The sequence below is a fragment of the Alosa sapidissima genome, chromosome 8, assembly GCF_018492685.1.
Source record: "Alosa sapidissima isolate fAloSap1 chromosome 8, fAloSap1.pri, whole genome shotgun sequence".
In the NCBI taxonomy this organism is placed as follows: domain Eukaryota; kingdom Metazoa; phylum Chordata; class Actinopteri; order Clupeiformes; family Clupeidae; genus Alosa; species Alosa sapidissima.
In genome coordinates, this window is record NC_055964.1 from 9018146 (window position 1) to 9152241 (window position 134096).

The 134096-nt window shown below is 42.2% G+C and overlaps 4 protein-coding genes and 2 long non-coding RNA genes across 38 annotated transcripts in view; 3 read left to right on the forward strand and 3 right to left on the reverse strand.

Annotated features, from left to right (window-relative positions):
- Positions 1–14225, reverse strand: part of LOC121715463 (calcium-binding protein 7) — a 19646-nt gene extending 5421 nt beyond the window's left edge. Inside the window, exons 1-2 of one of the 2 annotated variants that reach the window (XM_042101238.1) lie at positions 13822–14225; positions 13216–13560 (exon numbers count right to left, since the gene is read on the reverse strand). In XM_042101238.1, coding sequence (XP_041957172.1) covers positions 13216–13324 — 109 coding nt within the window. In that variant the 5' untranslated portion in view covers positions 13325–13560; positions 13822–14225. Of the gene's footprint in view, positions 1–13215 lie in introns of both variants that reach the window. The other variant, XM_042101237.1, reaches the window with a different exon arrangement.
- Positions 14226–44932: 30707 nt separating this feature from the next.
- On the reverse strand, positions 44933–94485 carry nf2a (neurofibromin 2a (merlin)). Of its 6 annotated transcripts, none has more exons than XM_042100000.1 (17): positions 93327–94482; positions 87158–87283; positions 86087–86209; positions 79237–79320; positions 76813–76881; positions 76312–76394; positions 75957–76032; positions 75398–75532; positions 75212–75286; positions 74621–74734; positions 72329–72451; positions 70749–70966; positions 68829–68994; positions 67938–68065; positions 66782–66941; positions 58469–58560; positions 44933–44972 (listed from the first exon to the last, which is right to left on the reverse strand). In XM_042100000.1, the coding sequence occupies exons 1-16, from the start codon at positions 93435–93437 to the stop codon at positions 58510–58512; spliced, it is 1842 nt and encodes a 613-aa protein (XP_041955934.1). In that variant the 5' UTR covers positions 93438–94482; the 3' UTR covers positions 44933–44972; positions 58469–58509. The 6 variants fall into 6 exon arrangements, with proteins under 6 accessions (XP_041955934.1, XP_041955935.1, XP_041955936.1 ...); XM_042100001.1 differs by lacking the exon at positions 44933–44972 and adding an exon at positions 45066–45087; XM_042100002.1 differs by lacking the exon at positions 44933–44972 and having other exon boundaries at positions 57713–58560; positions 68889–68994.
- Positions 94486–94535: 50 nt separating this feature from the next.
- Positions 94536–101974, forward strand: fbxo21 (F-box protein 21). Its single transcript, XM_042099997.1, has 12 exons — positions 94536–94792; positions 95335–95470; positions 95801–95910; positions 96144–96265; positions 96389–96535; positions 96672–96808; positions 97980–98116; positions 99187–99381; positions 99484–99616; positions 99960–100150; positions 100823–100980; positions 101349–101974. The coding sequence occupies exons 1-12, from the start codon at positions 94566–94568 to the stop codon at positions 101585–101587; spliced, it is 1932 nt and encodes a 643-aa protein (XP_041955931.1). The 5' UTR covers positions 94536–94565; the 3' UTR covers positions 101588–101974.
- Positions 101975–102396: 422 nt separating this feature from the next.
- Positions 102397–110408, forward strand: tesca (tescalcin a). Of its 26 annotated transcripts, none has more exons than XM_042100066.1 (12): positions 102397–102619; positions 102899–104140; positions 104365–105131; positions 105229–105289; positions 105395–105439; positions 107587–107656; positions 107885–107965; positions 108112–108251; positions 108559–108620; positions 108718–108825; positions 109239–109286; positions 109388–110408. In XM_042100066.1, exons 5-12 carry the CDS (start codon positions 105409–105411, stop codon positions 109469–109471), a joined length of 624 nt encoding a protein of 207 aa, XP_041956000.1. In that variant the 5' UTR covers positions 102397–102619; positions 102899–104140; positions 104365–105131; positions 105229–105289; positions 105395–105408; the 3' UTR covers positions 109472–110408. The 26 variants fall into 26 exon arrangements, with proteins under 26 accessions (XP_041956000.1, XP_041955998.1, XP_041955999.1 ...); XM_042100051.1 differs by having other exon boundaries at positions 102398–102619; positions 102899–103741; positions 103860–103971; positions 104084–104140; positions 104365–106376; XM_042100055.1 differs by having other exon boundaries at positions 102398–102619; positions 102899–102927; positions 103027–103091; positions 103182–104140; positions 104365–106376.
- Positions 110409–126854: 16446 nt separating this feature from the next.
- Positions 126855–134096, forward strand: part of LOC121714883 — a 7537-nt gene continuing 295 nt past the window's right edge. Inside the window, exons 1-4 of the long non-coding RNA XR_006033471.1 lie at positions 126855–126993; positions 133578–133756; positions 133834–133905; positions 133997–134096. The exon at positions 133997–134096 is cut by the window's right edge and continues 134 nt beyond it. This is a non-coding gene — a long non-coding RNA (uncharacterized LOC121714883). The remainder of the gene's footprint in view (positions 126994–133577; positions 133757–133833; positions 133906–133996) is intronic.
- LOC121714886 lies at positions 130145–133472 on the reverse strand. 2 transcript variants are annotated; one of them, XR_006033474.1, is made up of 5 exons: positions 133367–133472; positions 132335–132376; positions 131485–131617; positions 131156–131314; positions 130145–130955 (listed from the first exon to the last, which is right to left on the reverse strand). It is a non-coding gene; the product is annotated as an uncharacterized LOC121714886 (long non-coding RNA). The 2 variants fall into 2 exon arrangements; XR_006033473.1 differs by having other exon boundaries at positions 131156–131617.

The following is a 134096-nucleotide window of genomic DNA, read 5'->3' on the forward strand; positions in this document are numbered from 1 at the left end:
TGAAAGCATGTGAAAACACTCTCCTTTTGGATGACTGGCTGGCCTCATTGATATGCATTGTAGATCATCATTCCGTCATTGGCAATTTTCCACCTGTCAAAGTCTTAATGTCAAATACCTAATTATGAAATATGTGGCATTCGGAAAAGTACCCGGCTATAAATCTCTCAACATGCCTACTGTACTGTACACTTCCCTGGACTGAACCGCGGTCTTGACAAGAATACACTGCAGACTCCACAGAATGCATTCATTGACTTTCGAATCCTATCCATCCATCCATACACAGAATGGCAATGCGGTGCATAGATTAATATGTAGATTGCTTTGTAGGGTATCCAAGAAAAACGGGTGAAAGGGGGAAAAATTGAACAGATGTGCTTCCCGATAAGCAGACACAGTGCTGGCGCGTTCACACTTCACATAATTGAAAATGGAAGATCAACCTCAACGCAGCATCTGCTGACAAGTTTTGCAGGCTCACTTCATTGGCCCTATCGTCTGGCTGCATTGCATATGAATTCGCCGTCTCCATGCAAGACACGCGTCTCAGTAGGCCAAAGTGATTCAGTGGCCCATCATCAGTAACTTCACTTTTGCCACACGCAACAAACGAAAAATAATGACACCATTTCAGCGCTGCGGATGTGGCATTGCACGTCATGAAAAACAACAGCAGGGGACAGCAGCAGAGAAAAAGACTGGTCAGTATATGTAAGCCACAAAGCATTTTTTTTTGTATCTGACATGCCATTTACAAAGTCCTGGCTGCCAGGAAGCTTAGTGTGGCTAAGCGCCTTCTCCGGCAGCCCCAGCATTGATCATCTCACCCGTGGCTGCCAGAGATACTGAGGGCCTCCAGATACCGATTTCTCTTCACCAGCTGGGCTCCCTTTTGTTTATACAATAACAGTGCTCCCCTATCTGCCGCAGCGCAACCTCCATCTGTCTGCTTCACAAAGCAGCTTTCGCATAAAAAAACCCTCCTCCCTCACTCCAGGAAGGAAAGGTGTTTGAAAAAAAGGGGGGGAAAGAGAAACACTGAGATTTTTTTCTCTGTTAAACAAAGTGACGAGGGAAACTTTTAATTTTTTTTTTTTTTCTTTCAGATAATGTGGTATGCAATGACATGTAGGCCTGAGTACTGATGCGTTACCTAGGAGACAATGATAAAAATAAAAAAATAAAAACTCAGCGAATCAGTCTGGCCATTACCTAACAACGATTAGGTTATTCTCACACTACGGCTAATTTACAAAGACACCAAAGTCGTCGTCAAGCCTCTAACTGAACTTTGAACATAACCCCTTTTTAGATAAAGCACATCAATGTGCACAACAGTCTTGAAATCCTCCAGGGGAAAAATACTACAAAGTCGTTCAAAGATAAAGGTGTAGATGCAAACCAAATTAACTTCAGTTCCTCCTCTTCAAAGGAGCCCATTTAATCCTCTTCCAAGTACTCCATAAATCCCTTTGAGACCACATGGTCAGGTAATGTTTTAAAAACCTACCCACTGATATGCCATTTAAGTCATTTATATTTCATTCAACAGATACATTCTTCCCATGGCAGTGTTCTGCACTGCTTAAAACCAGACTCCAACATGTCTATTCACCAACCAGCTTCCGCGATCAAAATAGCAACCAGTGCCATGAAATCAGATACCTCCATGTTTTCAGAATTAGCGCATTTCTGAAACTATTTTCGACACTAAAGCACAAAATAAAAGGGGAACCCTCATTAGCAAAGACATAGAGTACGCCTGGGGCTCGGGACTGGAGAACTGACGTTAACAGACATTAAATGGCTCTCGATTGATTTATGGGTGTTTCTGTGCCATCGTTCACATCCTCTCATCTAAGCTCTGTGGGAACGGTTCCCCATTGTGGGTCCAGACGAGCCCAAAGCTAAAAACAGTCATATTTCAGACAGTGACATTTTCTTTGATATCTAAAGGTGCAGTTGAACTTCAAACACAGCCTCCTTTACTAGTCCCCATGAGAGCCGATGGAGGATGAAACAGAGTTTAGATGTTGGGCTTCAGAACGTTGCACGTCAGGTTAAGGCTCGATCACAGAGCGCTCGAAGCAATCATGCTCTAAGCCTGTGGAATACAGATAGAGGCCCTCTGTGTTAAATCATGAGTGATAGATCTCTAGAGAAGATTAGGTGGATTGAGGTGGAAAAGATTGGAAAAATCTTTCCAAATGTTAAAAAAAAACACCCACCACATACAGAGAAAAATCATAGAAAAACATGCAACCAACAGTAAAAAACCTACTTATACCAATATGCTATATGCCTCAGCTAAACATTCACGTCTAAATATAGATGTAAGGTTGTTTCTGCATGTGGTCTTTTTCTTATTACTCACTCTGGGAGATAGAGATGGTGGGCATGACCCTCCCCAAAGCCTGAGCACTGCTGCGGAGCTCGCTTAGTCTCTCTCTCTCACACACACACACACACACACACACACACACACACACACACACACACACACACAAACTCATAGATCTGTCATAGTGGCCCAGTAATTGCAGCAAAGCTACTCTTTATGTAATAGACTGAAAAAATCAATGCCACCAAAACATCACTGACTGAGTGAGTGAGTGAATGAGTAAGTGAGTGAGTGTGTCAGTTTGTATACGTCTGTGTGTGTGTGTGTGTGTGTGTGTGTGTGTGTGTGTGTGTGTGTGTGTGTGTTTGTGTGTGGCAGGGTGAGTAGATATTTGGTGTGTGTGACTGTATTTAGTGCCTGTGTGTGTGTGTGCATGTGTGTATATGTTTGCTCTGTGTGATCATTTGTAAAGCATTAGACTGTGCATCCAAGCAGCGTGTCGGTGTGTCGGTGTGTATGCCTCCGTAGCACCGCTCTGAGGACTATTTTTAAACATGTGTGGCAGCCCTAATCCATCTTCTGCTGGAGAAGGGGGGCCTCCATGAGAGCCCCATCAGATCTGAATATTACAGTAACCGCGTTTTAACAAGGCTCTAGAGTATTTGGCTGGGCTTTAACTACGGGGAGCCCGCCAAGGCTCCGGAGGGGAACTCATTTTCTTCATTATTCTTATTTTAAACACGGGGCCTTTTTACCCAAATGGCACCTAAATCACACGAAGAGCATGAGCCACAGTAAATTGCCCCTGTCCGCTCCTCTGGTTCTGTGGTGATGGCAAATATGTAGAAGGTGCATTAAGCACAGGAATAATCTTGCTTTGGGTCCGTGGTGATGGCGAATATGTAGAAGGTGCACTAAGCACAGAGGTAATCTTGTTTTGGCGCCAGGCAATTTGTCAAGTTTTCTTTTTTTATTCTCCGGCACATTCATTCCTATTCATTCTTGACCTACAGAGATGACTGCAGACACACAAACACACTGAAAATGTGTATGTGGGACAGTAGAGCCTCCCAAAAAAATTCTGAAAGTTAGAGACTATGTCTCTTATAATAGATAGTAGGCCTATTATTATGACTATCGTGAAACTTTACTTGGATGACCACCTTGAAGGTTGGAATAAAATACCACCTGTCTGGATACCAAAGATCTTCGAACAAAACAAGCAAGGTGAACCAAAAGCATCCTTAGACAGTCTCATGCAGGTAAGTTACATCTGATTTAGACCAGGTGTTTAGCGTCTCCGTTTTGGAATTGGCATGTTGGCATATTACCAAACTAACAGAACTCTCTCAATTTCCTCTTCACTTCATTATGAGTAGAAATGTACGGCTACATTCTATCCCCCCCCCTCCCTCACACAAACACACACACACACACACCCCTTCACCCCCCCCCTCCCTCACACAAACACACACACACACCCCTTCACCACCCTCACACACACACACACACCCCTTCACCACCCTCACTGCCTCACACAAACACACACACACACACACACCCCTTCACCACCCTCACTGCCTCACACAAACACACACACACACACCCCTTCACCACCCTCACTGCCTCACACAAACACACACACACACACACACACCCCTTCACCACCCTCACTGCCTCACACAAACACACACACACACACACACACACCCCTTCACCACCCTCACTGCCTCACACAAACACACACACACACACACACCCCTTCACCACCCTCACTGCCTCACACAAACACACACACACACACACACCCCTTCACCACCCTCACTGCCTCACACAAACACACACACACACACACACCCCTTCACCACCCTCACTCAGGATAACTTCTCGGCTGCGCTGGTTCTGGTCTGTTACCCACCCCCCCACCCCCCCACCAGTGGAGTATGTGTGTGCCCCAGGTGCACCAACCTTTCTCGAGAGGGAAAGCAGAGATATGCTTGATCGGTAACGCACCCTCACCCCATGTCAACTGCCTGCCACAACAATAAACAGAATTGTTACCATCTGACCCTATGGATTTTTAATGCTTTCTGTTCGATGGCTTTTTTTTTTTTTCAATTTAAATGTGGAACATTTACACCTCTTGGCTATATCGCCGCCCTCCTATCCCGCACCCTATTGTTCTCTGTGACAGGCGCTGCTGAGGATGTGAATGTCGAGTGTATGCTTAAGCGCTCCAAAAATTGAAAAAGGCGAGAGACCCCTTTGTCAGTTCACTGCTGGGTAATTATACAGGGACAGAACTTCGTCTGAAGTCGAAGGCTTCTGTCTGCTGTCATTGTTCGGGACACACAAAAGGGCTTTTGGTATTTAGACTGGCATTTGGGAGACACATGGCATTGAATATTACGGGACGGGGAGTTGGAGAAACAGTGCAGACACTGTTCATAACTTTGACTAGTGAGTGGCTTTTTGAAGGGGGGGGGTCATCATTTCTGTCTACAGTTTCAAGTAGGAAACAAGGTTTTTGCAAGCTGAATCTCTGCAACTTGACACCGAGCCAAGAGCAGCATTCTGCCAGCAGCACTAGGTTTTCTCACGGCTACCAATCGCCGTGACGATGCCGAGTTGCGCTCCATTGCCATGGAAGCATATGCTTTCAAAGAGCTCGCGTTTGACCTCGCGAAAAAACACACCGACGCAACGCCCACTCTCTGGGGCCGGACATACCTTCTGCGGATAAATACAGCAGCACTAGGCAGCAGCCGACTGCATCCACACACACACACAGAGAAGCACTCCGCAAAACCGTGCAAGGCAGCCACTTACTGTTCCATTACATATCTGGGAGTTTATAAAAAGAGAAATGCATGCATGTCCACCCCTCTCCTCCACCACCACCACCACCCACCACTCACCCCATATCCCTCAGTGTAATTGCCATAATTTCACACTTTTAGTACATCCTCGGCCTGAGGGGCATATGGGCATTTCAAGAAATGAAATTTCTGAGTGCAGCTGGCTGCACAGGTAGCAAAACAGTGGGACTCTCCATGTAATGATATTGAAGCCTACGTGGCCTTTAGCTCGTTAAGAGCATTAACTCGGGCACTGGATCTCACAGATCTCTGCCTACATTCCAGTTCTATTTTGCTCTTCACCTCACCTGTGCAATCTTTCATAGCATTTGATTGCATTTCACCCTCTATCATAGATTTAGCAGGCAGGCCTACATTGGAACAGTACACAGCACACATCTGTGTGTCAGCAGGCCTACTATGAATGCATGGATTATGGAGAATTTAGCGGATTAATCAGCAGTTACCAAGCAAATATGACTAACTCTACCGTACATTAGTTAGCAATTATGTGTAAATTCGACATGCACCTTAAGAGTATTTGTCTACATCCGACTTCTTAACCAACAGAGATGCTACATCCTCAGTCAGAATGATACAGTGTGATTAGTGAAGATGTCTGGGAGGCAACACAATTGTAATCCCATTATGGCTGACGGATGGTTGGCACTGCATGCTTTAGACCTGGATGACACAGGAAACATGGATATATGCCAATAATTGGATGTACATTTAAATCAGGCCAGTTGTATGTCCTATGTACAACACCACACAAGTCTAGAGCATAATAATTATTCATCTAATCACTGCTTTTACCCTGGTGAACTCACTCTACTCTATATTTGCGCTCAGGTAATAATAGAGAATGACGCAATGATACAATGTGAACAGAGAATAATAGCCACAATAGTGTGCAAACACCGGTTTGATTTTCTTTCATGTTTTCTTCAGGGTGGGCTGGCTGGGGAGTGCTGTCACATTGAGGAATATGGAAAGAATATACGTGGCACTGTGTGTGGTGGTTGCCTGAGCAAACAGAGAAAGGCTCACTTGTGACAGCTGACAAGCCTTGTGTGAGTCACCGCACACATGAGAGGATTGGTGCCTCCATCTTATTACCGTAATGACTTCCTGCGCGCACTGCATCACACTTCTTCTTTTTCTTTTGTGTGTGTGTGAGAGGTGTGTGTGTGTGTGTGAGAGGTGTGTGTGTGTGTGTGTGTGTGTGTGTGTTAGGGGGGAGGGGGTGGAAAGATGACAAGCCTCTTGGTTCTGATGAGGGAGCCAGACATATTCTTTGGCAAGGACAGAGAGAGTCTTTTGTAGCTGACAGGCCAGCTAACCAGGAGCTCTGTGACTCCCTAGAAAGCTCGGCGCTGTTCCATCTGAGGGCTTCTGATGTATTTTACCTGATATCTTTAATATGTCACCTGATGCATATGAGTCATGGCTTATGGCTAAGCAGGTCTCTTATGGATAATGCATAAAATGATTATGTATCCTTATTGTACAAGCAGTGAACAACTGCCTATATACATTTCCATGCCCGCATCTAAATCTGTATTAAGGTATTATAGCATACATTATGTAAGCCTTGACACCCCATAATACTGCTGATGGGAAAGGCATCGCCATGGCTTGGCAGACAGATGTGAGGAGAGAGAGATGGCAGCTCCTCCTGTGACCTCCACTACTATCATCTGCAAACAGATGGCCCACAAGTGTTGATGGATAAGTGGATCGGACACGTACTTCGGGGGTTAATAGGACATGGCCGACGGGCTCCTCAGAAGTACAACAAGTGACGGTTGTCTTTGCTTTTGGTGAGGTTTACAAATGTAGTCTGTGGCTTGTGAGTTGGCTGTCAGTCTGCTCCGTAGGGGCCAGATTTGATGTATATTTGATGTACAGCAGCAAATCTTTCTCTGTCATTATACATGTGTTGGTGAAAAGCCAGTGATTGAACAACAATTACCCAGTCTGAATATCAATATAGACATTCCAGCATGATTTCCCTTCTGCCCATATACATAATATCTATAGTTTTTTTAATCAGTTGTGACATGAGTAGCAAAACAGCTGTGAGTTAAAAAATGACATTGTCATATTCTTCTCTTGTTAAGAGTAGGGTGAATGTCACTGATGATATCCTAGAAATTCATATTCAAAATGAATCTCAAATTCTCAAATTATTAAATAAAAGCAGTATGCTTAAACAAGCAGCTGACTAATCAAACCTATTTTTCAGACATCCATTTTGTTTAGAAGTTTGTAAGACAAAACCTCTTTGTTTGATTTAAGCCTGCTTCAATATTTTTCTTTCCTTGTTTGCTTTGAGTTTACCATCTGATAGCAAGTGTTCCACAGATGGTGAGACAGACAGACAGACAGACAGGCAGACAGACAGACAGGCAGATAAGATGAATGATAAATTGATGATGTATGATGATGAAAATTCCCTCAAGCGGAAGGAACCATTAAGCACAAAGTCATTTAAGACATATGTTAGAAAATAATACATACAGTGTAAGGATTTACAGTTTACCCTGTCTAAGAACATCATGTCCCACATGGTGATCTTATCCATATAACACTCAAAGGTCTATGCTATCGTCTCATCCAAGGCCTGGAAGCAACTTGAAGTATGAATGTAAGCAAACAATTGTAAATTGGGTTTGGGAGGTAACCCATCCAGGTTAAAGTGGAGATTTAATTATCATACAGAACAACACAAGGTGACCAGACCTGTTTGCTTTGGAAGCCTAGTTCATTTACATTTAGAGTGTAGGAGGGACTTTGGAACAAGATATAGAACAAGAATTTGAGAAGCTCTGGGTTCACTCATCATGATTGGTGCCCGGTAATACGTCTCACGTGTTTTCGTGATTGCTTTTTATTGGAATAAAGATTGAAGCTGCATTAACCGAAGAATCATCCTTTTTCCTATGAATACACCTTGTGTTTTTCTTACATACAGCATAAGACCGTCTAAACAGTCAGACGCCGAGGTACCCGATAGACGTTCTAATTACAGAGAAGTGTGGAGAAATGATATGCATGAAATCCTGCTGAGATGGCTGTATGGACAAACTTCACAGAGAGGGAAAGCTACAGCACATACTCTACAGAGGAGAACGGAGATTTGGAAATGCTGCAAATCTATCTCCCCCTCATCAACTTATTCAGCATACGCCCTCACCTTGTACACACACAGGCAGATGTGTGGAGGAGTAATGATTACCAAAGAAGGTGGGAGTGCAAGTGAAAACCTGCTGGGGGTGAACTCAGGAGTCCATAGAGAAGCACATGTTGTTTGTTAAAGCATTTAAGTACCGGTATTTAAACATTGACATCGGTAGACATAGACAGATCACCACAATATCATTATGAATAAAGCGTGAATTTGAGACCAAATTTTAGTGGTGCCGCATACAGTAGACTGGTAGCGTAGAAAGCGAAATCATGAGAGGTGGTTGGTTCAGAGACAGGAGTGTGTGAGTGACAGCTTGACTGGGGGTTTGTGATAGAGTAAACCAGATGTGTGAGACTGGCAGTCTATTGTCTTGCTATGGTCAAGTTTCTGTTGTCACTTTGGGTTTGTGGCTCTCTTTCCCAAAAACATCTGCATTATCTGTCTGATGGTTTAAACAGGTTGACAGGGAAATGGCTGCCTTCCCAGATTTCCTTGACATGCCTGTGCCTTCGACCCATATTTGTTCCAGGAAACTTTTTAACTAAGTAAGTAGCATCCTCACTCAAGCTAGCAACTCCCCCATAGTGCATGGTGCCTATAAATTAAATATTAGTGACACGGGTGTTAAGGTGACTTTCAGCCCAGGGAGGCGTAGGGATTCCGCCCTAACCGAATAAAAGAGAGAGAGAATGCAATCAACTGCAGATATTGCCTCTGACCTGCTTTTTTTTCTTTCAGGAGCCATTGAAGCGCGACCGTCGCACGGCTCCCCACCGTGACTCGTCTGGTAATTGAAAACCCGAGTCTCGTCGGCGGGTTTCATCAGTGGCCCGTCCCTCTCACCAGTCGCTCATCGCCACCGCCACCCAACCTGACCTGACACCACTCAATAGCCGCCCTCCGCATAGCCTGCTAGAGGCAATTTGTCCTTTAACAAAAAGACCACTCCAATCAGCCATAAGTGCTCAGCTGATGTGCATACTGAACAAACTATTCAGTCATAATTAATTTTAATTAAGCAGCTGGTTAATCAGTATTTAAGCATGGCTTGTGGAGAGGTATACAGGTTGTCTTTTGACTGCAAGGTGTGTATACTGTAGATTAGCATTCCAGCACCATTGAAACTGAAGGCTTTTTCACTGAAGCACAAACAAATAAGTTATATTTTGTTTTGTGAGAATTGCCAAGACAACTGTGTGAGGTAATGGGTTTAGGTTTGGTTGGAGGCAGCAGGAATGGAAAGCGGCAGGAAGACATTTCCTCTCTTGTCTTTCTTTCCTTCTTTCTTTTTTTTTTTTGGAGATTATAGAGAGCTGCCAATTCGTGGAAGCCGAATGTAGTCTGTTCCTGGAATAGAAAAATTCCGCAGAGGAAAAAAGTATCTGATGCACCAGAAGTTACCACTGGCATGAAACAAAGACATCTCTCTCTTGCACTATGCAACTATCTGCTGTCTCTTGTACTCTTTCTCTACTTCTCTCGCTACTGTAGGAAGCATTCTGCCGTCTGCTCTAAGACAGAAAACTCTGCTGTGTGGACAGAGGGGAGAGGAGAGGACTTGTGATGGCAGCACAAGTGTGTGCAGTATCAGGCTTCCGAGCATGAATCACACACTAGGCTTCCACATCACACACAAGCTGCAGAATCCCTTATCACAGACAAAGCACTGAAGGAAAGGCAGGAATGGAAGAGACTGATGTCCAGTGCAAACACACCAATGCTAGCACCAGGCTTTGTGTGCGTGTGTGTATATGTTTCTATGTATGTATGTGTGTGTGTGTGTGTGTGTGTGTGTGTGTGTGTGTCTGACTCCCAAGCGCTGACTAGGTAACGTTTGCATGCCTTCACGTCTCAGTAAGTACTAGATTAGATGCAGCCGCAAAAAGCATGTCAGGGACAATGCTGCTGGCTCACTCCAAACGGCACCAGCACGGCCCATAGTCCACAGTGTGCCACCAATGGGAACTGAAAGCAAGCCGCTCCAAATTCAATCAGCTCTGTACACATCTCTTTCTGGCCAGCGTTTTAATTGAATTCACAACAAGCCAATCTGATTGTGGCCCTGTGCCAACTCCAGTGCTGTCTACACACACTGAATTTGAGTTGACTGTTAATAATCCTACAGAAGGAAATGTCATACAGGTGCCAGTGCATTATAACCAGAGCAATAAAGTCAGTAAAGTATGGCCAAGGTCTAGGCATAACTCAACAGTTGAGAGGACAGCCATGTGATAATCTACAGACACGCATCATGCATACAGTATATATCTTACATATACAGTATGTCAGAGAACTCTTACATGCTTTGAAGGCACTACTGACGTCTTGACTGTCATCTAGTAAGGACTGTCAGAAAAGCCTGTGCTTATTAGCATCTTTTCCAGGTGATTGGGGACAGGTATTTTTAAAATGTAGGTTGACATTACAGTAAGCCTGAGTGTGCCAGCTTTGGTGATTCATTTATTGCTGGCTGTATAATACGAGAGACTGACATGGAATGTGCTTGCACTCAAGGTTTAGAAATACCTGAGAGACGCCATGTTTTTACCTCATCGACTACAGAATGAGGATAGGGCTGAGACAGAGATGAGGGGATGAGTGGAGAGACTGAGAAACATCAGGACACAGGGAGGGGCATGCTTTGCTATGTGTGAGCACGGAAAGATAATCATCGTTTTTGTCATACAAAACAATGTTTGACTTAGAAGAAGAGGATCTGAAACCGCTCAACAAATCTGATGCAAATTTATGCTGCATAAAATTTATGCTGCAACAAAATTCGAGCTAAACTGTGTGCCCTGTGTGTGTGTGTGTGTGTGTGTGTGTGTGTGTGTGTGTGTGTGTGTGTGTGGTGTGTGTGTGTGTGTGTGTGTGTGTGTGGTGTGTGTGTGTGTGTGTGTGTGTGCGTGCGTGCGTGTGTGTGTGTACATTTGTGTTAGGCATCGATGCTGAGGGAAAAAAGAAGGTCCTATGGATTCAGTCAAATTTGTCTTTTAAATTTTGTAAAAAAAAAAATGCATGGGGTTGATACCTTAGAAGAGGTGATAGAATTTTAAATTACTTGATTACACCAAAATTGCATTTCTGTCACACTCCGTGAAGGTAAATAGAGACACATGTGTATGCAGACATTATGTCTCTGCTTATATGGTATTCCAGCAAATGTATACTTAAGGACACAATAGTAAACTGGTGCTAAATCAATTTCTCACTCTGAGATTGTGTACACACACACACACACACACACACAAACACATACACACACACACAAACACACACACATACACATACACAAACAAATACAGAAAAACAAAGAGGAAGACAGACGAGTACAAACACAACAGGAAAAAGACTAAGCCTTCCCCAGTGTGGAGGAGAGGACAAAGCGGACATAATGCGTCGGGACAGCTGCTTGTAGTGGTCAGGAAATCTCTTTTGGTCAGTGAATGATCCTGCACATCAGAGACCCATTTCAAAGGAACAACAGGCCACTGGTTACCCTAATAAAAGTATGTACCATGTCATATGTCTTCTCCACTGCTATAATTAGATAAATGAAATATCAGACAAAGAATGTCTTAGATACAGTATATAAAACCTTATTGGGGTCTTGGTATTTGGGATCATTGCTCTATTTGGTATCAGGTGCAGAGTCGAATCAGTGCTGGACCCATTAGAGGACTCCATTATGGTTGTGACAGAAGCCATATGGTGTACCAGGGGAAATTGGTTGTGCAAAAAAATGGTCGGTGGGCCAGAATGTTTTTCTTTTCTGAGAAGCAAATTATAAACTAAGAATTAAGTATCAAGACAAACCACTATATTTTCCCTGACAGAGTACAAGCATACCCCTCACACCTGATTTACCTTTGAATCAGGTGTATCAGGTGTGAATCAGTAAATTCTCATAAGTTTTGACAATGATGTACCAGAGACATGCTTTTGTGTACACTCACAATCAACTCTGAGCCTTTCACACTGCTTTTCACACACTCCAGGGTGGATTTTTTAATATATATATATGTATATATATTTGACAGAAAATTCTCAGTCAAAAACTGTCTTGTGTGCATTAAACTTTTCTGTCAAATACAATCAGGCCACTCATTGAAGAACGAAAATCAGCACTCCCCAGTGTGTGCATATGAAACACTAACAGAGAGAGGGATATACCTACATTTACAAACTAAATCATAAACGCATGTCATATTCACAGTAACACCAAAGGGGCTCATGCATCTATTGTCTTGTTATATCATATGTTGATAATATTGATAATGAAGATTGCACAGTGTAACCTAAACACTGAAATCCAATCTGGCAATCCTCTATGTGCGTCAAACTACATCTCTTATTAAGGTGCTTATAACACACCTGAATTTGAATAAAATGAATATTCTACAACCTGGAGGCTGGGAAGAGTTTTAGAACATGTTTTTTGACTATAATTCGCTGATGTTTATTATGTCAGATGTGGGCAGAAACGTCGACAGTGAAAGACAACCAAACCAGTGCTGACAAATGGTGCTGTCCGTGGTGCTGAAATGAGACCGTTTTAGTGAACCGCGGCTCTGTCTATGAGTCATTTATGCGAGCGTGGAGAGAGGAAGTTATCTGTGGGTTGATGCACATGATGCGTGTGTTTGAAAGCTTAGTGATACACACACTGTCATGAAATATGCCATTATGAGCATTAACAGGTGTTCCGTTGGCCGCTACGGGGGCCTGTCCGTCTTGAATGACTTGTCCGTATGTAAAGACACTGGTATGGTATCTCAAGGCAGAGTAATACACGGTGTCGAAAAGACACCTGTACTCACCCTCGACCTCATCTTCTGGCAGGTTCACTGGTCCGCCGTAGTTCAAAATATCTGGAATTGTGCAAATTCCCCGGTACATCAAAGTGGAGGTGACGGCATGCATAGGCATGACTGCGTTGTAGAGGCTAGGCTGGTACCTAGATCTTCATATATGGCTTAAAGCTCGGATACCAACTTTCTCCTACTTTCCTTGTGGTGGCGGAGGTTTACGTCCATTTAACAACCTGCAGAGGGTCCAGTCCTCGTGCATAGGAAAAGGTTTTATCCAGAAGAACGGGTTGCGTTGAACACCACCAGTTGTCCTCCGTTAAGTATTTCCCGCCTCAATGTATGCACCTGCAACGTCTAGAGTACACCGGCGTAAATAAACTTGAGCTCTGGGTAAGGTTAGCGTCGGCTCTTGATGGATCTCTAATACGTTGCCATTGCTTAATGTCTGTAACTTTTCCGCTAAAAGAAACGATAGCAAATTTATCAAATTCAGATTACTTCTGTGGTGACAGGCGAAAACCCATTAACAAGCCTGGATCGATCCTAGACGACAATAAACAGGAGATAATTAGAAAGTATACATTTTAACACTCCACCAGAGAGCGTACATCATACCTTACAATCGGCCATTCAAGCGGTCCATATCTATTTAATTAGCAAAAGACGGTTTCATCGATAATTTCCTGGTGATTTCGTTGAAAAAGAACATCAATGTTGGAGGTGCGTTGCTCAGTTTTCCTGGTCAGTGATATGTGTCCTTTCTCTTTCCAAAATGTATTGGATTATAAAGTGAAAATTCGTTGTTTATACTATAAAATAAATAAGCACAGAAGCCAGTGGTCGTGAAAAACACTATTAAACTTTTCTTCTGATTATGACAGTCTTCGGCGATTAAGGGAAAAAAACGGCGGAATTGCTTCAATGATCTTCACGGCAATGGTTTGAATGCACTGGGGCACAGACTGATGCGCACAGGCGCGTCTCCAGTCAGGGTATTTCCTCTAGTTTCCTCGTCTCCCTTTCTCAGGGACTGTTGCTGGTGTGTGTGCTGGACTCTCTCTCTCTCTCTCTCTCTCTGTTGCTCTCTCGCCACCTCCATTCATACTCATTCTTATTCCTCTCAGCGCACGTTACAAAGCCTTGTCTTGCGTGCAGCCTGTGGCGACACGTGCTCCCATGGCACCTCGTAGCTACACTATATGAGGCAAAGTGATTAATGATCTCGCAACATACTATGGATGATTTCCCCCTCGGCATCTGATATAAAAAAAAATGTCTCGTCCCAAATGCCACAACACGTGCATATTCATTGTGTGGGGTCTGAAGGTAAAGTCGCGCCATTTAACCCTTTAGTATAATATGATTCATGTGCAGTTGTATGAATAACGATAAGATAGGCTATGAGTAATATAAGCAATAACTGACCAACACTAGGGTCATCAGTACCTTCAGACAAATTTGATCTGACAAGGACATTTGTACCATTCAACACATTGGATGGGAGAGAATCAATACTGCCTGTTGGGAAGACTAACTGTTTGAGTTATTGTGGTATGCTGTATTTGGAGCCACATTAGCAGCCTCCACCTGCAAATCATTTCAATTGGCAGTAGACACGCGCAGCAAACGTTAGTAAGTCAGAGCGCATGTGTGTCACTGCAGCAGTTTCTTGATATGGAATTACAATACAGTGCACAAAGGCAGGCATTTTCCTCCTCTCTTGGCCCAACCTGTATGGTATCCCACAGAGGGGAGAGGGGCACACTGCGGAGGAGGAGTGCTATTTAGGTGGTGTTTTGCTGCAGATCAGGTGCAGCTGTGTTTATAAATATGTGTGTGTGTGTGTGTGTGTGTGTGTGTGTGTGTGTGTTAGACAGGGGGTGGGGTGGTGTTGCTCATGTGGTGTGCAAGGGGTAGGGGGTGGTTTGGGAGGTTTGAGGGAGGCAGGGAGGATATCTCCCCAGTGTCATTTCACCTGTCTGTGAGTCTTAAAGGAGGAGGAGAGGCTTCGTTGTCCACCTGCCATCAGGGGCAGGCTGTCTCCCGCCACTGCACCCGAGGCACGCTTACTGCCCCGCAGTTCCATTCTACTGACAGCCTGCTGAGAGAGAGGAGAAGAAAGAGAGAGAGAGAGAGAGAGAGACTGGGGATGCGGAGAGGAGTGAGAAAGAGAGAGGAGGGGAGGAAAGAAAGGACAAATGATAAGAGAACAAAAAAGGATGGAAGGAGGAGAAAGTAGAAAGGGTAAACAGAAAAAGATAAGACCATGCGCAGACAGAAAGAGTAGAAAAAAGAACAAATAAAACAGATGATGGGGGGAATAGAAAAGATTGCATGAAAGGAGAGAGGAGGGCAGGTGAAGAGGTAAGGGTGGATGAGAAGGGAAGTAAAGGAGGATGGTAAAGACCAGTACAACTGCAGGAGAGAGAAGACGGAGAGGAAAGTACTGGAGGAAGGGGAGGGGGAGAGAGGAGAGGGAGGAGAGTGGAGTGGGGGGTGGAGAGACAGAAAAGTTGAAGAGAACAAGTAAAGATGTAAAGAACAGGACAGATGGCAGGAAACAGAGTGGAGAGAGAGGGGGAAAGAGAGAGAGGGTGGAGAGAGAGGGGGGAGAGAGAGAAAGTAGAAAAAAGGAAGGAGGGAAAATAAGTGACAGAGGCTTTTAGCTCCTCTACGTGATGCTGCAATAAGAGCTTGACAGCGCCAATTGAGCTATTTAGCTGTGGATCTGCTCTCCTGAGCTCATGTGAGTGGCTTATCAAAGGCCTCTCTGCACTGTTGTTGCTGCGTTTTTACACGGTCACTCTTGCAAAGCCTGATACAGTGCTCCCTTATCTTAATCCACCCTGTACTACTATAAGCTGACAAATTGAAAGCTGTTTACCATCTCTACTATACTCAAGCTCCACTACCTACCCCCTCTCCTATTCTTCTACTTACTTCTTTTGACACTCGTCATAGACACAGTCATAACATATTATTCATTCAAGGGATCTTGCGCTGAAGTGACAGCCTTAAAAAACAAGTTTTCATGGTGACTGAACCCACAATCAAGTTCACTATATATTTATGGAAACATTCAGTCCTCTCCAGTGGGTGATTTTTAAAAAGACTTTAAAAGGATTAGTTCTGAATGCAGTTTTCTGGTTTCAAGTTCGCATTGATTTCTGCACACCACAGCTTCTCTTTGAGAGGGCTGAAAATAATTTGTGTCCTGTGGAAAAGGCAATAGATCAAGTTATTCCTCGTCCTCAAACAAAAAAAAACACCGGCAGCCCTCCTCAGCAGGGGAGACACTTAAAAGGTCAGTTTTTTGTTTACCACTTTCCCGTTTCACTGTCAATACCGCTCTGCGGTATACACACAGCTAAAACAGTCCTCAGACATCTTAACCCTTGAGTCCCACAAGACAACCCCTAAGACAAGAGGAAGCACCAAGCAACTGGGCTACACTCACACATACACAAAAAAACTCTCCAATTTCGTGTTGTCACTGAGCCAGTCACTGCTGCATTAATTTAGCAGCAGAGGGCACTCTGTCCAGTCTCTCTCTGCCAAAGTGGGCATCTCTCAACCAGTATTGTCTAGTTTACCCACCGTGTTGGCATGTCATGACTCAGGTCCACGAGGCTCACGAGCGACTCTGTGGCAGCGCAGCTCAGGAGATTCATACATACGCGACTCTTCAGGGAGGCATCCCCCGAGAATGAGCCTGTGTGATCCCATTTCTAATCTCTTCAACGACAGAGGAAAAAAGCAATGGCTGAAATTGAGAGACAATAGATACCAAGACAGAGGAATGTCTGATTGCAACTGGGGTGTGTATATGTATATATTTTAACATTAAATTGTTCTTACTTCTTAACTATTTATTGATGTATGTATTCATGAACTAATTTATTTGTATTTATATTTCTTAGCCTATTTATTTATTCAGCTGCCCTCTACTGCAGCTACACAAAGGCTTGGGCTTCAGGGCCCCCTGACCCCTTGGGCCCCTGGGCCTGGGCCCGGTAGGCCCGTGCGGTAATCCATCCCTGGTCTGATTCCACCAAGGGCAGTGACTGCCATAGAGTAACCAAGAGGACCAGCGCAACAGGAGCACATTTGCATGTCTTCTCCCCGGTAAGGCAACTCCCAGTCTGGAGAGGCAAAGCTGAGCTCCCCCATGTCAGACAGGCGTCTGAATTCAGCTATTCTCTGGTGCCACTGACTTCCCTGTGGTGGAGGAGACATATACACTGCCTCTGTGGTCGCACGCAGCGCAACACAAGTGCATAGGCAGAAAATCCTGGAAAATGTTGTGACTCAATGAGAGAGGGATTATATTCAACAACCAAACAGCCCTGGAAAATGGGGAAAAAAAGAAAAGAGAGCTAAAAGAGAATTGTGTTTTTGTGTACACTATTGTGTATGTGAATTGTTTGCCCCAGAAAGCCTTGTAAGTTGTAAAAAAAAATGTGGGGGGGGGGGGGTCCTTTTTGGATTTCCTTGCCTACCTAAGGCATTTAGAAAACCAGACAAAAGCCCCAACACTGACAGACACCATCCTCTGGCATTCTGTGCACCCTCCATCCAGGGCATGTCTGTGCTAGATACAGCCCCTCCGCCCTGGGAGCGCTCCAAGTCGACGCCTGTCTGTGCTAGAAGCGCGCGGCGAGACTGCCAAGTGGAAAGCTACTGTAAAGCCGCGTTCGAGCCGAATTCCTGCTCCTTTTAGAATGTGCGCTCGAGCCCCGACGGCTGCCCATGATTATCTCAATCCTCTCCCTCCCCTCGGGCGGCCCCCGCTCTCCGGCCTGCTCTGAGGCGGTTAGCGCAGGCCTGGCGCGTGCTCGCGTTTGAAGTGTTGTTCTGCTATTCAGGGACTTCCGCCGCGAGAAGGTGGGAAAGGGAGCTGGGGAAAACAGGCCAAAGCTCTTTTTTGGATTTTGCAGAGAGAAGACAGTGGGAAGAGGAGGTGAGGAATGGAAGGGAAAACAACACCGAACCCCCTTCCTGCGCTTTGACACTAACAAAACAAACACACGCGTCTCCCCAGCAGTGCGCTTGATCTCATGAATCAAAATAACATGAATCTGTGTTCTACTTTAGCTTGGTGCAGATATCCAGGGCATTTTTTTTTCTACTAATTCACTTAGAAGGAATAACTTTTCTGCTGGAGACACTGAGGCAATATTAACTTTCGTCAATTGTTTATTTGGATTGATCAGAGACTGGACATATTAATTTGCTTGTGTCCTGCTTTAGCATATTTAGCAGTATTATTAGCAAACAATACTGTATAAGTGTTCATTTTTAGCAGCTCAACTGCTAAAAATGAACACTTAAACAGTATTGTTTGCTAATGGCAACAGTGATTGGCTATGGATTGTTTGTCTGTAGATGAGTCCAAAGATTCTTTAGAGCATCATCATCATTAGTCCATCAATCATCTCTAATTAGACCTTTGCCTTTGGGGGTTCAAACAGCACATTAGAAAAACAATCAGGCTAGATCTCACTTTCTTTCTAGGTCTGGCTGTAAGATTTTATCCACATCACGTGCAATGTTGACTTATGCTTGGCACCATGGAATCGCCTGGTCCTGGTCCTCCTCCTTCTCTTCCTCCTCCTCCACTCCTTTACCTCCTGATCCTTCTCCTCTTCCTCCACTCCTTTACCCCCTTCTCCTCCTCCTCCTCCACTCCTTTACCTCCTGGTCCTTCCCCTCCTCCTCCTTCTCCTCCTCCACTCCTTTACCTCCTGGTCCTTCCCCTCCTCCTCCTTCTCCTCCTCCACTCCTTTACCTCCTGGTCCTTGTCTTTCTCCCTTTCACTTATTCACCTCCTTATCCTCCTCCACTTCTTGAATTCTTACTCCTTGTACTCTTTCTTTCTCCAATATTGTCCTATATGGTCATCCAGACCAAATGTTTAACTGTTGCTTATGTGTGGTTGTACCAAGCAATTATAATGTGCTTTATATAATGAAAGCCTGTATCCTCATATTCTCTACAAGGTCACAAACCTTCTTTTACCACATATTTCTACTATAGTGTGTCTCTGTGTGTATTTGTCTGTGTGTATACATGTGTGCATGTGTGTACTGCATGTGTGTTTGTGTGTGTATGTGCATGTGTGAGTGTGTGTGTGCATGTGTGTGTGTGTGTGTGTGTGTGTGTGTGTGTGTGTGTGTGTGTGTTATAATAAGCATAATGATGTCGCTGCTGCTGTTACTGCTGCTGCTGCTGATGATGATGATGACTTGTGCCATAATAAGCCAAAACCTCATCACATATTATGGAGATTTCTTGGCGAAACAATATGTGGAGTAGCAATGATAACTTTGACAACTGCCAAAATAGCATATCACAAGACAAAAATAGAATCATTTTTGCTAGTGTGTAGTTACAGGTTAATTGAACAGAGGTATTTGGTCAGCTAAGTATCGTTTTTCTGTCTATCAAAACACTAATCTATCGTAGTATTCAATCTATGTCAACAAAAATAAAATGTTATTTGTCCATCATCCATCAAGTATTTTTCCCCCTTCAGAGTAACATAAAATATCCTCTCTTTCCTCATATGTCTCTTTTTCTGGCTGTACACATTCCCTAAGAAAGCCTGCTGATTGCTTCAAACAAATTGAGGCAAAAGCTGGAAACATACTTTGTGGAAGTGGATAAATGTTCTCTAATTGAAACACCTGTTCACAAAGGGATTATGGGCTTTTGGAGGGATTTTGTCTCTTTGCACACTGAAGCCTCAGCGGTGCTTTAGAACTAATGATCCACCTCAAAGTGAAAGGAATTCAACTTTAACATTAAGAACTTTGGTGGCCCCAGCCGTGGCACAACTGGCTGGGGAACCTGCACCATAGGCCGGCGACCCGGGTTCGAGTCCCGCCCCGTGGTCCCTTCTGGATCCCACCCTGACTCTCTCTCCCATTCACTTCCTATCCTATCCGCAATAAAGGCATAAAAGCCCCAAAAAAATATACTTAAAAAAAAAAAGAATTTTGGTAAGCAGATTAATGGACATTTCACCAGACAATGGCATGGAAGATATCTAGGTTCACAACTTTTACCGCTAAAAAAATCTAAAGCTATGTAACACCAGACAAGTGTTGTCCTTTAGAGTTTTTAATATCATCGGTTTCATCAACATCTAAGATGTCAGCCATATTGCTATTTACCTGCCAGCAATGTCCTAACTACCTTTTCATCAATCAGGCAGTAAATGATTCCTTCACCCATTAGCAGTGTTGGGCGAGTTACTTCAAAAGCGTAATGCATTATTCATTACTTGTTACTGTCATCTCAAAGTAATTTGTTACATTACAATATTACTGTCTTTGAATTGTATGGCATTACACTACGTTTACATTACTTTCACCAAAATAACAGGAAATATGGATTTGGTGTTCTCAATAGATCTCAATGCAGCTCATTACACAGCAGGAGGTGATGTGGTATGGCATAATGACTGAGCTAGGCTTAAGGCTAACAAAAGAACAATATAATGGTTGCAGTTATGGCTCATGGGACAATGTAGGCCCCAAAGGCCAAAGGTCACTCACAACTTAATATAGTAAAATATAGCCATAGTGAAATTGTATGTTGACTTTAAATGGTTCTCATCATTGCTGGTTGCCTTTCCTTCCACTTACAGTGGTGTAGACTTAATGCAAATAGTTTGAGAATAATGGCTACGCTCTTTATCTGTAAAAGCAACATTTTAGTTATTCTCATTGCTTGAAATGAGAAGTATAGCCTAACCATGTTAGATCTGTTGCATGAATGGCAGAGATAACTCAAATTCCCTTTCTACAGTTATCTAAACAAGGCAATCAAATTCCAGGACCAGCATAGATGACTTTTTTTAATTCTTGGATAATCTTCTCTGGTGCCAATTGAGCATTTCTCAATTTTGGATTATAAAGCAAAGTAACTTCAGTTACTGAGAATTGTACCGAGTAAAATATTACTGAAATTGTATTGGTAATGCCTTACATTACTGCATTAAAGCAAAAAGCAATGTATTACTGTAATTACATTACTTTTTTAATGCATTACTCCCAACACTGCCCATTAGTGCTTATGCTTGTGGGTTTTGGAGGTCTCCAGCAGTTTAATGACAGACTGGCAGCCAAAAAAGCATCCTCTTAAAAAGCCATTATGCATCTGTCCCCAAGATCTCCCCCGGGTGGCGTCTGGAAGCATCCGTATGACCATTATGTACTGCTTATGACCACTGGCTGAGGGCAGTTCTGGCGCAGGCGGGCGCCCGTAAATGTGGAGTTTGTATAACTGAGAGGCTCCTGCTGGACTGGAACCCCAGATGCTCTCCGGCAAGAGCAGCTCTGTGCTGCCTCCAGAATGGGTAATGAAGCTGTGAGCTGGTGGAAGAGAAAGAGAGACACACACAGAATGAGAGAGAGAGAGAGGGAGGGAGGGGAAGAAACATCCTCTTTTTACTTGAAAGGGTGTGCGGGAATGAGGACAGAACGGCTGCGTCATGTTCAGATCTCCGCCAGCCCACCAGCCTATCCCTATCCCACCCCACCCAGGCTCATCCCACTCCCTATTTGCGCCACACAGACGTGACTTTGGAGAACTTTCAAAGTGCATCATCACGCTGACACAGTGTTTCATTTCTTTTAGTTCATTTCTCCCTCTCTCTTTCTCTCTCTCTCTCTTTCCCGCTCTCATTTTTTGCCTCCCCCACCGTTTCACTGTTTACGCAGTCTACCAGCCGCTGACACACTTTCGAGTTTGGAAGTCTTAAGTTCTGGGGATTTTTTTTTTCTTTCTTCTTCTCGCGCAGTTAGCGTCAGGGTCAGGTAATTAGGCTGTCTGATCTGTGAAATGTGTTTGTTTGCATTAGGAACTTTGCCAGGAGTTACAGACTCATTAACCCGCTGCCCTTCCAAACTGACAGAGGGAAAACAGAAGCTTTATTATCCAACGTGCCACCATCTCGGAGTTACCTCCGGGGTCAAAACAAGGATCAGCTCATGATGAGATAACAATGTGTGCACAATTCTGTAAATCCTTCCAACAGAACTGTTTCACTGAATGTAAATTAAGGTCATGCTCAGATATGTTTTGTCAGTTTAATTTTTAAAGAGCCTTTTACAATAGCTGCATTAATGCATTTTGTCTGCCTATGTAATTCTTAGTAATAACCACAATACACTAGATGTGTTATCCTGACCACAATGTGCATCAAATACTGTAAGCCCCAGTGAACACACACTTTGAATATTTTTCTTACTTTGAATAATTTGATTTCAGTGTGTTAAGTGACCAACTCCAGGCCATTTGTGTTTTGTGTTTTGTGTTATGGTCAGACTGATTGTTAGATTGTGAGATCAAAGGAGCCATGGTGGGCCTCAGGTTTGGTTGAGTCATACCTGTACATATTCAGCTCCAATCCTCAGTCACCTGTAGCCACATGTAGTGCAAGCCAGCCAAACCCAGTTCATCCCCTTGAGTGTTTCTCCACTGCAGTTTAAAGGCTTATAACTGTGACCTTCAAAGCACTTTGACAGTCTCCACAATCCTAAGAAATATTAATGAGGTTTTTGGTATCCTATTGTTATCCTTGACAATCTATTTGCATTATTGTTTTGTCTTGTCTTGTCTGTATAGTAATAGCTTTACTGATCCAGTGTTAAGTTTTTCATCAGTGCTTCAGTCCAGATCATTTTCGGTGAGGCCATTAAGAGTGTAGTTTCTCTGCTTTCCTGCATTCATTGACACATTCTTGAGAGGCCCGCAGGTAGTCGCACAATGGAGCTCAATTGATTTATTGTCCCACTGGATTACTAGTGCTATACATTTAGCATACAATAGCGCTGGGAAGAGCCATCTCTGCAGGGTGTATCAGAGAATGGTAAAGTGGCTGTTAAAAGACTTTCAGAGAAGCAATGCTGCAGTGAGTTGGTGTAAGATTTAATACAAAAAGAAATACCATGGGTGTTATGTATTGTCATCACTTTATAAGAAGGGTGCAATTCAAGTGTTTAAGTAATTATCAACTAATGGTTGATTTATGCTGTTTTAATGAACAAATGAATGATATATGACACCCTTTTAAGTATATATACTCTTTTGATCCTGTGAGGGAAATTTGGTCTCTGCATTTATCCCAATCCGTGAATTAGTGAAACACACTCAGCACACACTAATCCAGGCGCAGTGAGCTGCCTGCAACAACAGCGGCGCTCGGGGAGCAGTGAGGGGTTAGGTGCCTTGCTCAAGGTCACTTCAGCCGTGCCTATGGTCAGGGTTCGAACTGGCAACCCTCCGGTTACAAGTCCGAAGCGCTAACCAGTAGGCCACTGCTGCTCACTATGAAGCCACTGTGGCTTTATGTGATTACTTCACACTTATATCAGCATCAAAGGACGTTAATTTATCAGGTGCTTTACTTCATATGTTAATTGTTAGCTAGTCGGTAGGGTGCACTGTACGGACCAATGGGTACCCCTTTGCAAGGTTGTGAAGTTGAGTCTGGTGTCGGAATGTGCTTGTCTACACATGATGAATTCATCAATAGTGAACCATTACAGTAATACATCTTTATTTATCTGGGAGTGAGGTTTATTCACTGTACAGTACAGCCTACCTGCTGTCCACTATGGAATCCAGCTAATTAATGTATGAAGTAACTATGAAATAATAATTCCTTTAATTGGCGATGAAGTTAGTCTAAAGTAAACACAAGAAACCGCAATGAGCAACAGGAATTCATTAATTCAGTAAAACATCATGAATCATGCATTAGTTATGCTTGACTTAAAGGAGAAATCCGGCGATTTTTACATGGATCTTGATCGCTAGACGTAGTCGAGGACTGTCGATAGGAAAAATAACAACCAAAATTGGTGCTACCGAACTGAAGTAGCTGCAGCTAATGGCCAGTACTCCCATTGAGAATGCGAGGTCTGGGGGCATCACCTAAACCAGTGTTTCTCAAACTTTTTTTCTGGGGACCCACTTTTTAAAAATGACAGACTACCGCGACCCAACTCGTGACTGTGGTAGTTAACAAACTAAACGTGCCTTTTTTGCCTCCTAACAGACTCAAAATGTCATTAAAAGGTCTGTACAATATGAGTCCTTATGTGACAAAATGATGGATTTTCTACTCATTAGCTGTGAAGAAAGCATCTAAATTCAAAGTTTTGCCAGAAATTTTAACACATGTCATTTACAAGTCATTTTAAACACATGCATGATAGAAGGCATGGTTCGAATTACGGGGGGATTGGGGGGGGGGGGGGGTCCGACTCCCCTAGATGAGACTTGGACCCTCCCAAATGGGATGAAAATAATAGTTTGGGGGTACTGAAAAAATGTAGTAAAATGTAATGTTATCAAATATTGCATGTAATCAAATGTATTACCATCACATACCAACAATTCAGGATATAATCTAATGAAATACGATTTTCAAACCCTCACCCCCATTGGGCTGTACCATTTATCTGGTACGTTCAGACTGTGTTCTTTGCTATGATATGACGACGAATTAAAACAAATGCACAGTGTAGAATGCAAACGCCTAAATGGATTGACAAGCGGTGGCCAACTGACCATTCATTTGTCTAATATTTCACTGCCTTTGTAACACATATTGATAGCCAACCTTAGAAAAACATTGAGTAAAGATCGCTATGGTTTAACCCGAGGTCTCCCTTCACTCAGCGGCCACGACCATCGCTGCTCCTTAAAAATCAGGCCTACAATCACATGCCATAGGAGGAGTTCCATAGATTAGATATACAGACACGGAGAGAGGTTTAATGAGGCGATTTATCATTTTGTGCAATTTCATTCTTAATGAACAAGAGGGAATCTGCACTAATATTCAGGGAATTTCGCATGTAGATGGTTCTCAACCTTTTTTAAGCAAATGCCCATACACCCATAAATGCAACGTTACCTGCAGTTTGTTTGAAACGCTAGGTGAACATATAATAATAAATTGGACCTGAAATGTCTTTCTTTGTTGCCATTATTAGAGATCAGCCTTTCTTAAAAGCGTATCGCTGCACAAACGTTTTGTGATAGAACACCAGGCGCACAATCCACTAGGCTACATTATATGAAATGCCTAGCTAAATAACGTGAAGATATTTGATTTCCAACCGTGAACAAGTCATTTTTTTATTTGCTTGACGTTTGGTAGGCTTAGCTATCCAAGAAAAAATAATTAAATGAACCAAAGGCAGGCCTTAGGCTAGGTGAACTTGGCTATTAAACGGGAGACTTTCTTTGGCCCATCTGTAAACAATTCTGGGTCTTAAATTAAGTAGTATGTTTGCCATTTCTGTGATATTGGTCTATGCATGTCCATGTTTGCATTGTACTGCTATACAAAAAAAATAATGTTTGACTGTGGCGCGCAATTTTACGCACTGGACGCACCTTGAAACAATGTTTACCCAAATTCAACCCTTCCCATAACGTGCAAGGTATATTGTGCTTGCTAGTATGATTAGGCCTACAGTAGTTTCTTTTAACTTGTCGACCAGCCAGCCACGGCCATATGACCTATATTTCGAAGGAAATTTGACTGTGAACCACAAGTGTGAAATCATGTGTAAGCCTATATAAAATGGAGAGTGACGTCACCAGTCGAAATAGCTGTACCCCCCGAAGCTCACGGTATAATTCGAACACTGATAGAAGACACTATATCTGAGAAGAAATCCACGACAAGCCTGTTTGTGGAGCAACAACATATCTAATCACTGAAAGTTTTTTTTTTTTCAGTCCCAGGACCATCATGTGGTCTAAAAGGGAATTCAATTTTCCAAAAGCTAAAATGCGCCCAGGGATCAATCCAGACCAGCTTTATAGCCACTGAGCTAATTTGCCTCTTTCGTCTTATCTTGTTCCTCTGGTTGATTTTATTATGATAATATTAATCTTTTTTTTTCATCCGTGTAACTGGGGCCAGAGTTAGGGATTTCACACCATGGGCAATTTCTCTCCCACTCAATTTCAAGCAACAGGAATTTATGATTAATGATTTATGAAATCAATGTTTCTCAGCAGACGCTTGGCCTTCTCAGTCTGCAGCGGCAGCTTGCTGTGTTCCTTGTCTATCGTTGTCTGAGAGTGTGGACAGCTCCCGGGTCAGTGTAATGGCCTGTCTGTGGGCTTCTTCTACTCACTGACAGAGAGAGATTATGTTTCACTTGCCCCGTAGTGAGTGACTACACTTACTGTATGTTTCTGCTGATCATTTTCTGACATTCTATCAGTGCCTCTTTCACGTTTATTTCAAACACTGATCATGTGTAATTTATACACATGATTTATGTATGTTTCAGAAAGTGCTTTCAGGGAGTGAAATCCCCCAGAGTGTTTGTGATAGCTCATCACCCCTCTCACTCCCAATCCCCCGGGCACTTACCCCAGTCAATGACCTGTGACTGACTGCATATCTCTGGTACCCTCTTATGACCATCTTATGAATGCGGAGTGCAAGCGATCTGATGCTCCAAATAGTGCCGCCCCCTCGTTTTTTTAATGGCATATTAACAAGCAGAGTGAAACCCTCCCTGTAAAACACATGTGGCACAAATGGGTTTGAGATTTGACCTATGTGTCACCGTAGCACATAATGGGGCCTTGGAAAATGGGTAAAATGTACTTTTGCACAGTTTGTGCTTGATTTGGGATTATTGGACCATGAAAAAGAGAGAGAGAGAGAGAGAGAGAGAGAAAGAGTTTGTGTGTGTGTGTGTGAGAGAGAGAGAAAGAGAGAGAGAGAGATATCCTTCTTCATTAACAGCTGATGCCCTACATGTGGCCAGCAGTTCATGGATCTCCATAACTCTGCAGGTAGTCACATATTCATTCTGAAAAAGTGTCACCTCAAAAAGTGTCTGGCTAATTTTATCCAAAAATATAGGGCAATGATATTCAAACAAAAAGAGAAAACAAACTCTCTTTTGAGAGATAGTGTTCCTGTTTACTTTTTAATTAAAAGAAAAGACTGGAATTATTTATTTGAAAATCCCCCTCCTATCTAAGACCAGTGTTTAAGCTGTTTTTAGGGCATTTTTACTACCTTTATTCATAAGGATTTATTGTGGTCATTGTAAGTGCCACACACACATATTATATATTGTTTTTTTCAGCAGAGCCTAGGCTATCCAGATCTGCCAGAATCATTTCATGTATTAGTACTAGCATTGATTTTAGTTTGATTTTTAAAGAATTAAAATATAAAAATCATATTATAAAAATTCTTATATTTTGACCTGTATCTCACCACAGCAAGCTCATAGCTCTACATGCATTTCATGTGTGTGTAGGGCAGACTGTCCTGAAACGGGCAATATAATTGCCATGTTGGAGGGATACTCTGGGGCTGAGCAATTTACAGAAATATGTGGTGTGTGATTTACGGAAATAAATGCAATTTTTTATTTAGCGATGAAAAATGACCATTCCGCGCTCCATATCTGTGACACGAACTGATCTGACCTGACTTGACCCAAGTTTGCCTGTTAGCATGTGTGACTATGGTGTATGCACTCATGATGATTCTCAACTTTTTACTGCATTGCCATGAACAAAGTAAAGGCAAAAAAGGTGTTTCTTTGTTGAACAAATTGGGATGCAATGTGAGCCTTGAATTGGATGCCATGCAGGAATTTGCTAGGATCTCAAAACCGGATTATGAACATGTTTTGCCATAGAGAAACACACGATAGCGTTGGATTATAAACATGCTTTGCCACAAAAACAGACAAAAACGTGGGGTAAGTCCAGCTATATGAAGTTATTATTATGACCGCCGCGCAGCGAAGCGGCGGTCATATAGGTTTAGTCAGATTTTTTTTTTTTTGCATGCCCAAATTTCCGTCAATGAGTCCCGGGACACTGAAAGACCGGGGTACACGAAACTTGGTGGGCATGTAACCCCACATGGATAGCATGGAACCATCGTTTTTCGTTTTGATCTGTAGCCCTCCCGCTGGACTGGACCCCCCGAAAGGAGGGTAGGGCAGACACAGTTTTCTGTGAATATCTCGAAAACCGTAGGGTTTAGGAGGACCATTTTTTTTTTGTATGTTGATCTCAAGGGGCCATGTCAACCCATTCCATAACCACTCATTTCATGTATAGCGCCACCTAGTTAAACACAAAAAAGTCAAAATGAGGTGTTGTAATTGAAGGTATCTGTGACCTAACATAGTCAAAACTGCACGAAATTGGAAGTGTAGGATCATTATGACACCCTCTGTATGCACGCCAAGTTTGGTGGAATTCCGTTCATGGGGGGCCACACAATAAATTAATTTATGTTACTATACACCAACTGGCCTGTAGGTGGCCGGAGACAGTTTTCTGTGAATATCTCGAGAACCGTAGGGCCTAGGAGGTCCACCTTTTTTATGTATGTTGGTCTTAAGGGGGCATGTCAACCCATCCCATTACCACTTATTTCATGTATAGCGCCACCTAGTTAAAAATTAAAAAGCAAAAAATTAGGTGTTTTCATCACAATATCTCTGGCTGACAAGGTCAAAACTGCACGAAATTAAAAGAGTAGGATCATTATGACACCCTCCGAATGCATGCCAAGTTTTGTGTACTTTCGTTCATGGGGGGCCTTACAATACATTTTCAGTATTGGCGAGAAGTAGTCGTTTGTCCACTAGATGGCGCATCGTTGCAGTGAGACGTAATTTTGTTGGAAGTTAAAAGTGGGTTGGAAAAAACAATGGACGCTTCCTACAAGGACTGTAATTTACCGCAGCGAACATCTAATAAGGATAGGACGATGTTCACATGAAGTGTAATTCCCATTTCTTCTTGAAGCCGAAATAAATCTGAGGATGTTTATCGGACATGCTTGGTTTTACTGCAGGTACGTTAATCTTGTAATATCAATAAGGACCTAGGTAATGTTACCGTTAGCGTTGGTTGAGTGATGGAGGCATTTGATTGATTGCATTTGTAGAAAACTATAAATGCGGTTATACCAAGCAAATGTATAGCAGCACTGTTTGTATCTTTCGACTGTCATTTATTGCACGTGCTACAAAATCATTCTGTGCAATGGAAGATTTACCAACGTTACACTACACCGGTCTGATACAGTTTTGCCTATGCATGCGTGAGACTGAGACGCCTGTTTATTTTGTTTTAAGTGTGTGCAGGGTGTGAGAGGGGAATCGATGTGCTTTGATTACAGCTTGGTAGTTGTAGTCTGTGAAATTAAAAAGCACGTGTGTGTGAAGTATCCAAACAATGACACCTCCATTTCATTATGGCTGCTTTAGCAAAACACCTTAAGCTACTGTGTAGTGGGTCCCATTTAGAAGTGGCTACTTCATTCGCGCTTTCCTTGACTCATGGAGCTGCGTGAATGTTATTACAACTTTTCGCCACGATATGACAGTTTAAGTCCGCTTGATACTGTAAGGCGTAAGCCATTGGTTTCCAAAGGAGATTTTATTTGTGTCGCCAGCATAGCCTATTGACAATTTATGTTGTAAATAGGCCTACCTTATAATCCTACCTGTAGCTTAGGGAAGCTAACAGCTTTCTATTAGGATCTAGTTTGTTAGTTACCGTTTTGTCATAACTCCCTGATGCATTTTTGCATTTAGAATAGCCAGAGCGTGTATATCTCAATCGGAAAATTAAACAATATCGGGTGCCTATGGACTAGGCTGGGTGAACCCAGCCTGATCTGCCCGCTATTTATTTTTTGATTTCTTAAAAGATTGAGCTTGGTCTGATGAAAGCCAGACTAGCCATGGACCTCAGTTAAACAATGCAAGGGAACATGAATCAGCCTATATTTGCACGAACAATAACGGACAACAGCTCTTCAACTTTGGCCCGTTAAAATGTGTATGAACAGTCTAGCGACGCATTTCATCAAGGCCCATTTGGACATGTCAGTTATTTGCACCACTGGTTAGATGTAAAACAGCGTTTCGTTTCAGACTAGGCTACTGTTACTTAATTTGTGCATTAACAATAACGTTTCAGACTACTGTTACTTAATTTGTGCATTGACAATAAAGTATTACATGAACTAAGATGACTAAAATCTTATGAAGAAGAAGAAACATTCACAAAAAATCCATCCATCCAAAAATGACCTTTGTTTTTGATAGCTGTTGAAAACGGCATGGAACTGACAGAGATGTTTTTGTTTATAAATACATAAAAAATAAATAAATAAATAACATTATGCTGATACCTTTTGCTTTTCCCAAATACAATGTAGCCTACAGGTGTAAGTGACCTTTCATCAATCCAGTTGCAATGGATGAACTGTGATGAACTGCCCTACTTGTGATTGTTTAGAGATTTTAAAGGTTTTATAACAATGCTACATCTTCTTTGGCTATTCTACAATCTATTCACCTTTTCAGCACCAGTAGGCTACTTTCTGTGCAGCCGCACACACACACTCAGGCATGCCAAACAAGCATACACAAAAGTTTCAAGAGTGGGGGATGGAGTAAAATATGGAGACAAATTGAAGTGTGATTTATTTTCGCGGAACGGATGTACAGGACTGAGCGGCGGTCATATTTTGTACCGCTATGCGGTACATCTAGTTTTGCTGTCACGTCGTCTGTTTTATAACCCAGAAGGATGTATTTGGTATCAAATAATAGCTCTGTGTCTCCTCTTTCATCTAACATACGTGGCATATATATCCGATCACGGGTCCGCGAGTAATTACTCCGAGAGTAATGGGTGTGCAGAGTTGGTTTGTGTACATGACGTTAATATTTTGCAGTCACTTCGTCTGTTTTTATAAGTCAGAAAGATCGATATCCATGGTACCAATGGGTAGCCCTGTTTCTCCTCTTTCATCTGATATGCTTGCCATATCTATGCGATCACGGGTTCGCGAGTAATTCAAACGAGAGTAATGGGTGCACAGGTGAACGCAGAGAAGTATAGACTTTAAATATGATGCAATTTTATTTAATTTCATGATTTTTTTTTATTTTCATACTTGATCGTACAGACAAGTGCGTAGTCTCTTTGGAAAGCCCCACTTCTTCTCTGTCATAAAATAAAGGTTTTATCTCGTTGTGATGAACAGTCGCGGAGCAATGTAACAGAGAAGAAAGGGTGTGTTTTTTGACGCACTTTGCGTCAATCGGGTTCTAAGGGTTAAATATAGCATTCAAAATAGATGTCAGAAAATATTTATTATGCAATAATGTCGGTCTGAAGCTGGTATACAAAGCAAAATATGGTATACAAGGCAAAAACTAGTAGCAGGCAAACTTTTGGTGAACGTCTGTACATGTCGAACACCAAATGTAGCATCGAATTGTAGGTAACACTTTATAACAACTACACACAATTCATAATTTAATAAGCTGTAAGTAAATAGTTTGTTAATCATTTGTAAAGTATTGCTTAGTAGACTTTAGTACACTTTAGAAAACTTTGGCCAAAGTTGAGATGTGGGAAAACTCATGGTTTCACTTTCATCAAGGGAAAACAGCGTGTTGCATTGTGACATGTTGTTCCCTCGTTCGTTTGAAATCTCTGATTGACCACCTGTTCGAGGGATTTGCGACTGCCTTTCCCAGCTGTTTGTAACATGTTTGTAGCATATCAGTGTTCAACAGAATTATTTTTAAAAACGGATGGGAAAATAGGCAGTTTTTTCCTAATAGCCTACCCTACTACATATCTCTTAAATTTCGCTAATGAGTCTTGTATAAGATATTGACGGCACAATAACTTTTACAAAAGACCAGAAAACAATGTTAAGTAGTATATATACTCTTTTGATCCCGTGAGGGAAATTTGGTCTCTGCATTTATCCCAATCTGATTAGTGAAACATACTCAGCACACACTAATCCCGGCGCAGTGAGCTGCCTACAACAACTGCGGCGCTCGGGGAGCAGTGAGGGATTAGGTGCCTTGCTCCAGGGCACTTCAGCCGTGCCTACTGGTCGGGGTTCGAATCGGCAACACTCCGGTAACAAGTCCGAAGCGCTAACCAGTAGGCCACGGCTGCCCCATGTTAAGGCATTTGTGGAGAAGAAGGATGGTTCGTGTGTTCTTCCTACATCTCACGGTAAGTTATTTCGTTGCTCTGATTGGTTAGGTCTATCCAATTGAGTGCAGAGGCATTCCCCCCAACCCCCCCCCCCCAGTATCGGTTGAAACACGCCCCATAATTACTTCCCAATGGAACAGTATCAGACTCATATTCTGACTAGAATTGAGTATGGCTACGTCAGGCTACCACCTTTGTATTTTGCTTCCTTTTTAATGTCTTGAAAAGTTTAATCATGAGAGTCTCATAACAAAAAAAGCGTAAGCGAGACAATAGCTCTGTCTGTTTCAGTGAATTTGATTACCTGAATCCATTAGTTCTGTCTGGGCATGATTGCTCCACAGCATTAGAACATTACTGTCATGGTTAGTGGATGGATAATGTTTTGTCTGATTGGGCACATCAGTTCCCATAATTTCTAGGAAAAGTCAAGTGCTGATAATGATTACTTATTATGGATTTGCATAATCAAATATTCAGTTCAGATCAGGTGTTTTCCCCTCTCCCCAAGGTGACTTACAATGTGAAGACAATAATCTGTCTACAAAGTCATTTCTTTGGTGTCCAATACTTTCATGCTTTCAGATACAAGCTTCTCTCTGTATCTCCTATGAGAATTGTGTAACTGTGACCAGCAGGCCTGTATACACTATGTCCAACATTCACAGTGTAGAGGGATTGTAGTTACTGGTCCGTCCTTACTTTTTTGAATTATATTCCCCTCCATCATTGCGTTTTGAGATTTGAGTCACACCAAAGACTTTTTTTTCAGAAACACAGCTCATTTTCCTACGGACGCCAGGGATGGAAAACTGCCGACTTCCATCCTGTCACAAATCTCCCGTGATGGGCTCTGAAGGCGAGCTGCCAAGGAATGTGGCTTTTTGAAGTGTTCCACTGGTGTCCTCGTCCCAGTGCAGCTTGCATCTAGTGAAGCCGCACCACCCGCTTGTGCTTGTCATCGACATTTATTTCAGAATAACTGCTTGCACAAAATGAGCCTGCAAGATTCTTTCACAAGCAGAACTCAATGAAGCCATAAGTGCCTGCAGTAACTCATAGCTGATAGGCTCAATTGATTCCACCAATTAGTTTTTTTCAAGAATAACAACTTCTGTCAAGTTTTTATCATCACTGGGAACATCAAAGAACAGAGGAGAAATTGGTTTGGAGCAGTTAAGGAGACAGATAAAAATCTAGCTCCTCAATTTTTGTGAGTGGGGAATATATATCCACATACATGCCGCTGTTTGCACACTAAATAGACCTCCAGATGTCCGTACAAGATGATAGTGTACCACTGTGGGCCTAACAGGAAATTAATTAAATGGACTCTCATTGATGACATTTCAATCTAAAAAAAAAAATCCTCTCAGACCAAGAGTTCTTCCCTTGAAGCAATCTGGCTGAGAACAATGGCTTTTACACTTATTATAAATAACTAGGCTTAATTGGGAGAGATCGACTGTGTTGTGACACCTCCAAACATATCAGCAGTGAAAGCCCCCTCCGACACATGCCAGGAAAACAGAGGGTATGCCTAGAACGGTCGTCCGGAATGTGTGATGGGTACCCAGGTGCCGTCTGTCCATGGGCAATCTGGAGACGGTAGCAGCATGTGTGCCAGACAGACAGATGAGGCATCAGCCTACCCTGTGCCACCTTTTCCCTCTTGATCTCTCTCTCGATCGCTCTCCCTTTTCCTCCATCTCCCCCTCTCCATCTCTCTCTCTATCTCTCTCCCTATTTCTCCATCTCTCTCTCTTCCCTTTATCTCTGTATCTTTCTCCCTTTTCCTCCCTCTCTCTTTCTCTTTCTCCATCTCTCTCTCTCTCTGTCTGCCTGTCTCTCTCTCTCCATTTCTCTGCCATTCCCTCACTAATCTCAGTCTCCCAGAGGTGTTCTTAGTTGTGTCATAAGCACAGTGATGAATCTCATCCATATCTCTCCCTCCCCACAATCAGTCTGTCTATGTGTCCTTGTAAACAGCAACTCTAATGATCTAACATCACGCTTGCTGATGGATACACTTGTGGTTACAGTATGTGTGAGCTGTACTCCAGTTGTGCTGTTCGGCCATTACTGCAGACATGGATGGGCTGTTGGTCTGTCATTCTGATCTGAAATATTGTGGTTTCTTCTATTAGTGCATACTGGCACTCAAAACCAGGAGGGGAAACACAATATTATGTGTGAATGGATTTTCGCCACCAAGGCTTAGATATGCATTGATTTATTATGGTATCCTATGTAGACAATGTTTTATGTAGCCAATCCTATGTTTGTGTAAGAAATGTACACTCTTTGATTTCTATATCTACAGTATGTGCCCAAAACTTTTATGCTGTATTTCTCTCTTTCTCCCTTTGTTCCTTTCTATCACACATTCCTTTCCAATGCCCCCTCTTTCTTAGAGCATCACTGACCATATCATGGAGAGCTGCCTTGAATAATAAGATAATAAGACCCATTTCCTGTGTAAGTCCAGGACCTGGAGTAAAACTGCCCCTGTGTCTTATCAGCTTCACTCTGCTTCAACCCATGATGGTGAGGGGAGATAGATACAGAGACAAGACCAAGGGCAAGGTCACTGAGCACTGGATAAGATCATCCCCTCATGACAGTATCAGATAAGGACCTGACTAAATGTTTGGCACGGCTCTCTGCACTAGTTCATTTCTAGCTCACATCGCACAATGTCAGGGACATGTGAATCATAAACATCACAAAGCTGTCGACCGCACAGTTTGAGTATACAGCTAAACTGATCCTCGGTCATATTTTTCATATCTTTCATTCATAGCAAATAAATACACACACAAATAAACTCTGGGAAGTATTTTAGATCGAGAGCAACATGCTTTACATAGAGCAGTGTAGAGTGCTGTTGACAGGATGCCCTGCGCGTTTTCGCTCTGTAATAACACTGTGAGCAAATTGAAAAGCCCTGCTATAAATGTCATCTGGAGAGTTGTTTTGTGCCTATAAAGGCCAGTGAATGGAGTTGGTGACTCAGAGCTCTGAATGTGTTCAATTCAACTCACAGTACACAATTACCTGAGCTGCTGCTGAGCTGGGAGCCGGGGAGGACACAGAAAAAAACACGCTTTTCTCTCTGCTCGCGTGTGAATGTTACATAGACAACCATTCAGCGTTTTGTTAATGACAGGAGCCTCTGTGTGAGTGACCTCACCGAGAAGGGCATTGAGTCTTGAGTGTTTTTGCTCATCACGGATGGTTTATGTGAGGTGGGATATAGCCATAATGGTGCACCAAGATACAATGCTGCTGTCTGAGGTTTTCCAAGTTGGATTTCCAATAGAAGTCAAATCTTTTGGGGATATTTGTCTAAGACATACATGCATTAAATCCATAAATACATACATGACTGCTCACCTCATATGCTGTTGACAAGCTTGACAAATATAGTTTTGATTATAAAACGGATAGTCCCGGTCCTTAATTATAACTGGCTGAATCATGTTTGATGCCATTGTATAGTCCAGCACAACCCCACACGTTGACCGCATTTTGTTCTATATTACTGCGCCACAACTTGCTACAATAGTTAGAGTTGCTGCGTCTCGACATTGACAACATTCTGATAGAGGAAATATATTTCTTGGCGGAAGAATGATTATCTATGAATAAATCGTTACATTTATCGTTGCTGTGCCTTTATTTTCTAAATCTTAGATAAATGTAGTAACTGTTTTAGAAAAGCAATAATCCTTTCAAGTCCATAAGTTACACTGATTATAGACCAGTTAAGGAGGTTTAAGGCACTCCGCCAAGTGCGTTGTGCCTAATTTGCCGGTATAGTCCTGCGTGTGTGTCCCTCACACATGGCACGTGACGAGAATTGTGTCATCAACGCGGCATGCAGGGGGTGTCGTGTGTCTCCCAACAATTGTGACTGCGTGTCGATGACACACATCTTCGATGTGTGCAAATGTGCACGGAGGAGCACACCACCTCCTTAACAACGCCACACCACCTCCTTAACAACGCCACACCACCTCCTTAACAACGCCACACCACCTCCTTAACAACGCCATTTAGATGTTCTACAATCCGTGTAACCTACAGCCTCTCCGGGGCTTATTGCTTAAACATGAAAAGGTGGCCACATTTTCTGCATAGGGCTCTCCTGCAGTGCTGTGTCTCTGTCTGAGCACCTTTGGCCTGTCAAAGTCTGAAATGGACAGTCAGAAGCAGCAGCAGGCAACATCTCCTCCTGCCTGCGGAAAAGCCTCTAGAGAGAGGGCAGGACATGCTCATTACCCTGCAGGCTCCCACCATGTCATTGTGAGAATGCACACCCAGGACTTTCATGTCCTTGTACCAATCACCACTCTCAATATACAGAAGTGACTGGAGTATGAATAGTGGTTGCTCATTGCTATTGTGAGAAGCCAATCAAGCCTCACTGTCCACATCAGGGAGGTTCCCTCTTCAGGCTCCATACTCATACTAATGGCATTACAGCAGCTAACATCAGTAATGTTACTGCTCTCATAATGAAGTGTACTCTACTGACTGGCAAAAGCACACTGTATTATCCACATTCACAATATGTACACTCATCAACACTCTAGGAATCATTTAATACCACTGGTATTGTTATAAACATTGGACAATACCCTCCAGCATCATCAAACATGTTTTGAATGCCTTTTTACAAATCTGATACCGCATGGCGCAGTCCACCTTACCGTGATCACTGAATTTATAGTTTACCCACCTCTTATTTTACCACTACACCCCTGTCCATACTGATGAGAGGGGAACTATTCCCGGGGGTGAGGGGTTGAGTCCCCGGTTCCCTCTGGGGGTTCAAAAAGGCTCCTACTCTGTCACTTGAACTTGAGTGAGAAATTTAAATCACCCGTCAACCCCCCTCCCTCCATGACAAGAACAGCCCGTTAAGCCATGCAGCCGGAGGAGTTTGTTGCCATGACTCCTGGAATAACACTGTGTTTTTCGGGAGGAGTGATTTTCCTTCCCCTCACTGAAATGCAACAAAATAAATATTACTTTGCAAAACAAAGGATACCCTCCCATCTGCACACATCAGGGTTCATCTTAAGGTCTGTGGTTTTGCTCTTGGTTGGTGATAATTAGGCTTTGATTGCAAAGCTTGAATGAGTTGTATTTTCAAAATAAACACAATCAACCACCCAAAGACATCTCTGGCTCTCACAGTGGCTGTATCCCCAACCAGGGGACAAGATTACTGCTTACTGTAGTCAGGGAATATACACATTCTGACCCTGCAATGCAGCACAATAGTACTGTAGATCAAAACAAAGTCTTCCACTAGTCTTCATAATACCTCTCTCTGTGCATTCATTACTGTGGGTTTGGCACCTTTTGGTTTGTTTTGTTCTTTAATCTTCTTTTCCCCTGCCTCTGCTTAATTTATTCATCCTTCGTTTAAAAAACGTTCAGTGTAGTCTGATTATAGTCTGATTAATCTCAATCTTAAAAATGACTCAGAAATATCCTCCCTCTAAAGGATAAAACTCCAACCACAGGTCTGTACCAGTGAAAACCACACGTGTCAGAGCTCTGAGAAGGTTAATGCTGCATTAGCATGTAGCATATGAACAAGTAGCACTTGTTTACAAAATTGTCATGCCATCAGTCATATTCATATAGTTTTCTTGTAAGTGCCTCTAGCCAGCCATCATAACTAGAGACGTCTAAGGGAGGACTAAGGGTCCATCACTCAACAGGCCATGTGTTACTGACAGCCAACAACTCCTCTGAGAGGACATGAGCCTGAAAATGAATCAGTGATCACAGAACACAGTAATCATGGTCCTGATCACCAGACTACACACACACACACGATCGCGCATGTTCGCACACGCAGCAGTTAGCATTCCATTCACGTACAGGGAGCGCAACAAGCAGGCAACCAATAAATTAACACTCATTCAGGAGATAAATGTGTGTCCCTAATAATGCTGAAAGGATGATGGTTAGTTCAATAAGCAATGAAAATAAAATATGCACATTCACTGTGCACACAGAGAGAGGAAAGAATACGCCTGCCAACTTCAGTGGTTCCGGTAATGGCAACCACTCTCTGTGTGACTGATATGCTTCTTCCAAGAGCTTGCTATTAGTGAATCATCTTTGTCTTAATGATATTAACGTGGCATATTCAATACGATGAGCTATGGGAGTTATACTCTGTTTTTGGTCTGCTACAGCACCATTAATGGTCTGCTACAGCACCATTAAATAAGACTCATAGTTTGATTGAACTGGAGTGATGCAGGGGCATCTAGGCATTGGATTGCATCTCTTCGCTACCCTTCACTTTACCTATCCAAAGCTACTGGTCAAGCCTTTACACTGACACCTGTCCCAAGAATGCTGCCAAGTTGTGTGCAAATAATGCTTACAAAGGCCTTGTAACCAGCTACTGAATGGGGTTCCGTAGTGGGATTAACTGTCTATCAGTTTGCATTCCCAGTTGTGCAAAACAGAATGTCAGAACCACACAGGAAAGAGTTCTATTCAGAGCCCCTGTCCTGTTTTTTACCCTCCACATCGACCAGCTCAGGCTAGTCTGAGTGAATGTTTGTGTGTGTGTGTGTGTGTGTGTGTGTGTTTGGTGAGGCTCCCTCTCTATGTGACTGAGTGTGCAGACGTGGTCGGCCACGGGACAGAGGGTCAGACTGCCAGCCGGGGACCAGCCAGCCAGCCAATGTCGGGAAGGGTTACGACGACAGACGGCGTTTTACTGGCCATGTTAATGACGCACTAATGAAGGGCCCGTGAAGAGATGACAGCCTTGGCTGATGGCGGTTACCAATGACTCTGCGGACTTCGTATGGCCAACTGGCAGCGTGTAACACTTGAATGCTAGTGTGTTTGCATGGTTCAGAGTCACACATATGGCGTCATAACAACAGCAGCAGCCTGATGTGACATTCACGCCCTCCTGCACTCCAATGCACTGAAACACTCCCACACTCACCGTCAGCATGTTCGGTTAGTATACTTTCATATGCTAATTATGGCTGGTGAATTCAAAACCCTCAAATGCATGCCCAAGCTTGATCGTGGCTGACAGAGCTGTTGATTAGCCACTCAAACATGTGATTGGTTTGAGTCATAAGCAAAGAGAGGCAGTCATTCCAGGTTGGGTATGAGGGTGTTGCTGATGTCGTGGTGTGAAACATGTCTTTTCCCCCCAAATCATTCACAAGGATACAAGGATACAAGGAAGTTTATTGTCACATGCATATAGTTACTGGAAGTAAGAAATGCAGTGAAATTATGTCTGGTGTCAGCCTATTTGTGCAATGTGGGGGGGGTAAAAAGTGCAGTAGAAGAGGGGTTTAGTAGATTAAGTGGCAAGGGCTGCATAAGAAAGGTGGGGGAGGATTGGAATTGGGAGGGGGGGCACCAACAAGGAGCACCCAAGAGCAACAGGGGCAAGGAAAAACTCCCTTACCAATAAAACCATTCTCTGAACCTGTTCAGGCTTACCCATCAAGTGAGCACTTTCTGAAGTTGAGGTCCATAAGTATTCAGCCTCGTCAGATGTACAATCAGTTCTAATGTATATTTTCTAATTACAGACCCATACAAATCCCCATATTTGTCATCTAAACTTCAGTACCCTGAGTGGTATGATAAGAATAATGGACTCCATGTGTAATCAACAACATACCCCGTAAATATTGCTTAACGTAATACCCTTCCTACAAAATATCCTTCAAATAAAAACCACTGAATGCCAGTGTATTGGCATGGTCAAATAGATACAGAGACACTCAGTATTCAGAGACATACCCTTGCTATCCCTAAAGGGCAATTTGCTATGTTGTGAAAGATTAACGTAACATGAAAAGGACCCTCATTAACCTTGAGAATGTATCAAAATGTATTAATGATGTTTTGATCATCAATCCAACTTAAAGCTCCAAGGGACTTAATTGTTTTCATAACAACTGCTTTCCAATCACATTTTATTCATTTTTCATGTTATATTTTTTAATCAAGACAAAAATGTGGGCCAGACAAAACAGCAAAACAGCCAATAGCAGCCAAATACCAAGGCATTTAACACTATAGAGTTGTTATGTCGACAGTTCAGACAACCTGATGAAAAATGAATGTCTGTTTTATTAGTTGTGCCAAACAATGGAAGAATGACTACAAATTAGGAAACATATCTCCAGCACTGGACTTTCTTGTACAATGAGGCCTGTGAAGGACTGTGGTTAATCAAATCATCTCTCCTACGGATGATGAGTAGCCTAAGCATCAAAGAACTTATCATTCATGTCACTGATCTCTCTTTTTGAGTTTGTTATAAAAAGGTGGACACCGCTTTGACCCCTTTTTGTTTGTTTGGTAGGGGCTAATGTAGTCAGTATGTTAATATGACAACATGCCATGATGATCATGACCTTAAAGCAAAGCAGAAATAATTCCATACAGAAATAATTTGGCATTTTCTTACCACTGTTGTGACATCAGTTTCATCTACAGTCTATTAAAAATGCAAAGCTTCCACCGTATCAAACATGGATCGTGCCATCTGTCTGTTATACAGTATCAGTGTTCTGTTATGCAAGATAAAGCACATGAGGGGGAGAGATGTTATTCACAATTCTCTATCAGCATCTCTCTATTGTATTTACACAGCACTTCTATGCAAAGTATGGCAAGATGCTTTAAAGTAGTGTTAGCATTTCAAACATTCAAAACTTTCCATGACATTTTATTTCATGCTTATTGAGCATGCATAGAATGCTGAGAGATACATGTATACTATGCTGATACATTGTACTGACAAATTTATTGGATACACTGCTTTGTGGTCAGCAAGATTGTATAATTCAAACTAAATCAGACTAACAACAGACTTCTGAATATTTTTACTGACTAATCAGAACTGAGTATTCGGCAGAGACATATTTTCTAAGACTGTATAACACAACATTGTATTTGTAGAAGAAAAAAAAGGTTTTCACTCTACATGATCATCTGTTGTGAAATTATGCGATTGCTATATTCATAAGACGGTATATTCATTGACGGTAAATTTCATATCAAATTATGTAAATTTCATATCAAATTATTACATGACCAACAAATAACAACCATAGTCACGATCACATACTTAGCATAACTGTAGCACAAAAAAAATAGACAGCATTTTCTGTTCCCTTCTCACCTAAATTTATTTTAGTGAATCTCAGCTGAAGCTACTCAATTCCCTCACATGCCAGTTTAATTACACTAACAGGTAAGAGCACTGAGAGGGCAGCTGTCAGAGGCTGCATCATTTGTTTGTTTACTTGTTTGTGGGCTTGTTTGTTTGTGGGCTTGTTTGTTTGTTTGTTTGTTTTCTCCCTGTCTGCTTCATTACAGCTAGCATTTGAACGGGATATTCACAGCACAGGGTTGGCATTGAACTCTCACAGGCCTATTTAAACAGCTGTGTTTTCCGCCAAGCCATTGCACCCAGCCACCAGCATGTGTGATGATTCATTCATTTGTAGGTTTGTTTACATGTTATGTTCAACAAATCAAACAAATTCAATTTAGGGGATGCTCTTAAGATCAATAGTTGTGAGTGTGTGGGTTTCTACCCCCTCACTGTCTTCCAGCCATCATACACTGAATCAGATTCCCCTGCACTGCGTCTCCTGAGGGAGCCATGAAGAATCCCCATGTCCCCCATAATCCCCATGCCCCATTTGAATTCTGCACCTCACATCTGTGCTTCTGCTGGAAGTATGGCAGGGATTTTCTCAACAGTCTCCCTCTCTCTCTCTCTCTCTCTCTTTCTTTCTGTTTCTTTCTTTCTCTCTCTTCTTCTTCTTTCTTCTTTCACTCCTTCCCACAAATCCAATCTCCTTCTTTCTGCCCTGCAGAAATCTTTTTTATGGAGAGCGCCTTTTATTTCTGTCTGGCATTCCCTTGGACAAGAACATTCCCTCAGGGATACACAGACCTTATTGCCTTTTACTGATACCCTAGTACTGATAGAATGACCATCTTTCACATACTTTCCACTGTAATCTTAGCAGATGTCTCTATGTTCTGCAAGTAGCAAAGCCAGCTGGGAAACTGCTCCATCTTTTTTCCATTGTCTGATGGAATGGTCCTCTTCATTTCACTGAGCTTATCAAAAATGTCAATTGAACAAATTGACCCCTTCACACAGATTTAATTAGTGTCACTGCAGATTTTAGCAAGTGTCATTCAGCTTTTCTTTATTTTATATGAAAACTATTAAATATAGGACCTTCTTTCTTTCTGACTGTAAGCCTTTCACCCTCGAAAGAACCTTAGAAATATGCATTTTTTTGCCAAGAGTTTAAGTGCAATATCAACCAATTAGTGAAACTTTATGCCATCTCTCAGCTCTGAATAACATTCCTAAAAAAACTGTGAGGAAGTGAAGAGATTTCCCAATGGAAACAAATGACTCCTAGGGGGTGACTAAAATATGCTTATTAAGAGAAATATTTATGATATTTAAATGAGGGAAGAGCAAGACTGGTACTCAAGGGTCTACACATAATGCTCAGGGGTGTAGTTTTTAAGACTGGACTACAGAAACTGTTTCAGTTTCCACAACCTGGCAGTGAGGAGAAGTAGAAGAGCAAAAAGGTCTAAATGTGTTCATAGAAATATGCCCATTTTGATTCATGATTTTAATTATGCACTATACCGAAGTATTTATTTATTTGATATTATATTATATTATTATTATATATTATATGGTTATTTATTTTATAGTATATTATAGTATGTGTTTATTTTCATTAGGCTATTGATTGCATTGACATTATTGTTTATTATTACTATTCCCATTAATGTAGGCTTATCAACACCTTTTAAAACGGTTCATTGTTAATTTAACTGTTGTTTTGTTTGTAAGTCGCTTTGGACAAAAGCTTCTAACAAATCCCATAATCATAACCATAACCATTTAATTACTTGATTTAGGCACAGCTGATAAAAATAGTGACGGTATTGATTTGACAAACTCATTCTCCTCTCAAGGGTCGATTCAGAGTTGATACGCCTTGAAATGAAGTGAGATAGAGCCATCCACATCATGCTGTCAGCAGTGTGCCAAAAGATTTTTTTTTTTTCATTCATGTTTTAAAAATGAGATTAACTTAATGGATAGTAACAATGTAATGGGAGCTGAGAATACTCAGTAATGAGAACACCGAGTCGATACACTTTTCATAATTTGCTTTTATTGTGCACCATAATCAGAGATATACAAAATGCCATACAAAAAAAAATGAGCCAATAAATGAAGTGAGCAAGAATCATTTCAGCACAGTAAAAGAGAATGAATAATAATCTCTCATAAATCCTGCCATTTTTCTCTCTCTCTCTCTCTCTCTCTAGGGAGGATGATTGCTGGACAGCTCCGCACAGGTGACCTTAATGGTGCTGACACCTTCCTTGCTCTTTGCATAGCTGTTTATTTGTGCTTGTGTGACCCCTATTCGACAGAGCCAGAGCCAAAGATCACATCTCACCCTCTACTGCACCACGCATGTGTCCTGGCAGATGCCCTTTCTGACCCAAATTCACATGTATCATCCTGACTGGTCTAATGACCCAGCCGTGGCCCCTTTGGCGACGTGCACAGAATCTAAAACCTCAGACTTTCAGACATCGCCTTAGCTGTGAATCTGTCCTCTGTATTTTTAATGAGGCAATACAAACTAAGCATGTGATGTTGTGTGAGGTCATTTGGAGTGGGCGGAGAGGAGTGCATAATCCCCGACTGCATTTTGAGTGGTTGAAATGTGTATGTGAACGCCTATAATAGGCTTTAACAGAGCCTTGATAAGTAAAGGGGGAGCTGCGATAGCACCCCGCTAATGGATATGGATGGCCGCATTAGTGAGTTCACCTTAAGCGATGTGGACGCTGAGTTTACCTGGCTGGATGGGAGACAGGAAGTGTAGTGCTCAGGGTTTAATGGGCACAATGACCGTTTTGAATGGGAGGTGTGGGATGTAATAGCACTCAGAGCCAAAGCTCTCATGCACACTCAATCACAGATACGGATGAACGTGGGCCTCCCGTCACAAAGATGGGCTGCTCCGCACAGCAACAGAGAATGTCAGGGGAAATTGTTAGGACTGAATTTTAAGACAGTATTAGCTTCTTGGCAGACCCTAAGGAGAAAAAAACTGGCTTCATAAAGCAATGCACACTGATAAATTCATGACAGCGCTGCTGGACCATCAAGATAATTTAGCTTCATTATGGCAGTGTTTAATTGAAAGCTTTCAGTCCTCTTACAAGGACTGACTGCTCATGTGTGTAACAGACACATAACTCAGTTCCCTGTGGAGCAGCTGCCATTTATCTGTTCCCGCAGTTAAGGTAAAAATCCCTTTCCCTGAACCTATTTATATCTCCTTATCAGACACACAATTCCATGGAGTTACAGAAGACATGTTGGAAGGGTTGCATTTTTCAGTCAGTGCGCTATTAGAGAGGTTGTTTTCCAACAACTGGTCAAGGTTTCTGAGAAACACCAGGGACATATTAATAAGTGTTATAACAGAAGATGTTTGGTAGGGTGCAGTCGCTGGGGGAGAAGTGAAAAATAAGGGGAGATTAAAGAGGCATACAAACACACACACACACACACACACACACACACACACACACACACACACACTACACCAACACACGAAAACACGCAAACACACACACAGACACAGGCAGACCTACACACACACACACACACACACACACACATACACACACACACACACACACACACACACACACACTAAACGCATGCACACACTAAACACACACAAGGCTCGCTCGGTAATACAACCAAAAACCCCAGGGAGGGTGTCTGAAGCAGTGAAGCAGTGTAGATTGAACACACAATATCTCCTAATATGTCAATAAAGACTTTTGTTAACACCACAGGCTTTGAATAACAAAAGAAGGCCATCATAAAACTCTAATGAAGTGAAAAACATTTTCAGCCATCATGCAGCTAACCAGACTGTACTGAGACCTGATATAATATGGCCTTTGAACCAGTGGTCACTTCTTCCCCACAGGGGTGAAATAACTCGCCTCCAGTGTGGTGGAAGCACACACGTAACGCTCAAATCCATTCTTCAGTTTCGAACCACTGGCAGCCACAACACGCCTCTGTCAAAGCCGCAACCTCATTTCTGCCATGATTGTGCATTCTGCATCCATCTAAAAGAATTGTAAAGCCACAGGGGAAGCAGGGCAATGCATATACTCAAATACAGAGGAAGCAGGGCAATGCATATACTCCACTACAGCTTGTTACTGGAGAGGCTGTGGTACCATCCATCAGAGCGGTGACTAGGAAATGTGCTTTGAAAAGGTAGATGCTCTCATCCTCTCTGCTTCTCTCTCTCTCTCTCTCTCTCACACTCACACACACAAAAACTAACACACAGTCACTCGAACACAAACCTACAAGAACATTGTCTCTCACACACACATACAGTACACACACACACACACACACACACACACACACACAGAGAGAGACACACATCTTCCTCAAGAGGTAAGCAACGGCAACTGATTTTCATGGTCAGCTCCAGCTGCCAGGCAGTTTCTCTGAAACTTTTCCGCCTCATGGAAACCGCACCGCCTTACCAATTTCCCATTTCCTATTACTCTCATACCCCCACCTTCTAAGTTATTTATTTATTTATCTATTTATTTGTCTTGCAGAGGATTTGAGGGTAATTGAAATGGGCAGAGCATCCAATTGCAGACAATGCAGATTAAATTACAGCGCTGCACACAATGGTCCCGGGTTCAGTCTGAGAAGTCCTGGCACCGATAGGGCCCCAGATGAAACAGCTGCCTAATTAAACTCACTCATGTGTTAAAAATAAATGTCTGCGAAAGCCCTCCGCTTGCCACAGTGCCACTGCCACCGTTGGGGACACGAGTGGCAATTACAGCCAATATTTCAGAATTTTGCCAAAGCAGGGAAGTGTAATTGACTTTCCTACACCCGAGGGGCCCCTGCGTCAGGCTAATAAATGAAAACTCATTCACCCACGTGGCTGGGGTCCCTCGCCATCAGAAAGCTACAGTTTTTTGGACAACGGCTGTTAGGCGCCCAGCATTATGCCTGTGACAGTGATATATTGCGGTGGTTTATCTGGGGGGAAATTGGGATCCGCTGCTGATGGGTCCGTTTGCCAGGCGTGAACAAGAGGGGATTTGATAAGTGTCAGTCGTGGGAAAGGTGTGAATCACATGGGCCCCCATACGGGCTGTCTAGTTCCATGGGGTGGAACAATTACTTTAACATTTTGTGGAAAATGCAGCGAAATTATGATCAATATTGTCACAATGTGCGTCTGTTTCCAGTTAAACACATTCCACTGTGTCTGTGTATCTCCGGCGTCTATTTAGGCACTCTAGCATGATATTGCATATTTATAATGTTTGTAGCCTCAGACCCCATAAACATGCAGAAATGGTTTCTGCTGCTAAGCAGAGCTATTCTGTGCAAGGGAGATCTGGGGCAACAGTCATACTCACAAACAATTTTCACGTTTTCATAAAGCTATACATTATAGACAGTAGCCTATAAACTGTCTCAGAAACTCATTTCTGCAAGGGGGACTCGAAAGCCAGCTGGTTGACTTTGGGACAGAATGGCCCATTATCTACTGCATGAACATACACGCACACACAAAACATAAACATTGTATTGTCCACGCCTTCCTAATTTGCAGGTCCATTGACCTACATGCTTGTATTTCTTTATTAAAGTGCCCTCTTCCTCTATGCACCACTTGTCAGGTCATACTGTTTGAGGTAAATAAGGCTTTAGGCAGGAGGGCCTGTCGGCAGTTGTATTTCGTGTGGCTACGGTACAGTATACCCAACCTAATTCGTCACAATGTCAATGAACTGACCAGGGTGACTGTGTGAATTGCAGGCTTTACAATTTACAATTTTTCAAATATGTACAGGTAATATGTATATGTTAAATTCTTCATGCTATAGGTAGGGGATTTCACACAGTGGCCAATCTACATCCAAGCCTAGTTACCATCAAAACCAAAATCACCAACAAATCACAAAAAAACCCATCCCCAACAGAACAGCTTTCAAGACCATTTCACAGGGGTTATCAAGCAGGCACCTTCCTTCATATGTGTTTCATTGAATTAGGCCCACAACACCTCCAGAAGGCTCAAGTGAGTGCTGCAATACAACTGTGATCAATTTACAAGATCATAGGCTGGGCCAGTTTCTTAGTATTTTATGCCCCCAATGTTGTCTTCAAGGCAGTGCTGCCTGGAAGGCACTAGGGTGAGGCAAGGGTTAAGATTAGGATTAGGTGCCTTTAAGTCTGCGGTGGCAGCGCTGCCTGGAAGACGACGTTGGGGGCATAAAACACCATCGAGCAGCTGGGCCAGAGAGCACCAGAGAGAAGAGACAAACGGTGGGTGTTAGCCTGACTATAACTCAATTCTAGTCAGAATTTGAGTCTGATACTGCTCCACTGGGATGTGATTATGGGGCGTGTTTCAACTGATACAGGGGTTCTTCTTCTCCACAAATGCCTTACCATTGTTTTCTGGTTATTGCGCTGTCAATATCTTGTACAACAGACGTGATAGCGAAATCTAAATATCTACCTTTTAGCAACAGCGTTTTTGTTAGGAAGAACCGGGAAGAATAAAACACTTTTTTAATTAAATGTCACTTACAAGGACATCGTACCATGCTGAAAGCTAATATTTTGTCACTAGCAACCTACATCTGTCCTCTGTCAAACACAGTTGCATTTTCAGCTCTGAACAAAACCGTTCAGGAGTTCGGGTCCGAACCGTGACTCCGAACAGCTCTGGTTCGTGCATAGTTGCTCGACAACGGAACAAGTCCAAACCGAACTTCCCGACCTTAAATTTTGTGGGCATGGCTAAGTTCGGCTGGCTTCAAGGCTACAGGTGGGTGCAGCATCTTTCCTCAAAAGTGAAATAGCTTTTATTTTTGAAAAATAAAAACTGTTATAGACCTTCAGTGCTGATTCACTTGTCCTGGCACAATAAAGCTGGAATGTTTGTGTGTGTTGCTGGAATGCCTGTGTGTGTGTGTGTGTGTGTGTGTGTGTGTGTGTGTGTGTGTGTGTGTGTGTGTGTAAGGTCTCTTTTTTGCTGTCTCTTTGTGCATGCTGCTGTTAATCTATGCCATTTCTGTTCTGTTCCATTTCCAAGGCAGCAATACTGTCCACATGAATTTAGCTGTCATGAAATAGCCATTTCTGAGTATGTCTGACACTCTGCTTGGTAAGCTTCATGTTAAATCATGGTTTCATGTGAAGGTTAAAAGTACAAAACCTTTTTTTTATGCTGTGAGAACAAAATCTCATAGCACCTTTACAATTTGTATCTTAATATGACTGGACAGGGTTCATTAACATTCCTATCACTGTTTATCAAATTAATTTATTTTTTCTGACCCCCTTTTGCCAAAAGAACAGCAGGAGAACCTAATTGCTCATTTCTTGACTAGAACCCACAGATGTCCAGTTGGATCTAGGTCAGGAGACATGGATGGCCATGTAAGAAGCTTGTATTTGTTCTGATTTAAACATTTAGTGGGTTTCATGGTGTGCTCTGGATCGCCCTGCTACAGTAGAAGATCCAACTACAACATGTTTTAGCCTTTCTTGTCAGCTGCGCAATATTAGAGGAAAAAGCCCCACTGCATCATAGGTCTTTCACCATTTTTGACACTTGATATTAGCTGCTTTTCGTTGAAGCCTTCTTTCACCATCAACCCACCTACAGCATTTGGAGTCAAAGAACTCAGTATTTCGGTAACACATTTTAATTTAGCGAACACATGTTAGCCATTATAGGTAGCTTACACAGGTGAAAGTATTTTTGGCGACTGTAGAGCTCCCTCTAGAGTCGTGATATATTTATATTTGACTCTGCTGTTGTAAATAGCAAACTTCTCCTGACTTATCCCCCCTGTACACAATGAAAATGCTTTTGCTGTGGAGGCGAAGGATTAACAACAGGCAAAGAAAAACTCCAAAGAGCTGACAAGGTAATGTTTCACGATTTTCAATCAATAGGTCATTTATTCTTGGTAAATCCTTAATACTGGTAAGCAACCAGTATCCAAATAGAGACTTTATCGACTCATAATTCAATGTCTGAATATGTGACAGTATAATAACATATTAAGACAATGTATTAGAAGGCTATAGATTTTCTATTATGATCCACATAATTCTTAACCAACTAGTTGCTTATTCAGGATTTACCAAGAATAATTCACCTATTCAGCAAGAATAAGAAATTGTTGAATAAAGACTTAATAATTATGGAATAATGCTGCAGACCTTACTGAGCACTATAAACATACTAGTTATGTATTAATGGCTAACATGTGTTCAGTGATGACACTGAAATAGTGTCATCAGTATTTCTGTTTCTGTTTGCACCCTGTTCGTCTTGAGCCTCTAGTGACATCTGGCAAAGTACAACGTGGTTTTGTTTGTGACAAAAGACTTCTTTCTGCCATATCTTATTATAGTTTTGAATGTGTTCCACCTAAAGGATTGGCATTTTAAGTCATTTAGGTCTTGGATTCATTCCCTGACAAAACGTTTGCCTAATTGCAATGGAATGCTTTTGAATCTTTCCCATGGTGATGTTGGGATGCCTACGATTTTGAGGCCTGTGTCACGTCATTTTTGTATCCCAGTGAAACAGAAAATCATTGAGGACATTGAATTAACCAATTAGACCAACTCAGACCAATGGACGAATAATTCATTCATATTTAAACTTCTTTGGAGTGCTTTTTTTAAAGAAATATTTATCCCTAATGGCTGCTTTATTTTTTGAGTAAATACATCTTAAACAAAGATACAGTACTTTTTCAAAGAAATTTTAAGATTAATAACCGATAAAGTGATATTTTATGACTTTTCAAATATCTTCAACAAGGAATGCCAACCATTCTGGAGGGCACTGTACATGAAAGGGGCTTGAAAATGTGTCAACATGAAAATTAATTCTAGAGTAAACCACCTATACACATTACAAAGAGGAATCTGATTTTGCATTACATCGCAAACCTGGTATTTGGCAAAAGGGATCACAGCTCTCTGTTCTCATTCAACTAATCAGTGAATGCACTGAAAGGGTCCTCACACTCCTCTCCACCATGCCAAACCCTCAGTGTGGAGCTGTGCTGATGTGTTCCTGCAAGTGGTTTGAAGAATCAATTGCAAACAGGGGTGAATAAAACATAACATTCAAACAAACTGTGCCATCGATATATGACTTGATGCTTCTCAGAATCTGATGCCTTCAATGCATCCATCATCTGCGTGCTCATTGTGTTATGCATTACGAAATCACTGTGCTGTTTATTCCATATGAATACTTGATACAGACTTCAGAAAGAATATCCCATTTTCTCCTCCATCATACCACCCTGTTCAATAAATCAAGACTGTCCCTCTGCAAGACTCCACAAAACCTGCCAAAAAGTTACACTTCTCTGTCTACTTACTCCACCCATTCATTCATTCATTCATTCATTTATTCATTCATGCTGGTCCAGATCGGGTCGGAAGTGGGGAGGTGTGGGTAGGTGTGTGTGTGTGGGGGGGGGGGGGGGGGGGGGGCGTGGTGGTAAAAAAAGAGCGCAGCGAAAAGTGTGTCAGCTCCGAGTGTCTCAGGCGTAGTCTGCCGTCACCCAGACGAGAGGGAGACGCAGGTGGAACAGTGGTGCAACTACTGCCTGTGTCTCATAAAATGGAGGCAGCCGCTCAGCACCTGACACTACACACTGCACACTGACACTGCACTGTTATGACAGGGCCGAAAGCACTGTCTGCAGGCTGCCTGCTCTATATTTTGATTGTTTGGGACTGTAATGAAGAGCAGACAGACAGATAGACAGAGAGAGAGAGAGAGACACACACACACACACACACACACACACACACACACACACACACAAGCAAAGAGGTGAGAGAGAAATAGAGAGCAGCAAGCAGCAGTGACACAACAGCAGCTGCTATACGGCAGAGTGAGAGAGGGAGACAGAGAGAGAGAGCGCTGGTGTCCCGACATAACTCTCCAAGAAATGGGCCAGAGAGTCATGTCTAATGCAATGAGACAGAGCAGGGGAAATCAGGCTATGGGCATGTCTGAGGATCCGGTGGGTGAAAAAATGTATATTACTGCAACCACGCTACTTTTAGATGTTTACCACCTAAAAATAGAGGGACTAGGAACATTGATGAGAGCTAACAGCTTGAGTTCTGTCTCATTGTTTAATAAGAGGTTGTGTGTGTGTGTGTGTTATTCTGACAATCTGCCGTGCAAAGGTCTGTGTATCTCTGTATGGCCTCCACATCATTCAATTTCTATTCAGTTTCAACCTTTCAAGCAACTGCACAGCAGGGATCCTGGTCAATGGGCAGTAGAAACAGCTTTTAGGAGACATGAAATTGCAATAGCTCTTAGACAAAATCAAATACCACACAGTCTTTCAAAAGTTCTGTTTCTCAATAAAATGGGGCAGTGCTATGTGAAAAGGCACAACAAGAAGTAAAAACAAAATGTATTCGTGCTCCATATACCACATTCAATTACTTAGAAATCCAGACACAGTCGACTATACAGCTTAAAACTTAAACAAAGAAATCACATCAACCCACTGTGACATATTGCAAAGATATTGCACTATCACAGTGCACCTACTGTGATGGGCACTCAATGATTTGGGGGAGTCAATGACTGATAACTTTGACATAAGGCACGATTACCAACAGAAAGAAAAGGAGAGGAAATTAAAAAAGGAAACAGACAACCTTCCCAATTAAAAATAAATGACAAGAAGCTGCCTCGGCTCCAACCCCAGGAGGAGTTAGATGAGCTGAGTGAAGACTGTAAACAATTTAAAAGAGTGGCCAATAATCAGGTTATACTCCTAGAAAATGAGAATGGTACCCTTATAAAATAAGTGTTCTTGGGGGATCTTTATAGATCCCTTGGGTTCTACAATAGATGTATGTGTATGCATAGTATGTGCATTCAAAACTCAAATAGGATGGCAAATAGGTTTGGACAGGGAGAACAAGTCTCTGTGGCTCAGCTGTCTTCTCTTTAGTGCCAAGAGAAAGTGTCTTTAGCATTTAACATCCTGGTGTGGCCTGACCTAAAGGACAGTTTTGACATTCTGCAACCCAGCATTTAATATAAAGATCCAGGGGGAAATGATTATACCAATAGATGAAGTATATCAAGGTCAAGTACAAAGTGAAAGCATGTCAGTAAAAAAAATCAGATAAGTAGGCCTAGATACTGATAAAACATGCATCATGGTGAGGTCCTCTGGATAAAATGTAAATAACTTTTATGTGAATTTGATTTGCCCACCTCATTAATTAGGCCTTGACCAGTAAATAGCTGAAATGTAGTCACCCATTTTTTTTATAAAAGTTTCTGCAAATTACATAAATATAGGCAAAACATTTTATTCCACAATAAATTAGCCTGATATTCTTTCTCCAGATATGACAGTTTACCACTACCAATAAGGTACTGGAAGTAACAAAAACATTAATTAAAAATAAGCAGGATCACTTTGTGTCATGTACACATGTTCTGTAATTTGGAGAGGATGGATAGATCCTAATGACTACTAGTCTAATTTTTCCTATTCAAACAAGGTAACACCATTAAAGGAGAATTCCGGTGTGATATTGACCTAAAGTGTATCAAAACATGATACCGAGTGTGAACGTATGTCTCATAGCCCATCTCGGCTTGTCCCCTGCACTCCAAAATCTGGCGCTAGTTAGCCGATGCTACCAACATCTTTTTCAATAGTGGTGCTTCGGCATCGGGCTAGCCATGCAAATAAATCACTGTTTTACACCCATTTACGAGGCTCAATGTATCTCCACACTTCATTGGTAGACTTCCGAGGGCCCTGACATTTAAAACGAGACATTGAGAACTTTGAAAAAGCACTGGTAGTTTACTTACAAGACGATTTATACAGACAGTATCTTCACGAAGTTTAGCGTTTGCAGCCATCTTGAATTTAGTCACGATAAGTCGAGCAACGAGTAAGAATGAACAGCTATGATAAGGGATCAGATTCCAAAAATAATTCAGTGGAAATGCATGGATTCCAGTTGCTGCTACTGGAAGAAACTGGAATCCATGCATTTCCACTGAATTATTTTTGGAATCTGACCCTACCCTCCTTCCAGTCCAGCGGGGGGGCTGCAGATGAAAACGAAAAATGACGGTTCCATGCTATCCATGTGGGGGTACATGCCCACCAAGTTGTGTGTACCCCGGTCTTTCAGTGTCCCGGGAATCCTTGTTGGTGTACGTCACTAAATGTACACATAAATTATTTTATTGTAAGGCCCCCCATGAACGAAAGTACACAAAACTTGGCATGCATTCAGAGGGTGTCATAATGATCCTACACTTTTAATTTCGTGCAGTTTTGACCTTGTCAGCCAGAGATATTGAGATGAAAACACCTAATTTTTTGCTTTTTAATTTTTAACTAGGTGGCGCTATACATGAAATAAGTGGTAATGGGATGGGTTGACATGCCCCCTTAAGACCAACATACATAAAAAAGGTGGACCTCCTAGGCCCTACAGTTCTCGAGATATTCACAGAAAACTGTCTCCGGCCACCTACAGGCCAGTTGGTGTATAGTAACATAAATTAATTTATTGTGTGGCCCCCCATGAACGGAATTCCACGAAACTTGGCGTGCATACAGAGGGTGTCATAATGATCCTACACTTCCAATTTCGTGCAGTTTTGACTATGTTAGGTCACAGATACCTTCAATTACAACACCTCATTTTTACTTTTTTGTGTTTAACTAGGTGGCGCTATACATGAAATGAGTGGTTATGGAATGGGTTGACATGGCCCCTTGAGATCAACATACAAAAAAAAAATGGTCCTCCTAAACCCTACGGTTTTCGAGATATTCACAGAAAACTGTGTCTGCCCTACCCTCCTTTCGGGGGTCCAGTCCAGCGGGGGGGCTACAGATCAAAACGAAAAACGATGGTTCCATGCTATCCATGTGGGGTTACATGCCCACCAAGTTTCGTGTACCCCGGTCTTTCAGTGTCCCGGGACTCATTGACGGAAATTTGGGCATGCGAAAAAGAAAAAAAAAAAAAAAAAAAAAATCTGACTAAACCTATATGACCGCCGCTTCGCTGCGCGGCGGTCATAATAAAGAGAGAGCGAGAGAGAAAGAGCATATGAGAGAGAGAGAGAGAGAGAGAGCGAGCGAGAAGAGAGAGAGAACTCAGGGCAACAGACAGATAAAGAAAAGAGAGGAGGAGAGGAGGAAGCAACATTGGTATTCATGAGGGGTAGCGTCCTAATGAGCCGTGATCTGTCCTCTCTCAGACCTTCGTGATTTCAGATGGGCTGTTTGATGTCAATGTTGGAAGAATATGGCAAAGGACAATTAGAGATATGGGGCGGGGGGGGGGGGGGGGGGGGGTGACATCTAATTTCCTATTCTGTCCTTCTCTTTCTGTGTGTCTTCTGTCTCTGTCCTGATATTCTCTGAAGCCGTAAAGAGGCCTTTCATTGTACATCTGAAAACTAATGAGCCATGTCTGACTGCATGAATAGCTGACAAGACTTGTTTACTCAGTCAAATACTCAGCAAAACTGCCATGTGAACACAGTCATCATGTCGTTCTGTTACCTTGGTGCACCCAATCACACAGATAGCGCAGAGAGCATATTTCACCTGATCCTCCTACCTGCAATGACATCCCAATTTTAGCCTTCCTCTCCACTGTTAACAAAGGGTGCAAAGAAAGCTTTGTTGTATTGAGTTTTTCCACACATCTCTGAATTATTTTTATATTACTATGACCACTGCAGTGCTAGCAGTCATATTGGTCATATAGATGTAGATATAGATAAAGACTATTATAGTATATAGACTATTTTCTTTCTTTTTTCACACACACTTGATCTCACACTTCACTTTCATACACACACACTCTGTCTGTCTGTCTGTCTCTTTCTCGCAGTTTCAGCACTTCAAGCTGTTCACACTGTACATTGCTGTGTTGCATTGTTAAAAAATAATTTACTAAGAAGAAAACATTGACCAAGAAGAGAAGATGTAAGACTTGTTTACATGTTAACAAAAGAGTTATGGGATGGGGAGGACTTGCTGTTTAGAAAGAGTTGCAGGAGTGTTTGTGTAGCAGGTGGCAACACCATGTGGTGGTTATACCATGTACTGCTGTGAGGTACATCTAGTTTAAGAAATTCTTTATGAAACCTTCACCACATCAGAGGAAAGAACAATTCAGCTGGTGAGAGCAGCTTTGGTAAGCATAGATGTGTGTCACATTTTGAAAGCCTACTGCGGCCACCATATCATCCTGAAATTAAGGGAAGGAGGCAGAAGTTTATATCTTTGCCTCTCTGCTTCACTCTACATGATGACTTGCATGAACAAAAACACAAGCTACAGTATGTCTCTCTCTGTCTCTCTCACATACATGTAGAAAGGGCACTGCAAGAGACATGGCCTCAGATAAGCAGGCAAGAGGAAGACATTCGTAATTACTGAAAGACTAAAACATTACCACCGCCTCTGGCCATATGAATACCGTACTCACTCAGTACTGTCTGTGGTAATGATCTCTAATAAATGCAGTGAATGTCTGGTGTCCCTGCGGCTGCAAATAACTCAATGAAATATTCTTAAAGGCATTTTATGGATGCACAATAGGCTAAGTCTAATTATACAACTCGTCTTTTAATAGTCACTCCTTCCCAACTGCATGCATTCATACATCTACTTTCAAACACTGATTTACCAGCACTACACTTAATGAACATTGGTTCCATTTTCAACACAGCCAACTCGTTGAATTAGGCTCAAGGCCCTTCACTTTGTCTTTGGCTACTGTCAAACCATCAAATGCCATCCTGCGGAGGACAATCACGCAAGCACGGAGGGGGGTGGTGAGTGCCGAAGCTGTCTTGTTGAATTTTTCATTTGTTCAAGCAGATTTCATGGGTAGCATAACATCCATGCAGCGGATTTCATTTTGGAGAGGTGGGGAGTTTGTTGATTTTACATCACTGTGGATAGACCAAGTGACAAACAACTCAGACATGACCGTCAAGGGCGTGTAGGTTTTATGCCATTTAATTAAGCAGAGGTAACCAATGTCTTATTTAACTTGACAAGGCATATTCTACTGTTTAGGATTAAAAACAAGACTGAGAAGTACATTTCGGAAAGTTGGGAGGCAGGAATAGAACTAAAGGTTCAATCCTAAAATAACAGATCAAAGATGACTGTGTTCAGAGTGCATTAGGCCTAATTAGTCTTGTGGTGTTGGCCCCAGTCCATAACAGGGCTAAGGTAAAAGAGAATGGCTGGCATTTTGGATTCCTTCACAATATCCTACTTTTGACTTTGCCAGGCAAGGTACTCTGTATTGTGAGGCCACACAAAAGTAGCTCAAGAAAAGTACCCACCTCAAAAAAAATCAATAAATAAAAAATTCCCACTATGACCTCATATTGTTGTAGGCTAAATGAATAAATGGATGGTGTTGACTATATGAGCTTCTGCTGATGGAACAACGTCGAGATTATGCATCAGTGCTTCCAGTTCACTGACCACGCACACCTCCAAGGGGCGTCTGACCCGATCCAGTCGTGTGTTGCCCAGTGTAGTCACAGACCGCTCCATCTCTCCTTGGAGGCCTCCTCTGTCCCAGGATGCATGGCTGTCACTGAGGGACGCCTCCTGCGCTCTTCAGCTGCGTCTCTGTCACCTTAGCGCTCATTGCTCTCCAGCAGGTGACAGCCTGTCGATAAGACTACACTGACCTGCCATTCAAACTGCCAACACCACTCTGCTCACTCACACTCCAAACAGCTCTGGGAGTGTGCATATATGGGAACAAAAAGGGCGTGTCATATTGAACTGCAGAGGTGAGAGACTAATGCTTTATGCTATTTGTTTTTAGATGTGTGAGTGAGGTCATCTGAAACAATTACGGGGGAAAAAACAATACCTCTGTGCCTATCAAACCACTATACGGCCAACTCTCCACAACACACTCAAATGAGAAGTTTGCTATAGGCCCACTGTATATCTTTTTGAATGTATAATTTCAGAAGTTCACAGCTAAAAGGATAAAAAAAAAATCCAATATAAGGACACCTTACTGTTGCCATCACCACCATCAATTATGTCTATGAGCTACAACTCTTTCAGACTAATTTTATGAGATGTATTAAAATACTTTATGAAAAGGCTTTTCAAATGAAGAGCTGTTTAGCAGTTTAGATGAAGACACAGTTGATTGATCTAAAGTCCATTTATTCATCTAAAAAAATGGCAATGTTCTTTTATTAATACACAAATCTTCTAGACACCACTTCAACTGTCACACAATCATTAAGTAATGAACACTAACTAAAGAATTAAAAACATAAAATCCTCAACCTCATAAAAAAAACATGATTAATTTTTCACCTTTTGATACATACAAAATAAAAATAAAAAAAACAGCATTGACATAGTGTCACTTTCCCTGTAATGTAAACCCTACAATTAAGGCACAAACTCAATCACCCAGCAGAGCTGCACATTTTCTGGTGGGGTGGGGTAATGGGGGGTTAGATGCACGCCAAGGAAGCGTGTTCCATGCCCACTCCCTCAGCATGGTCACCGTGCAGCCGAGTGCCTCACAGTTAGTCTCTCAGACGGCCTCACCGCCTCGGTCTCCACCTCCGCCTGGGCTGAGCGGCCGGGCGGCTGGAATGTAGTGCATTGCCTGGACTAATGGAATGGAACGGCTTTGCCAGGGCCTAGTAGTGATTTCTCTTGTACAGGAGGTGTGTGCTGGACGCATGTGAACGCTGCCGCAGCAGACATTCATGAGGACTGTGGCTCACGGAGCAGCAGCAACAGCAGTTAGTCAGTGTCTCATCAAGGTGGTTTAGTTTAGTGTTAGCCCTATAGGTGTGCTTAAACGGACGACTGTGCCCATACCCTAAGGAACACAATGCAACATGTGCACACTCACACAATATATGTTTTCCCTCACATGTTCACACACACACACACACACACACATTTCCATCAGGGTCCACTCTGCTACAGCTCCTCGAAGCAGGCCACTCTGGATTTGGTGCTTTGTAATGTGAGCTGTGGAAGAGAAGAAACAGAGAATGGAAATGATAAATGGATGAAACACACTCGAGTCTAAAATGGGAAAAAAAAAAAAAAAAAAAAAAAAAAAATAGATGAAAGCAATTTCAGAGTGTGTGGGTACCCAGTTGTTTATTCCATCCCAACGAATCTCATTCATTACCTTCAAAACCATGAATGGCTTTTCTGAAACATCATCTGAAATTCCATTCTTTTTCAGAATTCTATCTGAGATAATACTTTGCTTCTGTATCCATAGCTTATACTTATACATAATGTTACTGTTGACATCTGCATATGTATCCAGAAATGCATCAACAGTTTCATGCTCCTTGCTTAAAATTTCCATGAAAATCATTGTTTTTTTCCTTTCTTTCTTTCTTGGTAAAGCCACATCAAAGCAGATTCTACCAGCAATCACCGCTGTATATCAGGTGCCAGACACGAGCATGCGTCAGTCAGTCTCGATGTCAGATCTGAGTTCAGTGTGTCGCAAGATTGAGGCCTGATCTGGTGACAATTCTTTTCATCATCCGATTCCTTTGGCATTGCACCAGGCACACCTATTTTCCCGTCACGCAACACCCAGGAAACTATGGGGCGTGTGTGGTGACACCTTGAGGCTTAGCCGTACTGCGGTGACAATGACTGAATGGAACATTATTGGCCAAGGCAAAAGGTGCTGTGTAAATGGCCATGGAGACAAATACCACAGACAGCCACAGTCTACCCATTTGTATCGTACTAAACAGTGGTTAAAGCCTCAAAAAGCAGCATTTCCATTTGTTGTTTGCACTTCTTTGTATGACTAAGAATTCCATCCTGGTTTCTAGACAGAAAACTGAGTAGATGTACGATTCACCGCCGGTCTTAGCGAGAGGAAGGCTTAAGCCTAGATGGTGCAACTGCCGTATCTATTAGGTTGGACTTAGAACACTGTAGCTTAAGACCAGGCATAAGCCCCAGTGCTTCCCACAGAATTGAATTCTATTTGTGGTGGTAGGTTTGCAGAATTACCTTGAATGCAACAGTTTTTAACAAATTAGCGTAGCGTGGTTATGATGCTATCCAGATTTGGGCACAATTTAGTACAACCTGGAAAAACCATTGTGTGGTGGTCAATGTTGATATTGTGGTGGGCCGCCACAAATAAGTCAACGAATGGGAAACACTGAGCCCTGTTGGGCAACCCAACAGAACTGTACAGTTTTCAGAGGAGGAGAACCCGTGTCCTTGCGACAGATGCTACAGATGTGCTAGTCTGACCAGATGGTCTGGTTAATGTGACAGAGGGCTGGGGCTTTTAAAGACCAATCAGCACCATCTCTCTTTGGGCGCTTGCACTCTCTCTTGCACTCTGAGTCACACCTGCATCTGCAGATGTTAAAGTGAAAGAAAATCTGCTGTGTTCTTCAAATCAAACCATCTGCAGTCATCTGCAGTGTCCTTATCAACCATGGTACCGTCAGTGTCAAAGAACGGTTAATTGCCAGGGATACTTAGAAAGCCCTGAAGAGTTGAGTTGGGACACGAGGTATTCCTGAAATAACTAAAGACACAAAAAATGCGTCTAACTGGAGGGCAGAAACCCCCCCCCCCCCACACTGTTTTTCAAATCGATCAACAATCAAGTGTTGGCCAGACACTAGACACAACATTCCTTACATTATTTTCACTCTTGAGATTGTAAATCATAATGTAATTGAGATATTGACAGACTCTTAAGGGTAGAGCTTACTCAGCTTCCTGAGGGTAGAGAGAGCCGAAATCTAGTGCTTAATTCCAAACACAACTTTCCCCTAGAAGAGCTTGACTGTGCTGTCATGATCAGTCACCCCTTGACTGCATTTTTAAAGGCTGTGCAGCTTTAGCAGAGCTTAATTCGGGACCCGCAAATACAAACAGCTCAAAAAAGCTGGTGGCTGGCGAATTTGTTTTTCTTCTCACGAAAGTTTTCAACTTGCACCAACAAATGCATAATGCATTGGGTGCAGTTATAGAGAGAGAGAAAGAGAGGGGGGGGGGGGGGCTAAGAGGAGAGACAGAGCCACTGAGGAAGAGGAATGGAGGGAAACAGATGGAGGGAGGTGAGAGAGGTAGATGGAGCATAAACACGCTGCTCTAATGTGTTAAATATTTTGTTTTAGGTTTCTCCAATTACTCGGTATGAAAAAATGTGGCATCTAAAAATTGTTATGCCTGTTCGAGTGGTCATACCTCAGCACTTCATACTTGACCTCCTGCAGAGCATTACAAAATTGCTAGGAGAGAGAAAGATGTCGACAAAATCTTCAGAGCAAAGCATACAAGATAAGCTTAGATTTGCACCTCATACAAACAAGAAAGTAAACTACCTGTCCAAGTTCCACTTTATTCCTGCACACAATCCTGTTTGCTGAAAGAGGCTATGAAATCATTAAAGCCCCTCAGCCAGTGCAGGTATGGCTGCCCTGAGGAGTGCACTGAGCTCTGGAGTGCTGGCTCCTCCAGCGTCCAGTGCTTTCTCCCTCCAGTAACTAGATGTGGTCATGGGCCGTTGAGCAGACATCATGAAGGATCTGTAAACAGAGCTATGCCCACAGACTAGGGGGCCATGCCAAAATGAGCCTCCGCAAGCCTCTTGTGGACTTAAAGGCAGACACCTCCTGATTTGGGAAGCAGCTCAGCTCAGAAGGCAGGGAGGGATGGAGAGAGGAATGGAGGGAGAGAAGGATGGAGGGAAAGAAGGAGGCTGTTTTTTTTTTTCAGTGGGGACCGCCGTTCTGCAGCCTTAGGTCTCGCTCCAGCGTGGCCAGCAGATGGAAAAGACGAGAGGAAGGAGGGAAGGGGAGAGAAGGAGAAAGGGAGTTGTTGTGGGGGAGAGTAAAAGAAAACTGAGGGACAGAGAGAGGATAGAAGAGAAGCAGAGCGACTGGGCCCATTAATCTTGCTCTAGCATCGGCTCCAACCTGAAAAGCCAACAGCCCATGTCACCTGCCCCCGGGCCTCTCACCCACTCTATAAACCAACTCCACCTGTCTCTCTCTGGCCCAGAAAACATACAACACTCTTCAGTTTATATGTCTCTGTGTGAGTGTTTCTGTGTGTGTGTGCACTTGTTTGTGTCACTCGTCTTTCACTCAACTGAAAAAGGCCCCTTCCTTCTAACAGCGGAGCCAAGTGCGCTCTCCTGAGAACTGCGATTAATTCTCACCAGTCCCGAGTCCAATTAAACGATCACGCTGATCCGAGCTCCGTACGGCTTCGCGAGAGCCCCACATCAATCCGAACGAGTAATCACAGTACAGAAATCAATTAGTGTGACTTGTTTAAGTGGAATTTCACAGCCAGGAGTGGAGGTACGAGAGAGACTCCTGTGGATGAACCCAGGGGTGTGAAGCACCTCTAAGGTGCTTTTTTTGGGGTCTTGGTAAATGTGTGACCACTAGATAAGGCTTGTCCTCTTTCTGAGAGAGAAAGAGAGGAGAGAGGGGGAATGTGTGTGTTTCTGTCTCTCTCTGTGTGTGTGTGTGTGTGTGTGTGTGTGTTTGTGTATAATGTGTTTCCTTATTCCTGTTTATGTGCTCCCTCACGCATACGATCAAATTAAGTATCTGGGCTACATATGATCCCATTTTCTGTGACAAATGCTTCTGGAGTTTATCATCATCATCACGACAGGGGTTTCTTCCACCCTTCCTATAAGGATGCATTCTTTGTTAGCTTATACGTTTTGGAATTTCAACAGAGCAAAAAAAAAAAGTTTTTGAGAGAGTGTTCTGTTTGTGCAAAGAACTTTCTTATCCGTGTGGGATGTAATTATGGAACTCCTATATGTCCAGCTGAGAGAGATCATTTTCTATAACTGGAGGCCTATTAGCGTGGGTTTGAGTGAAAACAGCACCTTGGAAATAATAGGAGTGAGGGACATGCACACATTACACATGCTTGGAAAGCGCATGAAAGGAATGGGGGAATGGCTGGCCTGCTTTGGGGAGGCAACTAAAGAAGTACAGAGAGCACTAATGTTTTATGAAGGGCGAGACGATGGGGCTGCCTGCACGGAAATCACAGCATGCTCTCCATCCCCCTCGCTGCTCCACCTCTCCTCCTTTCTTCTCTTCCTGCTTCCCGTCTTTCACATATCTCTCACCTTGTACTGTGTCTACTCCCTCCTCCTCCATCTTCTCCAACTGCCCCCCCCCCCCCCCCCCCCCCCCATCTCCACCTCCAGCAGTGCCGATGGAGCAAAGCTCCGAGGGGAGCTGGAAGAGCTAGTTTGGATTCAGTGAGTCTGCCTCATTGAGATGCAGCATCTCTCTGAACCATGTAATCACAGCCTTTGGAAAGAAGGCCAGGAGGTCTACCTTCAAGCAAGCAAGCAAGACCCCATCTCTGCATCGCCTCTGATCATCTGCCTGTGCCTTGGTGGGACTTCAAATGCATCTTGTGAGGTGATGGGCACTGTTTTCCAATGAGTTTTGTGCAGGCTTGTGTTTAGTGGTACTTTTTTTACAGTGCAGCTGACAGGAATTTGCATCTTTGCATTTGCAATCATAGTCTATGGCAGGGCTATTAAATTACAAATGCAGTCAGATTTTCAAACCAGGACATTGAGCTGGGCCAGACATTTTCAGCGGTTGGCAGGATAAGCAGCAGGTAATAACACAGTTTTAAACCAACACAAATGAATGTAGGCCTCTTGAAAAACAAGTAGCCTAATGTTTATTTATTGTTTTCCTTTTGAATTTTGTCACATTGGACATGAGCACAACAAAAAGTGCATAAAACATTTTGATGTGCCTGTGTCAGATGTGACCCTTTGGTGGCATTTCTAAACTGCCGCTCTGAGTGCTATGAGTAGGCTACACTGTGGCCCTTTGAAACTGTTCTTAAATTAATGTTGATGGGAATTATCGTATCGTTAATTCAGAGCATCACACTCTCAGGTCATTCAGTGCGCACACTGGGCACGCCTTCTGATTGGATGATGGGACAGAGCGGCAGAGTGTGCCATTAGTCAAACTGAAAATAGTGGCAGACAGGGTTTTGAGCAAATAGGACAGATTCCAGATCTGTTTACAATTTAGAGACCTTACTAAGTATTTAAACAAAATTGATTGCATAGTGCTAATCATGCTAACTGTTGTTAAGCTCTTGAATGAAAAAAAGTCTTATTTCGACATGCTGCTTGTGTTAATTAGCGTGTTTCCATCCAACTTCCTAATGCGCATTTAATCTATTCGAATAAGAAATCCCGGTTGGAAACACGTGAAATGCGCATCAAAAATCCTAATGCGCATCTATATTTGATTCGCTAGAGGGGGGTGGATTAACTCTCGATGCGCATAAGGTATAATGCGAATAAAGTTGATGGAAACGGTTTATTCGCATCATGTGACGTAACATTCAGAGAATCTCAGCAATCTCTGGCTCTTCCCTATAACATTAGGCAACTTGATGTGTTCTCTTGCTTGTTTTCGTAGAATAAAACAAACTGAATACACACATCGGTGCACAGTTGTTTTGCTGACGCTAAGGTTTCGCCAACAACTCGATCGGCACACATCGGAATATTATATACTAGTGCAGTGCCCGTTCAAACATGCCATTCCTGTAGAAAACCTGTAGCCCAATTACATGCCCGCAGGTATGCCTGCTTTAACAATAGGATGATAGGGAAAAACATCATTTCAGCTAAGCATTCAATAATGTAGGCCTACTGAATATCATAATATATTAGCCTATAATTAATGTGCAGTAAGCAGAATTTAGACATGACTGCATGTGATTTCTACAGATCAGAATGGCATAACAAATGTTTTGAGTTAAGGCTATAGGCCTAGCTTATTGCATAACTTTCCTGATAGTAAAGACAAGCCATTTTGTGATCGTTTGACATTTGCAACGATGTGACTCAAAAGCAGTGTTTGGTAGCATAAGTGACGTTTCTCTGTCTGCCACTTGTTGTCTAGCTGTGTGGCACGTCTTCTGAAATCGGGACCATTAGCCTATTACTTGTTTCAATTTGGGACCTTGCAGTCGGAAATGTAGTTTGTTTATTCAAAGTCTCACGTCCAATGTAGCCTGGGCTATTCAAAGTGTCAGTTTATTGCACATACTTTTCATGTAATTTATTTATTGTTGAGGTCAGATGATAATCAAACATCTTGCATTTTAACCGTGATTTAGTGCTGCCAAATCTCCGCTTATCCTCTCTCTGGTCCTGCGCGCAGTGCTGTGTGTAGAGCGGAGAAAGCCAACGTGTGCTTCTTTTACCGATATATAGCCTATAACGATATATTTAGCTTTTCTTATCCAACCAATGTCAAACTATGCACTGCACTTACTCATGCCAGTAGCAAGACACCTGCCAAGTTTGAAATCGAATGGACCAACGACACGCAGACAGACAGACAGACGTTCCTGCAATTTATGGATAGATAGATGCGATGGCTTGTTTTTTGGGATAGGCATCCGACAACGAGTACTCGGGGCAACAGCCAGGTCTATCATTCGTCATAATTCTTCAAACCCTGACTTGTGAATCTAAAGGTCTCCACCCACTGTTGGTCAGTGAAGTAGAGCTATAATCGGGCGTTAAAATTTAGGCCCGACAAGACCAGAGCCCCACAGAAATCAGCCCGAGCCCTGACCGAGCCCGAGACTGACAGCTTTTTAAAAGCCCAAACCCGTTTACAGCCCGACATTATTCAAATGTCCGCACGCACGCAGCTCTTTTGCCAAGAATGAGTAACATTTGACATCATTTATTCATGACTAACGTAGCCACTCGGAAGTTGGAACAAAGAAATAAAATAGCCCAAGTCCTCTCAGCATTCTGAAGTTTGCGGGAACCCTCCCATACGCAGCCCCGACATTAATTAGTTCTTGCGCCAGCTTTTCAAACCCCTCGCCATTTACGATATTAAAAGGCCTAATGTCTTTACAGCGAAAGCTGACACACTTCTTTTCCGTAACCATTTGTTTCACCTTTGCAGGGTTTGATTTTGTTGCTGTAGCCTAACAAACGATGTGATCCTGATCACTGACAGCTTTGATCAACATGCCTTATCAGCGACGAATTCCCTGTTGTTCTACAGAATGTTGCATCCTTTGGATTTTACATAACCACTGGCTCATTATTCTCATGATCAAAACTTTTCCACACCTCAGACTTTGCTTTCTTTGCCAGTGCAACTAAAACGCCAGTCACAAGAGGCCAGCCTCTGTTTCACCTCCTAAGCATCCATTTCTGCATCTTTCTCGCAGCTAACCGAAACGCATCACCTGACCGCTCATTTAGCCTACCGCACAAGCCCGAGCCCGCGTGAAATGATAGAAATTAAGCTCTACAGTGAAGTGCCAAATTTGACAAAAAAACTGCCGAGACCTTGGTCGTTCCCAAGTGTATGGCGGTCTCCGGCGATGGGAAGCTGCCAACACCCGATTGCGCAACATTCTCCGCCTTCCTTCTAATCGATATTAAACAAAATATTTTCAAAATGAAGGAATGAATTAGGCCTAGGGCCTAGGCTATTCCGAGGGAGGAGGGCGTCCATTTCACTCAACATAGGCAAAGTGTCCCAAAATACTTAGAATCAATAGGTGTTGGAAACGCTGACTAATTACCACGGATGCGCATCACTAATTCGCATGAGTTGGATGGAAACACGGTAATTGTCAATTTTGATCTATGAGAAACCGTTCGTTAATTTGAAAGAAGATAGAAAGTTGCGAGCATTTTCAGAGTGCCGTATTGAATTTACAAACACATTAAAAAAAAAAAATGTTTTAAGACAAAACGCAATATAAGAGCTGTAACTGAATGCTGCTACGCTATGCAGAGTGTTGCATTCACAGTCTGTAGGCTACTACTTGGGATGCAGGAAATGTCTCTCTGTCTTTCTGGCAGGACCATGGGCTGGGTCACTCGGAGGTTGCTTCTGGGCCAGATGTGGCCCGCGGGCTGCCAACTGTATAGCCCTGATCTATGGTTACATCTACAATCTGGTCTACGGTTACTCTGTCACTACACTACAACTCAACTTGTTTCTGTTGTTTCAACTTGTAAACTGATAAATTCAATTGAATTGAATATTTTTATTGTCATTGTATATATATATAATGAAATTTTAAACTGCATACCTTCCTGCAAAAAGGAAAAAGTTCATCAAAACAAGCCCAGAGTGTCACCTGGCATGTGGCCATGTGTGTGTGTGTGTGTGTGTGTGGGCACCTTCTTGAAGTTGCTCTGCTTGCTGTTGCCCTTCTCGGTGTTCTCGTTGTGCAGGATGTCCAGGGGCGTCTCACGCTCCCGCAGCTTCAGCGACTCGATCTCAGTCTTCAGCTCGTTCAGCTGCACCTGCAGGTGCTTGCTCTTCTCCATATACTCCACCCTGCCACACAGGTGCACATACACATACATGCAGACACACACACACGCAGCAGAAAACCACAAACACATGAACAATCACAAGGACACAGACACACACGAACATGTGTCAGAAAAAAAAAAGATACACATATAATCACATGGATACACTTCTCTATGTCCAGATAGGGACAACACAGTTTGTGTTGTTTCTAACACATTGCTTTTGCTATTTGTTTTAAGGATGTACACAGTACTGTATGTGTTTAAAATATAGCACAACTTGTATCTCTATGTTTCTAACACATTAGTTTTTGGAGTGTGCATGCACCCATACAGCACCCACAACCACACACACACAGTTTCAGCAGAGTTTATTGCACAAGTCCCAACTTCCCATCTCCCTCTCCTCTGTGTGAGTTTGTGTTTGCTGCACCGGCGTGCAGCCTGGCTGGGTGGCAGAGTATGAAAAATGGGTCAGTGAAAAAATGTAATCGGTACACTTATGAAGCTGCATCAATCTTGGTATGCATGCACAATCGAGCTTTTAGCAGCATACATCACGCTCAGAATAATCAATGAACGTCTTGTAGCTGCAAAATATAAATTGGCTGCAGTGCACTTCCTAAATGACAAAACAGACTTTCTGCACACACGCTCAAGCCAAGTCCTGTTCTTGAGTTTGGGTGATGTATTTTTCCAGTAGAAATAGGAATTCTGATGTGACTGGGTGAAAATAAAAAAAGTAATCTGAAGTCAGGTCATGAACTGATAGATTTATGAACACAGTCTTTGGATGTGTGAAAGTCGACACTTCAGGAGTCCAAGCGCGCAGAACAGACGGATCAATATACAGGGTGCCTAAATGATCATCACAGCATCACTTAAAAAAACACTCACTCACCCAATCTTTTTTTTTTCATTACAGTGTGTGTGTGAGAGAAAACACTTGCAAACAATCAATCTCTCTCTCACTCACACACACACACACACACAAACATATTCACCCATGAGGACTCACTTCTCCTTCTCGATCTCCATTGACAGGCGTTTCATGTCGGTGTCTTTGAAGTCGAAGCTGAGGTTCTCTGTGCTGAAGTTGAAGCTAGGGATGTCGGGGGGCATGGCGTTGGCAGACAGCGGCAGGGGCTGGAGCAGAGACAAAACCACAGAGAGAACCAGATAAGCCCTGGCACACATTAACCCCCCTTTTTGAACCACAGCCATCGTGACATCCCAACCTTAACGTCTCGACCATATGGCCCTTAAACGAGTTCAAGAGGAGAGGCACGTCAATCACGTGAGAGGCAGGCTGCTTATACCCAGGAAACGGCGGTCATGGCTAGGAGATGATTGGGGCTGGAAACACTGGAGTGGTGTGCCTAAAATCTCTGCTCTGCCTTTTGATGTGGCCGTGGTCTGCACGCGGACTAGAATGGCGATGCCTGCCGAGGCTTGGGGATGAAAACATCATACCACATTAGAGCCCGCCCTGAAATTGCTTCTTAATTGTTGTTTAAACCAATTTTGGACTTCCTTCCCTCCAGGTGCTGTGCAAACTAACTGCATTTTTGCCAGTCTTTCTCACTCCTGACTGACTTTCCCAGTCTAATGCCATTTCCGTCTCTGCCCATCTGAATCGGTCTCTCTTTCTGTCCATCAACCTCTCTTCTATTGCCCTCTATGTGCTTTTTACCTTATCGCCGTCTCTCACCCCCTTTTGGTTGGCAGCATCTGCCTGTTCAGTCCTTGGTTGCCAATTCCATTTTGTAATATAAATGATGCATTACATTATTTATATAACACATACAAATACATAACAATGTGATATTCTTGGCCATTCATTCTAACAGCGATTGACATTAATATTAACTGACAAAAATGTTTTCATAGCATTTATAATGAGTTCTACCTGATTCTGTTGGGTCCCTGGTTGGGTCTGATGGGGCGTGTTGACAGGCTGTGTGTTTACCGTGTAGGGGGACCTGCTGGTGATCTCCAGTAACTTGTTCTTGGCCCGTCGCTCGGACTCTCGAGCCTTGTGGAGGTCCTGCTTTAACTGGTCTGCCTCCTTAGCCCTGTGGACACGGACACAGACACACACAGACACACAGTGTCAGCAGGTCTATTGCCTGTTTTGTTGGTGCTTACTGCTGAGGCACCTGGAGACAACAAAACCAAATCACAGGTACACAGGTATACCAGTAACTGCTGAGACAACAGGCCAATCAATTTGTCAGTGACTGTCAAAATCAAACAAAACACTACTGTAGATCCAGTGACTTGGATAATGACTATGTTGTCCTGTAACGTTTTTAAGCTCTCATTAATATTGCCACTGGGTGCGCATGGCTGGAAGTTCAAGGCGTCTTCTTGAACATCAGTCGAAGTCATTTGTGTGCAGCTGCTGTTCTCAGAGCCTTTATCCCCTTCCTTTTACGTACGTAAATAAATAAATAAATAAATAAATAAATAAATAAATAAATAAATACATAAATAAATAAACACACTCTAATGCAATTAAGCTGTGTATTAAACAGTGGTGGTGAGAAAATTAGCATTTGAAAAAAATAAAACTGCAGTAACACCCTGCAACAGCCGATATTACACAATTACCTGTGGTTCACACTATGGTAATTTCTTAATTTAAATGTATGACTGTAAATGAGGCGTGGGGCTTATAGAACTAAGGCGATTAATTCCTCTCAATGAAACTTTATTCAGGAACATTTTAGGACTGTCAAGTTGTCTAGGTGTTGCAATCAGTACAGCTTTGCCCAAACTTGAAAAATGGCTTGTTCAACACATGAGAGACGCAAAGGGACAACTCAATTCCTTTTTGGTGTTCTTATTTTCCCTCCAGATGGTTCTGATGGCATTGGTAATATGTTGAAACAGTTGAGTTGTTGCATAGAGTTGAATGAATTGATTGTCATAGGATTAGGGACTATGGACTAAGGAATAGGTTGATAAACAGAAAATAAACATGCATTACTTTACACAATAAACAATGCATGGTAAAGCAACAAAGCAATGAACAAAGCAGCCCGAACAAAGTAACTGCTTACACATCTCAATTTCAATTTAATCTACTATAGCACTTCATGCAATTACTTCCACTACCACATTATCTGCACTAAAGAAATACATATAGAATTAAACATATAATTTGTGTTAAGCACTAAATGCAACATACAGTTGTAAATCATTCCATACGTCGTCTATATATATATATATATATATATATATATATATATATATATATATATATATATATATATATATATATATATATAAAAGAAAATTTGACTGGACAAAATACCAGACATACAGAAAATCTACTGGACATACGTTTTCAACAGGCATATGAATGTCTAGGTCTTCAAATGGCAATAAATCACAAACTATATATTTCAACAATGCAGTTTAGTAAGCATATTCACCACCAGCAGTTTATTTTTGATCAACTTTGCACAAGCATCAGAGTAGGCTACATACTGCTACACATGCAACAGCGGAGAATTGTGCGAGTCGGGTGAATTCCCAGTGGATCGGTAAAGTTTTTCTGGTCGGGCATACGTGAGCTTAAAAACATTCATGACATTGTTTGCCTAAGTTAATTTCTGTGCACAGCCCCTCACTCCCACTCTCAGTGGCTCCTCTTCACAGCCTAATAATGTAGACGCCCAACAGCTGTGGTGAACTGTCATGCAGGTTCATAGAGTAGGTGCAGACCCTTACTGAAAGTTTTAGATGGGCGGTTGTGACAAGTGTGTGTGTGTGTGTGTGTGTGTGTGTGTGTGTGTGTGTGTGTGTGTGCGCGTGTGCCTACCTCCTCTCCGACTCTTCGGCCATCTTGAGGGCCATCATCTCGGCCTCGAGCATCTTCTGCTCCATGAGTCTCCTCTCCTCCTCGGTGCGGATCGCCGTCACCTTGACCCGCTGGATCTCCTGCTCTGCCTCGGCCGCCTTCTGGGCCAGCAGCTTGGCCTCCTCCTCGGCGATCTGGGCCTTCTCTGCCAACAGGTCTGCCGTCTCCTCCGAGCGCAGCTGGACAGGCAGAGGACAACACTCAGACGCCAGCTCTTATCCCCACGGCCACCACTGCTTAAGTAAGCAGTGAGTCAGCGAATCAACTCAAAGTCGATTCATGAATATGGGCACAGGTAGGGTTCCTGATCCAGTGACCGTAGGTCACCACCGACTGTGACCGAGTGCTGTCACTGCGGTTGAATATGCACTCTGACTGCCATACTAAAGTGCCTGGCTCTTTTGACGTGGTGGTCAAGCCGCACGTTTAGTACCCCGGAGATCCGGGTTCAAGGTCAGGTGGGGTCACTGCCCTTTCTCTTCGCTACACTGATGCCTCAGTGACCTCAGATGACTTCCTAATCTAACCTTCATGAAACATGCTAACCTTCTTCTATATCTAGCAGAGATGTAACTGTGCTGTCTCATAGGGACCAAACTTAGACCTGGCTTTGCTCATCATTAATCAAGAGTCAGCCAAGCAAGGGTGCACTCCACTCTTCATGCCACTATTTACAGACAAAAAGGCTTGACGTTAGCAGTGACACTGAGTATTTGAAGAGAATGGCTCAGTAGTTTAATTCAATTTAACTGTTGATTGAATTCAGTTTAATTGATCTGATTGTGCATGTGTAGCGGTGCATTTTTAAATTCAGAGCAATTCATTATCCATTATTGTGCTAATGGTTAGCTTTTAATGACTATTGAAAGGATCATTTGTGGATCCTAAGGATAGACTTAGAAGACAATGACGCAAGGTTCACTATCTGCATAACTGAAACAATAATTATAAGCTTATCTTCAACACAGGACTGTAGCTAAGAGAGTATTTTTTGTTCCATCACTGTGCAGCTATGAACAACAATCCAAGCTCTCAGTGGTTTACTGACCACTGGTGAAGAGGAAGTGGAATTCAGCAAGTGGCTAAAAATATCTCACTTTTACCTGCCTAGTGGAGATGGAGATGGCCAGAAGCAGGTTGAGGGAAAAAAACTGAAAAGATTGAGTATCACATCTACACCCAACCGTGCTTCAGAGGCATTTGGAGTGAGCTCAGACAGAAACATCCATCCAACATCCAAATGGGGTCTAGTGCACTGAACTCTACAAATGAAAGGCTGACCACTGCCAATAGGAGGAACTACACAAGGCATCCATATTTGATAAAGAAACCAAGCACAAATACTCACTCCCTTCGAGTCACAAAGGGAGAGAGAGAGAGAGAGAGAGAGAGAGAGAGAGAGAGAGAGAGAGAGAGAGAGAGAGAGAGAGAGTGTGTATGTATGTGTGTGTGTGTGTACGTACAGTATATAAGCATACATGTGCGTGTATTTGTGTGTATGAGTGGGGGGCCTGAAGATCGGGTCAAAGGTCAGGACTCACTAGGGCCTCGTTGGCCATGTGGGCCTCGTCCTGCAGCTGAAGCAGACGTCTCTCCAGCTCATCCCGCACTCGCTCCGCCTCCTCACGGAGCTGCTTCTCTCGCTCCAGACGCTGCCGATCCACCTGCACACACACAGAGGACAGAGAGACATGGAGGGGAAAGAGAGAAGGATCAGGGGGGGCACACAAAGAACAAAGAAAATACAACCCTGTTTCCAAAGTTGGGACACTTGTAAACATGTAAATAAAAACAGAACGTGACAATCTACAAATCACATAAACTCATATCTAGTTACAAAAGGAACATAGGCAACATATTTTGAGACTCCCTAAATAGCACGTGTTGATGTTCTTCTTCAGTATTTGAGAGTCCTTGAATGCAACATACATTCCTGTACATCTCTCTCCATAAACAGCTCTCTAATAAAGATCATGTGACATCCACTGGTACGATAGTGGGGGCTTTCCCTGAGGCAGACAAGTGACTATGTGATATGCAGTGCCTATGCTTCTACAGAGAACAGCGCTGAGATATAATTAATATCATGTGATGCAGCCTTCAATAGCAAGGAAGCCTAAGGGATGCATTGTGCTTAATCCTTGAGTTGTCTATTCTCTCTGCTGGAAACTACAGTGTGACGGTCATGGGTTTTTCTCCATGAAGTGCTCAGGTATTGTCATATGCCTGTATGTAATGGTTTTGTCTAGAAAAAATGGGGGGGGGTCATGAGTGCTGAGTAGTGAATGAGTGCAAAGTCAGTATAGTGTGAGTTCAGAGTTCGGATGGCCTGGGGATAAAAACTTCTCCTGAGTCTCTCAGTTCTGGCTTTGTGACTACATAGGCGTCTTCTTGATTTCAGCAGTAGGAATAATCCATTGTTAGGATGAGAAGAGTCCTTCAGAATCTTTTGGGCTCTTAGGAGTACTCTTCTGGAATAGATATCTTGTAGAGCAGGGAGTTGAGTTCTTATAGTACGTTCAGCTGAGCGCACTACTCTCTGCAGAGTACTACAATCTCTAACTGTGGAGTTCCCATACCAGGTGATGATGCTACCAGTTGCTACCAGAACACTCAAGGAGGAACATCTCACAACCAATTAGGTTAAAGAACAATATCATCATCTACAGCAGCACATATTGTATGCAAGGGGCAGAGCTGAAAATCAATATCGGATGGCCTTGATATGCAGGGCTTCAAATGGCATTGCAGTGAAAACAGACCCTTTCCTGTAAAGGAAGTCAGTGTATGGGCGTAGGAAACCTTCCGATAACCATTGTCTATAAACACAGTTTGATACTCCATCCACAAGCGCTAGTTAAAACTACATGCAAAGAAGAAACCTATTTAGATGAAAAATATTTAGACATGATCTATAGGGTTCCCACTCTAAGTCAAATGTAAAATTCCATAACTTTCCCTGACCAAAAAAAAAAAAAAAAATCCATGACCTACAATATAATGAATTAAATGGTACAATATACTGACCAAAGATTTCAGAGCAGCCGCACAGCGTTCAAAAATCTTTTACTTTTTTGCACGGGAGATGAATGGGCATTGAATAAACAAAGTTAGGCTAACCACAACTACTCAAGCAAGCAGTAAAGCTACTAACCAGATATAACCAATCTTGAGTGGAAATTTATTTGTATTAATGTATTTTGGCAAGTAGATTTACAACAAAATTCCCTGATATTCCATGTCTGGAATAGACTTTCCAAAATTCCATTATATTTTAGAAATTCCATGACCTGTGGAAACCCTGGATCTAGAAAGGCAAAGAGGGCTTCATAGGTGAGGACAATAGAGGTGGTGGAGGGTGGGGGTGGTGTGCTGCTAGTGTTTGGACCTGAAGTAGCTGAGGAGTTCTGAACCAGCTCCAGGCGGAAGGTGATGAAAGCATGTATGAGGGTCTGTGAGTGAAATGGCAGACACAGGAGATGTGCATGTGAGTGAGAGTGTGTGTCTGAATGTGTGTGCCCATCACACAGTGGTGCATCAGAATCTGCGAATGTGTGCCAGCTGGCCTGAATCAGGCATCCATACTGTATTATGTGAAGGTGTCTGTGCAAATGCGGGGCAGAGGGATGGTGACTGACATGTGTGTGCAGAGGTCTCCTGTATGTAGGTGTGCGTGTGAGTACTGTATGTGAGATTAATTCTGATCACGTTTGTGTGTGTGTTTGTGATTAATTCTGATCACGTTTATGTGTATGTGTATGTGTGTGTGTGTGTAGGCATGAGCTTATGCTGATGGTGTAGGAGTGTTGGCTGCTGCTGCTGCTGCTGCTCACCTGTTTGCGGGCCCTCTCCTCGCGCGCCTGTGCCTTCATCTGCTGCACCTCCAGGGAGTCCACCCGCCGCCTCCTCATGAACAGGTCGTGGTTCCCGATGCACAGCTGCAGGATCTACACAAGGAAGAGGAGGAGGAGGAAGAGGAGGTGAAGGGCCTCCAAATCAGCACTTAAGCACTGCAACAGCTGAGCCACTCCTCAAGAACACGACTGTGATTAAACTACAGGGGGTGTCTGGGGCCCGACATTTCTCCTCCACACTGCTCATATCGTGGTCATTAAACTTTACCCAGGCATATGTAGGGCACTGGCTGCCAACTTGGCTCGAAGAGGGCTAATAAGCATATTAAGAGCCAAGGGGTGTTGAGCGCTGCTTTAAAAAAACATCCCTGTGGTCCTGTCAGGCCGAGTGCAGGTGGGTTTGATTACAGGAGACATCAGGGTTTGGACTTTGCAGCAGAGCTTCATGGGAATTTGGCTGGATTACGGTGTGATGAAATGTGCAGCAACTCAGGGCCGGTGGAGCTGCACCCCCACTGAGAGAGACCCCCTGGCAAACGGTCCAGGTGCCAGACGCACAGCTAGACTCACCAGCTTGTTTACCCGGAGCTTGGAGGAGTTGAACTTGAACACGTTTGTCTTCTTATCCAGGGGCTTAATGGCAAACTAAGACCAGACAAAACAGAAGAGTATTTTGTATTTACAGCTTGCAACACAAATAATCAATTATAAGAGAAAAAAAGGGATGTTGGCTGACCTCAGAGGAGGCTAACGTACCTCTTTATCGCTGTAGGAGATGTTGCGGATTTCATTCCAAAGGAAGGAGATTTTGGGGGTGAGTTTGTTGTCTGGGTCGTAGATATGCAATCCCACTGCATCCACGCCCAGCAACAGGTTGGTTCCCTTTTTATTCTGTGCACAGAGATCACAGTAGGAACAGGTACATTTGTGTTCATCTAGGTATTGCCTTCACAGTAACACTCTCTGAGTATGTCTTTATGTTGAGCTGTAAGACCAATCAACTCAAACAGATCTGCATATGAAAGGACACCTTTCAGGTTGCATGTCGACACTGATGCAAGCAACATAAATGTGTTTAGGGTATATCTCTGACACCTCTATAATCAAAGTAAATGGAGGGAAAAAGTGTGAAAGCACGTTTACTGGGGTTTACTAACTTGATGTAAATGGATGGAAATACCAAAAGGCCTGATTGCACATTCATTTCCACCCAAATGCTCAGGAGCAGCCCCACCTCACTCAACTCCTCTTAGGGGAGGGGGGGGGGGATCAGACACTCACCCAGACTCACTGTCAGGTGGGAGAGTCACCTTACCCTAATGAAGAAGTAATTGACCCCATACATCTCCAGGTCCTGGGCAATTTTCAAGTACTCCATCTCCGCTTCATCCCTGGTTCAGAGAATAGGAAATCAACCTCGGCGTCAGTGAAGGGCATAACAGTGGTGGATGAAAAGTGCAGTCATTAGAGTCTTATTTGCCATTTATTGAACTGGAACACAAAATCAAAGGCTCAGTTGTATTAATTGGACGTTCCCCAAAGGTCAGACATTAGAGATCTCGCACACCAAGCACAGCAATGAATCGATCATACAGGAACAATCAGGTCTACACTGGTGCTGCCATGGGCAACGCTTGCTGATGTGGATTCCAGAATATTCCGCCATTAACCTTGTTCTCCCACGGTGCTCGGCGTAGCAGGCCGTGATCCTCTCCTCCCACATCTCCGGAGTCATCTGGTACAGGTTGATCACCTGGAGACAGGATTGGATTGGATAGTCTTTAAGCACAAATACACTCAATCAAACCAATACATGAGGAGCACATATTCAAAATGTAAAATCACACACACTTGTGGAAGATTGTAATATGGTGATATGTTCCAGATTGAATGTAAATATAAGCAATGATAAACAAATGCAAGTTGACCTATAACTTGTTAAGAAACCCAACAGCTGATGGGACAAATGATCTTAGGTATCTGTTAGACCATTGACGCATAGCATTCGAACTTTACTGCACTCATCTGATGCTGCTGTTGTTACTTGGCTTGAATTCAGTGGTTTGGTGGGTGTCCAAGGGGAGAATGGGTCTGAAATGGCTGGTGTGGGACCTTTGTGCACTTGGCCAGACGGCCTGAATGAGGACGGCAAAATGATGAATGATTCTCACCCTCTTTGGTAGAAGTTCCTCCTGAGCCAAGAAGCCTGGTTTGTGAACGTTAGGGTCATAGTCCCCATACTGCAGGGTAGAGAGAGAGAGAGAGAGAGAGAGAGAGAGAGAGAGAGAGAGAGAGAGAGAGAGAGAGAGAGAGAGAGAGAGAGAGAGAGAGAGAGAGAGAGAGAGAGAGAGAGAGAGAGAGAGAGAGAGAGAGAGAGGAAAGAAAGAAAGGGAAGAAAGCAAATCTTCAAAAAGAGTGGAGACATGCTGGCAAATGTAACAAGCAAATTATGCAAAATAAATGGGGTCAGTCATTAATCAATGAAAAAAATCATTCCATTTCTTCTACACACATTAGGCGCCCAAGCCGTCAGAAAATAATGTCATTAAACTGTTTCATTAGGCCATGCAGAGACATGACTAATGTATCAGGAGCTGATGCCGTGGGAATTGAATACATTTGGGTCCAAAAGTTTTTTGAGGATAGAGAACAAATGATCAATCTGTATCTTTTAGAACACAACACTAACAGAAAGCTAAGAGCTAGGTATGTTGTCTATTTTTAATTTTACCATGAGACTGCCACTGGTTTTCAACTTGCCCTCTGTATGTTGATTCAATGCACTGAACAATGGAGCAAGTGGGGACACTTGAACGGGGCGGTGGTAGGGTAGTGACTAAGTAGTTGGGCTAGTGTGCAGTAGCCTGAAAGCTGTGGGTTCAATTTGGCTTCCAACGTTGTGCCCTTGAGCCCGTTCAGTTCTACTTGTGGTCTCCATGACACTCACCTACTGGATATCATTCTCTACCCCCCCCCCCCCCCCCATACAGACACACACACCCTCATCCACTCCACACGACACCCTTACCCACTGGATGGCTCTTTCTGGAGGCTCTCCTGCCTGCTAGATTTTTTTTGGGGTGGGAGCAGCTGTTGTCTCAAACTGGCTGTCAAGCCTCGCAGAGAGGAGCAGTGTGTGGCTGTGCTGTGCATGCCAAGCAGCCCGCACTGTATCCACACCTGCTCAAATAGCAGTGCTCTCTCTCTTCATCTATCTCCTCTCTCCTTCATCCCCTCATGTATGTTTGTCTCTCTCTCTCTCTCTCTCTCTCTCTCTTTCTCTTGCTTTCTCCCCCGTCTCTATCTCTCTCTAATCTCCTTCTACAACTTTTACGTTCCACGAGACGAATGACCCACTTCTACTACTACCTCCTCCACCTGCTCTTCCCACCACTGCCTTTAATGAAAAACCAGCGAGTGTTTACAACCCCTTACCTAGACATACATATTGCTGCTCATTTCCTCTACTCGACTCACTCATCTTCATAACTGTTTCCAGGACCAAAGAAAGATATGCTGCTCAACCACACCAAAGAATACATTTCTACAGCATTGTCAAATAACCCCCACCCCACCTCCCACTCACACACACTCCACCCACCCAGAAAACAATTAGTGAGAATTCTCCTGGGATTAACTGGGATCTTCTACAGTGGAAATGCTGCGAAAAGGGAATTTGCACAAAGTCAAACTTTGCATTTCATTTATGTGAAGCGTTCCCTTTTTTCCTGTCTCTTTGTCCCTCCCTCCCTTTCTCACCAGACCGACTGTCTTTGGCCATTAATGAGTAACTGGCTCCAGCACCCAATTGTGTATTCCATTCATGCGCTCCCTAGCGCCTCTTTGCTGTTCTGTTCATAAATTACCAATTAATACGGCAAGGAGAGAAGCATTCAGACAAGCAACTATCCCTCACAAAGGGACATTAAATGGTCAGTGGGATTTTTTTTCTGTAATCCCTGCTTACATACACATACACACACACACACACACAAAAGATGCATGGACTATAGCTAAGGCAGTGAAGTGATAGCTCCTCTTCACTGGCCTGGCCAACCAACCGCATACGTTGCTGAAGGTGCACTGCACACCTAAATTGACAGGAAGTAAACAGTGGCGAGGCTTAAAACGGCGTGGATGTTTTGGGGGTCTGTATTGTGCCATGTCTGATTTGAGTTGCTTGACCAGAGAGTGGGAGTAGAGATGATTAGTGGCTTACAGGCAAACGTGTCCATGCGTCGGTAGGCCTCCAAATTGGCCGCAGGTGAGGTGTGCGTGTGTGTGTGTGTGTGTGTGTGTGTGTGTGAGTGCGTGCATGTGTGTGTAGTTAATAAAAGCCTTTCTATAAATCCATTGCTTCTTGCAGTACCACAGGCTGTCAATCAAACTGACAGCCAGTTTGGGAATCTATTTTTTTTTTCTACTCCCACTTTTTGGTCCAATTTCACTTCTACACACCCTAGACAGTTTGACAAGACCCACACAAAGACCGTTTAGAAAAACATATTCTGGAAGTGCCAGTAAACAGGTGGTCCTTGTCTGACGGGGCCGGGTTTTACTGGAGCTTAAAGGGCGTTGTTAGCAAGGGGTCTGACCTTTGCTTGGACGGCGTAGGAGGCCAGGAGCACGGAGGCTTCAGGGGGACAGTAGATTTCCTCCTCCAGGATCTTCCTCTTCACCTGAGGGGGGGGGGGGGCAGAGATGACTTTACTGGCAGTCAAAACCAACCTCAGGTATTGAGATGGATTACAGAACAAACGAACAAACAAACAAAAAACGACCTAAGCTGAAGCCGCCCATGCAAGACTCAAATAAATTAACAGACAGGAGAGAATATGATCACATTAGACAGGGTTATTAAGTCAGCATTTATGTAAGCGTCAAAAACAGCTCTACAAACACAGCACACTTCAGTGAAAAGAAGATTTAAAGATGCTCCCTGGTGAAAATAAAATTTTCAACCTTGAAATGCTTGAAATGACCAATCAAAGGCCAAAAGATTTCTGCCAAGGAATCTACGTTTTGACCAAACACAGCCCAGGTGGGCCAATTCAGGTATTAGTCCATTAATGTGTCTTAAGGGTACAGAATCAAACCTGAGTACCTGGGGATGGGACAATTCTTCATAAATACGCAACCAAGATAGTTAAAGTGTCAGCTGCAGCAGCCAGTAACAGGTGAATGATGTGTGGAGAGTCGGCGGGGCTAGATATATCCCATTTCCCAAAATAAGGAAGAAGGTGTACAGTTACATTTCAGCCAGGGGTGTCAGACTTATATTAGGTGGTGGGACGAATATGTTGGAATGAGACCTCTTGGGGGGCCGTCATTGTTCTGGTCATTCTCATGATCATCATCATCTTTCTGCATGGGTATCAGATTGATATTTGGTGATTTACTCCTTTACTACACCCACTTCTAAGTAAACAAGGCATAGGTTTATCGTGTACTTAAGTCATACTGCTCTTTCTTTCTTGAAATACCCTAACATCCATGTCAGTCTTTCTCCCCTGCATATAGAGTACATGGCTACATCAACATACGGGTAATGTAATTGTTGTTGCAGCAAACCACATTTTTCCTTTTCTGCATCTTCATTCCTGAGGATGGTTTAAGTATAAGTATGTATAAGTATATATACTTTTTTGATCCCGTGAGGGAAATTTGGTCTCTGCATTTAACCCAATCGGTGAATTAGTGAAACACAAACAGCACACAGTGAACACACAGTGAGGTGAAGCACACACTAATCCCAGCGCAGTGAGCTGTCTGCTTCAACGGTGGCGCTCGGGGAGCAGTGAGTGGTTAGGTGCCTTGCTCAAGGGCATTTCAGCCGCGGCCGACTGGTCGGGGCTCGAACCGGCAACCCTCCGGTTACAAGTCCAGAGTGCCAACCAGTGGGCCACGGCTGCCCCTGTTTGTAGTGCTAGGTTTAATTCATTTATATTGCTCATTATACACATAGTTGATGACCGTTGGATGTGAATATCTGTTTTATTTTTTTCATTTTCCCTTCCTACCCAAAACATCCAGGGGGCCATATGAAACCTGATGGCAGGCCGGATCTGGCCCTTGGGCTGTATCTTTGACACACCTGAGGTGCGTCAAACAGTAGCGAACATGTTTTCTTTGAACAGTTAAATTTGAACGATTTGGTGTTCACATTCCATTCTAACAGTAATTGCATTATTATCTTCATCAAGCTCACGTCCAGTTCCACTGTATGTTCACAGAGAACTACCTCCGCAGACTGTTTGCAATTGTTTGCGAACGTTCGGCGAAGGCAAACGGAAAACTGTTCGACAATGTTCGGTAACGTTTGACTATGTTTGCGAATTTGAACGTATCTCTGATTTAAGCCATGGGCCATGAGGGGATTTTTTTCTAAGAAAACAACTTCTGAATGTATACTTTAGAGGAACAGAGAAGAGATTTTGAAGTGTAATTTCATCTTTAACAGTCACAAAGTTTTTCTCAACAGAAAAAAGTATTCAACACAGACTGCCTTGCCGAGCTGTCTTAATTTGCCACACAGACAAACTGACATCTTGACTACTTGCGAGTCGCTCGGCAATTAATTTACATCTGAGGGCTGTTTGGCAGCTATCCAAGAGGTAGGTGTCCTTGTGAGTCTCCATTAGCGCGCCACTGTGCGCTGACTGCTTTAGACGATAGATGATTTTATTAATTCAGGAGACCTTCGTTTTGAAACAACAAAAGTAAACCTAGCTATATATATCTATACTATGCATATGTATGTTTATGCATTTCTTGTACACTTTTATTTGTGTCTAGACCGCCAGTCAAATGCATGCAACATGCAAATAGAAAAATGTATGCAACATTTCTTGAAGAGATAAACATAAGAGATGTACTAATTTAGTACAGGTTTTTTGAAGATCAGAATGCTGGTTAGTCCACCTCTCCAGCTGTGTAAGAGTGGACCCACTCGATTCAACCTCAGCAGCATGGGAAGCACTGGAATGTTTCTTTGGAATGGGTATTTTCTTCCGAAGGGAACTAAGCTTTCAGGTATTAGACAGTTAGTGCCATGTGTATTGTGTTCATTATGGATGAGTATGCAGTCATGAAAAGCTGAAGCTGTTCCATGTTAAAAGCACAGTTTAACAGATGACTTACATCTTAAAGGATAATTCCGGTATTTAGCGCTTTGAGTCCCTTTTCTGGTTTGTTCTGGATGAACTAGAGTGGTGGACACATTTTCACGATGGGTCCTGTCTTGACCTCTCTGACTCGTTTTGAATCGCCTTTGACGGGCTGCTATGGGCATGCACAAACATGTCCTTAAAACAACCCTTAACGTTAATTTTTAAAACTGTGCAACTCACCGAGTGGTTAGCGATGTTCGTTGATGTTCCAAAACAAGTAGCGTAGCGAAATACAGTTTCTGTCGTGTTTTATTTGCCATTTTGTAAAATCCCATTTATTTCTGTTGGAAGACTTATTGTTTCTTGATATCACTGCGCTACCGGAAACGGAAAGGGGGTCTGTTTACGGTTGTAGTCTTTCCCCCGCGAGACCTTCTTTTATTGTCTATGCTTCAGACTCAAATATTCAGCGGAAGTTTATGTGTATGGTTGTGAGGACCACACAAATAATATTCTATGTTTAATTAAATTTAAATTAAATATAAGATCAAATCCTTGCATTGAGCTGCGCTTTTTACGCACGCAGCCTTTCCTTGCCCTGCCCCACTCTCTCTCGTAGCCCGCTGCCCCTCCTCTGCATGTGCATTTAACAAAATATTCACGATTGTTGAAGGATTGTTGCCACATAGAAGCATTGCATAGAAGACGTCTGGCTAAATTGCTATTAAATCCGCTTAGCATCGTGACCATGCTGCGCAATTTTGTTCAAAACTGCTGCATTGAAGTTAACTCTGCTAAGGTCTTATTACAACATAGTAGGCTACAATGAGGAGACTAAACTAAGTTAAGTTATGCAATCAAGCAGTATCTCAAAGCTAACGTTAGAATACTGTTTGGATGTCGAATTTAGCATGCTTAGCCTACTTCCAGCTTCTTGACAATTTCGTTGAAGGGTTGATTTTATTGACTCTGACACTGAAAGTTTGCAAAATCCCGATGTAAATGGAAAAGTGTTTTCCAAAATTCGTGTGCGCACATGAAAGTTTCAGGTTTAAACTTTACATTTGTTTTGCTCATGTCCCGTTAGGGGCGCCGTAGTTTATCATAGGCCCCTCACTATTTTTTTTCAGCGATAGACGACGTTGTGGTTAACTTTAGGCTACTGCAAACTGCTTTACACACTTCTTAGAGAACGTTTACAATGTCAATGTCAAAACAGCTTGTTACATCGATACATAGTAGGCCTATCTCCATTGTAGCAGATCTAACTACTATGCTACTCCATTTAATTGGGAACGCATTTGGGCGTGCACAAAAGGGAGAGAGCGCAATGGCAACAGTAGTTCCCACTACTGACCATTTATAAACTGTGAGAGAGCACAGCCATGCACAGCACTAGCCATAGGCTATATTTAAGTGGAGCTGGCAAAGTCTTAAAGTGACAGTGCACCATTTATAAATGAATTAAACAGCATCAAATTAACAGTATTTCATTTTCTACAACGAAATTACTTTGTCATTTAAATAATACAAAACGTTATTATTATTATTTGTGTGTGGCCCGCCGGCCAATTTTCAAAACCCAATGTGGCCCTTGAGTCAAAAAGTTTGGACACCCCTGGACTAAATGATTAAACTAATGAACAAGAAGCAGAGCTTAAGTGGCTAATGGGGAGTGTTGGAAGGATTCCCGGTGGGCCGTTAATGTTTCCTCAAATATTAACAAAGTACCAAGCACAAAAAATTTGTTTGAAAGTTGTTTGGGAGTTTGGAAGTCACAGTCAAGTCTATATTTGCAGTAATTTAGGGGAGTAAATGTGAGGGGAAGAATTTGGGTGAGCCAGATAGCAAATCCATTATGTTTAGGGAAAAATTATTTTTTGTCACTAAGATTAATTAATAATCGTGATAAATAATCGTGATCTCAATATTGATCAAAATAATCGTGATTATCATTTTGGCCATAATCGTGCAGCCCTACCACCACTAACCACTCGGTGAGTTGCACAGTTTTGAAAACGAACGTTAAGGGTTGTTTTAAGGACGTGTTTGTGTATGCCCATAGCCAGCCAGTCAAAGGCAATTCTAAACGAGACAGAAAGTCAAGACAGGACCCATCGTCAAAATTTCGGTGTCCACCACTCTAGTTCATCCAAAACAAACCAGAAAAGGGACTCAAAGTGCTAAATACCGGAAATATCCTTTAAGGGTACTCACTAATCACTCTCTAAAGGGCCGTTCACACCAAGAACGATAAAGGCAAAAATCTATCACTCTAGATAGTATGATGAATGACAATGTCCACACATAAACTATAAATGATAATGACATCATATTGGCGAGAGTGATACTTTTTTGCCGTTATCTTGGTGTGAACAGCCCTTAACAATCATACCATGAATCAAAGTTGACTATTACATTTGAAGAGAGACACATTCTGAATTACTGGTCAATTGAAATGCAAACTGAGGTTATAATTTATAGTATAACGCTGATAAGTAACTGGCAGGGATTAGTCCTGCATGTTCTCCTAATCAACAGAATGTTTAACACTTGATATTTTTGTGGAAACAATATTCCAACCCTTTTAGGGCCTGTGTCCACCAACTGTGTTTTTTGCACCGAAGGTTGCTATTTTCTATACAAATCCTATGAAGTTCAGCGTTCACAGTGTCCTCTGCCGAAGAAAGCCCTCGATGCTGACCATTTTTGTTGAAATTTATTCAACTTTTAGAACAGCCTGGGCTCGTCAATGTCACCTCTCTCGTCAACCAATCAAAACTTTGTAAACTAGCAACAATAAATACTTGACTGAAGCGCTCTAAAAATGAGGTTGTGGAAGCCTGTCAGGGCAAAAATTTGCTGCAATTGACAGGACCCTTAATCAGCAGACAATTCCAGTCCTCCCTCCAGTCCATACCTCCTCACTTTTCCCTAGCAGCACAACTGGGCAAACATCTCTGCAAATTTAGACACAACAGAAGACATCTCTACAAATTCAGACACAACAGTGTGCTCGTAAAGAAGAAGCAAATCTAAAAGTAAACACTTCAGTATGACCCCCCGATATTACAAAATATCACACGCGTTAACTTCTTTCCACCGCTGCCGCCGCCCTTCAAAATGTAATTACCAGCGAGTGTGAAAAGGTAGCAGCAAAAAGGAAAACCAGCCCGGCTGCTCGGCTAAATGACCAGCCGTTACCAATCTGCTTTGCAAATACGAGTGAGCGCTCGAGAGCAGTGCGGCAGAGGGTGCGTGGCCACCTCAGATAAGCAGAGATCCAATTGAGGGGGGGCATGAAAAGGCAATCTAAACAGACACACACTCCCCGGCGCAGGACCAACACCACAGCAAGAGCTATTATGGCCAGCAGAATGAAAGCGTTTCAGATTCATATTTCCAGCGGCTGATCACCAGCAATCACATAGTGGGAGGTCACCCGTTACTTGGCTTGTACAGGCTAATGATAAGCCTCTTGGCATATTCTTGTAGTGTCCTTAAGGAAAGCAGAATGGACTTGAGGTGTCCTTAAGGAAAGCAGAATGGACTTGAAGGTTACATTTCCCTTCTGGGGGGGGGGGGGGGGGGGGATTTATTTATGCATATATGCCTTTGTTAGTGCCATAAAAAACTTGAAAATACACAGACAATTTCAGATGGTTTCTTCTTACAGCTCTAGAAAAGCTCAGCTCCTTGTGCAGGAAAGCCGCAGTGAATGAGGTCCCGTATAGGTGAACTGTGTGCCCTTAATTGGTGATTGATAAATGAGGCCGGTTCAATTAGGGCACCACGGCTCAGTGACAAATCCATTTCCATCACGCTGAGGAGAATGGAGCACCTGGCTTTGAGAACAAGACCCCGAAGGATTGGAGAGAAAGGGCAACCCTAATATGCGTTAACATTGATTCCACTTGGCTGAGCACAGTCAGCAGGACAATGTGAGAATACACTATGCCTTTCCAACAAAGACATGGGACGAGAAGTGGGGAAAGGTTCAACCACTAGCGCAGGCATGCACAAGGACATTAGTGGGGGTATCAAGCAGCAATATTTATATGCATTGGAAAAGCCACATTGCCCAAGGATTTCTCTGATTTTTGACTAGGGTGCATTCCTCAATTAGGGAGAAGAATTATAGACAAGGATAGGAGGGGTAGAGATGAAAGAACAAAAGAACAGGAGAGAAAGTCTCCATGTTCACTTGAGGAATCACAAACCCTGTGAGATTTCAGCTATGGAAGACAGTGTCTCAGACATGTCAATCATCCTCAGCTTTACAGACATACTTCTTTTGGGCATCACAAGAGAACAAGAGGACAAGAGAAGAGCTTACCTGCAGGAAAAACAGGTGTTGAGTGATGTCCTGGACCAGCTCTTCCTCTGCGTTCTCAGGGTAGAACTTCGCCAGAAAGTACAGCATGATGGGTTCTTCTTTAGGCATGTCATGGTCCAGGACCTATCAAGAAGACATTTCACAATCATACGGAAAACGTTTCTTTCTTCTGACAATGAAAGTGAACAGAGAGACATGGTAGTGATCAAACGACTCAAATGCAGAGCCGGACAGTAACGGAGTACATTTACTTGAGTACAGTACTTGAGTACAATTTTGAGGGATCTGTACTTTACTCGAGTATCATTTTTGGGGAGTACTCATGACTTTACTCAAGTACATTTGAGAGGCAAATATTGTACTCTTTACTCCACTACATTTCTATCCATAACCGTGAGTAGGAAACCAGAAAAATCTCGGAAACCCTCAATTTGTTGTTTCCCTCTCAAACGTGGGCTTCATGGTCAGATTTAGAGACGAAACCATGGACGAAACCATGGATGAAGACGCAGCAGGTTACTGGATGCCGGGGATGTGCCAACCCGTGGCCCCACCTCGCCAGACTATTTCAATTTGCTGTTAATGATGCAAGTTAATGATAGTTTTCGCTTCAAGTGTTTCAATTACAAAAAAGTATTTTGTATTTGAAATACGTATTTTAAATATTAGAAATGCTGCTCATCCCTGGCAACATGGTAAAAAGATGGAAATGACTTGATTTTACTTTCAATTCCTTTTACATTCTCCAAGGTATTAACATTAACATTTTTCATAACTCCATGTAGGACGTTTATGTACATAAATGTAAGCACTGTGGCAGTAGTAATGCAATATTTAGAAAATGTACTCTTGTACTCTTAATACTCAAGTACTTTTAAAAACAAGTACTTCAGTACTTTTACTCAAGTAGACATCTGACTGTTGTACTTTTTTCTTGTACTTGAGTAAAATTTAGCCAGGGTTATCTGTACTTTTACTCAAGTAATGAAGCTTTGTACTCTGTCCGCCTCTGCTCAAATGACAGATAGACACCATGATATTTTTGTCGTTTCAGAAAGCCAAATCCCTTACCTTTTTATCCATCTTCAGCCAGGCCACGCTGTCTTTGACACTGTACTGCAGGCCAAAGAACCAGGTCTCCCTCAAGCCTATGGTCCGACAAACCCGATCAAAGAGATCTTTCCCTTTCCATTTGACCTACGAAAAGAAGGAGAAAAAGACATCCTCTGTAATAAAAGAATATGGCCAGAATAGCCAGGCAAATAACCACAGCAATATTTACTACTTTTAAGTTCACTTTTCACACCCATCCATGTTACCAAGTGTAGACTAAGCTGGAAAAATGTATCTCAGCATTAAGGATGGAAATGTTACTCCTACTTTTTGAGTGTACAGGCTATTCTTTTACTTCTGTTTTGTTCCCAAACGCTATAGCTTAAATTTTAATATAGCCTATTCATAAATATTTTTTAGTATCAGTGGAACAGCAACTGGGTTGCTTGTTGATACTTGATTTTTTTTTTTTACTTAATCAAAACACAACTGAAAACTGTATTAATATTACCTGAAACACACATTACAAAGGCATGATTCTTTTTAATATTCTTACAAATGGATAAATTGCATTTTGTATCCCAACTCTTCACATGCTCATGGCCACCATATTTGTCTGTGAGGGTGTCCACACGAAGCCAAGATGGACACGTGCCACCAAAGAGCACGAGTGCATGTACCAAGTCACCAGAGAGGAAAATCAGTGTTTCACTCGTTCTGAATGTGGGCTTTATCAGTTCATCTTTTATCCGTTTTGTCCGAGACAGGAAGAGGGGGTCGGGGGGCGGAAATGGATTTCCATATTCAATGAGTGAAAGTTGAGAACCATATCAGATGCACATTCCCAATTAATGCTGCTTTAATCTCAAGCTGCTTCAAATGCAAGAGCAAGGCATGTAGGCTCAGAGGAATTTAAGAGGAGCTTAAAACAGAGAGAGAGAGAGAGAGAGAGAGAGAGAGAGAGCGAGAACGAGAGAGAGAGAGAGAGAGAGAGAGAGAGAAATATATCTCCATCAGCAGAGAGGACAAATGTTTCTGGGAGATACAGAGGACAGCGCCAAGAGAAATGATATCGGAGTATCAGAGTAGGAGAGAATCAAAACAGAGGCCGCTCTGCCAAGGTCAAATTAATTTTGACGAAACGTTACGATACCATAAATGTAATAGCAAACCTAGCAACCCATCAACTTCAGCAGCTTAAGGAAATTCTACAAATCAAGTCTCTGGTGAAAACACTCAGCCGAGATCAAACAGCAAATATAATTTAACCCTAGAAAACATTTACACTCTAGTCACAATGAGTGGACTTCCCACCATGATTTGGTCACTTTCATTTAGAGATATTGAACGCTCACTGATTGAAGCTTAAAGTCATTGTGTTGCCACTGCATTCTCTAGGAAGGACACAGCTAAGCCCTAGTGACAGTCATGCCATCACAGAATGAATACATTATTCAGACATTCCAGTTGATTTAAAAGATGCCATAATAATAAAAACAAATTAAAGAATAAAAACATTGTCTGAAATAATAATTACCACTTGTCAGCCTTACAAATAAATAAATATGAGTTCTTTCATTCTACTGTGTCAACCTTCATTCTATGTTCATAAATGAAAAGACTAACCAAGTGCCTGGGCACCAATAAAAAAAGAGAGTGCATCAGTATTAAAACAGTCCAGCATGTTCACTTCATCAGATAACAGACTAATCTATCTCTTTGAGAGGCTTTTTTGTGTAAACATCGAGATGGTACCTCATTATCTGGTAAAATTACCCTGCTACAGCATTGATCCTGTTCACCGGTTTTTGGTATTGGCTTATTAGAAAGCAGTGCATAACACTGATCAACATTATCCCTACTTGTGTAAGCATTTTATGCACAATAACTTGCCCAGAAGTCATAAAAAGTGCTTTGGAGCAATGATGTGGATGATATTGTATTATAGGTTTAAATTAATGAATATTTTCATTTTACATACGATTTTGATTGGGACATGAACCATTGTTTCCTACAATATTGAATGAAAAACTAAAAAAATATCCAAAAATATTAAGCACTATTTCTCGTATGATCTCAAATTAATTGTCACAGACAGACACACAGTCAACAAGTAAGTTTTGGTTGGAAGTCGTAGAGGGCTAGGGATACGTTCAAGGGGTTTATTGTTATGTACTCAAAAAAGGAATTAAAAGTAATGGGGTGTGTGGGAGGGGGATGATGAAATGATGAAAACTTAAATTCCCAAATTTGACACTGTCCCAGTAAATTAGGAAGTAAGAAGAACTTTCCGAAACATTTTTACCTATTTTTAACAAAAAATAAATTAATTCAGTTCAGCGGTTCAGCTTGACTTTGAGTACTTAAGGAAAATGAAGGCAAGTGCTTGAAAAGTCTACCAGGCTGAAAGTGGGCAGAAAAGGACAAATTCAGTCAATATCTCCACAAAATTGGAACAGACCAGAGGCAAAAGCATACCCTTGAATGCACAGTGCCACAGGTCAGATTTGAGAAACGAGTGAGGCAGACAGTCAAGAGAGACAGCAAGTCTCCCTGCACGACCATCCCAAGACCCTCCGGTGTACAGCTGCATTCATTCCAGAATAGGGGTATGAGGCAACTACCGGTATGTTTTTTTCCCTGCTTTTTCTTTTCTGCAATGGTTAAACATAGCTTAAGAGTCAATAGGGGTCAATGAAATTATTTTTACCAGCCTTGGAATTCTCTCATTTGACGGCCTTAAAAATATGACTAAATCACCATCATTAACCTCAGGCTGCCTACAGTGGGCGTTGCTTTCAAATGGCCACTTCAGTCGCGCATCACGTTGTTGGATTATGAGTGCTATCCCATAGGCAACCTTGCTTAGGTACATTCTAGTGTGTCTTGACTGACCAGTGTGTCATTTTAAATATTCTTAGGGACAAGTAACTGCCAATTAAACCGGAAGCAACTAAGGCTGTGCAATAATCGATTTTTAATCAGAATCGGAATTTTAACTGTGCTTGCAGCTTGTACTTCTGTCTCTGGTTAATCTTGCCACATCGATGTTTGTTGTATTCATGTCATCCTCCATGATAGACAGTGAAGCTCATATAATAGGAGTGTTGTGCTTCTCATGCACTAGGCATGTTCACCAATCAGAAGTGGCCCAATTCAAAGCAAAATCTGGAATATTGAACTGCAGCTTGACTTTCATAATTATACCGCAAATCACATCACAATCGCAATGAAGTAGCACCGATATGGAATTTTAGGGCCGATAACGATAACCGATATTTATTGATTTGTTGTGGCCGATACCGATACGATAACCGATAATATTACTCTTGAAAAAAAATTGTGAAAAGTGTTTTGGGGAAAGCATTTAATAAGCATAATTTTATTGCAGTAATTTTACCTACCACCAAATAATGGACAGAACTCATAATAGGCTAGTCCTCAATAGTACGGCAGTCAACAACATAACAGTAGCCTAGCTCTACAGTATGTGTGGCTCCTTTAAGTGAACCTGACGTCAGTGAATTGCGAGTGAGTGGCTAGAGAGTTTGAATCGTTTTCATTTAGGACTAAACGCTCATAAACGGCTCAGCTTGGAATAAGCTACAGTATAGCGACTAAATCAGAGTTTGTGAGGGAAACTTAGGTTTAGTTTCAACTGCGGGTAACTGAATAAAGCTGCAACTCCTCAGACTGTATCTTATGTCCGTCTACTCTGTTGCGCACAACCTGCTGCAGCAGAAATTAAAGGGGTTAGCCCCGAAGGTTTTAATAACTTATTATGATGACCTGTCTGGAACTGAAGCACAAATGGTTAGCATATTTCTAGGTAATAATACAAAACCCAAGCTAAAGTAATGCAAATATAATACTAAAACACAACTTAGAACTAGGCCTACTTATGTACTCGTCCCACTAGTTTGTTTATTTGTTTCCCCGACCAGCGCGGTAAAGTGCAAACACACCAACACAAGACAGCTCTAGATAGGGCTGAGCTCCGCTCTGTTAAGGTTAAATGGCGGATCATTCACGAGAGGATTTTGAGATGCACAGATTCCCAAATGAACGCATATCCACAGATTTCATTAGAGTGGTGAAATACATTCACACCGCTGACATTATATTGAGGAAAAAGTATAGCCAACCAAGCTCAAGTAGCTCAGTGTAGCCAGACGGACCTTACATAGGCCTAAATTAGGACTTTAAAAAATATCGGCGCAAATTATCGGCCAGAATTCTGTTATCGGACCGATAATAATATTTTCATTTTTTCTCTTATCGGCTAATAATATATCGGCCGCCGATATATTGTGCATCCCTACAATGAAGATAATCACAATTCGATATTTTCTCCAAACCGTACAACCATAGAAGCAGCTCTACCACAGAGACAGAAGCAGCAATGTCCATATAGAGCCCATATGGATCTCATAGCAGGAATTTCCCCTTTTCCCCTGCAGAAATTCCTGAACTTTCAGCTGCACACTGAGAGCAACTGGCAACATGCTGCCATCTACTGCCCAACCAGCTGAGAAACAGTGGCTGTGCTGCTCCATCTGAACAAGTGATGTGGGCTCCCCTCAAGGACAAACAAGAGCTGATGCAGTCGCAGCTGCACGGTGGTAACAGATTCATCCCAACGCAGGGAAAACGCAAGGGCACACACTCATCTCAGGATAAAAAATGTGTGTTTGTGCCATTCTTTGGCGGTGGGGTGTTGTGGCGCGATGCTCTGATCTGGCATGAGTCAGAACTGGCTTTCAAGTGCTCTGAATAGACCCTACGCAAGAAAAAGCATTCCTGCTCTCCACAGCAGATTTCTCCTGATGTGTTTGGACAGATATCATTTACGGGGATTGTTCAATTAGATGCATCTGTTCACAGGACTTGCCTGTACCGAAGGTCACATGAACCAACAGACCTTTTCACAGATGAGCACAATACAAGCCTAAAGTTCCTTGAAGAACTAGCTGTCACTCTTGTAGATAAAATTGTGAATAAATTAATACCTATACATGTATGGAATGAAAATGTATTTACAAACAGTATGTCCAAGCCCCAGAATGTGTAGAAACAGTGAACAACTGTATTAGTTGCTGCCACCATGTGGAACAATGCTGTAAAGTCAATATACCATCAATTTAAATGAACATGAATCATTTAACAACTAAATCATCCAACAATATTTCCCAAAGAATGGAGGAAGGACAAGTCCTATATTCAAGTCATAATGCAAAGGAACAGAAGAGTCTAGTAGACATTAATAACCCCTATGAAGGCATGTCCTTTTAAGTGGGAAAATTATTTCTAAGACAGGCTTGAGAGAATGATTACTGATATGATCTGACAGACTTACTGAAGTTGACCGTATTGATTTCTTGGTTTAGCTACTTGGTTCACATGTCTTTCTGCAATTCTAGACTGTTGACAACATATGGATGTACTGGCTCAATGTAGCCTCAACAGACAACCCCCCCCCCCCCCCCCCCGCCACCGCCCCAACACTCTTCTGGCCTGAATGTTTCTGCTAATTATCTCTCCTCATTAGACTAAGAACTTGAAGACAGATGAAGGCACACCGAGGAAGAAACAAGAAGGGCCAAGAATCCTGAGACAACACCGGCCAATGTGGGCGAGGTTCATTCAGAGGGATATGCCATACACTGCCACATCTCCATCTGTTCTGCTGGTAATTGAAACACTTCCCCAGTTGGTCTTAAGCCACACATTGCTTGTCATTACCCTCATAAGAACTGAGAAAATATACATATATACATGTATGGGCAGCTTAGCTCAAGAAATCCTCAGCCTGGTGGCTTGGTCTCTCTTCTGGAGCCAGCCCTGAAGATGCTGATGGCAAGATGTTCACTTAGCTAAGACCGGCCCTGAACTGCATTTGTGATTAGTATGTGCCTGGTTTGGTTGGTCTACCTCAACAAATTGCTGCTTATCCCCCTATATACATAGCTAGTCAAAAAAAAAAAATCTATGACAGTTAATAATAGAATGGAGCTATTCATGGGTTTCATCAGGTCCCTTTACACAGGTGTATTAATTAACACCATGCAGTCTGCATTCATAATCAAGGTGCATGATTGTATACACCTGTGGAAAGGGACCTGATGAAACCCATGAATAGCCTAGTGCTACATTATGCGCAGGAGAAAAATAAAGCAAGTTAACTCACCTCGCAGCTGAACTCCATGTCAGCGTCCATGGTCGCTATTTGAACGTTAAATGTCTTGGCTTGCTTTCTTCGCAAAGACAGTCCCATTTTTGATGCTATAGCGCTTGCCATTGTAATTTTAATATATTTCACAATGGTGTATTTAATCCTACCCGACTATTAACGTGAACTTAGCTACCTGTTGTTTCAATTAAGCACTTGCTCCTTGTTATCTTAACATCAAATGCTCCACCAAAGACACACAATTAGAAATGTGGACAAGCTAATGTTAGCTGCCCAGTGCATTTTGCTTAAATATTTCTCTGGCTTGGCTTCACAAATGAAGCTTCATTCGATCACCAAACACTAAGTTAGCTATCTGATCTCACTGCTCTTCAATATCCAGCTAGCTGTCTAGCAAACTTCTTCCCAATTTCCCAATACATAGCGTTAAACCTTAACTGAGTCTGGCATAATTTCGTTGCACATTATAGCAATATTATCTAGACACATAGTTCAAGCTATCAAACATATTACAAAGTAACTTACATAGGGTAACAGTGGTATAACAAACGGACTAGGCTGTTTGTACATTTGCTAGCTGGCTAGTTAGCTAGATGGTGTAATCATTTATGCATGTGCGGAAAAGTTAGCCAACCTAGCTATTCTAGAGACACTGCTAGCAAGCTCGGTACTCTTGTTACAAGGTGCTGTATTGAACAGGTAACGAGCTATCATGTTGACAAAACTAAACTAACATACGCGTTTTGTTTGCCCTAAAAACAAGCAAAAATATTTCAACACTGCTGTCTGAAAGGGGTAGGACCTAACGCAGTTTCGATGTATCTTCGTTATATTTTTAGCGTTTAACTTGAAAGCTACATGCCTGCTGCTACTACACCTACATTACCTCCGTTCGCTGTTCTGTTCCGGTAATTTTACGGTTTCTATGATGCTGGGCCAGAGATCCAGAACATAACACGAACTTCCAATGTATGGACGATATCAGTAGTTTGAACACTAATTGCGAGGGAAATTATAATTCAATTGCAAGTAAAACGGCATGTGTGCAAACATGTAATTACATTGCTCTATTTGATTTGGCTATTATTTGTGTTTCCATTCAACCATTACAAGTTTTTGAGCAACACAAACTTTACGGTGTCATCGCATAGTTCCCACGTGCTTCAAATCGTTCAGCCCCCTGCGCCACTTCAGGGCGGTGCTTCAACTATGAGGTAATCGTGGTAAACATAAAACATGGCGTCGCCTGGAGCTGGAGAACGACGTCGTCCAGTGTCAAGCGAAATTATTATCGAGAGAGACAAGAAAAAATTAACAGATTTACCTGCTGAATTGTTAGAATATATTTTGTGCTTCCCTGTCCTCAACTACGTCGACATTTTGAGCGTGGCTTGTACCTGCAAGCGACTACATGATGTGTGCTATGGCAGGGGGAAGGTCTGGAGGCATCAATTCAAACTGAGGTAAAATAGCACATCGAATATATCAATGCAAGAACCAGAGAATGATATGCAGTGCAGTCTGAAATCAAATAACATTTCAGCTGGTCCCAGAAATACCTGCATTTGGATGCAAGCAAGACTGTATGCGACATTGTGGCATGCTAGCTGCGAGCTAACTGTTTAAAGCCGCTGCTGTCATTCTGCTGATGCACCAAATTCAACAACACACTGTGCTAGCCACAGCGGGATAGGTAGCAGGCTTGCTAGTAGTAGCGACGCTAGATTTAAGGTTGCTAACCAGATTTACCTGTACGTACATTTAAAGTGGTTGTTGTTTAGTTTTTGTCTCTTAAGTTACTGTGTCTGTTCAATTGACCTTGACTTTTCTTGGATAATGCAGCTTAACGTTACATGCTAGCTACCTAATAAATGACAAGTTGTTTAAAGGTGAATTACTCCGCTTGCTTCAGCCAGTTATACCAGATTTAACTCTGTTGATTTAACTCATACATACCAGTGTGAAAACCACATGTTTGACTTGTGCTATTCTGTGTGTTTGTCAGATGGCCAAGGCTGCAGAGGAATTATCGTAATAATGAATCTCATGACTGGCTGAAAGAATACAGGACCAGATATATCGTTGGTCTACAAATACGGAGAACAGTTGTGTCTATATCGAAGCGATTCTTCACAGAAGTTGTAAGAATCATATTACTATGTAGTATCACTGTAATTAGTCAAGATGATTACAAAATGTGTGTTTGCTTCTATTTTAAGTTTTTGTGATGGGGATAGTGAACCATGTTGTTACTTGGGTATGGAGCGGTGGTAACGCAGTGGTTAAAAGTTGTGGGTTCAATTCCTGCTTTCCACCGTTTTGCCCTTGCAAGGCGCTTAACCCCAAGTTTCTCTGGGGACAATGGTGCTTGTATGACATATAAGTCACTTTGGGTAAAAAGTGTGTGCTAAATGAATAAATGTAAATGTGGTGCGTAATTGTTATAACTAACCCAAAGATCTGTAACTCAGCCCTGCGTTGGTCAGGTCCTTGGGGACAGTTTTGCGGAGATTGAGTCCTTAGGTGCCCCAGAGCACTTCTGTGAAGATGAGCTGCTCTCAATACTTAACACTGATAAAAGGTTAGTAATGTCTGTATTTATATTAAGTGCATTGTATCATTTGGTTGTGGCCATTGTTATTCTGTAATGGTGAACACCAAAGATGTACATCTCTTTAAGTGTATTTTGTAATAATGTGATTAGTGCTCACCTTGTGGAAAAGATGATAATTCAGATATGGCCATTACTGTAGTAGACCTTGATTATTCTCAAAACTCACTTCTGCCTTTCTCTATTGTCCTTTCCCCCTGCAGGAAGAGCCTGACCTTGAAGTACTATGCAAAGAAAATCCTGTACTTCCTCCGACAGCAAAATATTCTCAGGAGCCTCAAAGTGTTTTTGGAGCAGCCAGCAGAACAGCAATCAGCTCTTGAAGGTGACTGACCTTGCCTTGTTAGAAAAGATGAGAAATGTGGGGCATATCATATCTGTGCTCTGTATTATACTGTTAAAAATGCCTGGCATTTTCTTCAAACTAATTCCTCCTGTTGCTGTGAAGGTGCGGTGTTGGTGGACCAGTATTGCAACCCTTTGGCAGATATCACACTTGAAAACATTTCGGCCCAGTTGGAAGAGCTCGCTGACAAAGTCAGGAAGTGCCTGCGAGTCTCCAATCCCTCCCATCCCAGCCAGAGAGCCGCAGCAGGTCAGTCACACAGCCTCAACTTGTTCAACTCAAACACTCTCTCTCTCTCTGTCTGCCATTGTCTCCAGCTGGTGTGTGTGCTTCCTGCTTCCCCATTGGGTGATCATATGCCCTCTTTTCTCCTTGAATGCTGCAGGTGACTGTTTGGTGGTGGAGGACTTTGAGCTCCAGAGGCAGGTTATATGTGCGCTCAACACTGTTCTGTATGAGCAACTGCATTACACTGGCAATGAGTGCGACTTCTACAACCCACTGAATTCATACATCCACCAGGTTAGACTGTACATCAAGTACAATTGAAGAGTTTGGTTCCAAAATGCTATATCTCCATTTTTAAAAACGTTCATGTTATTTAACTCATTGAATGCCAAGCTGTTTTTGGGAGCTTGGTCCTAGAGTGCCAGCAATCTAGACCATTGTTGATTTTTGTACAGCCACAGCTTTTTCTGTGTTATAGCTATGAACACATACAATGGCTCAATTAAAAGGTGAGACTTTAAGCTCTCGGTGGGTGCAAACCGTGTATTTCTACACGCCTCTGTTCCTGAGAAATCCCAAGCTAAACAGTGGCCAGTTTTCATCAAAATCGCTGTTTTTTTCTAGAAATGGAGATATAACGTCTTTCATGAAATATGAAGTGTTGCCTGTTACTTACTTGTGTAAACTTTCCGGGAAGTGATCAGCGAGACCTGGCGAGACTGCCACCTAGTGATGTGATGGACCCACGAAAATGGCCTGGTTTTGACCTGACGTGCATGCGTCACTGATTCGACCCAAAGCGGCAACCGAGTTATGATAAAATGTCCAGATTGTGCGTTTTCATGAGTTTTCGATCGTCATATATTTCATTTATATCATTTCCATTCATCACAGAGTTCCCAAAATCAATAAGGTGTGTTAGAGTGTCTATTTTCGTAATATAAAAAAAAATCTAAAAACGTAATATTACGTTTTTGGCACTCAATGAGTTAACTTGGTATTTCGAGTAACATCTATAAAATTGCAGTTGTGTTTTGATTGAGTAAAGATCAATCAAATAACAATATCCAATAACAGTTTTACTGGAATTAATTGGAAAACAAAATGTAAAATAATTATTTATGAAAATTCATGAAAATGAAGGATATAGCGTTTTGGAACCAAACTCTTCAACTGGTCTGCATGAAGGCCAGTCACACTATTATGATCTTGATTTGTGCTGCTTGTGAGAGGATTTCTGTATGGAACAGAACATACATTTCTTTTTTGAGCACCATATGTGCAAATTGTAGAGTTTCCTGTGTTTTGACAGATTTATTCATGTTCCATTTTCGCTCGTGATGAAAATTCATACAGTAGTCAATTAATACATGATTAGGAAAGGTCGAGTTCAGGTGAAAACATGCTAAAACACTGATAATGACCTTGCTCTTCTGTTTTTGTGACTTGGTGTCTTTGGAAACAGGTGTTAATTCGCCGGACTGGTATTCCCATTAGCTTGTCAGTTCTGTACATGACTCTGGCACGCAAGCTGGGTGTTCTACTGGAGCCTGTCAACTTCCCAAACCACTTTCTCTTGCGATGGTGTGAAAAGCAACGAAGGTAACTATTTTAAAATCCTCCCCCACAGAAAAGGGAAGTGCTAGGAGGGCATTGGCGTTTCATTGTAACACCTTTGCAGACAGAATAGGAGGCAAGAGTGCATTAATCTGAACAGAGGAGGGAAGGGTTAAGACCAAGACCAGCAGTGTTATCCTGTGTGACTACAAAGAAGGGTATTGTTTTCCAGTTAGGAACTGGATTGTGCTGATTGTGAAACCCTTAAGAACTACAAACATACATGTGCTGTTGGTTAACTGTGTTTTTAAATAACTGAATTGACAGCATAGCACAGTGCGACATAGTCCTTTGGGTTAGTGATTCAATTTTGGTGAATGATTCAATTTTGGTGAATGATTGTAAAAAACTGTGACATGATGGATAAACTGAGATAAAAGAGTGTACCTTACAGAAATCAAGGGACCCGTATACTATGTTTATAGCTTTGCAATTATATTCATTAAATAAAGACAGTCGTATGTAAGGGATAATGTATGGAACTCTGGTCATTATCGGGAAAATAAGTCCCAACAGGGCAAACCGGACCCCGACACAGCAGCGGAGGGGTCTTGCTTCACCCTGATGGGACTTATTTTCCCGATAATGACCGGTGTTTCATACATTAATCTGCTTATTATACGGCTGGCTACTAATTTATTTGTTGCCGTTTCATTGTGGCCTTTGCGGAGAAACAAATAGTTTGCAACACACGCTGAACTACCTAAACATTCTTTAGAACGCGCTAAACATTCTTTAAAACACAGCTGCTCAACCGTCTGTTTTCACTTTTGAATGAAGTTCCTTTACAAGAAGTGACTGGACTACTTGTGGAGTGATCTGAAAGATGTAAATCAGAAGCACAAAACCCGTTGCCATTGACAGCGGTAATTATATGTTTCAGCGGTACATGAATATATTTTACCGTAGAACACTGGCAAATTCTATTCAATCCTATGTTTCATTTTACCTGTGTATCCCACAGCCACGACAATGACTGCGATTGGTATTATTTTTTACCCCTAGAGGTCTTAAAAAAGGTCTTAAAAGTCATTACATTTGTACTTCCAATGCAGATACCCTATTTACAGGAGCGGGAGTATCTATGATTATATCTACATTGACACTTTTGGGAAGGGCAAACAGTTGACTGCAAAAGAGTGCGAGTACCTGATTGGACACCAGGTGACAGCTGATTACTACAGTGCCATAAGTACCTCCAAAGTATTACTGAGGATGGTGGGGAACCTGCTAAATATCGGGAAGCGAGGGTGAGTGCTCATGCATCATTGTACCTTGTCTTCATTTTACTTGTGAGTAAATAAAACTATGACTGCACCCCAATTTAAAGGTTGTTTGTTTGTTTAACACAGAGAGGGAAATGAGAAATCTTACCAGCTCCTTAGAGACTCTTTGGACCTTTACCTCACCATCAACCCAGACAATGTCCAGTATTTACTACTACAAGCCCGGCTGTATTTCCATCTTGGCATCTGGCCAGAAAAGGTTCAATTGACTATTTCAAAATGTTTTCTCCAATTAAATATCAACATTTTGACTGCTATGATAAAGGATTGAAATTCTGCTCCATCATTCACACTTCCACACTAGCCCACTTTAAATCAAATCTGTAACTTAAATATTCTCTCTCCCCCACTCTGTCTCTCATTCCCTTTCTCTCTCCCTCCATCCCTCTCCCTCTCCCTGTCTCTCATTCCCTCTCTCGCTCCCTCTCCCTGTCTCTCATTCCCTCTATCTCTCTCTCCCTCCCTCTTTCATTCTCTCTCTCTCTCTCTCTCTCTCTCTCTCTCTCTCTCTCTCTCTCTCTCTCTCTCTCTCTCTCCATCAGGTGTTAGACATCCTCCAGCACATCCAGGCCCTGGACCCGTCCCAGCATGGCGCAGTGGGCTACTTGGTGCAGCACACACTGGAGCACATCCAGCACAAGAAGCACCCGGTGCTGCCAGAGGCCAAGCTGCGCAGCGCCACGGAACACCGAGACGTGCAGTACTCCGTGGGCCTCATCATGAAACACAAACGGTGAGTGTGACTCATGGTCTCGACTGAATTCACACAGCAGAAGCCACTCTGTGTGGAATGGCCAAATGCATGCTGGAGGTAGAACTCTAGTCAGGCTGGATGCATACAGCAGCAAGTCTTTGTCAACATCACAGTGGTTGTACCCAAGATCTAAAGTATGAAGACTCCTGGTGTCTGATTAGTGGAATCTGCTGCTGGTCTGTTGGGTTGCCAGCTGCAAATTCTAAAAATAGATCCTCCTGGCTGTATAGCCACACTAGAATGGCTATACTTACCATATAGATAATTTCTGTGCTAAAAGGATTGGGATGCCTTAGACAGGAATCTATTTCTTGTGGTTTGTCATTGTGAATATATATTCATGTGTATATGAACCATTTTATGTTATCTATTTTATTCACTTCTGTAATTAACTTAGGTAATAAAGTAACTCGTCTATACACTAACTAGGCACACTGCACACAAGACACAAAGCTTGTAGTCTGTTTATCTTAAAAAATTTGTTAAAAAATAAACGGTTTCCCTCACGCACAATGAAAAGGAAGACAGTGCTGCTTATATGCTGAGGGTGACTTGTGTTTTTTTTTTTATACTCTCTGGTCTTATCCTTGAGTGTTTCACAGTTTTTTTTTTATATTTCATTGCTGTTTTGAAATGTTCATAATGCTGTAGTTCGGGATACAACTGCGTTATCTACGGCTGGGACCCTCGCTGCACCATGAGCCAGGAGTGGATCACTACTATGAGGGTTCATCAGCTGTCCAATGGGGCCAACCAACCCTTCTACAACGTCCTGGTGCAGGACGGCACGTGTCGCTACGCCGCACAAGGTCAGCCTCCACACACCTTCACACACAGCGTTACAGTCTCCTCATACTGTCTGTCAGTGAGGTTAAGAACTTTACATTTTTAATAACAAAAAAGTCCATATTCTTTCCTAGACTAACTCGGGAATGCTTTTCCTCCATTTTTTTTATCTCAATGTCTCATTATTAATATTACATTAAATTTTCATTTTAATCCACTTTTTTCTTCAACATGTTGAAAATGTCCTTTAGCTGTTCCTAAAGTGCACTAACCCTTACTACCTTGTGTACTTACAGTACTTACTTCATGTGTGTTTTAGTGCGTTGGCTCCCCGTTCTCACCCTTTTTTACCCCTTAACCTGTTTGCATGTATTTTTGTCTCTTCCTGCAGAAAACCTGGAGCCTCACTCTGCCCCTCTAGAAATCGCACATCCTGAGGTGGGGCGGTACTTCTCGGAGTTCTCCGACACCCACTACGTTGCCAACGAGGAGCTGCAGGCCCGCTATCCTGAGGACATGGCAGAGACTCTGGGGACTGTTGGGGAGCTCTACCACAGACTGAGCCCCACTTTGGAGAATGAGGCCCTACTGCCCTCGGTCCGGCACAATGCCGATGCCACGGCCCCGTGATTTTGCACTTTTCCAGCCTCGTCACCTTTAGGACGGTTCACTCACCACCAGGCTCAAAAGCTCCAGAGAAATTTCAGTCCGAGCCCACACTGACTTCACTGACCCATCACCTAATCCAGTAAACCAGTCATTCCCTGCACCCCCTCACCATACCAAGAAGTGTTATGAAAGCCATTGCTCTCTCTCTCTCTGACCATAATGTTCTTTTCACGCAGTGATGATGGAGAAAAAAAGACTTGCCCTTTCAAGAAAAGGATTTTTTTTGTGATATATATTTACATGAAAAAAGTACAGGATTTAAGGGCTCAGGAAAGCAGTTTTACCTGGTCACTGTTGAGATGATTCTACATGATGTTCAAATAAACAAGCACTTGGTTTGGAAGAAAACAATGTTATGTTTCATTTATTCAGTAGTAGTTGGAGGACTCTTTTGTTTCACATGGTGCACTTGAGTAGGACGTGTATTAAAATAAATGTATGCAGCAATCACCAAGGAAAATGCTTTAATGGGCAAGTTTTGGAATGATTTGAAGCAATGTTGTCCTAGACAGAATTGCCTTGAACAATGCACTGGAACATTTCTGTCTTCAAATTAGGCTAGAGTACCTATTTCACTTGTTGATCTGTTTTTTTATTACTGTTTAATTCACTTTATCGCAGATGTCGAATGCATATCATAATGTGACCCACGATGGCCATCATCAATCGAAAGGATTTAACATTTCTGTTGTGACGTATTTGAAATATTATGAAGTTCATTCAACGTCATAATGGTACCTTTGGAAGCTTTATGTAAACCTGACAACTTTATTAGACAACTTGAACCATTTGCATTTGCATTCCTTTGCGTGTAAACACTGTCAATTCGTAGCCATTAGAAATTAGCCTTACAGTTCAAGTCAATCCGCTAATATTTTTGAACAATGCTGAGAAGAAGCTTCTCTCAGCCAGTCGGCCTCGATCGACTTCGCTTTTCTGAACACATGACAAGCGATGCTGGCAAGTTGATGTCCGAAAACATCCTTGAGCGAGGTAAAGAAGTCTGTCACCGGGAATATTAGGCCCACGGTATGGCCCTTGATTCGGAGGTCTCGTTGATGATTGTTGATTGATGATTAATGATTGACTAACCATAACTAAGAACTTGTATCATCTAGAATTAATGTGGTGCCAAAGAGGTAATGCGAAGCTCTGAATCTGGCGTGACCTTAATAGCTTGAATAAGTGAATAATTTAATTTGATTTATTCGATTATTTAATTTCATTCATAAAGTAATTGATTCATACCTAAATATAATTTGATCGTTGCAGTTCCCTGGAATATGAGGGAGGATATGATGGTAGGTGAAATATGGATCACCATACAATTTTGGTGAGCTCCTTCTGAATCTGATCCATCAGGTTATGGTTTTTCCTTTTCAAACTGTGTATATTTACAGACAAGAAGTCCTCAGAAGAAAGAGGCCCTGTATGATGAAAAAGAAATCTGGGACTTCCTAGACTTGTGAATTTTCTTTCTTTCTCAATAATGAATTTGGAATTAACGCAGTCTAAACACACGCCTATTGTGAATTGTATGTGTGTGTGTGTGTAGCAATATGCAGGCGAAAGCGTACATCATGAATCTGCTGCACTCTAGGAAGAGGCTCATGAAGATGAATGCCAACCTGCAGCAGGCACTGAATGCAAGCCAGGACTCCAAAGCGGAGCAAAGAGGAGAGGGCACAACTCTAAGAGTAAGGGGTATAAAAGATAGGCCGCAGACATCTTTAAGTCGGATCTCATCGGGGGGCGTCAGCTGATGACATCTCACCTCACCCTATTGCTTGATGACTGGTCTGGACATTGTTTAGGCTGGACTATCACTGCAATACGGTGAATAAAGATCAACAGTCTTCAGAGATCTCCTGTCTGCATTTTCTCCTTCGGACGCCTTCTTCCAGAGTGCTAATTAGTAAATAGTTAAGTGATAAATTGCTAATTGGATTCGGGAAGTGGACCAGTTTTTCCAAATTACACAACATACTGTGAGTGAACATTGTAGATTTATTACTGGTGCCATAGTATAGGGCAATCTTTGACTTTGAATTAATAAGTCTACAGCAAAAGGAAATTGAGGCCCTGAAGAACCAAACTGAAATCATGACCAATGAGGTAACCTCAGTGAGACTACACTATATTTTGACACAAACTACAGATATTGCATAATTACATTTTAATTAATTAATGCTTATACATTGATGACATTTTGTGCTTGTTGTGTGTGCTGTAGATATGTGACTTTTTCGCACAAAAGGGAGATGAGAAAAAATTAATGAATTGGAATCAACTCATCAAGGCTCTGCAGATATTTCTGCTCTAAATAAGATGTTTCCTTATCAGAAGTGTGGAGTAGTTTAGTTTCTACATTTCTCTGTTTCTGATACAAATATCACATTCAAGGATGATGTTTTTGGTCATTTCACTAATATCTTGTGGATTTTGTTGTTTGTGAAGCAACAAGTGGAGCTCTTAAGTATGCAGCTTGATGGTCAGGGTGAGACTATCTACAAGGTGATGGTCAGGGTGAGACTATCTACAAGGTGAGATTTTCATGATTACTGTGTATAACACTGTTTCAAAAATGTATTTAATCCAAAAAAAAAAAATACATAAGGAAATTGTAACATAAGTCAATGTTCACACACATTGAGAGTCAACTGGAATTGGCATTGATGTATGTATTTTCATAATTTTTCTGATGAAAATGTTCATTTCTAAGTTTTCTTATCTTGTAGTATTAGAAAGGGAAGTGTCCTGAATCCTGATGGGACTTTGATCTTAGCTGTGGAGAGCTCAATGTCTCTAGCAGAGGAGCTTGGAGTGAAAGCTGGATTCCTGGGAAGTTCTCAGGGGCCTGTTTCTTAAAGGCAATTTTTGCTTTGAAACATGCGAGGCAGTGCAGACTTTTCAGCGCAGTTTATATCATTCTGTTATTTCAGCAGAGGGTCAATGATGACTTTGAGGTGGATGTGTAGACCTTGAGGTGAAAGTCATGGAGAAATCACTGACCACAACTTCAGACCTACATCAGACAGTGGACAGAGCAGTCAACAGTGAGATTGACAAGGTGGAGGTCAGCTTTGAGAGAATGGAAACAGGCACTGTTCATGAGGAGGTCATCAAACTTGATGTGGAAGAGGACATCGAGCTCCAGGAGAGTAAGAAAAACATCCAATTCGAGGAGGTAGAAAAGGTCATCATCATTAATGACACTGAGGAGGTCATGATGTCTGAGGCAGGACAGGCATCTTTTAAACTTGGGAAGGTGGTGGAGACAGTGAGGCTTCAGAATGCCAAAGAGATCACCCAACTGGACAGTGTGGCAGAGGTCATCAGAATTGAGAATGCCCAAGAGATCACCCAACTCAAGGATGTGACTGGGGTCATCAGACCTGACAAGGTCAAAGAGACCGCCCAGCTCAAGGATGTGATGGAGATTGAGATGTCAGACCTGACAGTCCTCATGTAGAAGTGGAAGCTCAGGTGGTTGGATCAACCATGAGTGAGCGCAGGTTTTTTCTCTGATTGTATCTGATTGTAGTAAGCATGAGGCCTATACTATGAGTGATATTCATGCCAACTATATTTCCTCTTGCTAGCACATGGTTTCAGTGTAAAGGCAAAGATCCTTGATTACTAACTCCGCTTCAACCCTCTCTGGTAAAGGTTTGCAGTTTTTGTCTCTACGTTTGAGCTGTTTTATGTTTGTCAGTTTTGGCTTTTCTTCCTTTTCCATTCCATCCATCCCGTATTCTTTCCCCATAGCAACCACTGGCAGGATGAGAGGGGCTCTGTTTGCTGGTGCTATAGGTGCGCTGATTTTCTGGAAAATTAAGAATTGAATAGATCTACATTGAAGGCATGTGCAAACTCTGAAATTTCAGTGAATTCCTTCAAGAGGATGCACGGGACATGCCAATGGTCAATAAAGCTTAATAGTTTCACAATACTGTATATCCTTCAATCTCTGTGTCTGCTGTTAGTCCAATGTGTGTCAAGTCCCTCAGTGCTGCCTTGATTCCATCTCCATGCAACCATACTGTCCTCTAGTGGCCTAGACACATAGCAAAAGTGCTATCACACATAGCAAAAGAGAACAACAGAATGAGAGGGCAGAGGCGCATAACCTACTTATTTTGCATCTTCTTTGGTGTGCCATCAATACAACTAACTGCCAAGCAAATTTTACTCACATAGTAGTCCTATAGGAAGTAAAGAGAATTCATATGGAGATAACTACTTCAGCCTCATTCATAGTAGTCTATGTGAGATTGGTAATAAAGAGTCTGTAAAGCATTTGGACTGAATAAATAAATAAACATCCATGATATAATTCTGAGGATGCCATCTCAGCAGGTAATGCAAACGCAACGCTAACAATTTAACAGTTTGCTCTCACCAAACAAGCCTTCACAGAATGACACGGCCGACAATTTTGCCAAAAGACGCATGCTTGAAAACTTTTATCAGATCTGCAGGCTTTTTAGGTATAGACCAAAACTCCACATTGTGCTTCTTCAAAGACATGTTGTTCAATAACCTGTACTAACTTTGGTAAAGATAGTCTTATCAGCACTGTATTGGAGCTCCACAGTGTTTGTGATGGTAATACGCACTGACTCACCTGTTGCTGCGGCTGCCAGTCCAACGCCCCGCGACATATTATGTCCTATTCTGTCACTGGCTAACAACATGGGAGCCTCTCAATCTGAGCATGAGTTTAAAGATCTTGCAGAAAGGACTGGTTGTAAGTAAACTCGTTTATTTTTTTCATCTGTGGAATATGCTAAACCTAAATGTGGCAAAGTAGGCTAGGCTACGCTACATTATTTAGGAAGTCTCCGATTTCTCGAAATATTACGCAGGGCTACCGTTTGTCCTTAACAATCCAGTGTAGTGTCAGTTGTAATAGTCTTAATGCTGACACCAGAACATATTCGTTAAGTGGAAAGTTAGGAAGTACTGCTTCAAGACGTGTCAACATTCTGTCAGTTATTAGTCTCATACTGACTGTAAATTTATCGTCCTTACACGTCCTCAGACCCGCGCACGTATTCATAGCCTGGCGCTCAGATTGTTTTCCAAGGGGGAAAAAAAACAGATTTTGAAAAACGGACTCCTTTAGGCTACTCTAACTTTAGGATGTAGCACTTCTTAAATACTTTGTATTAGTTGCTAAAGTGACTACTCTGTCTCTGCTCTGCCTTATTCTCTGACCTGTGTCCTGATACTGTCGAAAGAAAGACTAATGCTGATCTTCCTTGTGACTTCTGGAATTTACTGAACCAAAAAAACTGTTTTGACAAAATGTACAAGTGTTGATGGAATGAAAACAATAGTTCCCCACAAAAGCATAATATTTATGATAGAGGACTGCTGGCATCAAATAATATATCAGTGTGTCCAGCCAGTGATATGTCCACATACTCTTAAAAGCCCAATCCACTTAAGAGGTTACATGAGGTGAATTTGTGTATGTATGCCCAGAGCCACCTTTATATGGCTCTGTGTATGCCTATTCCCTAAGGATTTGGCATTACTTCTTGAATTGCTTATCATGCATCATATAACTATTCCTTTGATGACTAAATACGTAAATGCTCAGACAAAGATTCTCTGAATAGCATTGCATTTGTGTGTGTGTTAACTTGATAGTTCTACACAACACTGGGTTATCATATAGTTTTTAAGTTATTGAGTTTCTTACTGCTAGTCACCAGATAAGGTCACTGAGGACAATAGGAGCCATTATAGGAGCCATTATCTTTATCTGAGTGGTTAATTATTAAATTGCATTTTTGAGTGCAGGCTAAAAACAGGTCACTGTGAGAGAAAGCACCGATTTTATAGCATGGCTCTGCCTGTCAGCGCATTCAGGAGGAAAGGTTGTTGAATAAACACAGAGTCAATGTTTCCAACCATAACATTTCTAATTTGCTGTGTTGCTTTGTATACAGTCAGTTTGGACCAGATCAAAAACTTGCACCAAAGGTTCAAGTGGTTGACCAACCATCAAGAAACTTTAAGGTACCAATAAATGACATTATATTTAATGACATATTGTGCAAAAAAGCCAAGGCCCTATATTCAGATTGAATTATTATTGAATTTTTGAAGCTTGTCCATGCATAATGAAATAACAAATTAAGAATCCTTAGACAAAGAAATGATTGCAAAATTACCTTTAAAAGGTTGTTCAAATATCTATACGCTTGAAGTTGACATTTTGAAAGATTTAGTTCTTATATTTTACAGACAGGAAGACTTTGAGAAGGTGTCTCATCTTTCTCTCAACCCAATAAAGGGCCAAATTGTGAAAGCCTTTTTTGACAAAAGGTACGTAATAACAACAGGGAACCAGGTTTAGTGTGTGAAACTAGAAAACATGGTACATTTTCCAGCACAGGCAAACACCAAATGTTTTTTTTGAAAGAGATAACAGACAATGATCTTGTTATAGCATGCTGTGTCTCTTCCTATAGAAACTTTGGAAAGCATGAGGTGGGTTTAGTTGAGGAGATTGGTTTTGAAGAGTTCCTGATGGTGATGTCTCACTTCAAACTCCCAAATAAGAAGCTCACAGATGAAGATACAGAGGACGTGAGGACAGAGAAGCTTCGCTGTAAGAATAGAATTATATCTGTGATGGCAGTAAACCATACTCAAATCTTACAGAAAGGCTTTATTGTTTTCAATTATTTGCCACCCACCACACCCTATCACCTCTGTGCCCAACATCTGATTTTTGTCTGTAAACAACACAAAAGAATCCATCTTTCTTCCTTTAGAAGGCACAAGCAAGTCTATATCCTGCTTTATTCAGGAGCCTCCCCTTAGGGTACAAGCATGATAGAGTCAGTGGTGTGGCACTAACCAGAGCACTTACTTGAACAAAACACTTATTTGAACATTTCTCCCCACCTCTCTAGTTCTATTCAACATGCATGATACGGATAATGACGGGACCATAACACTTGAGGAGTACAGACACGTGAGTCAGTCATTGAGGTCTGCATGCAGCCATGATATGATTCATCTCTTAACACCTCAGGCCCTTATTGGTGTGTGTTGAACCTGTCTCTCTGCAGCTGGTTGAAAAACTTCTCTCCACTTGTGAAACCCTTGAGCAAGACACCTCCCTAGCCATTGCTGACGCAGCCATGTTGGAGGTTGCGAGAATAACAGTTGGACACATGGTATTGCCACCCTGTCATTCTCATAACTCAAATGGTGTTGAACTAGACTAAAGATGGAAGTGCTATTTGGGTCAGGTTGCACAGTGTGGACCATTAGAAGAGATCTTATTGCCAATGAAGAGGTGTCATCATCATGTCTCAAATATAGTAGGCCTAGTTGTAACACTTTCAAACACTTTCATTTAGTCCGCCCAGTTCAATATGTAAAATTGTTGTTGAACAATTCTTCTTAACCCCAGACCTTAACGTTAACCATAAACTGTGGTTATAACAGAGTGCCAACAGATAGTTTGTTGAATCTGAGCACCTGGCGATGTGGACTTTCAGTAAAATGTGCCCGTGCCATTCATATGGGACTCTATTACAGCCTCTTGGGAGTAACTGTGGCAGTCCATTTGCTTTTCTGTTTTCAGGAGCCTCATGAAGTCTATGAAGGAATCACATTTGAACAATTTCAGCAGGTATGTTATACAACTTTCTTTTTCTGTAACATTTATTATGATTCTATAGATATATCTCTAAGTCACATTCCCAATGTTTAACCCCTTAATCATTTTTACAGATACTAAAAGGTGTACAGATTGAGACAAAGATGAATGTTCGCTTCCTGCAGATGGACACAACTACAATGCGCTGTGGGAAATGAGGCCTCTCCTGTAGTGTTTGTCTGCAGCAACAACGATATTCTCCCAGATGAAACCCTAAATTTAGCATCCATGCCCCCACCCCCCTCGTCTTCCTCGTTCCTTCCACTGGCATTGCCCTCGTTGTGCCTGCATACAGCTTCAGAATTATGTAAACACCTCGGGCAGCCCAACTGCTTGAAGAAGTTCACATGACCTTTTGCTAGTCAAAATTTTTCTCAGAGTGAGACTGGCATTCAGGGGCTTTGTCTTTTTTTTGGGGCTGAGTTCAAAGTAGCCCACATGAAACGACATTTTCATGGACTGATTTCCCCAGTGCCATGGAAGTAAACTGAAGCTCAGTATTATATTATTGAGATACACTTGTATGTGAATTAAATACAGTAATTCATTTTGTTGTTTTTGTTCCTAAAAAAAAACAAAACACTCATTGTCACGACACCACCAGGTTCTCCACCAGTCTCTCCTCCTCGTCGCTTTGCTCCAACGATCTCCCAATCTAATTCCACTGTCTACTAATTCCCCAATCATCCTATCACCAGTCAGCAGATTACCCAATCATCCAATCTCCCGTCTGCTACTCCCCAGCACCTGTAGCCAATCTCCTACTGCCTATATAAACCCCTGTCACTCTGCTCTCTCCGTCTGGCCTCTTCAACGGAGACACTTACTCCAGCGCACAGACTGCGCCTTGTTTCCCAACCCAGCTCCTCGTTTCTGGAATTTCCTGCTACGTCCCAGGTTGTAGAACTTTTATGATGGACATTTTCTATTGGACTCTTTTTGTTGGATGATATACTCTTGCAAGATTGGAGCCTTTATGTTGGACTGCCTTGTTTGTCAAGTCATGATCTTCTGAGTGTTAACCTCACATCAATACCTTGTTTAAATTCTCCTGCTTTGGTTGATTACAAATTAAAACTACTTGATTGATCCTAACCTTGTTTCCTGAGTCTGTGTGCCCTGACACTCATCTTCTGTCTCCAAATGTATGGGGTATGGTTAAGTCCTCAAGAAAGCAGAAATCAGTCTGCATGCTACTATTGAAACTAAAATGGTTCATGCAAGCACAATGGATTTTCATACATGATCCTCAATTTTTTTTTTAACTCCATGAGTCATGTGACTGTACCTAGCTCCAGCCAGTCACTGTTATCTACCATGGTCTAATAAGCTTTCAAGTTATACCAGGCGGAAAGGTGGGAAAACAAATCAACCATATGCCTGAGGCTGAGCTCTGTATCTTTGGAAACAGCTGAACTGCTCACTACAGACTAGAGCAGTGATCTCCAACACGGTGCCCGCGGGCACCAACCAGGTAGCCCGCGGGACGGCTATGAGGCGCCCCCAGCGCACTTTCTAAAAATAGCCAACAGGTCGCCTGCATATCACGCTCTATTGTGAAGTTTTCAATCGATATTTAAGTCTAGACCAGAACCATTTTAAGAATGTATGTAGCCATACATATGTAACATTAAATTGTTATTGGTGATATCTTACGAATTGTAGCTGCGTTAAATTTTAGCCTTTGGCTCCAAATCCGTTTCCCATTCAGTCTTTAAACAACAACAGAAGCGGAGCGCATACACGCTGCTCGCACGCATAGACAGTAAAGGGGGGAAAACTAGCTCGTTCTGGAGAATACTTTTGAAGAGATTAAATATATTAGATGCATAAAAGCTCTAACAAATGTTCCTAAATTTTCTTTGGGATGAATGAAGTCTGTGTATTTGTCAGTCAGTCTGTTAGTCTGCCTGGATATGGACATGGTGGACTGTGTGGATGTGTTCAAGACCTTCCATTCATTTGTCCCTTTGATGAACATATTTTGTTAATAATCAACATAATGCTATTTAACATGTACAAATGAAATGCATTTGATGAAAACAAAATGAGTGAGAGTATTGTCATGGTCTTGGGAGCTGGTATATTGGTAGGCATGTAATTACTATCAATAGTTAACATGTTTAATTTGATTGTGCATGAAAATAGAACCCATGAACCCATATTATGCATTATTAAGAACTGCTAATGTATATGGATTGTGCCATTTGATTTTGGGAGAAAAGACTGAGGGTACTAGTGTAACTTTTCATTGTGAAATGGCACCCCAATGTGGTATTTTTTTGTAATGCATCTGTGCTGCACGTCATTAAAAAGCATCAAACATATTATAGTTTATTTGTTTTATTGAAAATGTTAAAATAAAAATATAGCTGCAAGCAGCAATGAGGGGGCCAAGGAGATAGGCTGGAGTAACCATGGCAACGAAATGCTGTTAGCTCAATGCTGCAATCAGACGTATGGCCATAAGCTGTCAAAGCAAGTTTCACGTCTAGCACGTCAAAAGTTACAAGGCAAAATGCATTTTTGCTAATTGCAGTGACCCTAGAGGTCAAAGGTCACAAAATGTCTTCGGCATTCACCTGATGGGGTCATGAGTCCATGTACCAAGTTTGGTTTTGATACATGCAACGATTGCTGAGATATGAGCTCACTTCCTGTTTGGCGGCTTCGCCACAAATTTCGATTGGAGCTGCGAAGGCACCCATTGTGTTTGTACGTTTTCTTATTATTACGCATCATCTTTCTTCTGCCATGGAAGTCTATGGCAGCCCACAGAACCGTCTGGTGAAAAGTTGTGAAATTTGGCACACCGATTAGGGACAGTCGCATGATTAATTTCACCATTGCTTTCTGGAACAATTGACAGAAGCATTCGGCTGTAACAGCCAATCAAAATTTGCGGCGAAGCCGCCAAACAGGAAGTGAGCTCATATCTCAGCAACCCTGCCATGTATCATAACCAAACTTACTACATAGATTCATGCCCCCATTAGGAGGACGCTCAAAAAATGTGTTGACCTTTGACCTGTAGTGGGTGCTGCGATTAGCAATATTGCATTTTGATCTGTAGTTGCTGATGTGCTCTTTTATTTTTGGATGTGAAACTGATGACAACATGTTCCATCCAGTTCATTCTAATGCGTGCGTGGAAGGGCGGGGCAGGACGGGGTGGGGGGGCAGGGCTGATTAGGTGGGACGGGCAGGGGTGATTAGGTGGGGGGGCTGGCTGGCGGAGGCAGTGGCAATACTCAGCTCTGTTTCAGCCCTACAAAATCAGTTATGTTTGATGTGACACTTGTTGAAAGTGTTGATCGCGAGTGTTTGCTGAGTTCTATCTTGTCGCCGTGGTTACTCCGGCCTATTCTGCTTGGCCCCCTCATTGCTGCTTGCAGCTATATTTTTGTTTTTGTTTTTCAAGTCAAGGCCTTGTCCATGTTAGAGAACACCTATTATATCAATACTCTGCTTTGCCTATTACTATTGACAAAACAATAATATAAGCTCAAATGAATGAAAATCATCAGTCACCTTGAATAAAGGCATTTGACAAATTAATGTATGTAGATCCATTGTTATTTTTGTTACTATGTCCAACTCTAGCTGTAGATGAAGGATCCTCCTGCAAATGACCCTCTTGTGGATTTATTGCTGATGTGTTGGTGTCCTGTGTCAGCACCATTGGGGACACAGCATTTTTCTTAGAGAGGCACTGCAATGCAAAGAACCATTTTACATCACAATGCATTCAATAATGCAGCATATTATATGCAGCAGTGGCAGTAGTCTTACTTGGTCACCCATGTAAACTCAAGTTTTTGGGACAAGCCCTTGACAAAAGGGTTAATACATGTTACATTTATAATTTAGTATATACAGTTAAAAACAAAATTATTCATACCCCTGGCAAATATTGAACATCTCCTCCAACTCTTCTCCAAACATGCACAACTCAGCTAAACCTTTATAAGGCACACCTGGACAAAGAATTTAGCTTTCGCTGAATTTATTTTGACCCAGGGACATGGCCTGAGTTTGGCATAAAAAAGAAACATTACATTCCAATGACACCATGTCCATTTCAATTGTGGGGGTTAGAAAAGTATTCTTTTGGGATGTTTTTCAACCGGGGGGACCTGGTGACCTTCTCAAAGTAAATGGTAACACTAAAGCAAGAGGCTACACTGAGATTCTGACACTGAGAAAAGATCAGGCAGTGTGCCACGAGACCTGTCCCAATAGGCATCATTGGACCACTAAACCATACAATGATCCAAAACATACAGCCAAACAAGTCAAGAAATGGTTAACAGAGAACAATGTCCTATTTTAGGGTGGCCCAGCCAGAGTCCAGACCTTAATCCGTCAAAAAAGTGAGTACAAGGCCAAAGTGATGGCAAATAATCGTTCCTGCCTCAAAACCAGGATTGCAGCTAAAAAGGTGCTGTCTACAATCATTGTGGAGACATGGAGCAGCTTGGTACATATTATAAGAACCATTTTAAGGGCTTTGATTGCAAATAAAGATCTTTCCAGTGATTATTTAAAAAGGGTATGAATAATTGTGTACATGACATTTTTCATAAAAATGTTAAAAAGATTTAAAAAAAAACATATTTTTTGGATTCCATGTTTCTACCACATTGTCTTACAACCTATTGGCATGTGGCCATGCAAAACATTAAATCAATATTTGCCAGGGGTATGAATAATTTTGTTCTTAACTGTATGCTTTACAACTTTGACTATGTTTACCTTGATCCTCCTAGACACATTTGATTTTTTGTTCTTTTTTATCTTCTTTCTCTCTTCTCCAGTGCATGGGTTGATGTCAACCCAGTCAGTGTCAGACACCTCAAAAGAGCTGTTGGGGCAAGCAGCAACCTTGCTTCTTTGGCCTGCGCAGGGGCTGGGAAGTTCAACCTCACCGGAAGCCATGATCACCATTCCAGCTTCCTCCGGCTTTGTCACCAACTCAGTAAAATGTATACTCTGGTGTGAGCAAGGCGACTGGGCCCGAGCTGCTAATATTTCAGAAAGCACTCTCATCATTTAGCTCACCAGCCGGTCTTTCAGCAAGTGCAATTTAGTCATTTCATCCAGGGCATGAGAGGAACACATAGAGTCTCCACAGCAGCTTTCATGTGCTTCCTTTGCCATGCGGGCGTTAGAACTCGGGGTTCCCTTGATGAAGTCCTCTGGGACACGCACTCTACATGTGCAAGATGACTCCTCAGTTAACATGTATGCGTCATTTCGTCTCTGCAATATTGGCAGATCTGTGTCGGAAAGGCTTCGGCCAGCCAGCAGGCTGCATCTCTGGCAGGTGTTCTTTTTCAGTAGATGACACACCTCATTGGTAAGGTCAAAGGAAAACTGCCGAAGCCCTCCATTGTTAATGAAATATTCCAACCTTGCCAAAACCTGGCCCATTCCATCAGCTTTAGCTCTCTCTGCTGTAGTAGAGTGTTTCTGTGACATGCACTTTTCCTTCTTCTGTGAAGCCGACCATGCTGTAGCAACTGGTGTACCCACCCCTATCTCAGGCTCAGTTATTTTGGTCAAGGTGGGAGTTATTTCCACAGTAGATGCGCATGGGCGAGGACGTGGGCAGCCGTGGCCTACTGGTTAGCACTTTGGACCTGTAACCGGAGGGTTGCCGGTTCGAACCCCGACTAGTAGGCACGGCTGAAGTGCCCTTGAGCAAGGCACCTAACCCCTCACTGCTCCCCGAGCGCCGCTGTTGATGCAGGCAGCTCACTGCGCCGGGATTAGTGTGTGCTTCACCTCACTGTGTGTACACTGTGTGCTGTGTGTTTCACTAATTCACGGATTGGAATAAATGCAGAGAACAAATTTCCATCACGGGATCAAAAGAGTATATATACTTATACATACTATACTTATATGTGCTATATCCTCTTTGTAAAGAACACTGTCCTGTGAATGTGAACGCTCCTTCCTGATCACTTCATGAACACGCAGAGTCCTAACCTTTCTGACAACATCTTTGGTTTGCGGCTCAGTGTTGTTATGGTCCACCACCATTTTGTCACAATGAGCTTCAGCTGGAAGTACATTCTCATTTGAACTTTGTTTATCAGAGGAAGCTGTGCTCTTTCTTTCTGCTGTTAAATGAAAATCCTTTGAGGGTTTCTTGGGAGAGGGTCTGACCCTTGGGGAAGTCCTCTCCCTGTGTCCTGCAGCTTGTTTGCCAAGTCTCTGACCGGTATAATGCTTCTCTGACAGCCCTTTCTGTGAACAGCATTGATTTGCTTAAGGAAAGTGGAGATTGCTGCCCATATTTTCAACTCTGAATCCTTTGCACTTTTCTTTGGTCCTGTCTTGTCAGTGGAAGAAGCAATACTGTTTATACCATTCACTTTTCCCACCCTGGTGCTAGGAACTTCATTCAGATGGAGCATCACATCGTCAACACATTCAGTGGCTGCAAGACTCATTTCTGTTTCCATGTCTCCAGCAGCTTTTGAGCTTCTTCTTCTCTGCTTTCAACAGATTTGGTTGTTTGCCTGTGCAATCCACAAATGGACACTTGACATGTTGTAGAAGCACAAGGACAGTCTTGGTGGCCTTTGTCTTAAAGTCAGCGGTGAGCAGAAGGGGAGGCACCTTCTTCAAAGAGCTGGAGCCAAAGGAAAAGCCAGGATGGAGTGCGCTTTTAGAGGCTTTTGATCTTCTTGGCCAGTGCATGTAACAGGATAGTGGTTGCTTCAGGATGCTCGCAATGGAGACAGGAGCTCTCAATGAGAGTCAAAACAGCAATCACCACTCTCTTTGTGATATCTCTTGACTTTTTGAGGATCTGTTCTTCCTCAGAAAGGCCACTGGCAGCCAATTTCCGCGCATCCAGTCTCTTGGTGAGCACTTTTAAGGTCATCCTCCTCTAGTTGAAGAGCTGGGGCTCTCCCATCAGCACCAAGTCCAGTGGGCAGAGAGCTTCGGGAAATCCTTTCCAGAGTCACAATGAAGGCTTTCTTGACCTCCTGACGAATTTGTCCGCGTAACGTGCGGACAAAAGGTACATTTGAAGGAGACCTACGAAATTAGAATTATGACAAGTTTAATTATTTTGTGTCTATTGTAAATCAGACTTAAATTGTAGTTTTTCAAGAGCCATCAAATGTTTTCTTACCCTTTAAATACAGCAGCATCAGATGAGGTCTGAGGCAGCTGGGAATCCTCCAAGTAAGTTGCATCATAGTCCAAAGTGCAAATTACCCCACCATAATTGGGAGGTACTGCTCCTTCACTTCTTCTATGACCATCATGGTCCACTACCATATCAATCCCCACCGTGATCACTAAGTGCAACATGTGTTATGCAACACACACAAGGTTTAAACATGCGACAAACTGATAATCAGTAGGCTACAGAATATCTCATCGTTCTTATATATCCTGTCGTCTCCCTGCAGCCTGCTCACGGCTTTCATCCTGTGCCTCTCCTGTCTGCTGAGCACCCCTTTCTGTAACACATATGAACAGTGTATAAAACCTAACTGCACCTACACTTTTAATGTAATTGTTTGTAGATCTTAGTGCTAAAATTTCCTGCTTACTCTTTTAGCACCAAAAAAGTGCCTGATGTCTGCGTGCCTTTTCCTTTTCCACATGTGTCTCTGTGAATAAAATAAAATCCTAGTTTCATTAAGATAGTATCAGGGTTCTCAGATGAAACTACATTTATCGAGCTAAAAATATGAAATGTAAAAACAATACCAACCAACTAAAATCAAATTCAAATAAAAGCACATACTATTTAGCCTAGGCTACTTGGGTCTTTTTATGTTTCCACAGGTTTCACTGATGTTATGTGGCCTAGGCTTAGCTACATCAGACCCTCTTGTGCATACCAGTAATATAAAAACACAGGATTTGTGCCAAACTAATTTCAAAAGGGCACAATAATTTATTCAAGATAAAATGAGAATAATCACATAGGCTATGGAGTTCATCTCCTTGGAAATGACAATCGATTTTTACCTCACCACAATGTAAAGCTTGATTTAAATAGAGAATTAGCCTATCTTGCTAACTAACCTTGGTAACTAACCAAGGTCCACTTTACTAGCCTCAGTGGGTAAGTAGCAGGTAAGTAACCAGTAATTCAATGTATGAAGACGTGACATGAGCTATGAAAGAACAAAACACGTTTATAAATGAAGGTTGTAAAATAACACATTTTCAACAAGCTCAGTTGCTTATAGCGCCACACTGGTTAAAAATGGTACGGTCCACAATAGGGGTGTCTGAAATTGCTTTACATTAAAATGTTCCTATGGTGAAAATAGGAGTTGACTTGTATTGTAACTGCAGTGTTTCCCCTACAGTGTATTTAACAGCGGCGCAGCGCCGCCGCTGGATTTTCAGCGCCGCTGCAACATAATATCACGAGATTCACTTAACACACTGTAAAAGCACAACGGCCAACGTCATCTCGAAATTGTTTTCTGAAAGTCTTGAGTAAGTTAAGTGCATCAAATCCGCACTTAGCCTCTCATTATTCAGGACATATATGCGGCATGATGTGTCAGGTGATTACAAGCCCAAAGACAAGTCTGCAGCCCATATGGCTAGCCTACGTTCTGAACACGGTTACATTGTTTAGCTATCCGACTGATGGGGTCTTGCTCCGCCACAGTGTAGCCTATGGTGTCATCGTTCACTTGTAGGTTACACAATAAATAGCCTACTTATAGGCCTGGTGACAATAAAAAATGATATTAGTTATATTTCATCACGAAGCTGTTTGTATGCCGTGAATTCGCTTGTAGCCTATGCCATATGTTAAGCTTGAGCAATTCCTCTGATCCAAAGCCTGCTTTGACACATTGACACTAATGTGAAACATGCATCCTCCTCTCCTAGCCTACATCAAATAAAAGAAACCAATTCATGATTACCGAAATGAATTTAACATGGGGGGGAAAAAGTTTGTTGCGATTTAGCCTACTGTTGTGATGCGGTTCTTTCTGCTGATTGGATTTACGTCCGGTGTCGTCAACTCTGAGAACTCTTGCTCCGGCTGACAATTTTATCCAGAGAGCTGATTTCCCAAAGATGAGCCTCCATCAACATTCAACGACAAATTATTAAAACGTAAGTAATGCAATAGAGTAAACCAATGTGCTACAAGGTGTATGGTCTTAACGTTAATTGTAGCCTAGACTTGTAACGTTAGCGTAGGGCTACATGTAATGTTTGCATGGGAAAGCTAGGCGAACACAGTCTAGGCCTGTTTAAACTTTCTGATAGTTAAAGGAAATATGAGCATATGTTGGCATATACGTATAGCCTAAATTCTGTCCACTTAGCTATAATAGGCTATCACAAACAGACCTTTTCTACGTTTGCGGCATTATACATAGGAGCCTACATTCTCTTATCAGAAAGACGTGTTCTCATAACTTCAGCGTTCTCTTGACGGTGAGACGAACGGTCGCACTTCAATCAAGTAGCCTAGGTCCTTTTCGAGTTAATTGTGAGTGAGTTGTATGGTAACTGTGGGAGTGATGCAGAAGAAAAGTGAGTATTTACTTTTTTATACGTGGGTTTGTTGTTTTGGGACTGAGAAATAGACTACAAGGAGAGCATCTGGCTACGTGCATGCGTGTCAGCATTAATGGCCCCCCAACAATTCAATTCAATTACCAAAGAGCCTTAGAGATGTTCTTTGAAAAGCCCAGAAAAAGTAAGTGCTCGCAGATTGGGTGTGGCCTTTGCCATTAAGACAAATTTAAATAAATTGTAAATAATCTTTTTCTGGGTTGTGCCATTTCATTTTTCTTCTATCATTTTTAACCAATAATGTAAAAGAAAGCTGAAAATGTCCACAAAAGAAACACGAAGGTATGATATAAAAAAAATAAATAAAAAAAATGCGCAACAACCCCCCCCCCCAAGTAATAGCACCGCTGCTGGAAAAATTTCTAGGGGAAACACTGAACTGTAATGGTATTTTTTCACAATATCAGAAAAATTATCTGACCCCCCCCCCAAAACTGATATTTCTGTCTCTTTGGGGGGGGGGTCAGGGGGTAATTCGAACTGTCATAGTCCATCATTTGGACAACAACTGGTTTAAACTTCTTAAACGTAGATTTCGACAAATGTGAAATAATGCCTAAGCATAATTCTACAAAGTCTAGTCTCGTCATCTGTTAAGAAGAAACAACATTATGAGAACCAGTTGACACTCAAACAGTAAAGGAAGAGGCATATTTTTAGTATGTAAGTGCAGATATTATCACAGAAGAACTGCTGTAAAAACTTACATCCTGCATTCCACTTGTCACAACAATCCACTGTCTGGAAGAGAAAGACATCAAAGCATTTATTATACACACACACACACACACACACATATATATATATATAGAGTTTGGAATACTGTTTCTGTTAATTCCCAAGACCTTTATTAAAATCCTTCATTGCATTCTAACCTGGTGTCCTGGCACTGCTTGAACTGTCCCGCTGAGAACCTTGTAGCCTCTCATGATATCACAATATATATATATATATATATATATATATATATATATATATATATATATATATATATATATATATGTATATATATATGCAATGACAGATGATTTTTACAGTGAACTTTTACTGCTGAATCCAGTTTTACTGGATTACAGTTACACGTTACACTAAAACGAATTAACACTTTGGTGTAACACTAACACTAAAACGAGTGACTTTGTCACTGGAGTACATCAGACACCCTGCAGGTAAACAAATTGTGATGTGAACAGTATTGCAGTGTCACAGGAAATACTCCTTTATCTGGCCCTGTAACATAGGGCTGTCATGAACAATTTGTTCCGGCTTGCGAAAAAGTTCAAATATTTCTGTTCTGCTCCAAAGCTACATTCTTATGATTAAGAAAATATATGGACATACTCATCACTTAATTTCTCCATGACAGCAATGATATCGCAGTGAACAGAGCTACTTCTATTGATCTTCACTCTTTTGTGTTCATGACAGGCTGCAGGATGACCTTGGGCAGGGTTTCTTTCAGACATTTTCAAAAATCCTTCACAGGAAAGATTAAGAGGGGTACAAAGACGTACTGTCAGGACCCTGTAAGACCTGCACCAACCCCGCCCCTGTTCTGTAAATATTTCCATCTTCCAGCAGGGGGCTGTAGCTATGCAGGTGTGCACAGGTGTGCTTTCGAATGGTCCTAATGAGCCAGATGTTAAAAGGGACCGCTCTCAGGATGCAGACGGACTCCCTCTCCTCTCGGCCGCCGTTATAGTGCTTATGTTATGTTATGCTGTCGAACACTTGTACTCATACCCCTAGACACTATGCACTACACTTTAGTTTTTAGCTTCCACATACTGACTTTTCTATAATTATTTAATAAATATACTTTATTGTTACTCTTGCGTGGACCTCCCTTATGTTTCATATGCTTGAGCCAGCATGTGTGACAGTACATACATATTTATTAAACACTACTAAAAAATAAATTTTCACCCAGATTTCAAAATATCTACAATAGGCCTAATACAAATCTAGAAATTCTCAACTTCCAATGGATTGGCCCACACAATCAGAATTAGTCTGAGTTACACACTATGAATGATACATTTGATAATTTTACATTTTTGGAAATGACACCCATAGGGTACACTAAATATTAGGCTGGATAAGAGCAGCAGGTGGCCGCGCATACGCCTAATTATAAGTGTAGCTCGCATACAGGTAGGCTACGCCTGTAGGCTCATGTTAAAACAAGTTATCTTTTTGTTTTTACTTTAAGTCCATCAAAGCGGGCTGCGTGAATTCGTGGCTCTGTCATAGCCATTTACTACTTGTACGTTTTGTCTAGCACACGATTATTTAGTACGCAATCATACATTCCGTTAAAATGTCGTTATTCTAGTCAATTGAAGGCTATATTCGACCTTACCTTTTACTTTCAAATGAGGTCGTCGAAAAGAGCTTACTGAATGAAATTATGAGAACCATAGTTCGAATTACAGGGGGTACTGGGGGGTACTATACCCCCCAATGAAGACCCCCAAGAGACAGAAATATCAGTTTTGGGGGGGTCAGATAATTTTTCTGATATTGTGAAAAATATCATTACAGTTGGCTACAATACAAGTCAACTCCTATTTTCACTGTAGGAACATTTTCATGTAAAGTGATTTCAGACACCCCTATTATGGACCGTACCATTTTTAATCACCGTGGCGCGCGAAGCAACGGAGATAGAAAACGACTTCAACTTCTCAAGCAAGTGTCAACGTTGAATGACAAAACGCTAGGTAAATTCCTCCAGTAGGCTAACTTCTGCTGACGTGCATGGGTAAATGTAAGTTGCTAGCAGACGTCTAGCTTGTTGAAAATGTGCTATTTTACAACCTCCATGTATTAACGTGTTTTGTTCTTTTATAGCTCTTGTAAAGGTGGCTTTAAAGGCAGACCCGGCTGCAGAGTAGGCAGTGTACAGTACAGTGACAGAGGGGGCATTTGCGATTTCCAAGGGGGCACACTTTTTTATTGGGGGGTGGCGGAGCAAACATTTCATGTCACTGTTGAATTAATATAGCCTAATGTTAACCGCGACCGCGAGTGTCCGCGAGACCCAGCTGTGCTCTTACATTATTAAGGCTCTTATATGCATGTTGCTGCTGAGAGCTTTGCCTGTCTAACGAATGTTATCTCCGCGATTTAAGATTGTTTGTGTAATGTATAGGCACGGCACGCACTTTAATTTCCCTATTTTTACAATCGGCTAGCGCTAGCCTAACAAACACATTTCATTTAAAAAAGCAACCTGGTCAATCGCTATAACAACTAAGTGCACCTAGACCTACAACTCTACACATCCAAAAGGGCAGAAGGTTCCAGTAGGCTATCATAACTTTTTTTACCGTTTAGTCTGTGCAATGGCGCAGCCTACGACGGTGTGAATTAGTGACAGCTGTTGTCGCGGTAAACGCTCCTGTCTCTAAATAGTGTAGACTAGGCCTACTTGCTATGTTGCTTGATTTTCTGTAATAAATGCAGCCTGTAGCCTAGGACCTAGGTTACTTCAGCAAACCCAGACAGTGGCTTCAGTTTCGCTTTTAAAACGCAACAGTGTAGCGTGATCGGGAAAGTGCCTGTTGCGGGCTATTTAATTTACAGCATAGGCATGACGAGCTCCCTTTGTGAGCGCACAAGACCAGGGCATCTTTAGTAGCACCCGCCCCCCCCCCCCCCCCCCTTCCCCTCCCAGCAATCAGTACAAATAAGCATGTTTATAACAATTCAGATAGATAGATTTGGCCAAAGGTGGGACCCCTTTGCAGCCGTGGGACCGGAGCGACCGCACCCCCCGCTTATGAGGCTTGCCTAGGCCACGGAGGGGAGTCTCCATTGTGTGTGTGTGAGACCGGGGCAAGGAGAGTTGGCTGTGTGAGTTTTATGCCGCTGTATGTAGCCTAACTAACGCAAGAAGACTATATCTACGTGAAATAACAACAAAATAGAAACGTAATACACTATGGTGGTCACAATGTAGGGGGCACACATTTTATTTGAGGGGCACCGCCCCCTTTTGCCCCCCCCTAGAGCCGGGTCTGTGTAAAGGTATTACTTTTACTATACAGAATCAGGCACGGGCAGGGAAGGGGGGCTACAGGGGCTCTAGCACCTGCCCTTTTGCCCCTTTGATGTCCAAGTGCCCTTTTGACAAGACCCGTTTTTTACTTTTTACAATTTGTAATACTTCCGCTAGTTCCAACGTGAATATTCGCTAAAATGTCTCATTAATAGTTTGTGAAATTAGAAATTTACAAAAATAACAATTTTCTGTGTTAATTGACATGCCTTGCGGCCACCAATCCGTGACGTCATACATTCAGTGAACTCTCAGAAGGTGCACGCAGGCACAGTGCTGCAGGAGACGTTTGGGAGCACGGTAAGGTCACTTGGCAGTTAGCCTATCTGAACATGCAATAGTATTCAGCTTAGAGATAGAGAATAAAATGTTTAAAGTTGTTTCATGTTTAATGAAGTAGGCTATCAAACCCGTTTTAACCATGTTATGGTCCATCCATTTCAATAACCTGGCAGCTTCGAAAATCTAAGGCTGAACGTTCATAACATATTCTGTTTAGGTTACTATGTTATAGTAGCTTAGGTTAGTAGACCTAGTTCATAAAACAGAGTAGGCAAACCTTTTCTAAATCGTCATAAGCCGACGACATAGGCTACTGTAGTTGTTTAACTAACCCAACTCCACACGTCGTTTTCTGTTTACAGTAGGCTACATTACGCGTCATTTCACTCAGTGGCCACGCGCACAGCACGTGAATCTGCAAGACACCAGCTTGCTAATGGTGGTAGTTCACTGTGATAAACATTAAAATTATAGCCTGACAAGCCAGACTAGGCAATAACATATTTGCTGCCGCTAGGGTGCGTAGATTTCTAGGCTATTAAAATTAGCTTTGAATTTAATCAAAAAGATGTAGCCTTATAGCCTATCTCTGTGTAGACAAGAAAAATTTTGTTCCATATCCCCTTTTTTTTTTAAATTTGAGCCCCTGCCCCTTCAAAGGTATCTGCACGCCCCTGTACAGAATGGTATCCTATTTCAACTTCTAACTTTTGAGAGTTGATCAAAACCGTTCTCTTTTGGATAGCCTATATAATAACAATGAGGTATTCTGTAGCCTACTGATTATCAGTTTGTCGCATATTTAGACCTTGTATGTGTGTTGCACTTGGCGATCACGATGGGGATTGATATGGTAGTGGACCATGATGGTCATTGGTCATAGATGAAGTGAAGGACCAGTACCCCCCAATTATGGTGGGGTAATTCGCACTCTGATGAGAACTCATTCTACATTACAGTGTTCACACCAAACCAAAGATTCTAGAACAGAGCTCCGCTCCAAATAGCCTATGGGTTTCCGTTTTAGGCTATGAGAGGGTTCCAAGGAAATCACAAACATTGATGGCTAAAAAGATGGCTGACATGCAGGTGCCGCCGGCGTTTGTAAGCTCGCTGGCCCTGACTAACTCAATAGGCTACTGCAAGAATTTACTAACTTGCACCAAAATAGTAGCCTAGAAAATCCAGACCCTGATAATCTAGAAAAATGAAGGGTCTGGCAAAGAACAATGCAATGGCCCAACTCGAGGGGCGGCAACAAGCATGCATTTAAAAATCTCACTGCACGCAACACTAGACCATGTTTACTCTGAATTATTTCGGACTTCGACGCAATCGGATAACACTACGACCAATGTGTACTGTCCTCCAACGTTGCAGCCAGAGCCCGTCTACGGACAGCCTCCCCACTCTCTATTAATCCCATACAAACCGAACTTGGCTGCAGTTCATCAGAGTTCACCTAGATGGCGATCGCGGGCGAGTCCAAAATACATGGGATCCTATGGAGCTACATGGCTACATTTATTGTTTTCACCTATTAAACAACTGAAACCTTCAGATTTTATTTTATTTTTCGCAAAACGGATATGGATTATCAATCAAAAGTGAAATAATCCGGGAGTCATGTCCTTTCGTTTTCTTACAGGTTGGGTCGTTGTTGCCCATAACACGCTAGCATTGATGCTATGCTATGCTATGATCATGCTAATGAATGACGTCATTGACACGTTTGAAAGGCTTTTTAGAACAATTAAGTGACTTTAAAAAATATAATACTCAACCAAGTGTATTGTCTTTGCCTCCCCTTTCGAATACAATATTCAAATTACTTGAAAAATAATTATATCCCGAGAAAAGTGGATTTTGAGGGGTACAGCTCCATAGACCTCCATTCATTCTGGACTCGCCCGCGAGCGCCCCTAGATGCAGTACCACACCGGAAGCGTTCCGAGAGTGAAGGTTCTCCCCTTATTAGACATTCTCTGGTTGCAGCGCTGTCTTCATCAGTTTAGCTGGTTTCCCGGAATGTTGGGGTAAAAGGAACGTGCATCATTGCTCTTTGCCAGAGTGTCTCGCAGAGACAATTCCATTGTGCTCTCGCGAGAACTCTGGATTTCCAGGGTACCAAAATAGCAAGAAAGCTTCTTGAAATCATTGAGATGGATGAAATCCAAAAGTCTCTAGCCGCAATCCAACTGGAGATTGGCAAAATTGCAACTCAACAAACAGAGATCCTGACGCTCACAAAACAGGTGTCCAAACTTCAATCTCAGGTTGATATCCTAGAAACTAAACTGAACACGTATAATGATTCTAATAAAGCTAAAGATGAACAGATTGAATCGTTGCAGAGAAGACTGGATGATGCTGAGCAATACTCTCGCATGGAAGATGTTGTTATCACCGCTTGAAAACTCACCACTGATCCTATGCCAGGGCTGTGGCTGTTAACACCGACGGGGCTTCATCTTCCACCGAGACGGATATTCCGATTTCGCAGGGTGTTGAAGCCGGGACCACGGTTGTTGTTGCTGATGATCCTCCATCCACTGAATCGGAAACCTTGGCAGGTTATCAAATTCCATCTCCATTCGCGGCCGGCAGATCTCGGCCTGCCATGCTCTCCCCCAGAAAATCAAAACTACGTATCCACCAGCAATTATTCTCCACTTTGTAAACAGAAAGGATAAAGCCGAACTGCTGCAGCAGGGGTTCAAGCTAAAAGGGTCATGATTGAACACCTCACAAAGAACGGCGACATTGCAAAAGAGGCACGGTTTCTCAGAAAGGGTAACTCTGCCCTACAAAGGCAAAACGCCTTAACATCATGTTTGGTCAAAAATGAGTTAATGTCATTTTTGGGGTATTTGAGACCTCCTTTATCGTGTGAATAAATATCGTGAGTCAATGTAATCATTTAATGTAATCAAATGTAATCATCGAAAAAATAAAGGGCTATGACAACCGTAACATCCAAAACCGCAAGAGAAACCACAGCAGAACGCCTTACAGTGTTGTTACGGCTCTATAGCCTTTGCTCCGGCAGCTGAAGTTGAGTTGAGGTGTTCTGGCTTTGCTGAACCAGGCAGCAGGAGAGATTTTACTGTACCGCCGTGATGTTACTGTACCCTGGCTTTGTCATACCGGCTTTCGACTTTATTGACGAACGCTACAAACTATCGTTAACAGTTGAGTGATTTATGGTTGTAAGTTAGTGTAACGTTAAAGTTAGCAAGCCAACAGCTAATGTTACATTTGCTCACATGTATGCCTAGAGTAGCATCGGTATGCATTTATTCACTGTTTTAAATAATTACAGGTTCATAGATCATTAATTTGATGTCAGTGTTATTTTGTGTTAAGTTTATATTAGAAATATCCATAATCGCTAAGTTAATGTTAGTGCAATGACATATCTTAGCGAGGCTACCCTGTAGCACTGTCCTGTCTCAGTGTTCCCTCTGTTTTCCCGGTCTGAGCGCGTGTGTGTGGGTGTGCGCGAGTGTCTGTGTTTCCCGCTCCCTCCTGTGTTGTCAGAATGTATCCATCATGTTTGATGTGTTTGTGATTGGGGGGAGGTGGTGGGGGTCAATGACGGGATCCTAATTAATTACGTCTCTATAGCTATGGACAAACGGTACGATGAGGTTTTCAACTTCATCCACCATGGATCATATCCAATAGGGAGCAACAAGACTCAGAGGTTAAGTCTTAGGAGGTATGCCTCCAAATTTACCTTGAGGGGTGAGTACATTCATAAACTGTACTATACACTGTTAGACTTGGCTGTACATTCCCAGTTATTTTACACTAAATACCCAGTAAAATACCATGTCATTAATAAGCAGTGTCTTGCTGTAGTTTGCTTTGCACTGTGGGCATTAAAATAAAAGTTCATACAATTTGTGGTAACTTATTGGGGGAAATTGTGGTAGTCTACTGTTTACAAAAGTAGCCTACAGTAGTGCTACTGTTGCATTTAAATGTGTTTCTGTATTTTGCACTGAATCATGGGATTGTTGTCATGCAAATTGTGGTGATTTACTGTAAATTATGTAGTTTGTGTTAATCTACTGGTTTACACAAAACAGTGTAATGACGTGCTTATTTGTAACAATGTTGCCTGAGAAAAAGCCATTATCCTGCCTAGACTCCTCCTTTTCAATCCTGCGATTATTGAGGTAAGTGCCAACCATTATTGTTTCATAATTTTACATAAATGCAAGCCAAAGTTATGTACCACCTACTCAAAACTAGTTTCCCAATCTATGAAAAAAGTGTGTCGAGCAAGATCAATCAGTCAAAAAAAGGTCCGGTTCGTGCATGCATGGTGCAAAGTTGCCACAAGGGGTCCCTTTAACTAGCAACCGGTAGCTAGCCACGAACCTGCTAACTGGCGGGTGGTAATACGTTTCAGTGTTTCATAAAGCCTCGCTTTGCCCATCCCTACGTAAAACACGGTAGCCTACTTCGACGGATGTTTTGCTCACAGGCCTAATCACGCAACTAATGTAGTGAGACATTTATATCTATCCACGAATGCGACGGAGAAGCACTTTAATCAGTAGGACAACAACTATTCCACCCAATTCTACTACATTACTTCTTTTGATTCATGTAATATTGGTAACCACTATCGAGTCGAGCGAGAGCATACTTGTCTCTGATCACCTAGAGTTACACCTGTATGAAGGAAATACGCGCCGCGGGCATGTGGTCGCGCTACCTACAATTTTTATTTTTTTCCGCTTCCTTGTGAGTTTTATACTCTATGACTATGCTTCACGATACGGGTCTGGCGTTTCATAGTTTAATAATACAGTTTGATTAAGCCCACATTCGGTTAGTATTACTGTCATCACTGATTGAAAATCAAGAAAAGATGAATAATGAGTTATATTTCGCATAATGTAAGCCGATATTCTTATATTTGGCCTAAAGTGAGGCAACCTAATCATGCAATGCATTCTGGGTTGCAAGTAAGCTCATTCCTCTCCATGAACTAGACCGTTTACGTAAAGCACAAATAGCGTGTTATAGGCTAACATTGTAGGCCCTGACATTGTAATAGGCCTACACATGTTTCACATGAAGATGATCATGAGCCACTACCTATGACATGAAATTGTTCTCTGAAATTAATAAACATGAATTTCCATTTTTTCTACTTAGAATGAAAACCCCAGACGGAAAAAATAACTGTAACAGAACCCCAACAGCATCAGCATACTCAAGTATGTATAAGTGTAAATTTTGCGGCATAGCCTATGCATGTCCAACTTGAAATGCTTCCTTAGCCATGCCAAAAAACACCAACATGCAGCAAATCACCAGTTCATATGTGGAGCTGAAAACTGCCCTATCTCCTTCTCATCTTTTCAATCAATGAAGAGCTTCAATCTTGAATTTCCCCTTGGGGATCAATAAAGTATCTATCTATCTATAGATGGAATGGGAGACTTTAGAAGTTGATATAAAGCCAAGGAGGAATTGTTCGTTTGGAACTAGATGGAACCAGAGCCATAGAAAAAGAGACTTGCGACACTCTTTGAAGTCGCCGACGAGCGGTCACGTGGTTCACGTACGCTTCAACAGTTCCAAACAGCCCTCGCGCTGCCATGTTATTTCTATGGGATAGACAGCAACGATAACGGGAAACATTGAAACAAACCAAATATGAGTTTAATTTTAAGTGTTATGACGTGTTAGCATGCTTACATGATGGTGCCCATGACATATTGCGAGTTTAACTGCTCTGCAAACATCGTTCTGAAGTTTATTATCACTGATGTTCCTCGGATGTTCCTAAACATCGGGCTGTAGGCCTATGACCTTCTTGCTGGTACACAGGCCTAAAGCACAGTTATGTACAATAATATGGACCTCTCCCTGTTGTATAGCCTACTACACACAGAAGTAGCCTAACATATGAACACATCAGAATACCCCAGAATTCTACAGTAGCCTATTGTTTGGCAGTTCCAACATTACTGTTGTCTTTTCTTTAGGATCCTTCATTTACCTGTCTCCCGTCATGTATAATGAACTTACATTGTCGAAATGTATGTATTTTGTATCCTATGTTACTGTGGGCTTTTGATGTGTTCTGTCCTCTCCAGCTCTTTTGAGGAGATACAGGTGGCCACCCTAAATGTAAGCCGACCACATACAGCTCTGACAATTTTAAGAGTAAGCCATAAACATCTAGCAAATAAGTATATAAATGGCGATCAGTAACAGCTTATATGTTACAAGTAAGTTTGATCAATGCATTCAATCTGGTCATTAGTTAATTTTGAACAAATAGCCTAAAGGTGGCCACCACTCATCCTTGATAATATTTTAAGACCAAGCCATAAACATATGTCAAAAGTACATAAACAATTCACAATCAACAGCTGTGTTAAAAGTAAGTTTGTTTAACAGTTTGTTCAGGACAGCCACTGTTTTGATAACACACTTGTAACTCAGTTTCAATAAAGCAATCAACGGTTTCAATAAAGCACTTATAACAGCATAAAAAGGATGACTGATACATTTTAGGTTTTCACTAGATTTGTTTATTAAATTTGCAATGTGTGGAATAAGTGTGTTTCAACAACAAGAACAGGAACAAAACACAAAAAAGGCTGTGAGGGAGATGGTGAGACTGCAACATAAAAAGGAGGGCAGACACTCATTTAGATTTTCAAAGACATTCTGAAAAACATTTTAGATTCCCAAGTCTGAACAATAATTGTGTGTGAACAACCGAAGACACAATGTGGAAAGGATGCTCTACATACACTATGCACACCTACAAGAGGGCTAATGTAAGGAAGAGGTAGCACATTTGGCTGGAGTGCTACAGGAGGTGTTGGAGATGCTGATGCTGGATCAAGAAAAACCTTGTGTAAGGGCCTCTTCTGACCTTTTCTGATCATTTCAGTCATACCGCACACCCATCTTGTCCTCTGCATCCTTGGTCCTAGGTAAGAACAGGCACAGTGGAGAATGGAGAGAGCAGGTAACAGTCAGTGTACACTTGGTACAAGACATTCACAGATGCCACATCAAGTTATTACCAGAAACCAAAGAGACCAGCAAGAGTTTTACATACCCATACACGGCCGACCTCTGCAAGGTCGGTTGGGGGAGCCAGACCTTACATCCACACATGAACTATAATGATAACAACACTAAAAATGTGATTCCCAACTATATCTGTCAAGAGTTATTTTGAGAATAAAAAGCTGACAGGCAATCAGAATCCATTAAACTTTAGCCAGCAAATTCATCAACACAAGGAGAGACTTTTGTTATTGTTGGTCAGTGTGGACGCATTTATCGTTACAGTTCCTGGTGTGAACGGCCCTTAACACAGAGACACAGTACATACTATCACAGTACATACCAATTTATCCTTCATGACTGCAAAATCATTTCCATTTTTGTTGTTGACCAACTTCAATGCAGCAGACAAATGAGATCCCAACTTTTCAAAGATCTGACCCCAACAGCACATATTTATTCAATTTCGGTGTCATTGTCACCTGCCATACACGTCTTCAGTAGAGCGACCAGTGCTGGCCTGAAATACCTGGCTGAGGAGGAGCAACGGCCACAGTCTTACCTCACATCTTGGTTCCTTGAGAAGGTAGACCACTGGTTCGACACCATCTGCAGTCCTGGTCTGAGGCTGGAGGAACTGATAGACCCAGCAACACCTGCAACAGCAACACCTACCTTAACCAAAACAGATGCCTGTGTATTATATTACCTTGCAGGATATATTGTTAAGAGGGTAATCAGTAACTCGCATTGTGAGGAATGCCAGCATGCTGTTGCAGACAATAGCAATGATGGTGCTACTAGCAAATGTAGCGTACTGCTACAACTGAAGGAGTTCAAGAGAGGTGCCCTTTACCGTCCATCACAAGAGGCCTTCGATCTCATCAGCAAAGTGGAGCAGTTGTTCCGGGCAAGGACGACCGATTCCCTTAAGGAGTCAGCCAATGCAGTGGCACTACTACAGAGAGAGGCCATGCTCCTGCACAGCACACTGCCTTCATGCCATGACCTAAAACTAAAAATTGTCAACACATACATCAGGCTGAGGCTTCGTATTGAAGCAAAATCAATTAGGGCTGATAGGAACAAAAAGCGACAGGATGATGGCCATCTTGGAAGCAAGAGTCAAAGCAAAAAGGCAAGGAAGACTCGAAATCCTTCTGCACCTAAACCCATGCCTCCCACCTTGCTTGTTGCCATGGAAGTACTTGGCCTGCCCTTTCCAGTCTCAGCTTCAGGGAGTCTTGTTGCTCCAGCAGCCTATTCCTCACTCCAACCACCACTCAATCACTCCAATAACCACTTGTCAACCCGGTCCCTGTGGAAGACAAAAGCAGGGCTGTGAAAACTGACATGTTTGTGTCATGAGGTACCTGCTGTACATGTGTTGGTCACTAAACATCTTTATTAGAAATAATAACCAATTAGATCTGATGTGTTAATTTCATTAAGTCTCTTACCCAATTATATTTTGTAATTGTTTAATAAATGTATGTAATTGTACAAATCTACAAAACGTTTTATGCATTTCTTTTGTCATTACATTACATTACATTTGGCTTACGCATTTTTAACCAAAGCGACTAAAAACTTGGTAACCTTTTTAAAGCAATTCTCTGTAAAACTGTAGGACAATTAAAAAAGGTGTACTACAATAACAATAAGTTAATGCATCAGTGAGTGCTGTTTTTAAATATATCATATTTGATTACTAACATTCAGTACTGTAGTCTACATGGAACACAGGAATGCACAGTATACCCACTTAAAAAGCATCACCATCTCAGTATACCCGCTTAAAATAGACAAGGGTGCATATTAACATTTGTGGTTGATTAAAGTATACCCACTACAGTTAACAAGACTACATATCACAGTATACCCACTACAGCTAACTAGACTACATAATTGCTAACATTGTTCTGATTCTATGGATGGACCAAATATGTGCCCTTAGAGCATTGTTAACCTGACTACACTTCACAGTTATCAATACAAGGTAAAAAAAAATATCCTACTTACAAGGGCCACTTACCTAAAGACAGCCAATGTCCTCTTGTCATGTCACTTTCAGCATCTGCAAAGTTATTGCAATGAAAATTATTCCTTTAAGAACATCGACCTGCTGTGGTGATATAGACCTCAGAAATGTATATTAAAATGTAGAATAAATTGACTGCAACCTGACATCCAACAACAGCAGTTGAAGCCAAAAAGTGATACTGAACTGCACACGTGCCACTGTCCCACGGCCACGCTCTTGTCTCGTGCCACTGTCCCGGGTTAGAACAGCGGTAGTGGCACAGGACAGGACAGGGTAGGCAAGTGACAGAAGGCAGGGGTGACACGTGTACAGTACAGTACAGTGTTTGCATCTACAGCTCCCCTGGCCTGAAGTTCATAACCGAAACCTCCGTCGTTCACAAGTGATGTACCCGAGTTCATGTCATGTTCTGGTCAAGTTCAGCTCGTGGTTCACTTCATAGCGCCATAAGATTTTATGTCTGGCAAGCTAACAAGCTACAACAGGTCTAAAGCAAATATTGTCCCATTAATTGCTTCCACTTTTAACCCGAAGAACAGTAACTTAAACACAAACTCGTTGATAACGACCACACCTGATGCTGAATGACATGTATTTCATAAAGATCACGTTAACGTTATCCTACGGTTCCCCCCCTCATTGCATTTCGAATGTGAGTGAGCTGACTAGCTAACGTTAGCTAACGCCATCAGGTTCGGCAAGTAAAGTTAGGATTATAACTTTCAAAACTCGTTGATAACCCTACCTATTATCTATCGTTACTCTACTACCATAGCCTAACTAAGTGTGTTTTGTCTGAAATTCATTATTGACATAGGAACATTATCTTTAAGCTAGCCTCTCTCCAAATCAAGGTTTGCAGGCTAACTTTTAGCTTTGAAATTTCGGTCAACAATTAAGCTATAAATATCAGTTAAACAAGCACCACAAAATCCTCAGAGAACAATACCAGTATCTACTAGTGCAGTTGGTATAGGAAATGCATATGACAATTAAAAAAACGTCGTACATTCGTCTACTTACCACTGACAATATCAGGCAGAAAGCAATGGAAGTGAATGGGGCTACAGCCGTGAATGTCAAAGTTTGGAACTGTTGAGCTCAGCATAAAGCGGAAGTAGCGTGAAAAAGGCGCGCACCATACTTGTTTATTAGGCCTAACAATTCCATAATTGCATAACTGATTTGTTAAACAGTTTCACCATGTGTTTAATTAATGTTTACATATCTGCAGAAGGACAGCTCTTCTTTGCGGGAAAAAGACGAGCTGTCAAAAGTAAAGAAGACACCAGGCGGCTCTTCATAGAGTTTCACGACTCACCGTTGGGTGGCCATGGGGGGATCGTAAGGACATTGAAGGCGATGTGTTCAAGGTTTTACTGGCATGGCATGTCTGTTGACATTGAACAATGGGTATGTGCTTGAGCATTTTTTTGTCTTGAACTATTGTCGAAGCTGTAGCCAATAAACTAATAGTTCATTTCTCAAAGATACAGAAATGTGACAAATGCCAGAAGGTTGGGAAGCCACTGACCTCTGTGCAACCCTTACAGTGTATAAAGGTAAATTTATTTGTTCTTCAGATTATACAACAACACAACCAATTAAATAATGTTTAATGAGTAAATAGATTTAATTTACGTCAATTCACAGGTGTCTGCTGTCTGGGAGTTGGTAGGCATTGACTTAACGGGCCAACTACCAAAAACCAAGGCTGGCCATGAATACATCATGACAGTCACTGACTATTTCT

What these genes read in the sequence shown, in the direction of transcription:
- nf2a (XM_042100000.1), bottom strand. Translation starts at nt 93,437, where the DNA reads ATGGCAAGCGCTATAGCATCAAAAATGGGACTGTCTTTGCGAAGAAAG. An exon ending in TCAATTACTTCTTCATTAGG is followed by an intron (nt 75,533 to 75,956) that starts GTAAGGTGACTC and finishes CTCTGTGCACAG; the next exon opens with AATAAAAAGGGAACCAACCT. An exon ending in AGCTCCGGGTAAACAAGCTG is followed by an intron (nt 74,735 to 75,211) that starts GTGAGTCTAGCT and finishes TTCCTTGTGTAG; the next exon opens with ATCCTGCAGCTGTGCATCGG.
- fbxo21 (XM_042099997.1), top strand. Translation starts at nt 94,566, where the DNA reads ATGGCGTCGCCTGGAGCTGGAGAACGACGTCGTCCAGTGTCAAGCGAA. An exon ending in ACAGCAATCAGCTCTTGAAG is followed by an intron (nt 96,266 to 96,388) that starts GTGACTGACCTT and finishes GTTGCTGTGAAG; the next exon opens with GTGCGGTGTTGGTGGACCAG. An exon ending in TGGTGTGAAAAGCAACGAAG is followed by an intron (nt 98,117 to 99,186) that starts GTAACTATTTTA and finishes CTTCCAATGCAG; the next exon opens with ATACCCTATTTACAGGAGCG.
- tesca (XM_042100041.1), top strand. Translation starts at nt 106,232, where the DNA reads ATGGTAATACGCACTGACTCACCTGTTGCTGCGGCTGCCAGTCCAACG. An exon ending in CACTTGAGGAGTACAGACAC is followed by an intron (nt 108,621 to 108,717) that starts GTGAGTCAGTCA and finishes GTCTCTCTGCAG; the next exon opens with CTGGTTGAAAAACTTCTCTC. An exon ending in GAATAACAGTTGGACACATG is followed by an intron (nt 108,826 to 109,238) that starts GTATTGCCACCC and finishes TTCTGTTTTCAG; the next exon opens with GAGCCTCATGAAGTCTATGA.